Raw genomic sequence first — 144,179 nt, 5'->3', positions numbered from 1 at the left:
AACTATACATGGTTTTCAGTGTTGTTTTCACTCCGATTTCTAAACCATTTGTTGGAACGAGGCATCAAATATACCGTTGGATAGCTACGCAAAATGCGCAACTTTGCCATGTTGAACACTTTTCGAGATTCCTCGCGATTAAGAGCAGTTTCGAAAATGGTGGATGCCTCACGAGTGGCAGTGAACGTATTTTCACATTTTTTTCTAAACCACTCATTGGAATTAAGTAAATGATACATCATTGTAAAGATATCGTCGAGCCACAACTTTTCATGTAGATTACACTCTCTAATTTCTTACATTTTAAGAGCAGTTTCAAATTTAATCAAACGCGGAATTGTGTTTTTTAAAAACTTCGATTGTTTCGGTGCGATTTTCACTACATTTTTTCAACCATTTGTCGGAATTAGGCATATGATACGGCCTTGGAAAGCTATGGAAAATGTGCAACCTTCATATGATGATCATTTGTTGAGATTACTCGCGGTTTTAAATGAATTTGGAAAAAAGTGGACCTGCCTAAGAGTGACAGCGAGCGTATTTTTGTAAAAAAATCAAAATCCCTCCTCGAAATGATGGAAATGATACGACGTTGGAAAGATATCGATGAGACGCAACTTTTTCATGTAGATCACTCTTTGTAATTCCTTCAGATTTAAGTATAATTTTGATTTTACCGAAATGCAGACATTTTGTTTTTCACGACACCAAAATGAACGCGTGAACCGCATGAGATAGAAGAACGTACTGCTTCAGATCGAAAAACGCATTAAATCCAAAGGGCAAATAAACTTCATAGTTTCTTTTCTAAGACTTAAACTTTTCTTAGATGATAAAGTGGACCACACTTCACAACGGGCGTGAGTGAATCGCAATAGTATCATGAAATGAACCGCATTGCTTTTTTGTCGTTTCCATAATAATTTTATCCACTTACGAAATGAAAAACATCAGACGACCGACTGCACTACTTTAGAAGGAAAATCACACTTCATCCAACAAGCAAGCGAACATCAAGTTTTTTTGTCCTTTTTCCCGAGGGACCATGTGACCCTTATCATGTTTTGCGGGAACTAAAAACAATTACAGAACTACATGAGAGAGACAACTAAACCACGTCGATTGAAGGGAGTTCAGTAAACAAGAAGAGATCTTTTCAAACATGAACAAGTGAACCTCATTTTCTTTCACTTATAATGCATCTTCTCTTTTTCCTTTTAAACCCTTCTTTATTAAATATTTCTAGGCTGCATCGCGTGGCTATTGAAATGCATTTTTCTATTTTGCATTTTATCCAACAATCATGAAGCTAAAGAATTGCATTTTTTCATCACAAAAAATGAATTTCATTTTTCAAGCTAGTGGGCTGATAAATATAGTCAACTATATGTTTTCAATCAAAAATAGATTGCTCATGTTTTCTTTTTATAAGATGATCTAGAAATGTTCTTTATAGTGCAATGCATCATTTTTAAACTACACATACTCACACCAAATGAAAATACACATGCACAAATTACAACCAAACTACATGATTACGCACGCTGCACTGCATGAACAAACCACAAATTCCTCATGGGTGGACTGCACAACGACCACCGACGGCCCACGTCCCATGGACTGCACACACATGCATGACTTACTGTATAGACGCATCGGCGGACTGCACGGAGGGGGGGTCGCTGTCCAACCTGCAAGAGAAGAGAAACTGCAAAAAATGCAATGCACAACCTCTTTTGCCCTTGTTTTGGACTCTAATTTGCATGATTTGAATGGAACTAACCCGGACTGACGTGGTTTTCAACAGAATTGCCATGGTGTTGTTTTTGCGCAGAAATAAAAGTTCTCGGAATGACCTGGAAATTTACGAGGATTTTTTGTGGAATATATAAAAAATACTGGCGCAAGAATCACGTGGAGACACGGAGCCAGGAGCTCACAAGCCCAGGAGGCCCGCCCCCTCCCCCTCTGGCCGGGCCTGGCAAGCTTGTGAGCCCCTCGTGGCTCCGCAGCCTCCAATTCCAGCTCTATATATTCTCTCTTGCCTGGAAAATAATCAGAGAGAAGAGTTCATCTCGTTTCACGACATGGAGCCGCCGCCACCACCTGTTCTTCCTCTGGAGGGCAGATCTGGAGTCCGTTCTGGGCTCCGGAGAGGGGAAATCGACGACGTCGTCATCACCAACCATCCTTCATCGCCAATTCCATGATGCTCTTGATCGTTCGTGAGTAATCTCATCGTAGGCTTGCTGGACGGTGATGGGTTGGATGAGATCTATCATGTAATCGAGTTAGTTTTGATGGGGTTTGATCCCTAGTATCCACTATGTTCTCAGATTGATGTTGCTACTACTTTGCTATGCTTAATGCTTGTCACTAGGGCCCGAGTGCCATGATTTCAGATCTGAACCTATTATGTTTTCATCAATATATATGTGTTCTTGATCCTATCTTGCAAGTTGTAGTCACCTACTATGTGTTATGACCCGGCAACCCCGGAGTGACAATAGCCGGAAGCAGACCATAGTATGAGGAGTTCATGTATTCACTATGTGCTAATGCTTTGTTCCGGTTCTCTATTAAAAGGAGACCATAATATCCCTTAGTTTCCATTAGGACCCCGCTGCCACGGGAGGGATGGACAATAGATGTCATGCAAGTTCTTTTCCATAAGCATGTATGACTAAATATGGATACATGCCTACATTACATTGACGAACTGGAACTAGTTACATATCACCCTATGTTATAACTGTTACATGATGAATGTCATCCGACATAATTATCCACCACCGATCCAATGCCTACGAGTCTTTTCCTACTGGTCCTTGCTACGTTGCTTTACCGCTATTCTTGTCACTGCTGCTACTGTTACCGCTACTACTGTTACTATCACACTACTTTGCTACTGAAACTTTGCTGCACATACTAAGTCTTTCAGGTGTGGTTGAATTGACAACTCAACTCTTAATACTCGAGAATATTCTTTGGCTTCCCCTTGTGCCGAATCAACAAATTTGGGTTGAATACTCTACCCTCGAAAACTGTTGCGATCCCCTATACTTGTGGGTTATCAAGACTATTTTCTGGCACCGTTGCCGGGGAGGCATAGCTCTATTCTCTGAGTCACTTGGGATTTACGTCTGCTGATCACTATGAGGAATCCGAGAGATCCAAAAACTAAAGTCTTGCCCTCAACTACGAGGACCGGTAAGGAACTGCCATCTAGCTCTGCACTTGATTCACCTTCAGTTATGACTAAATTTGCGACATCACCACCTACTAGAAATTCTGATGTGTCGCCTGTGCTTGATGATGCTACTTCTGCTATCCATGATGCTTATGATGATGCTTTGCTTGATACTGCTTTGCCACTGGGTGCATTTCTTGATGCACAAATTGCTAGAGTTACTGCTGAATGTGATGATACTTCTGAAACTGATGAAATTATTGAAGTGGAACCTGCTGTTCCACCTGTTAAAACTAGCTCTCCTAGATATGAATTGCCTAATATACCTGAGGGTTATGTTATGGAGGGAGAGGTAGTTGAAGACTTTCTTGCTTGTAAGGATAGCTATGATCTTGAGAATTTATTGCGCAAGTGGAAAGAAAAATCTTTGAATGCTAGAATGAAATACGATCTTAAGTTTGCTACTTCACCCATCTTTGTTACCGATAAGGATTATGAATTCTCTGTTGATCCTGAGTCGATCACTTTGGTTGAATATGATCCTTTTCATGGTTATGAGTCTGAAAGGTTGTAGCGCATCTTACTAAGCTGAATGATATAGCCACCCTATTCATGAGTGAGGAAAAAATTCGCCATTACTATATCATTAAGTTGTTCCCTTTCTCAGTAAAGGGTGATGCTAAGACTTGGTTTACTTCTCTTGCTCCTGGTTGTGTGCGTGGTCCCCAGGATATGATATACTACTTCTCTGAGAAATATTTTCCTGCCCATAAGAAACAAGTTGCCTTGCAGGATATATATAACTTTGTGCAAGTTGAAGAAGAGAGTCTCCCACAAGCTTGGGGGAAGCTTATCCAGTTATTGAATGCTTTGCCTGATCACCCTCTTGAGAAAAATGAAATACTTGATATCTTTTATAATGGACTAACCGATGCTTCTAGGGACCACCTAGATAGTTGTGCTGGTTGTGTTTTCAGGGAACGAACTGTGGAACAAGCTGAAATTCTATTGAATAATATCTTGAGCAATGATAATGCTTGGACTATTCTTGAACCACCTCCGAAGCCAACTCCGAAGAAAATAGGTATTCTATTCCTTAGTCCTGAAGATATGCAAGAAGCCAAGAAATCTATGCAAGAGAAAGGTATTAAATCTAAAGATGTTAAGAATCTACCACCTATTGAAGAAATACATGGTCTTGATAACCCGACACGGGTAGTAGAGGTAAATTCTCTTCGCAGATTTAATGAGAGTGGTATTCCTTATGATAAACCTGCTAGCTTATGCTTAGATGAATTTGATAACTTCGTTGCCAAACAACAAAGTTTCAATGATTATGTTAGCAGACAATTGGAACAAAATGCTCGTATGATTAGTCATATAAGTGCTTGTGTGGATAGAAATGTCAATGTTCTTAAGCTTTTGAGTAAACATGCCTCTATGGTCACTACTCAAGTAGAACAAGTACTTAAGGCTCAAAATTACTTGCTCAATGAGTTGAATGACAATTATGTTAGAGTCGTCACTAGAGGTGGTAGAATGACTCAGGAACCTTTGTATCCCGAGGGCCATCCTAAGATAATTGAACAAGATTCTCAAGGAGTTAACACTGAGGCACCTAGTCATCCTGGTAATTGGAAGAAAAAGAAAGATGACAGGAATTTGCATGCTAGCAAACATGTTGCTATTACACCTGAGAATCCAAATGATGTCTTTGTTTCTGATGCCGAAACACAATCTGGTGATGAACATCAGCCTAGTGATAATATTGATAGTGGTGTTCATGATGATGCTCAACCTAGTAATGATAAGGATGTGGAGATCGAACCTGTTGTTGAGCTTGATAACCCACAACCTAAGAACAGGAGATATGATAAGAACGACTTTATTGCTAGGAAGCATAGTAAAGAAAGAGAACCATGGGTTCAGAAACCCATGCCCTTTCCTCCCAAACCATCCAAGAAAAAGGATGATGAGGATTTTGAGCGCTTTGTTGAAATTATTAGACCTGTCTTTCTGCAAATGCGTTTGACCGATATGCTCAAAATGTCTCCTTATGCTAAGTACAGGAAAGATATTGCGACTAATAAAAGGAAGATACCCGAGGTTGAGATTTCCACCATGCTTGACAACTACACTTTTAAGGGTGGGACTCCTAAGAAACTAGGTGATCCCGGAGTGCCCACTATACCTTGCTCCATTAAAGAAAATTATGTTAGAACTGCTTTATGCGATCTTGGAGCTGGTGTTAGTGTTATGCCTCTCTCTCTCTTTATCGTAGACTTGAATTGTATAAGTTGACACCTACTAAAATATCTTTGCAAATGGCCGACAAATCAACTGCTTTTCCTACCGGCATTTGCGAGGATGTGCCTGTTGTGGTTGCTAACGTTACTATCTTAACGGACTTTGTTATTCTGGATATTCCCGAGGATGATGCCATGGCGGTCATCCTTGGAAGACCCTTTTTAAACAATGCATGGGCTGTTATTGATTGCAACAAAGGAAATGTCACTTTCCATGTTAATGGTAATGAGCATACAGTGCACTTTCCGAAGAAACAATATCGAGTTCATTGCATAAATGCTGTTGAAAACTCTTCATCAATTCTTACTGGAAGCTTTGAATGCCCTATACCTACTGTCAAGATGAAGTATGATTTACTTGTTGGGGATATGCACATCCCCGTTGAGGTAACCTAGTGATTATTCGAAAATTCTCCGGTTTTATGTGATTCGAAAAAAGTTTGTCAAGGAGACTTGATCAACCTCATTGACGGATTTCTTTTGATGACCATGAGATGGATGAATCTAGGAGTTACAACCCTCTATTCCCAACTTTTACCTTTTGTTGCTTAGAAGAAAAATGATAAATTTAGCTTTATTTTCCTGTTTTCTGTTTTTTCCGTCCCTTAGAAAAGTGTCCCAAAAATAAAAGTTCTTCAAATGCCCTGAAATTCAAGTATGATTTTTTCTGGAATTTTTGAAAATTTCTGAGATAGGAAGCTAGTGAGGGGGATGCACGAGTGGGCCACAAGCCCAGGAGGCTCGGCCACCCCCCTGGCTGGGCCTGACAGGCTTGTGGGCCTCACGTGGCCCCCCTCCACTTATTCCAGCTCCCATCTCCTTCTTCTACCTCCAGAAAAAATCATTCCACAGCTCAAACCCGTGTTCTTGCTCCTCTTGCTGCATTTTCGATCTCCTTGTGCACAGCCCCATTCACCAAACTGTTTGGGGAGTTGTTCCTTGGTATGTGACTCCTCCATTGGTCCAATTAGTTTTTACTCTAGTGCTTTATTCGTTGCGTATTTTTGCTGTCTTGGTGACCCTGTTCTTGACCTTTGCATGTTCATTTTAGTTGGTCCCAAGTAGTTTTGATGCATGATATGGCCTCTAGGCACTTGTAGGAGTAGTTGCTATGAGTTTTGTTGAGCCTCGTTCACTTTTCTTTTGAGTCACTAAAAATTTCAGAAATTTTTCAGAGAAAGAAAATAGAAAAGATGAGGAGGTTCCTAAGAGGCTCTTCAAGCCGTGACCCGAAGGAAGATTAAAATGAGAAGAAGAAACCCAAGTATCCGGTCCCCCGAGTTGCAGAAGATCGAGCGTGCGAGTGTCCAAGCGATTTGTTCTTACGTGTCGCCGGTCTTTATGAGTATTTTTATTACTTGGTGGAGAACGCATGCCTTACCGCATTTGTTGAAGATAAGTGTCCACAATACCTCCTCCTCACTAATATTTTCGTGCAAAGCTTTAATTTCTATCCAAGGAAGAATTCTCCTATGGTTGAATTCAAGTTATATGATATCCCCGAGCGTATGTCACTTCAGGATTTTTGCAATGTTTGCAAATTACCTTATGTTGGGGATATTCATGAACCTCGTCCACGGGACTTGGAGGCTTTCATTGATACTATTGTTGTAGGAGAGGAGAGAGGAGTATCTTGCGCTAGAGTTGCTAGCGTACATTTTCCCGTGCTTCGGTATCTCTCATTATTTGTGGGAAAATGTTTGATTGGCCGTGGGAAAGCTGGGGCTCTTAGCTCCCCAGATCTTGCGGTTTTGCGTGAAGCTCTTTATAATGATAAAACTTATAGCTTGGGCGCTATAGTGGCTCAAAGGGTTGAACACGAACCGTACTAAAGGCGCTGTTTATGGAAGTATCTATGCTACCCGTCTTGCTAAACATTTTGAGATACCTATTAGACTGCACGAGGAAGAAGAGATACTTCTTCCTAAGAGATATTTAGATTATGATAGCATGGTTCGCCATAAATTTCTTGATAAAGATATAAATAAGAGGATGATTTATAACTTGGTATTTAGCCAGGGTACTCGTGAGACTATTACTTTGCCTGCTCCTTCTTTGTTCAATCTTCATCTAGGCAGGTACATTATTATGCCCTCGGACATCTAGTATATTGGGGCATAGCGCCACCACAGGAGCCCGTGCCCGAGCTACGAGTCGAGTACCAGACGCCAGTTTATTAGTGGGAGCCAGAGGAGCTCACCCAGCAGTGGCACCCTCAGTACACTCCAGAGTACCTCGGAGATGGTTACTTCCCTCCATGGGAGTAGACCAACTTAGGCCAAAAGCCTAAGCTTGGGGGAGTACGTGTTTCTCACTGACTTTATATTCTTGCTCACACTTTCATTTTGTTAGTCGGTGTTCACACCTTGCCACTGTATCATCCATGCTAGTTTATTTATTTTTCTCGCTTTCTTCTCGTGTGTTTGTTTAAATTGAGAAAAACAAAAAAATAGTTGTAAGTTTGCTTTCGAGCTTGCTTAGTGGTATTTTAAAAAGAAAACCCAAAAAGATTTCCCGTTCTTCTTTTGTTTGTTGGGAGCTTTCCCATGTAAATAGTTTTCTTTTTCTTTGGGTCAAGGTAGAAGACCATGGTTAAAATGTTTAGTGGCTCTCACATGCATATTTGTTTACCCGTTAAAGAGCCATATTACTTTGTCTTCTCCTCTCTGTTTGCTTGCAGATTCCAGCTTAGTCCAATGCATGAACACTCTCATTATGATTCACATCATTCGGTCGTGCAAGTGAAAGGCAATAATGATGCTATATGATGAAGTGACTGAGCCTGGAAAAGTTGGTATGAACTAGACCTATTTTGTTTTTGTAAATATGACTAGCTCATCGTTCCTAATTCAGCATTGTTATGAGAGAAACATGTTTACAATGACAACTTCGAGATCATAGTTTCTGATGCCATGCTTAATTAGCTAGGAGCCTATAATGGTTTGTCTTGGATGCCAACATGAATTTCAAGATGATTATGATGTAGTATGATAGGATGATATCCTCCTTTGAATGATTCAAGTGGCTTGACTTGGCACATGTTCACGCATGTAGTTGAAACAAAATCAACATAGCCTCTATGATATTCATGTTCGTGGTGATTTATGTCCTACTCATGCTTGCACTCAATGTTAGTTAATTTCAATGCATATTGATGACTGTTGTTGCTCTCTAGTTGGTCGCTTCCCAGTCTTTTGCTAGCCTTCACCTGTACTAAGCGGGAATACTGCTTGTGCATCCACTTCCATAAACCCAAAGTTGTTCCATATGCGTCCACCATACCTACCTATATGCAGTATCTACCTGCCGTTCCAAGTAAATTTGCATGTGTCACTCTCTAAATCGTCAAGTAATAATCTGTTTTGTATGCCCGAACCGCTCATGTGGTGACAAGGGGCGGTCAGTATCTTCCATGCTAGGCGTGTTATCCTTGATACGTGTCTATTCACTATCACTCACGAGAAAGGGGTCGGTAATCGGAATGCCCAGTTCCATGCTCAAATCGAAAATATAATTGCAAACAAAACTCCCCCTGGATTGTTGTTGGTATGGACGGCACCCGAGGATTCGGCTAGTCGTGGAGTGTGATTGATCGGTGGTGGGGGAGTCAAAACTTTACTTTTCTGTTTGGGAACCGCCTATAGTATGTGTAGCATGGAAGATGGTGAAAACTATTGGTCATCACGTTGACAATGAGAGCATACCACTCAAAATTATTTATCTTTGTTTTAAAAGCTTGAGCTCTGGCACCTCTGCAAATCAATGCTTCCCTCTTTGAAGGGCCTATCTATTTACGTTTCTGTTGAGTCATCATCTCCTTATCAAAAGGCACCAATTAGAGAGCACCTCTGTCATTTTTATGCTTTGCTATTAATTGATATTGAGTATGATTGTGACTAGATCTTCTTTGCCGTGAATTACAATCTTCAGTCAGCCCTTGGTCTTTGAAGGTGCTCTGCATTTATGTTTTGTGGTCTCAGAAAGGGCTAGCGAGATACCATCTGTTCATATTGCTTCATGATTGTTTTCATTGAAGTGTTGACGTTTGAAACTTATTATTATTGCTCGCTAGTTGATTATGCCATTGATATGAGTACATCGTGAGACCTAAATGTCATTGCTTATGTGGTTAGCTTATGATCCTGCTGAAAATCTGAATATGAGTTAGACATAATTACAACAGCAAGGTCAAATAGAGTTCGTAAAAGTTTTTCTTTTGTCTCTATCAGTTTGTCAACTGAATTTCTTGAGGACAAGCAAGGCTTTAAGCTTGGGGAGTTGATACATCTCCATCGTATCTACTTTTCCAAACTCCTTTTCCCTTGTTTTGGACTCTAATTTGCATGATTTGAATGGAACTAACCCGAACTAACGCTGTTTTCAACAGAATTACCATGGTGTTGTTTTTGCGTAGAAATAAAAGTTCTCGGAATAACCTGGAAATTTACGAGGATTTTTTGTGGAATATATAAAAATATTGGCGCAAGAATCACCTGGAGACACGAAGCCAGGAGCTCACAAGCCCAGGAGGCCCCCCCCTCTGGCCGGGCCTGGCAGGCTTGTGAGCCCCTCATGGCTCCGCAGCCTCCAATTCCAGCTCTATATATTCTCTCTTGCCCGAAAAAAAACAGAGAGAAGAGTTCATCGCGTTTCACGACACGGAGCCGCCGCCACCACCTGTTCTTCCTCTGGAGGGCAGATCTGGAGTCCGTTCTCGGCTCGTGAGATGGGAAATCGACGTTGTCGTCATCACCAACCATCCTTCATCGCCAATTCCATGATGCTCTTCATCATTCATGAGTAATCTCATCGTAGGCTTGCTGGACGGTGATGGGTTGGATGAGATCTATCATGTAATCGAGTTAGTTTTGATGGGGTTTGATCCCTAGTATCCACTATGTTCTCAGATTGATGTTGCTACTACTTTGCTATGCTTAATGCTTGTCACTAGGGCCCGAGTGCCATGATTTCAGATCTGAACCTATTATGTTTTCATCAATATATATGTGTTCTTGATCCTATCTTGCAAGTTGTAGTCACCTACTATGTGTTATGACCCGGCAACCCCGGAGTGACAATAGCGGGAACCACTCCCGGAGATGAGCATAGTATGAGGAGTTCATGTATTCACTATGTGCTAATGCTTTGTTCTGGTTCTCTATTAAAAGGAGACCTTAATATCCCTTAGTTTCCATTAGGACCCCGCTGCCGCGGGAGGGGTGGACAATAGATGTCATGCAAGTTCATTTCCATAAGCACGTATGACTAAATACAGAATACATGCCTACATTACATTGAGGAACTGGAGCTAGTTACGTATCACCCTATGTTATAACTGTTACATGATGAATGTCATCCGACATAATTATCCACCACCGATCCAATGCCTACGAGTCTTTTCCTACTGGTCCTTGCTATGTTACTTTACCGCTACTGCTGTGACTGCTGCTACTGTTACCGCTACTGCTGTCACTGCTGCTACTGTTACCGCTAATACCGTTACTATCACACTACTTTGCTACTGAAACTTTGCTGCAGATACTAAGTCTTTCAGGTGTGGTTGAATCGACAACTCAACTCATAATACTCGAGAATATTCTTTGGCTTCCCCTTGTGTCGAATCAACAAATTTGGGTTGAATACTCTACCCTTGAAAACTATTGCGATCCCCTATACTTGTGGGTTATCAACACACAAGAAGTGAAACGCATCAGATTCATCATTTTCACAAACAGGGCCTTGAAGTTTGCACAATACTTGCTAAGACAACATCAAATAAAGCAATTTGGCCCATCACAGGGCACCAAACTGTAATGCCACACGTTGTGAGATGCACACATGCATTGCTGGAACCAAGTGGCAAGCACTAGCGCAACGTGGGGGCTCGCATGGAGGCCAGTGAAGGAGGATAGGAGGCACGGCGATGCGCGAGAAGGTGGAAGTGGGCCACGCTGCAATTGGCGCCGGTGAAGGAAACCGTTTCGGGTGGCAGCCTCGCGGGTTCGTGCGAGGGAGAGAGAAGGAAGGTGTACATACATGCTTGTGGTAGAGGAGAGTCGAAGGAGGAGGCATCGCACGGGCGACGGGCGGTCCGAACGTGCTTGCAGGGGGCCATCGGGCGTAGGGTTGGATGGTCAGGGCCGTCGGAGTTGTTTGATTGGCGCTGATGTGACCTCACATCAGGTGGATCCAATGCATAGGAGTTGAGTACCCGGGGTCTCCACTGATCCGGTGGCTACCGGCGTGATGCTATCCGGATCCGATAGTCGTCGGCGTCCATGGCCACTGGATGCGCTGGCGGGAAGGAGGATGGCAAGGAGCGCCATGGCCTCTCGAGGGCCAAGGTGGAGTTTGTAGGGACGGCGGGTCAGCGGGTCACCGTTGATATATTGGCGTGAGCTCTAGATGGGGAGGGGAGGGGAGGGGAAGGTGTGGCAGCGAGATGGTCGAGCCGCCATGCGGTGGTGGGAGGCCGAGGCTGGTGCGGGCGGGAACTGTGATGGCGCATCACTCTATCGTTGGCAACACACGGGAATAAGACATCGGTGGTGGGCCGATGGAGGTGGGGGCGCCGGCGAGGTGGGGGTAGGCTATGGTAGCAAGGCACACAAGAAGTGGTAGTTTTGGCGATGGGGAATAGAGGAGAGGAGCTTGATACGTCTCCAACGTATCTATAATTTTTGATGGTTTCATGCTATTATCTTGTCAAACTTTGGATGTTTTGTATGCCTTTTATATATTTTTTTAGACTAACTTATTAACTCAGTGCCAAGTGCCATTTCCTGTTTTTTCCATGTTTTTGACCCCTTTCAGAGGAGGATTTTAAACGGAGTCCAAACGGAACGAAACTGCCAAAAAGATTTTTTCCGAAACAGAAAAAGATCGGGAAGCCTCAGAATTAGGGCAGGGGGCCACCAGGGACCCCACAAGCCCCCTAGCCGTGGCGAGGGGGGGCGCGCCTCCCAGGCTTGTGGGCTCCCTGGGCCTCCTCTGCCCTAGGTCTTTCGCCTATGAATTCCCTAAAGTCCTAGAAAAAATCAGGAGATCATCGAAAGTACTTTTTCGCTGCCGCAAGCTTCTGTCTCCGCAAGATCCCTTCTCGGGCACGTTCTGGTGCCCTGCCAGAGGCGGGATTCAGATACGGAGGGCTTCTTCATCAACACCTTGACCTCTCCGATGATGCGTGAGTAGTTCACCATAGACCTACGGGTCCATAGCTAGTAGCTAGATGGCTTCTTCTCTCTCTTGGATCTTCAATACAAAGTTCTCCATGATCTTCATGGAGATCTATCCAATGTAATCTTCTTTTGCAGTGTGTTTGTCGAGATCCGATGAATTGTGGATTTATGATCAGATTATCTATGAATCTTATTTGAGTTTCTTCTGATCTCTCTTATGCATGATTTCATATCCTTGTAATTCTCCTCGAGTTGTGGGTTTTGTTTGGCCAACTAGATCTATGATTATTGCAATGGGAGAAGTGCTTGGTTTTGGGTTCATACCGTGCGGTGAACTCACCCAGTGACAGAAGGGGTAGCGAGGCACGCATCGTGTTGTTGCCATCAAGGGTAAAAAGATGGGGTTTTCATCATTGGTTTGAGTTTATCCCTCTACATCATGTCATGTTGCTTAAAGCGTTACTCTATTCGTCATGAACTCAATACACTAGATGCATGTTGGATAGCGGTCGATGTGTGGAGTAATAGTAGTAGATGGAGAAAGTATCGGTCTACTTGGCTCGGACGTGATGCCTATATGTATGATCATTGCCTTAGATATCGTCATGACTTTGTGCGGTTCTATCAATTGCTCGACAGTAATTTGTTCACCCACCGTAATATTTGCTATTTTAAGAGAAGTCTCTAGTGAACACTATGGCCCCCGGGTCTACTCCACACCATATTTTCAGCCTTACACTTTTTCTTCGTTTCACTTTCCGCCTTTAGATCTCACTTTGCAATCAATCTTGAAGGGATTGACAACCCCTTTATAGCGTTGGGTGCAAGTTCTTTGTGTTTGTGCAGGTACTCTGGACTTGACGAGATTCTCCTACTGGATTGATACCTTGGTTCTCAAACTGAGCGAAATACTTACTGCTCCTGTGCTGCATCACCCTTTCCTCTTCAAGGGAAAACCAACACAAGCTCAAGAGACGACAGAAGGTTTTTGTCGATGTAGCAGAGCGTGCGGGTCACAAATAGGGGTGGGGTGTTTTCTTTTTGGAGGGTGAATGGTTCGGGTGAGTTCGTATGTCAGATATGGGGTGGTGTTTGAATAAGATAATCGATGTGAGAATAAGACTCTTAAGGATGGTGTCAAAATAGACCCACCATATATCTATATATATTAAAACTATTCATCACCCAGGATGTAGAATGAGTTATTCTTCACCCGAGGTAATCTTACGATTGTTTCATAAATAAATTTTGTTTTGTATACAAATAGTTACATGCATATTGATTGATTATATATAATTTGGCATAAGAAAACAAATATATGGTCATAAGACCAGAAAATTACATTTTATGTATATTTTGCACTATGTTTTTTATGTTTGTAACTTTACGTAGCATAAAATATTTTTTACGTCGATGTAATATTTTCTTACGTTCTCTTCTTTGGTATGAAGTAAGAAAAAAATTACGGGCCATAAAAATGCGGTGCATTAATGGGAAAATAGAGGGGATGAATAATAACTATTCATCACGTAGTGTGACGAATAGCGCGATCTTATATATATATATATATATATATATATATATATATATATATATATATATATATATATATATACATATATACATATATATATATACATACATACAAACATACATACATATATATATGTAGATAGATATATACTAGCACAAATACCCGTGCGTTGCACCAGGTAAAAAAAAGAAGCATAACCGATTCATGTATCATTATGCATCATTTTTTATATCCGGTTTTACTAAACTTCTATGGTAAAGTTAGACGTATAAATTTTCATTAGATGCAAGTAAACACAGCAAGCACATACACATGAAGAGCAAGCATGCCACATGCACATCAATCTCGGGGAGAAGAGAAGGGCCACCCTTGGAGAGGCTCACTCTTCACATTCATTGGTCAACTTCATTGTCGATTGGGAGAAATCCATGAGAACTTGGTCATCTGATTTCCTATTTCACCACATCCCACATAAAACACAACTTCCAAATTGTAGTATTGTGGAGATTTTTAAACTCAGTGGCGGTATAGAGATGGCACGACAAAAATATTATTGAAGAAGATGTTTATGCAGCTATGACAACATGATAGTAAGGTGATCACTTCATAATTAAAGTGCCCAACTAACACAAGTTTTTTCACAACCAAAAGCACCAACAATAACACATGTTCATCAAAAGGATTGGTACATCAAGAAAATGTCACAACTACAGATAGACAATGGGCGTCACTATCATTGGTCCAAACTCCAAACCACATCATAAAGTTGCACAATTACCACAAGAACAAAATTGCAATAACCATAGTATGACACCAATTCTTGAATCAAACCACACAATCGCTCAAGGTGCTCGATCCGAGAAGCCCGAGTGCGCCAACCGAGCTGATTCCGCATGCGTGGCCCAACTGGTGGATGACTACACGGGTCAATGCGAGCGAGCATTGATACGTCTCCAACGTATCTACTTTTCGAAACTCTTTTGCCCTTGTTTTGGACTCTAATTTGCATGATTTGAATGGAACTAACCCAGACTAACGTTGTTTTCAACAGAATTGCCTTGGTGTTATTTTTGTGCAGAAATAAAAGTTCTCGGGTTGACCTGAAAATTTACGGAGAATATTTTTGGAATTAATAAAAAATATTGGCGAAAGAATCAACCAGAGAGGGGTCACCACCTAGCCACAAGCCAGGGGCGCCCCCCTCTGCCTTATGGGGCCCCTGTGGCTCCGCTGACCTCGTTTCCACTTCTTTATATTCCTATTCGGGGAAAAAAAAGGTAATAGAGTTCATCGCGTTTTACGATACGAAGCCACCGCCACCTTGTGTTCTTCCTCGGGAGGGCAGGTCTGGAGTCTGATTTGGGCTCTGGAGAGGGGAAATCGACGTTGTCATCATCACCAACCATCTTTCATCACCAATCTCATGATGCTCTCTGTCGTTCGTGAGTAATTCTATCATAGGCTTGCTGGACGGTGATGGGCTGGATGAGATTTGCCATGTAATCGATTTAGTTTTGTTAGGGTTTGATCCCTAGTATCCACTATATTTTGAGATTGATGTTGCTACGATTTTGCTATACTTACGCTTGTCACTAGGGCCCGAGTACCATGATTTCAGATCTGAACCTATTATGTTTTCATGAATATATATGTGTTCTTGATCCTATCTTGCAAGTTGTAGACACCTATTATGAGTTATGATCCGCATCCCCCATGGTGACAATAACTGGGATTCTTTCCGGTGATTACCGTAGTTTGAGGAGTTCATGTATTTGTTGGAATTATGCCCTAGAAGCAATAATAAATATAGTTATTATTATAATTCCTGTATCAAGATAATAGTTTATTATCCATGCTATAATTGTATTGAATGAAGACTCATTTACATGTGTGGATACATAGACAAAACACCGTCCCTAGCATGCCTCTAGTTGGCTAGCCAGTTGATCAATGATAGTCAGTGTCTTCTGATTATGAACAAGGTGTTGTTGCTTGATAACTGGATCACGTCATTGGGAGAATCACGTGATGGACTAGACCCAAACTAATAGACGTAGCATGTTGATCGTGTCATTTTGTTGCTACTGTTTTCTGCGTGTCAAGTATTTATTCCTATGACCATGAGATCATATAACTCACTGACACCGGAGGAATGCTTTCTGTGTATCAAACGTCGCAACGTAACTGGGTGACTATAAAGATGATCTACAGGTATCTCCGAAGGTGTTAGTTGAGTTAGTATGGATCAAGACTGGGATTTGTCACTCCGTGTGACGGAGAGGTATCTCGGGGCCCACTCGGTAATACAACATCACACACAAGCCTTGCAAGCAATGTAACTTAGTGTAAGTTGCGGGATCTTGTATTACGGAACGAGTAAAGAGACTTGCCGGTAAACGAGATTGAAATAGGTATGCGGATACTGACGATCAAATCTCGGGCAAGTAACATACCGAAGGACAAAGGGAATGACATACGGGATTATACGAATCCTTGGCACTGAGGTTCAAACGATAAGATCTTCGTAGAATATGTAGGATCCAATATGGGCATCCAGGTCCCGCTATTGGATATTGACCGATGAGTCTTTCGGGTCATGTCTACATAGTTCTCGAACCCGCAGGGTCTGCACACTTAAGGTTCGACGTTGTTTTATGCGTATTTGAGTTATATGGTTGGTTACCGAATGTTGTTTGGAGTCCCGGATGAGATCTCGGACGTCACGAGGGTTTCCGGAATGGTCCGGAAACGAAGATTGATATATAGGATGACCTCATTTGATTACCGGAAGGTTTTCGGAGTTACCGGGAATGTACCGGGAATGACGAATGGGTTCCGGGAGTTCACCGGGGGGGCAACCCACCCCGGGGAAGCCCATAGGCTTTGGGGGAGACCCACCAGCCCTTAGTGGGCTGGTGGGACAGCCCACAAGTGCCCTATGCGCCAAGGAGAAGAAAATCAAGAGAGAAAGAAAAAAAAGGAGGAGGTGGGAAGGAAGGGGGACTCCCTCCCACCAAACCTAGTCCAACTCGGTTTGGGGGGGGGGGAGAGTCCTCCCCCTTGGACTCGGCCGACCCCCTTGGGGCTCCTTGAGCCCCAAGGCAAGGCCCCCTCGCTCCCACCTATATATACGGAGGTTTTAGGGCTGATTTGAGACGACTTTTCCACGGCAGCCCGACCACATACCTCCACGGTTTTTCCTCTAGATCGCGTTTCTGCGGAGCTCGGGCGGAGCCCTGCTGAGACAAGGTCATCACCAACCTCCGGAGCGCCGTCACGCTGCCGGAGAACTCTTCTACCTCTCCGTCTCTCTTGCTGGATCAAGAAGGCCGAGATCATCGTCGAGCTGTACGTGTGTTGAACGCGGAGGTGTCGTCCGTTCGGTACTAGATCGTGGGACTGATCGTGGGATTGTTCGCGGGGCGGATCGAGGGACGTGAGGACATTCCACTACATCAACCGCGTTCTCTAACGCTTCTGCTGTACGGTCTACAAGGGTACGTAGATCACTCATCCCCTCTCGTAGATGGACATCACCATGATAGGTCTTCGTGCGCGTAGGAAATTTTTTGTTTCCCATGCGACGTTCCCCAACAGTATTCACTAAGTGCTAATGCTTTGGTCCGGTTCTCTATTAAAAGGAGGCCTTAATATCCCTTAGTTTCTATTAGGACCCCGCTGCCACGGGGGTAGGACAAAAGATGCCATGCAACTTCTTTTCCATATATGGAATACATGCCTACATTACATTGATGAATTGGAGCTAGTTATGTATCACCCTATGTTATAAATATTGCATGATAAATACCATCCGACATAATTATCCATCACTGATCCATTGCCTACAAGATTTCCACATATTGATCTTTGCTAAGTTACTTTTCTTTTGCTACTGTTACAATCACTACAAAACTGCCACTATCACATTTGCCACCATTACCGTTACTTCCATACTACTTTGCTACTAAATACTTTGCTGCACATATTAAGTCTTTCACGTGTGGTTGAATTGGCAACTCAACTGCTAATACTCGAGAATATTCTTTGGCTCCCCTTGTGTCGAATCAATAAATTTGGGTTGAATACTCTACCCTCGAAAACTGTTGTGATCCCCTATACTTGTAAGTTATCAAGCATCTACTTCAAGACGAACTCGAGGCGACCATGGCTGATCTTGTGTGGCGTGGGGAAACGACATGTGATGGGGACAACTCCTCCACGTGGACCTCGCCGCCAGCGTCTAGATGGAGGTGGCCTCCCTGCTCCCGCCCGAGCATGGCGGCGGCGGCCAGATGGAGGCAGCCTCCCTCATCTCGTGCGAGCACCGCGTCCGACAGCGTCCAGATGGAGGCCGCCTCCCTCCTCCAGCGTTACCCAGATGGAGGCAGCCTGCCTCTTCGTGGCCCGAGCATGGCGCATGCGATGGTGAGATGGAGGCGGCCTCCCTTCTCCCTCCCGAACATGGTGCCGAAGGCACCTAGATGAAGACAGCCTCCCTCTTCCCGTCGGAGCACGGCGACAACGACGGCTAGAAGGAGCCGACCTCCCTCCTCTTGTCCGACCACAACGACGGTGACGGGCAGATGGAGCTGTCCTTCCTCCCCCCGCCCGAGAACATCACTTGCGCCTCACTTGCACGTGGATATGATAAACAAAGGATTGCAGGTTGAATTCTTACAAATGTAGGGGTTGTTGTGTAAAAACGAAACATTTTTCAGATCCACTTAAGAAGGGACCGCGGGTTAAATTCTCAGAAACCATAGGTACCTTTTTACGAGCCATAAAAATACGGTGCATTAATGGGAAAATAGAGGGGATGAATAGTAACTATTCGACACCCAGTGTCACGGATAGCGCGATCCTATATATACATACATACATACATACATACATACATGCATACACACATACACACACACACACACACACACACACACACATATATATATATAATCTTTCTAATAACTTAGATGTCAAAATTTAATGATTGATGAGATACAACTCTTATTAGGTGGATAGAAAAAGTAAAATCTATTTCATATGAATTTACAAACAAATAATAAAAATAAAAAGGAACAGATGCAATATATTTTTCATGTACTTCAGTAGCACTGTATGTAAATAGCTGGATTTTAAAATGTATCATAAGTAAAACCATGCAATTAGACTATACATCACTCCTCCATCCAAGTAAGGTAAAATCACTTCCTTGATGAGATTAATAGCTATATATAAGAAAGAGAAACATGCAGAAAAACGAGCACACATGACGCTATGATGGAAGTAATTAAGGGAATGTTTCAAAATAAAAATGTTGTATGTAGGAACTCGTGTCAAGTCCATAATATTAAATTCTATTTGTGCTAGAAAAATATAGTGCAATGCAAAATTCGATAGCTATGATTAAAAAACTATATGGACAACAGGGAGATGGAGGGAGAGAAGGAGGAGAGATAATATTTGGGAAATTATAGAATATAAAATTAATAATTTGGTAAATTCCATTCGAGTAAGATTTGCTAGATTTAAATTGGATGGAGAGAGTATAAGCCCACACAAAATACCACTCACATGATTAGAAAAAAATGTACATGAGAGAGAGGGAGGGAGTGAAAGAAGGGGGTAAGTTTATGATAATATATATAATTTTTTTGAAAAATTCTATTTAAGTAATGTGAGCATGCTTCGGAATATTTGGAAGGCACATCATTGTATCGATCGATAGCACCATGGAAATATAGCCAATGCAAAGATAGTTGGATGAAGAGATCAACTGACCTCAAGTAGGATAACTCTAAAAAATTAGTAACATGATAGACAACAAAGATGCCTACCTAGCAGTTCACTTGGCCAATTAATTGTCCGATACCCGGACAAAAAAATGATTACATGTTGATGGATACTGAGTGGGAACTAAAACTCCATCTCAAAGGACGTGGATGTCGCCTAGAGGGGGGTGAATAGGCGCTTTAGAATAATTACGGTTTAGGCTTGATGAAATACGGAATAAAACAAATGTTTAATTTGTCAAACACTAAACTTAAAACAACTAGGCTCACCTATGTGCATCAACAATTTATGCTAAGCAGGATAAGCAACTAAGTGATAGCAAGATATTGTGACATCCCGAGATTCATGCTATAGTAATCCTTCTAGCTAAGCTACAGTAACACGAGGATTAAACTAATCCATTTTGGTAATCCATGTGTGATCACCTTAGGATTCAAATCCTAATTCATTTTTCCTTTGCAATTCAAATTCATTTGAAATTTGCATTTAAAAATTTTGCAAACCTAAAAATAAAAATCATGCATGGGTTGCAAATATTCCAAAAGCAACTATAAAATTGTCACCCACATTATATAAATTATTTTGGTGCCTCAAAATAAATGAAACATGGGCCAAATTAATTATTAAATGTCCTTTTGAATTTTTGCTGTTTCGAAATAAATTCAAAATCCCCCCAAACAATTTGTGGCACTGTCTAAATTTGAAAGATTGATAATGGGCCAGGTCCCCTAGTTTTCAAAAGCCATTATGTTATAGAAATAAATAACACAAAAAACAAAAACGAAAACAAAACAGTAAAAGAAAAGGAAAAGCCCTACCCCCCCCCCCCCATTGGGCCGGCCCACTTCTCCCCTCTCCCCGGCCCATCTCACCATCAACCCCTCTCGCTATAAAAGGGGCCTACCCCCCTAACCCAACTCTTTTTCCTCCTCCCTCCCTCTTCCCCCACCCTCGGCAGCGCCGTGCCTGTCGTGGGAATGACCCTGACAATAGTACCTAGGGGTACGAATGAAGGGGCGAAGTCTAACTAGGCGCAAAGGGTGCACTCGAATTTATGAGTTCAAGCCCCACTCCTGAGGCTGGTGTTTTCTTATGGGGGTGCAAAGATTACAAGTGTTGAACCCTTGAACTGGAGCCCGGGAGTGGCTTATATATTAGCTGACACGACCAGTCAAGCTTCATTACAAGGCAATTAATGCTAATAAAGAGGGAAGTTACTAGAAATAGTACCTTTAACCCTTGGCGTTACTGGTAACGTGAGTCTTCATTGCACTTCATGTGGTGGATTAAGTCCTTAGCCGTTGTTGCATCTTCGGTGCAACCACCTTGTTGAGGTCCGAGTGACAGGATGCGTTTGACTGACACAAGGTGGTTCGAGTGACTCTGAGCAAGTCGAGTGGTAGTTGTTGAACCGAATGAGGTTGATGCTTCAACGTGGACTTTAAGGACAGTGATATCCCTAAGGGGTCCTAGGTGGGCCTAAGGAAGCAGGTCTGTTGGCCTACCCCTAATGTACAACCCCATCAGTAGCCCCAAATCGGTTGTGGTTTTGCAGACCGAGTGAATGACTTCCTTTGATATTTTCGGTGTCTTGGAGATTCATGGGCTGTAGCTCGAGGTTGGGTCAATCGGACTTTCGGCAAACCTCCACAGATTCAAGAGTGATGAATTCCGACTGTCCAGTCATACGGGTACGTCTGTAGTCGGTGGTTATGGATTACCTTTCAAGAAGATAGGTTCCATAAGTTGGGCGTATGAGAGTTCAAAACTCCGCGGGCTCACTCGAGGAGCGGGGACCGATCCCCACCTGTGTTGGGGAAATACGATCAGGTCGTCTTCATTGATTTCCCGAATGATCGGGGCCCCGCAGGGGGACGAGTGAAAATATCATTCGGCTGACCTCGTCACGCGCCATAGATACGGGATCCATTCGGGATATGAGGTGGGACAGATTTTTCGTGATTTTTGAATAGAAGGAGGACGCGCAGGGGCGATGGTTTCGGCGGAGACACGAGTAGTGGAATTAGTGGGGCGACGCCCCGATTTCCGCGCCTGTAATGTCACTGTCACGCTACAGTGCGTGTGATCCCCGGGATACTGTAGATCCTCCTTGGGCTGGCGATGCACTCGATGAAGATTCTTGTTGTTGGGTATTTAAGGCCTGGGACGGAGGAAAGAGAGAAGGAACCGCGTCCTGAGACTAGATTCTTCCCGTCCCCGCTTCCGCCACTTGCCACCAAAGATAGGAATCGCCGGTTGAAAGTGTGTTATATCGACTAGAGGGGGTGAATAGCCAAGCCAATTTTTACAATTTCATCACCGAGGAAAATCCTAGTGAGGAAAATCCTCAGTCATGAACTGAGTGCAGCGGAAATAGTACTTAGTCAGAAGTGCAAAAACCTCTATAGCAAAGTACTCAGCTTGAATTAAGAGAATCGGTTTACACATGTCACAAGTACAGGATAAGCAGGTGCAGAAAAACTCGGGTGAAGAATTTGAGGTGAGTAATTTAGAGAAAGTATTTAGTCAAATTCTTCAAACAGTACAGATGAATGTCTTCAACATGCAATTGAGGAAATGAAAGGAGTTGAGGAAACAGTACCAATAGCTCGATGAAGACAATTGTTGATGACCCAGTTCCAACTGTTGTGACAGGTGTACGTATGGTTTGGAGCGGCTTGGTATTGAAACCAAAGGATACACATTCCCTAACGTATTCTCCTTGAGCTAAGGACACACTGTCCTCGTCCAACACTCGTGGTAAGTCTTCAGGACATACTTCCAAAGCCTCACAAACTTGGTCACCCGGCGATCCACAATTGACTATTGGATGCTCTATACCATGACGCCTAGCCGTCTCAAGGATGCACAGTCCTCAAAGATAACAAACATCGGTTCCACACAGGAATAACTTCTTAAGTGATGCTCAATCACTTGGGTTTTGGGTGTTTGGGGTATTTCCTCACTTGATGAATTTCGCTCAAAGGCTTTGAGGAATTTGGCTTGCTTTAAATGACTAGTGTGAGTTTCTCTCAGAGCAGCCAACGAGTTAGTGGCTGTGGGGGTGGCTATTTATAGCCTGGGAGCATCCCGACATGATTTGACATAAATGACCTTAATGGTATGACCGTTGGATGGATAATATTTGGGACAGGTGGCGCATGGTGTGGCAACGGTCGGAACTGTCAACTGTGAAAGTCCTCATGTCTCTCATGTTCCTCACTTTGAGGATTTGGTAGGTGTAGGTTTGGGTTGAGAGTCATGAGGAAATTCGTTCCACAGTTTTACCTCGACTCCCTTTAATAGTACGGTGTTCCTATGACTCAAGGATAAAGAAAATGAAAGAGAAAGAGTAAATCTTCAAGCTTCAAAGTCTTTAGAGTATTTTCTTTGAGACACACCAAATTCCTCATCTTCAATATCTTCATGAGGAATATCAATTTCTTTGCAATCAAAGTTTTCAAGGAATGACCAAAGTCTTCACCAGAAGACATGCATTTTTAGGGGTCGATATTCTTTGAATAACTCAAACTCCATAGTGACTTATAGAGTGTGTGTACACTTACAAACATATCAGTCTCTTAACCTATAAGTCATCAAACCACCAAAATCACTAAGGGTCACTAGATGCACTTACAATCTCCCCCTTTTTGGTGGTTGATGACAAATAGGTTAAGTTTTCAACGGGGATAATAATATGAAATGTAAGTACAGAGTTTGAGGAATTTGAAGGCAAGATAGAGAGAAACTCCTCCCAAAGGTGTGCATATTTGAGGAATTTGCCTTGGACAGCAAATGCATATTGATGATATATATCATGGAGATCTCCCCCTGTATCTTGTAATTCATGTATGCATTTGATATATAGTATGAGGAATTTGAAATGCATGATGAAAAATGGTCTCTGACGAACTTTAGCATGCTTGCATTAATTAACTTGAGGAATAAGCATGCAAGGAAAAACGTTCAAAAGTGTCAGAACACCATTGGGCTTAAGCTACAACTCATTACATCAAACACTTCAGAAGAACCAAGAGTTTGTAACTTAATAAACTTTATAAGACCATAAATTTGACCCACTTGAAGACTAACACTTAGATTTCTCCCCCTTTGTCATCAAGTAACGAAAAGGGATGAAACTGAGGACTAACGCCCATGAAGAATTTCACTTCTGTGGTGGAGGAGAGGCACCCGCGTTCTTCGTGCGAGTCTTCCTGGTTGGACCGGTTGCGGTATCAGCGGGTTCTTCATCAGAATCAGCAGAGTGGAATGAGGAATAAGAATTGTCCACCAGGTCAGGAACTAGGATCTTATTAAATTTCTTCTTTGGTGGCCACGACCAATCAAAGTCTTGAGTGAATTCCTGCTATTTGAGTTCCTTGGGAGTCTTGAGATGTGAGTGTATGGCCCAGGTGCGATCAAATACCTCATGAAGATAATAGTGATTTTTCTTTAGTGCATTTTCATTATCATTGAGGGTTTTCAGAATAGAGCCAAACTGATGTTTCACGCACTTATGGTTTTGATCAACTTTCTGATGAAAAGTGAGGAAAAGCTCTATGTTAGTCATCACCCGTGGGGCAGTTGGACTTGGAGGTTTTGCTCTGCCATCAGATTCTTGTGTGGTAATGTAATCATATGAGGAGTAGGATGCAGCCTTGCGAAATTGACCATCCAGTGGCCGATTACCTTCATCAGTCACAGACTTGCCTTTGCCCTCAACTGGTTAAAAGATTTCTTGATGACTTTGTCAGGAGGCAGATAGCCGAGGTGATTTTGATAGTCAGCTTAATAGTTGATGACAGATCTGGTTCTCATGAATCTCATGATCCAAAGCGCATAAATTTCCACCTCGAATGGCGACAAGGCATTGTTGGCCAAAGTCCTCAAGAAGAAGTCGTGAAGGTTCATTTTTATTCCATGAATGACGTTGAACAGGATGTTCTTCATGATTCCAACAACATCTCCTTCCTTATCATGCCCTTTGATAGGTGCGAATAAATAGGCCAATATTATGTAGACATTTTTGGGCACATACTTCAATTCCTTCATCGGGAATCTAGTCCTTGGAGGTTGGACCGGAGCTAAAGGCTTCATGAGGTCCTCCATTAGCTGATTTGGCAATTCTCTTTCATCATGTAGGTTAATTGCCTCATCTAAAGGAATTGAGATTGGTAGAGCTCGAAGCAATTCTGTGGTTGGAGTTGTTAAGTGAGTGTGTTCAGTCATCCAGTCCAAGACCCAAGAGTTGATGTTTTTGGGGTCACCTGAGATATGCAGTGTGGCATAGAACTGAAGAATGATATTTGTATTCAAATCACTGATATCCGTGCATAATGGCAGTAGCCCTGCGTTGTGAAGAACACTCAGAACGGGGGTAAATCAAGGAATTTCCTCCATCCCACAATGAGGAATTGATACGTCTCCAACGTATCTATAATTTTTGATGGTTTCATGCTGTTATCTTGTCAAACTTTGGATGTTTTGTATGCCTTTTATATATTTTTTTAGACTAACTTATTAACTCAGTGCCAAGTGCCATTTCCTGTTTTTTCCATGTTTTTGACCCCTTTTTTTGGGACTAACCTATTAATTCAGTGCCAAGTGCCAGTTCTTGTTCTTTCCGTGTTTTTGACCCTTTTTCAGGCGGAGTCCAAACGGAATAATTCTTTCATGATGATTTTTTTATGGAAAATATAAAAAATACCGGAAGAAAAAGATACCGGAGAGGGGTCCCGAGGAAGCCACAAGCCTTGTCGGCACGGCCTCCCCCCAGGCCGCACCAACCAAGCTTGTGGGCTCCTCACGGGCCCACTTGACGCAACTCCACCGCCATCTGGTCCTATAAATCCAGAAACCTCCAGAAAGAAACCTAGATCGGGAGTTCTGCCACCGCAAGCCTGTGTAGCCACCAAAAACCAATCTGGAACCCGTTCTGGCACCTTGCTGGAGGGGGAATCCATCTCCGGTGGCCATCTTCATCATCCCGGCGATCTGTTGAGTTGGTTGCTTATTTTGATTAAACTATGGATAGTATCGGAGGGTACTAGCCATGGAAAAGTGAAAATACAGCAACCCAACACCAACATAAGTAGAATTTAAGTTTTCTACAGTACCTAAGGAAGTGGTGGTTTGCTTTCTTATACTAATGTTATCACGAGTTTCTGTTTTAGTTTCGTGTTGTGAAGTTTTCAAGTTTTGGGTGAAGTTCTTATGGACAAAGAGATAAAGAGTGGCAAGAGATCAAGCTTGGGGATGCCCAAGGCACCCCAAGTTGATTCAAGGATGTTGTAAAAGCCTAAGCTTGGGGATGCCCCGGGAAGGCATCCCCTCTTTCGTCTTCGATCCATCGGTAACGTTACTTGGGGCTATATTTTTATTCACCACATGTTATGTGTTTTGCTTGGAGCGTCTTGTATCGTAGGAGTCTTTTATTTTTTGTTGTGTCACAATCATCCTTTCTGCACACCTAGAGGTATAGACATGCACTCACCGTGATTTTGTCGAGCTTCACTTATATCCTTTGGTTAGACAATTCAGCTCACATGTGCTTCACTTATATCTTTTGAGCTAGTTGCTTTTGCTCTATGTGCTTCACTTATATCTTTTAGAGCACAGCGGTGCGTGGCTTGGTAGTTGATCTATGCTTTGATAGTAGTCTCAAAAGGGGTAGTTATCCAAAGGGATATGAAAACTTCCACCTTCATGTGCATGGAATAGTTAGAGAAGTTTGATTCATCTCAATTAGTTCTGAGTTGTGGTTGTGGTAATATTGAAGTTATATTAGTATGGTGTTGTGGATCTAGAAATACTTGTGTTGAAGTTAGTGATTCCCATAGCATGCACGTATGGTGAACCGCTATGTGATGAAGTCTGAGCATGATTAGTCTATTGATTGTCATCCTTTGTGTGGCGGTCGGGATCGCGCGACGGTTTATACCTACCAACCCTTCCCCTAGGAGTATGCGTTGAATGCTTTGTTTCGATTACTACTAAAACTTTTGCAACAAGTATATGAGTTCTTCATGACTAATGTTGAGTCCATGGTTTAGATGCACTTTCACCTTCCACCATCACTATCTTCTTTAGTGCCGTGCAACTTTCGCTAGTGCACAAAACCACCCATATAGCCTCCCTCAAAACAACCACCATACCTACCTACTATGGCTTTTTTCAAAGCTATTCCGAGATATATTGCCATACGACTACCACCATGACATGTGCCACCACTTCTACATTGCCATTGCATGATCATAAGATATCTAGCGTGATGTTCCCATAGATGTCTATGCCATGCTAGATCATTGTCACAGTACACTACCGAAGGCATTTCATATAGAGTCATCATTGTTCTAAGTTTTGAGTTGTAAGTGTGATGATCATCATTGATGGAGCATTGTCCCATTTGAGGAAATAAAAGAGGCCAAAGATGCCCACCAAAAAAAGAGAGGCCAAAGAGCCCACAAAAAATGAGAGAAAAAGAGAGAAGGGACAATGCTACCACCCTTCCACACTTGTGCTTATTAAGCACCATGGTCTTCATGATTGAGAGTCTCTCGTTTTGTCACCACCATATAGCTAGTGGGAAATTTTCATTATATAACTTGGCTTGTATATTCCAATGATAGGCTTCCTCAAAATTGCCTTAGGTCTTCGTGTGCAAGCAAGTTGGATGCACACCCACTAGTTTTCTTTAAGAGCTTTCACATACTCTTAGCTCTAGTGCATCATTTGTATGGCAATCCCTACTCATTCACGTTGATATCTATTGATGAGCATCTCCATAGCTCATTGATATGCCTAGTCAATGTGACCATCTTATCCTTGTTTGCCTTGCAACCTCCACCACACTCCACACGACTTATAGTGCTAAAACCATGGCTCACGCTCATGTATTGCGTGAGAGTCGAAAAAGTTTGAGAAAGTAAAGGTGTGAAAACAATTACTTGGACAATACCGAGGTTGTGCATGATTTAAATTTGTTGTGCAAGGATGATAGAGCATAGCCAGACTATATGATTTTGTAGGGATAACTTTCTTTTGGCCTTGTTATTTTGAAAGTTCATGATTACCTTGCTAGTTTGCTTGAAGTATTATTGTCTCCACATCAATAGCAAACTATTGTTTTGAATCTAACGGATCTGAACATTCATGTCACATAAGAGGAGTTACAAAGGACATCTATGCTAGGTAGCATGAAAGCATCAAAAATTCATTCTTTATCACTTCCCTACTCGAGGACGAGCACGAGTTAAGCTTGCGGATGCTTGATACGTCTCCAACGTATCTATAATTTTTGATGGTTTCATGTTGTTATCTTGTCAAACTTTGGATGTTTTATATGTCTTTTATATCTTTTTTTGGGACTAACCTATTAATTCAGTGCCAAGTGCCAGTTCATGTTCTTTCCGTGTTTTTGACCCTTTTTCAGGCGGAGTCCAAACGGAATAATTCTTTCGCGATGATTTTTTATGGAAAATATCAAAAGTACCGGAAGAAAAAGATACCGGAGAGGGGTCCCGAGGAAGCCACAAGCCCTGTCGGTGCGACCCCCCCCCCCCAGGCCGCACCAACCAAGCTTGTGGGCTCCTCAGGGGCCCACTTGACGCAACTCCACCGCCATCTAGTCCTATAAATCCAGAAACCTCCAGAAAGAAACCTAGATCGGGAGTTTCGCCGCTGCAAGCCTCTGTAGCCACCAAAAACCAATCTGGAACCCATTCCGGCACCCTGCTGGAGGGAGAATCCATCTCCGGTGGCCATCTTCATCATCCCGGCGATCTCCATGACGAGGAGGGAGTAGTTCTCCCTCGGGGCTGAGGGTATGCACCAGTAGCTATGTGTTTGATCTCTCTCTCTCTCTCTCGTGTTCTTGAGATGTCTTGATCTCGATGTACCGTGGGCTTTGCTACTATAGTTGGATCTTATGATGTTCTTCCCCCTCTCCCTTCTTGTAATGAATTGAGTTTCCCCTTTGAAGTTATCTTATCGGATTGAGTCTTTGAGAACACTTGATGTATGTCTTGCACGTGTCTATCTGCGGTGATCAACTTGCGGGTTTGTGACATTTGGAACCTATGCATGTGGGTTGGCACACGTTTGATTCATGTGAGTACTTGATGTATGTTTTGGTGATCAACTTGCGGGTTCGTGACATTGGGAACCTATGCACAGGGGTTGGCACACGTTTTGACTCTCTGGTAGAAACTTTGGGGCACTCTTTGAAGTTCTATGTGTTGGTTGAATAGATGATTCTGAGATTGTGTGATGCATATCGTATAGTCATACCCACGGATACTTAAGGTGACAATGGAGTATCTAGGTGACATTAGGGTCTTGGTTGATATGTATCTTAAGGTGTTATTCTAGTACGAACTCTATGATGGATCGAACGGAAAGAATAGCTTCGTGTTATTTTACTACGGACTCTTGAATAGATCGATCAGAAAGAATAACTTTGTGGTGGTTTCGTACCCGACAATAATCTCTTCGTTTGTTCTCCTCTATTAGTGACTTTGGAGTGACTCTTTGTTGCATGTTGAGGGCTAGTTATATGATCCAATTATGTTATCATTGTTGAGAGAACTTCCACTAGTGAAAGTATGAACCCTAGGCCTTGTTTCCACGCATTGCAATACCGTTCGTGCTCACTTTTGTTACTAGTTACCTTGCTGTTTTTGTAATTTCAGATTACAAAAACCTATATCTACCATCCATATTGCACTTGTTTCACCATCTCTTCGCCGAACTAGTGCACCTATACAACTTACATTGTATTGGGTGTGTTGAGGACACAAGAGACTATTTGTTATTTGGTTGTAGGGTTGCTTGAGAGAGACCATCTTCATCCTACGCCTCCCGCGGATTGATAAACCTTAGGTCACCCACTTGAGGGAAAATTGCTATTGTCCTACGAACCTCTGCGCTTGGAGGCCCAACAACGTCTACAAGGAGAAGGTTGCGTAGTAGACATCAGGAATGTGTGTGTGATGAAATATCTTCCTCTTCCCCACAAGCACAACAACATAGTAATTGAGTTGAGTTCTGGCCCAGAATTCCTGTGTGTGATATGAAGCTTATCATATGGATTTTATCCCGTGAAGAAATGATGTTCATCATAGAAGTCTTCTTTCAGAAACTTTGACCTCTTTGAGTAGGGCTGATGAGGCTTTGGTTGAAGATTTCAATGTTGAATTTCATCTTCTTGAGGATTTTTTGCCAGCATTATAGGAGTGTCAGGATTTTCAATAAGTGGTTCATCAGTTGTATCTTTATCCTGTGCTAAGGCATTTTCATCAGGGGCTTGTTCTTCAGTTTGAGGAATTTGTTGTGCCTCAAGAGTAGATGCAGTTTCTCATACAACAATTTCAGTTTCAGTTTCATCAGTTTATGCACCTGATTCTCAGTCTGGTGCTGATTTTACACGTGAGCTCTTTTCTTCAGATCCAATCAGAATTTCTGTGGCTGAAGGAGATGCAGTAGTTTGAGGAATTTGTGAAGTCACTGGCGAGTTTGCATGATCCTTTTCCCAGAAGTCATCATGAATTACAAGTGTGGTGCTCACAATGTCTTCATCGGCCTCCTTTTCTTCAGCATTCGTTTTTGGGTTTTGAGGACGAGGTGTTGAGCCTTGAGGAAATTGATCATCGTGAATTTCCTCATCTATTGGTGTGGATGTTGCAGAGCAATTTTCATCCTTTTCCTCATCCTGTTTTGGAACGATATGTTCTTCACCAAATGGTACAATCATGTATGATGGTGTAATGTTGAGAGGAGTTACATCAACAGGAGCCGATGATGAAGTAGGCAGAGTCTTCAGGCATTTTTCCTCTGAAGACTTTGGAGGTGTTAATGCCTTTATCTTCTTGGCTTCCTTCTCAGCACTTTTTTTTTCTTCACGTCTTAGGCGGACGGAAGTGTCACTTTCTTCACTTTTGAAGAAATTGGTGAAGGCGCATTTTTCATCACGCGTTGCATAAGAAGTTTCTAGCCCGACAGACTCTTCAGCAGGAACATTCTGAGTAGTTTCATCACCAGTTGGTTCTTCATATTCACCATCCAGTTGTACAGTGTAGCTGGACTCAGGAATTGTTGGTTGTTTTGGGGCTGCAGCCCTGTTGTTGTACTCATCAATGGCTTCAGTTGCGGCCTTGATAAACCTCACTTTGACACCCTTTTGGTATGTATGAAGACTTGTGTAATTGTCAGTGAGGGTTTTCAGCTCATCCTGAGTAGAGACAAGTTTCTCATGCGACAGGTTAAGAAGATTTTGTTTCACGTACTTCTCCTTTTTAATCTTTGCAGCCCGAGCTTGTTTGGCTTACTGATCCTTCCACTTTGCTTCATTGACGAATGAAGTAACCATGTGGCTGAGTCCAGGTGGAAGTTTCAAATCATCAGTTGGTGTGTTTGGATCCTCATACCAAAGATCGATGAAGTTCAACACCACTTTTGGATCCAGTGCGAGGGAAATGGTGTTGCAGTAGCTTGTGCAACCCTTTCTTTTTTGTTTCTGATGATGGCTTGAAGAGTTTCATCATCATAATCCTCACTTCCCTGTGATGCAGAAGGGATATTGACAACTTTGCTTGGGCTCGGCCTAATTCCTCTCCCAGCAGTCATCTTCATTTTCAGTATGCCCGGTGAAGATTTGTGAGATGCACCTGAGGCCGATGGTAATGAGGAATTTGGATTCCCTAATTGATGTTGCCTGGGATGTGACTGCAAAGGAGGTGAAGACTTTGCTGCAGTTGAGGACTTTGCAGTCGTTGTTGCTTCTTTCTAAGGGATTTTCTCTTTTGATAAAGTTGTTGAGGGCTTTGACTTGACACCTGATTTCTTCATCAATGCCTTCTTGAGAGGTTGTTCTGTAGCAGAAGCCTCAGCAACAGAGGAGGAGGCAACAGCAGCTGCAGCAGCAGAATCCTCATTAAACTTTGTTACAACAATGTTTGCCTTTTTCTGTAGTTTGGACAAATACTTGTCTTTTTCCTCGAGATAGTCTTCAATTGTGGCTACGCTGGAGGGATCTGCCGTTTGTTGGTCTCCCTCAGGCAATCTTTTACAAGGAGGTTTGAGGGCAAACTTCTTGGCATACTTTGGAGTGACATGTCTGTATTCCTTCCACTCCTTTGCCCATTTGTGTTCAATCCTTTGAATCCTGATTTTGCGTTTTGCGGTGGTTTCTTTCCCATGAATTTCTTCATCTCGCGTGACGTAATCAGCATATATTTCCTCTGGGATTTCAAAAGCAGTGTTTTGTTCTAGTTTCTTGCCACCCTTCTTTTTTCCATCTTCTGCCATTTTCTCTAGCTCAGGTTTTTGCAGAGGAATCTGAGAACAAAGGTAATCTTTCTTCAAGAAATGCTACAAATGAATTAAGTTGATGAGAACCTAGGGATTCATCAGCTGACATTTTGTACGTGTGAATAGAGTATAGGTGCGAAGAGTTTGGAGAGGTCATATGCATTCTCAGATTTGAGGAAATTGAAAAATGACTGAAGTTGAGGAATTTGACCAGTGTGTTGAAGAATTTGACTAAGCATTCTCATCTTGGGTTCCACAGCTGTGTAGATTCGAAAATTTACACGATTGAGGAATCCTGTGAAGAATTTTGTGTCTTAGTGAAATTCGTCAAGTGTTCTAGACATGGGTGTGCATAGCTGAAAGGAGTTTCTAAGGAATAACTGCTTTCACGGATCTAAATAAAATAAATGGATCAACAGGGGCAGTAAAATCAGATTTTAATTACCCTGGATGAAGAACACGATGAACTGGGGAAGTAAAAGCAGAAGCTCTTCGGTTCATATCTTCAGTGCCCTAACTTGGCGACTGAAGATAGCTACGGCGGCGGCAGAGGGAGATGATCTGTAGTCGGCGTGAGTCCGGTGACGGCAAGGTCGAGGCAGTGAAGTTGTTCCTCACCGGCGACGAGGATTGCTAGCGGCAGCGCTAGGTTTTGAGCTCGAGCGGAGAAGTTGAGAGTGAGAGATGAGTTTTTTGGAGGGGTGAAGGGGCTATTTATAGCTCAGGTGAAAACGGTCCGGAGCAAAATCTTCGGGCAAAACGGCCCCTGCCCAGTCGTCTCTGCATTACACGTGCTACCCACGTACGAACAGGTGGAGATAGTGGAGATCGTGGTTATCCTATCATGAGTAGTGGGTGCAGTTACAGTGGTAGCAAATTTTATTTTTGTATTTTGAGGATTTTGTTGCAAAGTCATCAGCTGACAAGGACTCGGTGGGGACTTTGAACAAGTGTCAAACAGAACGCATATGAAGAATTGAAAAAAGACTGGGTTGAGCTTAGCATAGAGGGGAGAGGGGTCCGATCACATTCACTTAGAATAAATACCAACTTGAAGACATAGAAATAAGTGAATGTTGTTGAGGAAATTGAAAGCTCATTATATAATATATATATATATATAGTCAATGAAGATCATCACAGAAAAATTTGAAGACTTTGAAAAAAATTGAAGAATTTCTGGAAGGGCTCGGGTTTGAAGAATTTCAACTTCGAAGAATTTCAAATTTTGGTGGTGGCGTGACCCACCGTATAAGAATGATGATTTCAGGCGTCGCATACAATTGTCATAGGGCCCTGAGAATCAAATTCTTCATTAATTTATTCACACTTAGAGTATTATTCTTCATTGATTGAAGAAAAACGTTACTTCGTGTGTTGCGCATCTAAGTCATCAATTTTGCATAAGTGTTAGGATGTGTGCATTTGTATAGAACATTCGAAGATTATAGGATATTTAGCTCACACCGTAACTTGCAAAACCTTTTCTCGTCCAAGGGCTTTGTGAAGATATATGTAAGGTGGCCATCAGTCTTCACATGGTCGATGATGATATTGCCCTTGAGTACGTGATCACGAAGAGAATGATGACGAATCTGGATGTGCTTGGTCTTCGAGTGTTGTACTGGGTTGTAGGCGATCTTGATTGCACTCTCATTGTCGCAATAGAGGGGTACATTCTTCATGTTTCTGTCGTACTCCCTGACGGTTTGCTTCATCCATAGCAGTTGAGCACAACAAGATCCACCGGCAATATATTTACCTTCAGCAGTGGAGAGTGATACGCAGTTCTGCTTCTTTAAGGACCAGTAGACTAAGGATTGTCCGAGGAAATGACATGTGCATGACGTTGACTTGCGATCCACACGGTCACCAGCATAATCAGAATCAGAATATCCAACGAGGTGAAGATTTGAGCCCTTGGGGTACCATAATCCTAGTGTTTGTGTGTGAGCTAGATATGCAAGAATATGTTTCACAACCTTGTGGTGTGATTCCTTCGGTTTTGCTTGGAAACGTGCACACATGCAAACACTAAGCATAAAATCTGGCCTAGATGCACATAGGTACAATAAAGAGCCAATCATAGAGCGATATACTTGTTGATTGAAATCTATACCATTTTTGTCAGTGTAGAGGTGGTCGTTGGTAGGCATAGGAATCTTGACGCCTTTGCATTCATGCATGCCGAATTTCCTCAGGACATCCTTGAGGTATTTCTCTTGAGATATGAAGATGCCATTGCATTGTTGACGAATTTGCACACCTAAGAAGAATTTCAACTCCCCCATCATGGACATTTGCTTTGTTTCACCCATCATGTAGGAAAATTCATCACTATAACGTTTGTCAGTACAATAAAAAAATAATGTCGTTGACATATATTTGGCACACAAATAGTTCATTTTCATAGGATTTTGTGAAAAGAGTAGGATCAAGTGAACCGGGTTTGAAGCCTTTCTTCATGAGGGATTCCTTCAATGTATCATACCACAACCAAGGGGCTTGCTTGAGGCCATAGGTGCCTTTTTGAGTCTGAAGACTTTGTTTGGATGCTTCGTGTCTTCAAAACCTGGGGGCTGAGCAACATATACTTCTTCCTCAAGCATACCATTGAGGAATGCACTTTTCACATCCATTTGATATAGAGTAATATTGTGACGGTTAGCATAAACAAGCAATATTCGAATAGCTTCAATTCTAGAAACACGTGCAAAAGTTTCATCAAAGTCAATTCCTTCAACCTGTGTGTAGCCTTGGGCTACAAGCCGTGCCTTGTTTTTCACAACCTGACCATCCTCATCTTGCTTGTTTCGGTAGATCCACTTGGTGTCGATGATATTGTGCTTGCGAGGATCTGGTCTTTTGACGAGTTCCCATACGTCATTTAGTTTGAACTGAAGAAGTTCATCTTGCATGGTTTGAATCCACTCAGGTTCCATGAAGGCTTCAACAACTTTTGAGGGTTCTGTGATAGACACAAAAGAGGAATGCCCACAAAATTTACCTAAATGTGAAGCTTTTGAGCGAGTGAGTGGACCTGGCGCATTGATGTCATCGATGATTTTGTCAATTTCCACTTCATTTGCAATCCTTGGATGTGGTGGTTGAAGACTTTGGTTGGGCTGAGGAATTTGGTGTGTAGCATTTTCCTCAGGTGCACGTGCTTGAATTTCATCATTGTTCGGGACAGTTTCTTCAACAAGGGGTTGTTCCTCAGTAGGAATGATATCTTCAGTAGCCTTGTGCTTAATAGCTTCCTCAGGAGTCAATTTATCTGGCACAGAAGGCAGTTGCTCTCTTTGCGAGCCATTAGTTTCGTCGAACCGCACATCTACTCTTTCAACAACCTTATTGTGATAGGTGTTGAAGACTCTATAGTGAGCCATGCTCTATTGTGAGGCATGTGTCAATTACTTGTAGTTTGTGGCATATGTTCCGAAGATGGCCCAATGGGTTGACCAATGATTTCCCTAATCTGTGAGAGCCCGGAAACTTCTACGGTTATTACTCTACTGGTGCTTGCTAGTTAAAATTTCGATGCTACAACTTCATAGAAATCAAGGAGTAAATGGCAAGTGATGTGTTGATTAAGCGGGAGTCAACCTTGAACTTTGTGTTCATGCCCATAGAAACGATGTTGATCTTATCATAGAAGATTCTTGTAACAATAATCATTTCCTCTGTATGATTTGATCTGGTATCCGAGATCTTGTCCTTTGCAGTCATGGTTCCGACCATGTTGTTCTACTTTGATTTCATTCTCAGACAAGTTAAAGTGCTTGTCTTCCATAGATCAATACACTAGTCTAACCTCTATTTTGATCTACCTCCGAGTATTATCCGTGGTATCTCGAGAATATCATGAAGCTAAATAACTTGTTATGATATCCTCATCAACTATGATATTTCAGGATTCCAGTTTCCTCGTGTTCTGAGTTGTTGGACACTCAAGGACACCGATAACTTAATAGAGTATGCATTGTGATTAAAAAACAATCTTCTTTGCTTATGAGTTTGTACTCGATCATGTCATTCCAAGCTGTTAGGCTACATCATCATCGTCATGATGGAGCTTGCCCATGCTATCTCTGCCCTTCATCCCCGGAACATGTTTCCAACTGTGCGTTAAGCTTACATCGAGATTTCAACATCATGTTGGTTGTCTTGAAAGGAAATTTTTATTTTGAGCTACCAGTCTAATGTATGGTTCCGACAACCTTTCGCTTCATAATTCATTTGCTTGATGTCATCGCTGAATGATTACATCTTCATGAAACTTCTCGACAAATGTGTCGTCATCATCATCAGCATTCTGAGCTCTTCCAAGATAACAATCAAATTTTTGATGAAAACTACCATCCTTGCCCCTCGATGATTTGTGTTATCATCAACAATCTTATTGCCTTCCCTCCAACATAAACGTGTTCCTGTTTTGAGTTGTCCATTGAGTTCCTTGCTATCTAGCTTATGTTATGTTCCATCTTGGAGTATTTGCATATTTTGTCAGGATGTCGTGAGAATTGCACACGTCTTCAGAATTCTTGATATAGTGATACTTCTCGCCATCACCATTCATTTCTTGGTCCCCGTGTTGATTCTAAAGCGGAATACCGACAAGTGACATGTGGTGTGTGATTCCAATACTTTTGGCAACCCTGTTGATTTTAAGTTAATGATTGATTGTGTCGTTCTTAGTGCATTGATTGTTGACTCACAATCTTAGAATTGGTCGTGCTACTCGGTCTGTATTTCCGAGTGCACCGTGTGATCAATGTTTAATTGTTGATGTTTCCTCGAGCACACGTCATTATATCATTTGTTCTGACAGATAATATCTCCTTGTTCTTTTAATTTCAGAAATTCATCCCTATCGAAATCTTGAGGGATTGTTGTTGAACCCATCGGACACACCCTCAACTTCTCCTTCTTTCATGATGAAGCTCTTGAAAGCATTTTTCTTTGTGCCTAGTTCTTGAAGAATATGTTTGATAGAATAAGTGTTCTCCCAAAGTACACATGCATTCTTGCCGCCATGAATATGAGAAAGTGTTGTTTCACTTCCTCTCGGATCATCCCAAATCATTCATGCATGTGCAAAGTGTTATATGTTTTGAAGAATTGCTATCTTCACATCATATAACTTTCCTTAGCACCCCAAGCCATTGACCGGTTTGATCAAGGAAAATAAGTTCCTTCATAAGAGCTAATAGAGACTTACACAAGGACCTTTATATCCTTGATGATGGTTCCCAAATCAGAACTCGGTTGCATTTCATGGTAAGAATCCCATGTGGGCACAAATTTCTTGACATTGTGTCCGTGTGTCTTACAATCCAACTCATGATTCAAGACTTGCTTCCGTAGTTCCTATCTCAAGAATCTTGCATCATTGTCTCGTTAATTTTTGTCGCCCCCTTTTCTTCTCATGCATCCTGAGCCTGAGGTATCCTGACACCAATCAAAGCTGAATCTTGGGCATATATGATGGTGAGAACATTTTCTAATAATTATAACTTTGGTCTTTATGTAACCCCATACGGTGATGTCTTGTCTAGCACACTTGGCCAGAGGACCTATTGTTATAGTATCTTGTTGGCCAAGATTTGCCATTCTTCCATGAGGAAATCGTATGACTTATTTTACAAGTTGTTCTTGATGGATCCTTTCTGTACACAAAGTCTGATCTTTATATGATGACCATGTCGATGCTACCTCGAAGCATGGATGCGGTACTTCAAATGTCAATAGGAGCATTGGAAGCGCAATGCTAAATTGTTCTTGATCAATCAACCAAACAGTGTTGTATGGGTAAACATCATGATTCTCCTTCCCCTTTTACCTAAATGATTATATACTTGCTATCCTTTCATGGACATCATGCTTTGCTTGTCCTTGGGAACGTTATACTCTTGATAATTCTGTTTAAACACATTTCCCCTTCCATTGGTCTGTTTAACCTTTCTTGAAATCTAAACTTATCTGAGCAGTAGTAATTCCCTGGTTTGGTAAGAACCTCGGTGTACAACTTTGTCAGTAAGACCTTGTTACTATTGTGGATAATATTCCGGTAGCAGCCGGTGAACAAGAACTTTGCCTATTGGTCTGCCTTGTTTCAACGAGTAGGAAAATTGTTTTATTTGTTGCCCGCCCTTGGTACCGACGTTGTTGCCAACATAATTGGCAGGCTACCCTCTAACATGTCTTTCTACCAATACCGTGCAAGATGTCATCGATGTGCCTACTCTTGGCCCGCATGATGGGCCTATAACCCATAGTTCCACGGGATTGAAACCTGACTCTAGTGTACATCTTTAACTCCAAAGTATCCTTTGCACTTGGCTTCGTGTGAAATTCCTGAGCCACCATCCAATGGGACGATCTATTCTTGTATCAGATGCAATATTAATTTTGATTGCTCTAAACCCCGTTTCATCTCTGTTTAGGAATCAAACAATTGCCTAACCATTTGAAACCTTTGTACCATCACATATTACCCTCAATGAATTCCGTGAGTTACAACTTGAGGAATAATTCATGTATTCTTCCGCGAGTTCACCGTTAGTTGCCCAACTTTGTGTAGCTATGTTCTTCGAGAATTTCCACTCTAATCACATTCATAGGACGATGAAGATCCAAAAGGAAGGATGACGACTTCATCAGGATGACCTAAAGCCGAGAAATGAAGGCAACAAAGAAAGGGATCAAATTCTTCGGGGAGAGCAAACAAGACCGAGAGGATTCGTTAGAATTACGTAACCAAACCTTCCCCCTTACTTCTACCTCTTAATTCTCGGGACGAGAATTTATTTTAGTGGTGGATAGTTGTGACTCCCTCTGATTCATGCTACAGTAATCCATGTAGCTAAGCTACAGTACCATTAGGATTAACCTAATCCATTTTGATAATCCATGTATGATCGCCTTAGGAATCAAATCATAATCCATTTTCCTTTGCAATTCAAATTCATTTGAAATGTAGATTTAATAGTTTTGCAAACCTGAAAATAAAAATCATGCATGTGTTGCAAATATTCCATAAGCAATTGCAAAATTGTAACCCGTATTTTATAAATTATTTTGGTGCCTCAAAATAAATAAAATAGGGGCCAAATTAATTATTAAATGCCCTTTTGAATTTTTTCAGTTTTCAAATCAATTCAAAAAAACCCAATCAATTTGTGGTAGTGTCTAAATCTGCAAGATTGATAATGGGCGAGGTCCCCTATTTTTCAAAAGCCATTATGTTATAGAAAAAATAAAACAGAAAAAGAAAAAGAAAAAGAAAAAAAGAAAAGGAAAAGTAAAAGTTGTGTCCCCCCTCCTCAATTGGGCGGGCCCACTTCTCCCCTCTTCGACGGCCCATCTAACCCCTCCTCCCGTGTCACTATAAATTGGGCCAACCCCCCTAATCCTACTCTTTTTCCTCCTCCCTCCCCTCTTCCCCCACCCCCGATGGCGCCCTATCCCCACCCCATTGACCCAACGACCGGCCACGCTCACTGGCGCCGCCCCTCCATCGCCACCCCTCAACCGGACCTCCTCAGCTCCTCCCCACGCGGCTTACTTGAGCCCCGTCGGCGCACACCGATAACGGAAGTGAGATCCCCCTTTCCCTCCTCACCTCCCCTCCCCTTTCGGTCGACGCTGCGCAGCCGCGCCCCTGCCCCTCCGACTAGCCCCCCATGGCCGCAGCCGACGCCTCACAACGCTCATGTACACTCCAGCACCGCGCCCCGTCGGCCTCGCCCGCGCTGCCCTCGCACCTCGCCCGATCGTTGTTGCTGCCGCACACCGCTACACCCGCACCCGTGCTCTCCGTTGCCTCATGTCATGGTGCATGCTTCGCCCTCGCCAGCGTCGCCTTGCTGTCCCCCTCCGGCCATGGCCATGGCCCGGATGGCCTCGCCCCCCCCCCCCCACCCCCACCCGTTATGGTCTGAATTGAGCTAACACCCCTCGCACATCTTAGTCACTGGGGTAATACCCCCACTTAGGCTAATTCCCCCCATTAGCCCATCGAGTGACGAATGGGGTCGAGCCCCTTAAAATGCAAATAATAATAATAATAATAATAATAAAATAGAAATTAAAACAAATAAATAAATAATAAGATCAGTTACTTAACTTAATTAGACTCTAATTAACCTATCTAATTAATTAGATTAAGTAAACCTAATATGTCTAATTAATTCTATTAATTAATTAAGAGGGCATGACATGTGGGACCCACTGGTCAGTTTGACCAGTCAAACTAGAATGTTAACTGTTGATGTGAGCATGATGACATGCTGCTGTCATAATTGTATTTTTGAATTAAAACAAATATGTTCAATCCCTGAACATTATTAAAACTTTGAAAAATAATATAAAATTATCCGTAACTCGGATGAAAATATGTTGTACATGAAAGTTTCTCAAAAAACGAGACGAGCCCGAATACAATGCCCGTTCGTGTGTCACATGCCCCTAGCATAACAAATATGGAACTTTTCCATCAATTTCATTTGTCCCGTAGTAGCCACACACATGGGAAATATCGTCACATATTTTCCTGCTCCGTCCATGACGTGTAGTAGTGCGTTAGCTCATGCCAACACTAGATATTACCATGCCATGCATCATGATGCACCTGCTTGCTATTATTTATTGTTTCTTCCCCCTCTTCTGTGCAGTAGACGCTGACACTGACACTATGCCAGGTACGACTACCCTCGTGATGACCACCTTTTTCAACACAGCAACAAGGCAAGCAACCCCCCCCCCCTTGATTATCCCTATATCGCCCATTCTTTCTCCCTCATGCTTGCATTAGATTTTGTTATTGTTGTAGATAGCTCCTATTCTAATGCATAGCCTGTTTTTGACAAACTTCTACTTTACCCTACTTCATATTAAATGGTTAGTATAGGTGGCTTAGTGATCCCCATTGACCCTTAGTCCAAGCTGCCCCTGCTTTATCATTGAAGACTCGATCAACTGATTGACGAGCCATGACCCATCACATCACTACACACACCCCTTGTTGTGCGACTCTAGAGAGCTACTATCGAGTACCGAGGGTGACACCTCGTTACGTACTCCTGATGTTAGCTATGTGGTGTAGTTAACTAGCGGTGGTTCACGAAGGGTGATTCCTCCTTCACCACATTCGATAACAACTCTGTCGTGCAACCCCTCAAGCGTGAACCATCGAGGGTGATTCCTCCATGGTCACCTTGATGATTAGATCGATTGGAATCCATCGAGGGTGTCTCAGATCCTTCTGATGTTACATCCACACGGTTAGTTGACCTTACTACTCGGAACATGATGAGAGGTGTGTTGCAGGTGGATACCCGCATGGATGTGACGAGGCGTAGTCAGGCATTCTTGGCCCTTGCCACACATCCTCGAGATGGGGCTATGGGACCACATATCGTGGATTGCTGATCATCGTTGCAAGTTACTTAAAATTCTAATGGGATTTGGGTATTTGATCTGAGTAGGTCATTGACCTCTTTCGTACTAACCTTCATGTGGGAGAAGTTATGGGTACTCATCATAGTTGTATTAGCCGAAGCTCTTCGGACGTCGGCATTTGAGTGACGTGAGCGTGAGTGGTCTGTGTAAGCACTGATATTGTATCAGAGGTGTCAGGACTGATCTCGGCTTCCCTCGCAATGTGCACGAGCGCAAAGGGCGATTGGCCCAAGACCCCTGCATGCTTAGGATGTAGATGGGCAGGTGACCTCTATGTTGAGCCTAGATAGGGATGCGACATGTTGATCTTTCGAGGTCGGGCATGACTGATACGTCTCCAACGTATCTAGAATTTTTGATTGTTCCATGCTATTATATTATCAACTTGGGATGTTTTATATGCATTTATATGCTATTTTATATCATTTTTGGGACTAACCTATTAACTCAGTGCCCAGTGCCAGTCTCTGTTTTTTCCGTGTTTTTGACCTTTTTCAGATAAGAATATTAAACGGAGTCCAAATGGAATAAAACCTTGGGGATGATTTTTTCCATAACAGAAGAGATCCAAAAGACTTGAGAACCAAGGGAGAGGGCCACGGAGGAGGCCACGAGCCCCCTAGGCGCGCGCCTAGAAGGCTCATGGGCCCCCCGTGCCTCCTTTTCCCTACCTCTTTCGCCTAAAAATTCCCTAAAATCCATAAACCAACAGAGAGAGCCACGAAAATGTTTGTCTGCCACCGCAAGCTTCTGTTTCCGCGAGATCCCATCTCGGGACCGTTCTGGTGCCCTGCCGGAGGGGGATTCGGACACGGAGGGCTTCTTCATCAACGCCATTGCCTCTCCGATGATGCATGAGTAGTTCACCACAGACCTTCGGTTCCATAGCTAGTAGCTAGACGGCTTCTTCTCTCTCTTGGATCTTCAATACAAAGTTCTCCATGATCTTCATGGAGATCTATCCGATGTAACTTTTTTTGCGGTGTGTTTGTCGAGATCCGATGAATTGTGTATTTATGATTAGACTATCTATGAATATTATTTGACTCTCCTCTGATTTCTTATATGCATGATTTCGTATCCTTGTAATTCTCTTCGAGTTATGGGTTTCATTTGGCCAACTTGATCTATAATTATTGCAATGGGAGAAGTGCTTGGTTTTGGGTTCATACCATGCGGTGTCCTCACCTAGTGACAGAAGGGGTAGCGAGGCACGCATCGTGTTGTTGCCATCAAGGGTAAAAAGATGGGGTTTATATCATATTGCATGAATTTATCCCTCTACCTCATGTCATCTTGCTTAAGGCGTTACAATGTTTGTTATGAACTTAATACACTAGATGCATGCTGGATAGCGGTCGATCTGTGGAGTAATAGTAGTAGATGTAGAAACTATCGGTCTACTTGTCACAGACATGATGCCTATATGTATGATCATTTCCTTAGATATCGTCATGACTTTGCGCGATTCTATCAATTGCTCGACAGTAATTCGTTCACCCACCGTAATACTTGCTATCATGAGAGAAGCCTCTAGTGAACACTATGGCCCCCGGGCCTATTTTACACATTATATATTCAGATCTACATACAAAAATACCAAAAATACCTTGCTGCACTTTTATTTATTTGTTTATATTTACCTATTATCACTATCAGATCTGACCTTGCAAGTAATCGTAAAGGGATTGACAACCCCTTTATCGCGTTGGGTGCAAGTTTGTTTGTCTTTGCGCAGGTGCCTTGGTGCCTCATCTTGATACTCCTACTGGATTGAGACCTTGGTTCTCAAACTGAGGGAAATACTTATCTCTACTTTGCTACATCACCCTTTCCTCTTCAAGGGAAAAAACCAACGCAAGCTCAAGAAGTAGCAGGAAGAATTTCTGGCGCCGTTGTCGGGGAGTATTTAAGTGAAGCATATCTACCAAGTACCTATCGTAAACTCATCTCTTGCATTTACATTATTTGCCATTTGCCTCTTGTTTTCCTCTCCCCCACTTCTAAAACAAAATTTACAAAAATATTTGCCTTTCTTTATTTTGCTTTTTTCGTTCGCCCCTTTCTTTTGCTTGCTTTCGGTTTGCTTGTGTGTGCTACCTTATTTATCCTCATGGCCCAACCAAATGATTAAGATGCTTACTATAAAAAGTTGGAAGAGATTGAAACTAGTGTTAAAAGATTCATGCCTACACAATTTGATCATAATAGTTACTTTCGTGGAGAACTAAGGGAGCAAAATTCTTTTATGGCTTATATGAATAAATAGGTTGATGATATGGCCAAATAATTCCTTGCGTTAAATTCTCAATTTGCTCGTCTTGAAAAATTGGTAGGCCAGATTTCTGATAAACAAGCTACCTTAGTCAATAAAATGGCTGCTAAACCTGAAATATGTGATGAGAATCACGAAGATCTTAAAGTGCTTGGTGTGACTCCTATTGAATCCTTGTTTTCTAATGTCAATCTTAATGATGATGGTATGAGTGGTTTGAGCACTAAAGACGACAAATACTTGATTCTATTGCATTACGCCTAGCTAAGGGCGTTAAACGATAGCGCTTGTTGGGAGGCAACCCAATGAATAAATTTATTTTTTCTTTTTTACTTTCTGTTTTGTTGAGTCAACACCATCATGATTCTGTTATGATTGTGTGTTTTATGTTTTAATTAGTGTTTGTGCCAAGTAGAACATTTATGATTAGTTTTGGTGATAGTTGTTTAATCATGATGAAAAAAAGACAGAAGCTTTATGCTCACGAAATTATTTTTAATTCCTATCCAGAAAGAGATTTTGAGTTGATTCTTTCTGTTGCTGATTGATATGCAAATTGCCTTAATTTTCATAGTTTTTCCAGAATTTTTGGAATAGCAGAGGTATACGAAATATACAGATTGCTACAGACTGTTCTGTTTTTGACAGATTCTGTTTTTTGTTGTGTTGATTGCATATTTTGATGAAACTGTGGTTAGTATCGGGGGCTACGAGCCATGGAGAAGTGATAATACAGTAATATAACATCAATTTCAATGGAAATTAAGTTTACTACAGTACCTAAAAAGTTGGTGGTTTGTTTTCTTATGCTAATGATATCACGAGTTTCTGTTTAAGTTTTGTGTTGTGAAGTTTTCAAGTTTTGGATGATGTTCTTATGGACAATGGAATAAAGAGTGGAAAGAGCCTAAGCTTGGGGTTTCCCAAGTCATCCCAAGCCAAATTCAAGGACACCAAAAAGCCTAAGCTTGGGGATGCCCCGGGAAGGCATCCCCTCTTTCGTCTTCAATCCATCAGTAACGTTACTTGGAGCTATATTTTTATTTACCACATGATATGTGTTTTGCTTGGAGCGTCGTGTATTATAGGAGTCTTTGATTTTTGTTTTATCACAATCATACTTGCTGCACACCTTTTGAGAAGGACATGCACTCATCGTGAATTTGTTAGAATACTCACTGAGTTTCACTTATATCTTTTGAGTTAGCCAATTTAGCTCGCATGTGCTTCACTTATATCTTTTGAGCTAGATAATTTTGCTCTAGTGCTTCACTTAAATCTTTGTAGAGCATGGCGGTGTCATATTTTGTAGAAATAATAACTCTCGATCTTCACTTATATCATTTTGAGAGCGCTCTCTCTAAGTAACTTGGTAATTGGCATGTGTTATGAAATTAGTCCTAAATATGATAGGCATCCGAAGAGGATATAATAAAAACTTCCATATTCAAGTGCATTGATTAGCAAGAGAAGTTTGATTCCTCACAATTAGTTTTGAGATATGGATATGGTAATATTAGAGTTATGTTAGTAGGGTGTTGTGAATCTAGAAATACTTGTGTTGAGGTTAGTGATTCTTGTAGCATGCACGTATGGTGAGCCGCTATGTTATGAAGTCGGAGCATAATTGATTTATTGATTGTCATCCTTTGTGTGGCAGTCGGGATCGCGTGATGGTTAACTCCTACCAACCCTTCCTCTAGGAGTAAGCGTTTAGCACTTTGTTTCGATTACTAATAAAACTTTCACAATAAGTATATGAGTTCTTCATGATTAATGTGAGTCCATGGTATAGATGCACTCTCACCCTTCCACCATTGCTAGCCTCTCTAGTGCCGCGCAACTTTCGCCGGTGCACAAAACCACCATATACCTTCCTCAAAACAGCCACCATACCTACCTATTATGGCATTTTCATACCCATTCCGAGATATATTGCCATGCAACTTCCACCGTTCTGTCTCATGACATGTGCCATCACATTCATATTTCCATTGCATGATCGTAAGATAGCCAACAATACGTTTCAATGTCATACGCTAAGCTAGATCGTTGCACATCCCGGTACACTGCCGGAGGCATTTCATATAGAGTCATTATTGTTCTAAGTATCGAGTTGTAAGTAAATAAAAGTGTGATGATCATCATTATTAGAGCATTGTCCCATGTGAGGAAATAAAAAAAGAGGCCAAAGATGCCCACCAAAAAAAAGGGAAAAATGAAATGAAAAAAAAGAGGCCAAAGAGCCCATTAAAAAATGAGAGAAAAAGAGAGAAGGGACAATGCTACTATATTTTTCCACACTTGTGCTTCAAAACAACACCATGTTCTTCGTGATAGAGAGTCTCTTGTTTTTTCACTTTCATATACTAGTGGGAATTTTCATTATATAACTTGGCTTGTATATTCCAATGATGGGCTTCCTCAAAATTGCCCTAGGTCTTCGTGAGCAAGCAAGTTGGGTGCACACCCACTAGTTTTTTATTTTTGAGCTTTCATACACTTATAGCTCTAGTGCATCCGTTGCATGGCAATCCCTACTCATTCACATTGATATCTATTGATGGGCATCTCCATAGCCCATTGATACGTCGAGTCGATGTGACCATGTCCTCCTTTTTGCCTCACAACCTCCACCACACTCTATTCCACCTATAGTGCTATATCCATGGCTCACGCTCATGTATTGCGTGAGAGTTGAAAAAGTTTGAGAAAGTAAGAGTGTGAAAACAATTACTTGGCCAATACCGGGGTTGTGCATGATTTAAGTTCGTTGTGTGGGGATGATGGAGCATGGCCAGACTATATGATTTTGTAGGAATAACTTTCTTTGGCCTTGTTATTTCAAAAGTTCATGATTACTTTGCTAGTATGCTTGAAGTATTATTGTTTTCATGTCAATATTAAACTATTGTTTTGGATCTTATGGATCTGAACATTCATGCCACAATAAAGAAGTTACAAAGAACAAATATGTTAGGTAAAATTCCACATCAAAATTCGGTCTTTATCACTTCCCTACTCGAGGACGAGCACGAGTTAAGCTTGGGGATGTTTGATATGTCTCCAACGTATCTATAATTTTTTATTATTCCATGATATTATATTATCAACTTGGGATGTTTTATATGCATTTATATGCTATTTTATATCATTTCTGGGACTAACCTATTAACTCAGTGCCCAGTGCCAGTTCTTTCCGTGTTTTTGACCTTTTTCAGATAAGAATATTAAACGGAGTCCAAACGGAATAAAACCTTCGGGATGATTTTTTTTTCATAACAGAAGGGATCCAGAAGACTTGAGAACCAAGGCAGAGGGCCACGGAGGAGGCCACGAGCCCCCTAGGCGCGCCCCGGGGGGGCGCCTAGCAGGATTGTGGGCCCCCCGTGCCTCGTTTGCCCTACCTCTTTCGCCTATAAATTCCCTAAAATCCCTAAACCAACAGAGAGAGCCACAAAAATACTATTCCACCGCCGCAAGCTTCTGTTTCCGCGAGATCCCATCTGGGGACCGTTCTGGTGCCCTCCCGGAGGCGGATTAGGATACGGAGGGCTTCTTCATCAACACCATTGCCTCTCCGATGATGCGTGAGTAGTTCACCACAGACCTTCGGGTCCATAGCTAGTAGCTAGATGGCTTCTTCTCTCTCTTGGATCTTCAATACAAAGTTCTCCATGATCTTCATGGAGATCTATCTTATGTAACTTTCTTTTGCGGTGTGTTTGTCGAGATCCGATGAATTCTGGATTTATGATCATATTATCTATGAATATTATTTGAGTCTCCTCTGATTTCTTATATGCATGATTTCGTATCCTTGTAATTCTCTTCGAGTTATGGGTTACGTTTGGCCAACTTGATCTATAATTCTTGCAATGGGAGAAATGCTTGGTTTTGGGTACATACCGTGCAGTGTCCTCACCTAGTGACAAAAGGGGTAGCGAGGCACGCATCATGTTCTTGCCATCAAGGGTAAAAAGATGGGGTTTATATCATATTGCATGAATTTATCCCTCTACATCATGTCATCTTGCTTAAGGCGTTACTCTGTTTGTTATGAACTTAATACACTAGATGCATGCTGGATAGTGGTGGATGTGTGGAGTAATAGTAGTAGATGCATAAAGTATTGGTCTACTTGTCTCGGACGTGATGCCTATATGTATGATCATTGACTTAGATATCATCATGACTTTGCGCGATTCTATCAATTGCTCGACAGTAATTCGTTCACCCACCGTAATACTTGCTATCATGAGAGAAGCCTCTAGTGAACACTATGGCCCCCGGGTCTATTTTACACATTATATATTCAGATCTACCTACAAAAATACCAAAAATACCTTGCTGCACTTTTATTTATTTATTTATTTATATTTACCTATTATCACTATCAGATCTCACCTTGCAAGTAATCGTAAAGGGATTGACAACCCCTTTATCGTGTTGGGTGCAAGTTTGTTTGTATTTGCGCACGTGCCTTGGTGCCTCATCTTGATACACCTACTGGATTGATACCTTGGTTCTCAAACTGAGGGAAATACTTATCTCTACTTTGCTGCATCACCCTTTCCTCTTCAAGGGAAAAACCAATCCAAGCTCAACAAGTAGCAATGACCCAGGAAAGTGTGTCCGACCAGAGTTGATCGAGCGTGTTGGGAAATGTGTTGCACCCTTGCAGGGATGAATTGATCTATTCAAATAGCCATGTCCACGGTAACAAGACGACTTGGAATTGTATCCCAATCTAATACAACTAGAACCATGACTTAATTTGGAATGTTTGGCTCCGAGATTGCTTTATTGGAGGGAGTCGAGGAAGAATCTCTCGACGCGACTTAATAAAAAATGTTGCAACAATATGAATATATATGTGTTACTCATCTACACTCTTCTAATGCTGCAAGACACTGGAGATGCTAGTACTCGATAGGACTAGACCTTCTCTCTATTATCGCATTGTTGTAGTCAGCCCAGATACTAACGCATACTTAGCATAGATCTGATGTCAGTCTTGCAAGAAATTTGGATGAGTACTCACCATTGCTTTGCTACCCCTTTTCCTCTTGATATGATTGCCACGACCAGATGACGGAGCCGACGAGATGGATGACCCCGCTGACGACGACTACTACCCCAACGGTGCCTACTACTACATGGAGACCGCTGATGACCAGGAGTAGTTCAGGAGGTTCACAGGTAGGAGGCCTCGCCTCTTTCGTTTGATGTATATTTTGTGCTAGCCTTCTCTAAGGCAAAACTTTTTTCTATGTCTCTACTCAGATATTTTTACTTTTGTTGACTTCGTATGTTTCGAGCTTGTGTATTCGAACCCTCGAGGCCCGTGACTTATAATATGAAACTTGTATGACTTTAATTTATGTTCAGAGTGGTGTTGTGATATTGATTAGTGAGTCCTTGAGCTTGGTTGTATGGATTTGCATGCATGATTAGCGTACAATCAAATCGAGGGCGTCACAGATATATAACAAGAAACAATATGGCTATCACAAAGTAAAGCGCATAAGTAAAGGGCTCGAGTAAGAGGTAACTGAGGTACGCGGAGATGAAGATGTATCCCGGAGTTCACACCCTTGCGGATGATAATCTTCGTTTGGAGCGGTGTGGGGGCACAATGCTCCCCAAGAGGCCACTAGGGCCACCGTAATCTCCTCACGCCCTCGCACAATGCAAGATGTCATGATTCCACTAAGGGACAATTGAGGGTGGTCATCGAACCCATACAAACAAGGTTGGCGCAATCTCCACAACTTAATTAGAGGCTCCCAACAACACCATGAAGCTTCACCACAATGGATTGTGGCTCCGAGATGACCTCAAATGCTCGGGGAAATCTCCACAACCTAATTGAAGACCCCGACACTTCTAGGACGCCAAAGCACCCAAGAAGAACAAACTCTAGGGTACCAAGCACCCAAGAGCTTCTCAAACTTCACTTCCACGTATCACCGTGGAGAACTCGGATCGATGCAACTAATGCAATGGCAAGAACACACTAAGTGGTAAAGACCCTCACACTCAAATCCTTCCACATAGCTATGGAAGAATATGAGAGGAAGAACAAGGAGCTCACAAAGAACTCCAAGATCTAAATCCAAGGGGTTCCCCTCACATGGAGGAGAAAGTGATTGGTAGAAATGTGGACCTGGATCTCCTCTCTATTTTCCCTCAAGAACTAGAAAGAATTATCAGAGGGATTGAGAGTTAGCAAGCTCGGAGAAGGTCAACAATGGGGGAAGAACACGAGCTCAAGAGTTGGAAAACCATTGGGAAAGAAGATCCCCTTAAATAGGTCTTCCCAAATCCAACCGTTATGTGCACATGTCGTGCACAAGCGGTACTATCACTTGGCTGAGCGATACTTCCACTGGAGCGGTACTACCGCTCTGCTGCCAGCGGTACTTCCGCTCAAAATGATCAAAGGCACCCAGGGCACCAGAGAGAAAAACAAAGCGAAAGATAGGCCGGAAGGGGAGGGTGGTAGTACCGCAAGAGCGGTAGTACTGCTCCGCCCCGAGCGGTACTTCCGTTCAAAATGGGAAAGGCACCAAAGATACCAGAGAGAAAAACTAAGCGGAAGAGGGGCCAGAAGGGGAGAGAGACAATACCGCCAAAGCGGTACTACCCCTCTACCACCAGCGGTACTTCCGCTTGAGAGAGAAAACATGTCATGGCACTAAATGTGCCAAAACTTTTGCATTGAGCAAACTCAAGCTTGTTGGATAGCACACGGCAAGTACTATCCAAACGACGACCATAAGTAGTTATGAAAATGCCAATGATATATAGATGTGAAATATCTATGAATGGAGAACCGTCAAAAACTCCAATATTGAAACCATCATAGAAGATGCATATGGATCCCATTTTCGATGAACTCGGGCTTGTCATCAGAACTTTCATCCTTGTATTTCTTCTTCCTTGATTCTTTCACCCAACGAGGACAATCAACAGTGTAGTGACCAGATTTCTTGCATTTGTGGCAGGTTCTCTTCTTGTAGTCCTCATATGAAGATTCTAATTTCCTCATATCTCTTCTTGAAGATTTTCCGAACTGGCTATGCTTTCTGAACTTCTGGAATTTCCTCACGAGCATTGCAAGTTCCTGTCCAAGTTCTTCAGGGTCATCACTGCTGCAATATGAATGTTCTTCTTCACATGAGGAAATATCCTTAGCCTTAAGCGCACAAGGTCTTGAGTAGCTTGGTCCATACAGATCTCTCTTTTCTTCTTGTTGGAATTAGTTAGTATTGAGTCTCTCAAGTATATCAACGGGATCAAGCATCTTGTAGTCTCTTCGTTCTTGAATCATCAGGACCGGTGTGTCAAAAGATGGATCAGGAGATCGTAGCAGTTTCTTCACAACTTTATTGTCAGTGATGTCTCTAGCTCCCAGTGCTTGCAGTTCATTTGAGATGTCAGTGAGGCGATCAAAGGTATCTTGGCAGCTTTCATTGTCAAGCCTCTTGAAGCGATCGAAGAGATTGCGAAGAATATCGACACGAGAGTTACTCTATGTTGAGGCTCCCTCATTGACTTTGGACAGCCTATCCCAGATAAGCTTAGTTGTGCCCAAAAACCTAACTCTGCCATACTGACATTTGCTCATATGGCCACACATGATACTCTTCGCTTGCGAGTCAAGTTGCTTGAACTTCTTCACATTAGCGACAGAGATAGTAGCAGTGATGGAGGGAATATCATTTTCCATAATATACCAGAGATCATTGTCAATAGCTTAAAGATGCATTTGCATCTTGGTGTTCCAGTAGGGAAAGTCCTTTCCTTCAAAGGTAGGACATCCTGCAGTAACCTTAATCATACCTGCGGTGGATATAACTAAAACTCTAAGCCGTTAAACCAAAATCACACAGAACAAGGGAGTACCTCACTCTGATACCAATTGAAAGTGTGTTATATCGACTAGAGGGGGTGAATAGGAGATTTTTATAATTTCATCACTGAGTAAATTCCTAGTGAAGAAAGTCCTAGGTCATGAACTGAGTGCAGCGGAAATAGTACAGGATCAGGTGTGCAAAAACGTCTACAACAAAGTACTCGATGAGATATCAGAGATTCAGTTTGCACAGTTGGCAAGTACAGAGTAAGCAGGTGATGATTAACTCGAGTGAAGAATTTGTGGTTGAGGAAATTCATAGAAAGTCTTCAGACAAATTCTTCAACCAGTACAGATGAATGTCTTCAACATACAAGTGAGGAAATGAGAAGGTTGAAGAGATAGAACCCGTAGCTTGATGACGACAGTTGTTGATGACCCAGTTCCAACTGCTGTGACAGTTGTATGTCTGGTTCGTAGCGGCTTGGTATTGAAACCAAAGGACACACAGTCCCTACCGTATTCTCCTTGAGCTAAGGACACACAGTCCTCGCCGAACACTCATGGTAAGTCTTCAGGGCAGACTTCCAAACCCTCACAAACTCGGTCACCCGGCGATCCACAATTGACTGTTGGATGCTCTAGACCATGACGCCTAACCGTCTGGAGGATACACAGTCCTCAAAGGTAACAAGCGTCGGCTCCACACAGGAACAACTTCTTAAGTGATGCTCAATCACTAGGGTTTTTGGTTTGGGTTTGGTGTTTGGGGTATTTCCTCACTCGATGATTTTATCTCACAGTCCTCAAAGTGTTAGTTTTTCTCGGAGCAGCCAACTAGCAAGTGGTTGTGGGGGCGGCTATTTATAGCCTGGGAGCATCCCGACATGATCTGACATAAATGCCCTTTAATAGTATGATCGTTGGGTGGATACGATCAGTGAGGTGGCGCATGGCGTGGCAACGGTCGGAACTTTCAACTGTGAAAGTCTTCATGTCTCTCATATTCCTCACTTTGAGGCTTTGGTAGATTTAGGCTTGGGTTGAGCATCATGAGGAAAATCATTCCGTAGTTTTACCTCGACCCCTTTAATAGTACGGTATTCCTATGACTCAAGGGTAAAGAAAATGAAACAAAAAGAGTAAATCTTCAAGCTTCAAGGTCTTCAGAGTGTTTTCTTCAGGACACACCGAATTCCTCATTTTCAATATCTTCATGAGGAATATCAATTTCTTCGCAATTTCTTCACGATCAAAGTCTTCAAGGAATGACCAAAGTCTTCACCCGAAGACATACATTTTTAGGGGTCGATATTAATCGAATAACTAAAACTCCTCATGGACTTATAGAGCATGTGTACACTCACAAACATATCAGTCTCTTAACCTATAAGTCTTCAAACCACCAAAATCACTAAGGGGCACTAGATGCACTTACAGATCTTGACTTCCTCAAGATGGACCATATTTCTTGATTGCGTTGGCTCGATGAAGACTAGTTGATTGATCCCCCATGCTCACTATGGGTGAGCCAGTCTTCAGCACATCTTCACATGTACATTGCCACCACAATGGACGGCAAGCTTCAAGCATGATCTCTTCGTGATGCTCCACTTGAACTTTCACACCGCAATCTTGATGATGATCACCACTTGATGTCATCCTCCATGGGTCATACTCCCTCTGTCCCAAAATTCTTGTCTTAGATTTGTCTAAATATGAATGTATCTGGTCTCGTTTTAGTATATAGATACATCCATTTTTAGACAAACTTAAGACAAGAATTTTGGGACGGAGGGAGTATATATTAGTTCTTCCTCTTGACGCAAGCCCATGGAAATGTACCTCACCCCACATAGAACTCTCACGCAGATCATGGGTTAGTACACAAAGTGTAATAGACAATGCTTACCATTCCATGAGATCACTTGATGCCTCTCGGTACATCTTGTACGCTTTGTGTGTTGATCAACTTGATACACTCTTTGAATTAGTCTTGGTCAACCTTGTGTCTTTATGATCAATCTTTGAATAAAACCTTGAATACCACCTTGGTCATCATATAAACTCCTTGAAACCAACAGATGGACTTCAAGAAGTGCCTATGGACAGATCCTTTGAATATAACTCAAGACAGCCATTAGTTCATAGGGATTCTCGTCAATTACCAAAACCACATATGAAAAAATATGCTCTAATACCATGTGATAACCTCTCGCACCCTTGCGTGTATTGAATAAGTTTAGGAGCATGCCCCAATAGTTATTGATTCAAGAGATACAGATAGCCTTTCTAACTCCATAAAATTAGTGGAACATCCCTATGCTCTTACTCTTCTATTCCTGATCTTTGCCATCAACGCATTAAAATTAGTAGAAAGATTGTCTACCAAAACAAAATTATGTTACCATAAAGCATGTATGTCAGGTTATATCCGGAACAATAGTTGATTATATAGCATTGAAAATATGATACATATGTATGCACCAACTAGCTGCGCAAATACGTTGGTAACACTGATAGTTTGTGAATTATATGATGAGACGTGTTTTTACAATTTTGTTACTTTATTTATTATAGTAACATTTTCGAAATACACAAGACCGTTATAATTCTATGTAAAAAATAGAAATATATGTGAACATTTTTTATTATACATGAATATATGAACACTTTTTTGCGGGGATAATAAGAGTTTTATTCTGTAATTTAGGACAGTAAAACTCTCAGCGTTTTGCTTTTTTAGCCGTCCATTTTGACGATCGGGTCGTTTCTAGCCGTCGGATGTGATGTATACCGCCACCTCCAGCACACTTTTTCATCGTCGGCCCGACTGTCCTAATGGACCGCTGCTCCGGTGGCCGAAACCGTGTTATCTCGTTAAATGGGCCTATTTTCTCATCCCATCGAGGGTCAAAAATTCATATTTTCCATACGTTATCTACAAAATATATGCAACTACACAAATGAAACATACATAATTAAACAAATAAATTTATATTACCTGTTTCAACACCATCATTCACGCTAACTTTATTCGAACAACAAACCTACAATACACAATAAATTTCAACAAATTTAACATACAACTATTACTCATTATTCAAAAAAAAAAATTAAAGACAACAAAGTTTAACAAATATAATCGTACCTACAACCAACACAACTGAAAAAGAATTAAGTCTAGCTCACAAACTAAGAACTGCATACACCAACATCGAAATAAACACAAAGGATGATGTGTATATATAGAGCAAGTAAGCTACTAACGTCCCTCTACTTATAACTACTGTTCATAAATACAAAGGTCAACAAAGTTACAAATGCTAATGCAAAACCTACAGCCATTCCTATCCTAGATCAATACCAAATTAATGCCTCACTAAAAACGTCCAACATACACATCAATACACAAAAAATGCTGACGCAAAAGTATTAATAGCTAAACAGACCCATATCAGCCCAATTACAATATTACACACAAATTACAAAATTACTATTATGTGGCCCATAACACCCCAAATTTTCCAAAAAGTAAAACAAAAAAATTGCATCAAAATAAAGATCGCAAACCACAAGAAAATAATTAATGTAATACAAATATATCTTAAACGATTACGATCCTACATAAATATACAAAATTAAACCCTCACTAAAAACGTTCAACATACACATTAATACACAAAAACTGTTGCTGCAAAAGTATTAATACCTATGCAGGCCCCTATCAGCCTAATTTAAATATTACACACAAATAAGAGATTTACTATTATGTGGCCCATAACACCACAAATTTTTCAAAAAAACAAATAAAATGCAACAAAATAAACATCACAAACCACAATAAAATAATTACTGTTATACAAATATATCAATAATAATTTCATCCTAAATTCATAATAAACGGGCGCAGCAACGCGCGTCTTTCATGATCTAGTTAAAGAGTTACAATCAGGAGGAAAGAAAACTCAATAGATGATGGTCCTTGGTGCAACGAAACTGTTGTGGTACTCTTCGTACGACTATAATTTGCCACATGATATATGAACACCTTTTTTAATTTACATGATCACATCTTTTGTTATACAATTATTTCTTATAAATGTGAAAACGTTATTTTTAGTTACATGGACATTTTGGAATAGAGCGTTCCAATACACATAACGTTGTGCAGCCGAGTTTGGCATCATCCTACTGATCGGACTGTGCATGCATGGGATAAAGTTGAAGCAAGCCGCGGAATCAAGCATCGTCAAATGTTCAGCTACTGAGTATTGGATGCTTAGTAGTCCCGTCTAGAAAAAAATGCTTAAACACTATATATAAATACTTGATTTTTTCAAAAAATACATGTATACCCTTGTAAAATACATGGACATTCAAAAAGTACATGAATAATTCTTTAAACAAGTGCATAAAATTTGGAATTAGATGTAAACTAAAAAATGTGAACTATTATGTTTTAATACGTGAATGTTTTTTAAAATTAAACGAACATACGTGCACCCTTAAGAAATTATATGAAGTTTCCTCAAATATAAGAATGCTATTTTCAATTACATGAAGATTTTCAAAATATGTGAATCTTAGGAGAAGATATTTTTTTTAAAGATTACCATGAGAGAAGAGAAGATTTTAAAAAAACATGTGAACCAGTAAGTACAAATGGTCCAATCTACAACAACCGACCAAAAAAGCCAATGGCAGCGGCGAGGATATGTCTCGCCTTCAGCAACAGGGCTAGGAACCCTCACTGAGACCGAGATGGACCTGCCCAGGAACGGGGGAGGCCACAGCCGCCTTTTTCTTCTTTTTTTTCATTTTCGGTTTCGCATTTTCTTTCTTATATACTTTAATAGAATATTCTAAATATATATTACGAAAAAGCACTATATGAAATTTTTCAAAATTATTTTAACCAATGATTTGAATAATGTTGATGGTTATAAAGAAAACATTTATCACGCATACAACAAAAATATATATCAAAATAGCAATCAATCATTTGATTTTTTTAAGAATTATTTGAAGCTTTTCGTTCAAGCATTTGAAATTTGCTAAATGTGTATATAAAAATTCTTGACCATGTATTAAAAATGATATTTTTTTCATCATGTATATAAAAACGCTAATATGACGTTTGAACAAATGATGATCTAGTATTTTAAAAATGTAAAATTTTTATATTAAAAATGTTTAAAATGTATTAAAAAATCGAATTATTCTTATCAAGTATATAATAAGTTAATCAACCATTTGTAAGAATGTTGGATGAGTATTTGAAATATATTGGTTAATCAATTAAAAGAATGTTAAAAAAGTGAAAAATGTTGACTATCAATTAAAAATGAAAATTTATTTCCCCATGTATATAAAAATGTGAAATTATCGTTTGAAAGAATGCTGATCAAGTATTTAGAAATGTTACATGTGTATAGAAAAACTGTTCAGTATCTATTAAAAATGATAAACTATTTTTATCATGCATATAAATAAAAAATGAAAAAATAATGAAATAAGTCAAAGAAATATTCTATGACAATCTGTTCAGTACCTTCATTGAGTATTTCTATGGTGATATCTTCGCTGCACCGAGGTACCTCCCTCGCTCACTGGATACATGATGAACGATATGGTTAAATCATTCGAAAAAATGTTGATCGACTATTTGAAAAAATTTAAATGTATATATGAATAATTGTTAGAAATTATTAAAAATTATGAATTATTTTTATCAAGTACATAAATAAATTTCTCAATAAATTGAAAAAATGTTGTCGAGTATTTTAAATATAATGATTAAGCATTTAAAAAAAGATAAATATCTATAAAAAATGTTGACTTTGTACTACAAATGAAAATTTTATCTTAGCATGTGAATCAGCCATTTGAAATAATGTTGATCAAATATTTTAAAATTGAAAATATGTCTAGAAAAATGTTCACTACGTATTGAAAAATGACAAACTATTTTTATCATTTATATTAATTTAGTTAAGTAACCAAAATGGAAATATAATGGAATAAGTCAAATAAAAAATAAATATTTCAATATCAGAGTAGAAAAAAGAAATAAAACCGCAGAAAACAGAAAAGGTAAGAAATAACAAACAAGACCGGCTCCGATTGCCTCTAGTAGGAGTGGTTAGCTGTGCTAGCGATCTCGCTGGAAACAACGGATCGATCACATGTTCTCCCCATTTTCAATTATTTCCTTCAATGTAGACGCGTATTGGCCAGCCCAAATATTATAGATGCTTCAGCGAGGATTTCCACGGTCTTGCCTCATGCGAGATATAGTCGCTGCACCGAGGCGGCGCATACCCCCGTCGCCCACTCAATTTTGTGTGGGTCGCTCCATAAAGAGTTTAATAATGCTGATCGAGTATTTGAAAAATGCAAATGTCTGTATAAAAATTATTATAAATGTATGAAAAAAATTGAATTTATTTTATCAAGTACATAAATATGATAATCAACCATTTCAGAGAATCTTGGACGAGTATTTGACATATATTGAATAAGCATTTGAAAAGGGTTAAATGTCTATAAAATGATATTGACTATGTTTTTAGAAATGAAAATTTTATTTTATCATTTATATAAAAATGTGAATCAATCATTTGAAAAAATTCTGATCAAGTATTTGAAAAATAATAAATGTTTATAGAAAAACTGTTGACTATGTATTAAAAAATGATAAACTATTTTTCTCATGTATATGAATATATAAATTAAGCATTTAAAAAAGAAAATAATGAACTAAATCAAAGAAAAAAAAGAAGTGAAACCGAAGAAAACGAAATAGTTAGAAAAAGCTGGGAAGGCCGGCAACGATTGCCTCTAGTAAGTTGCGATCCTACTACTAACCACTAAGGCTATGTTTGATTGCAAAGTATAAAAAACACAAAGTATTGAAAAACTACAGTATTTTTGCCAATAGGTACAAAATACCATAATTTTAATATATCCCAGAACAAGATAGGTTGTTATTTCACATGCTGAGTGCTTCTTTTTTTTAGACAGAGAAAATATTGTGGTTTTGCAAAAAAAATTGGAAAACGTTTGAGCCGGCGAGTCGGCCGAACCGTTCGGCTGGTCACACGCGACGCGCGCTGGTCTGGCCCAGTCATGCAGCATTTTTTGTCCAGATTTTCTGTAACCGGCGTTTAAATTTGCTACAAGCTTTTCCCATTTGCTACAATTTATTCATTAAAAAAGTTATATCCACGTTTGCTTGCAACCGACTTCATCGAATATTTTCGTTACAACTGATGTTTGATTTTTACTACAACCGGTGTTAGTTTTTGCTACAACCGATATTACTTTTTGCTGCAACCGTTCACTAAAAAAGTTGCATACACGTTCGTCAGAGTTGTAACCCGAGTTCACCGAATTGTTTTGCTACAACCCACATTTTTTGATTTGCTACCACGCATCATCAACATCGTTTTTTTTTTGCTATGTTCACATTGATATTTTCTGCTATAACCATATTTTTGCTACATTCTCGGCCAAAATTTGCTACATCGTTGTTTATTTTTGTTTTAGTCAATGATTTTTGCTGCATGGACAGATCGGACGGTCAAACCAGATTTGATCGAGCGGATCGGGCGGTTCAAGTGCGGTCGGATGAAAGTTTGGATCGATGCGACAGCGTAGAGCAGTGCCTAAAAATGTAGCAATAATAATACAGTTTTTAGTTATAGCCAAACAGCCCACTGTAATTAAAACTGTAGCAATTAGAAAAACTGTAGTATTCTCGAAATACATAGAAAATACTGAGCTATCAAACAGGGCCTAACTGGAAGTGGGTGGAGCGGTTAGCTGTGCCGGTGATCTCCCTGGAAACGAGGGATTGATCACATGTTCTCCCCCTTTTCAATTATTTCCTTCAATGTACACGGGGATGGGCCAGCTTAAATATTATCGATTCTTCAGCGAGGATTTCTAGGGCCTCGCTGCATACAAGATATAGTCATGTTGCGTCGAGGCGGCGAATATCCCCCTCACTCACTCGATTTTGTGTGGGCCGGTCCATTAAGAGGTTACCACTTTAGTTTAGTTTATTCGCTAGTTTGGGAAGCTTCCAGCCGGTTACGGAAAGCTTCTCGAAACTCCTGATGAGCTTTTAGTTTACCTTATTGCTCGGTTTTTCACTCCTTTCAGCTTTTATTTCTTTTCTTATTGTTTGTTTTCGTTTTCCTTTATTTATTTTGGCTTTGTTATTCTTCTAGTTTCTGTATTTTTTATTCCCTTTCTTCTTGTTCCTTTTTTATTTATTTTTGCAAAATACATGCACTTTTTTAATCCAAATCTGGAAGAAGAACCAAAAAAACAATTTTGTGAGTTCTGACGGAAATCTTGTTACATTTTTTCTCAAAATTACCGAAATATTTCGATTTCTTGAGCAGTTTTAGAACCTGCTTACTTTAAAAAAAATCTGGTGAACTTTTTCTGAATTCATGAAGTTCTTTTAAATTCGTCATCCTCTCATAAATGATCACTGGACTTTTGTTCCAGTTTCGTGAAATGTTTTCCAAAATTGACAAACTTGTTTCAGTTTTATGATTTTTTTATCAAAACATGATGGCTAGTTTGAATCAGTAAAGTTTTTTTTTCAAATATGTAAGATTTTTCAAAAAAATCACGAAATGAAATATATTTTTACAGCTTCAGTTTTAGAAAATTTCAAATAGCCAATGGTTGACCGGTAAACCATCGAGTGATCGAATGAAGGAATGGCTCATGTCACCGAGGAAGTGCGACTGCTTTTCGTATTTAGAGCTGCAGGCACTGGTTTCTATCTTACGGTCAGTCGTGTGACGAGCTAACCACTTCACCGTCCGTTGTTAGCTGCACAGTTGCTGCTTCTTCCACTCTTTTCCTTACGTCTTTTCCTTTTTCCTATTTTATCACTTATTGTTTTTAAAAAAAATTCAACTTTTTTATTCAAAATAGTTTTGTTCTTTTTGTGATTTGATCCCTCGACGGTTTTGTTCTTCTTTAAAAAAAATAGATGAACTTTTTTCAAATGTAATAATTTAATTTTTTAAATTCATTGAACTTTTTCTTGGGTTCTGTTTTTTTTCAAATTCGATGATTTTTTTTTCAAATTTTATGAACTTTTTCCCGATTTAATGATTTTTTTTCCCGAATTATGTGAACTTTTAATAATTTCAACGTGAAAAAATTAATCAAATTTGAAATTTTTTGAGTAAATTCGAAAAAGTTCACATTTTGTCTAGCGCTGAAGGCATCAAAACGGAGATCCCGCTAGGAACGTGAGTGAGGCAGTATTCTCTTTTATTTTAGGATCCCGTGGCAGTATTGTCCCGACCCAGGTTCCCGCACAAGCTTGTTTGTTCCTATGTTTTTCCATTTGTTTGATTCTTTTACTTCTTTCTTATCTTCATATTTTTGAAACGAATTTCAAATACATATAATCAAAAATTAAATTTTAGTTTTCGTAATTGAAGCTGTGTATTGGAAAATTAGTAACATGGTATAAAAAATTATTAGCACAGTTTTAAAAAATGTTGATGCTAATAAATTTCAAAACGAATGTTCATGAACTTGAAACCAACTTTCATGTTTCAGAAAAATGTATGCAGTTCTTTTAAATGTATAGACAATGTAAAAAAGAATGTCTGCATAATGTAAAAATATGTATTTAGTACCATTAAAATATGAATGCGACACTTTAGAGATATATTCCCGCTTTCTCAACAAATTGTGATATTAAACAAAATTGTGTAGTTTAAATATTTATTTGCATTAAAAATATGTATGTGATATTTTAAAGAGATATTCACATATTTACTAAAATAACCGACAATTTTTCAAAAATTTCTATATAATATAAAACAATGCTTGTGTAGTTAAAAACATTTATTAGCATTAAATAAATTTACAAACTGTATTTGGAAAATTTACTATGTACTAAAATGTATACAATGTAAAAATAATTCTCAGATAGTTTGATAAGTTTTATTTTACCACTTAATTAAGGTTCAATGTCTACTTGGAAAATGTTACTGTGTATCCAAAAAATTGTTCTAAGCATGTGTTTCCAAACAATGTACATCAACTATTTGAAAAATGTCCAATTTTTATCAAAAAAGTTTTTCACATGGGAACTAAAAAAGTACATTGTACTGGGAAAAATTATTAATGTATTAAAAAGGAAAACCCATAATAACCAACAAAAAGCAAAATGAAATGAAAAAACGAAGAAATAAAGAAAACAAAACCAATGTATAACAACAAAAGAAAAATACGAAGAAAATCAATGAAAGACAAAGAAAATCGAAGTATAACAAAAAATAAAACCAAATAAATCAGTGGAAAAAGAATGAGAACCAAAGTATAATTTAGAAAAGAAAAAGCAAATAAAAGTAAATGAAAATGCGAAGTGGGGAAAAATAAAACGGAGCTGCGCCAACTTCAGTGCACATGAGCGGCAGCGAGCTGACCTACGTTAATGAGCCGGGCTGATAGACGGTTGCATGTACTCCCTCCGTTCCTAAATACAAGTCTTTTTAGACATTTCATTAGAAAACTACATACGGATGTGTATAGACATATTTTAGTGTGTAGGTTCACTCATTTTACTTTGTATGTAGTCCTATGTTAAAATGTCTAAAAAGACTTATATTTAGGAACGGAGGGAGTAGGTGATTCCTATAACAAGTCGGTTCTTTAGCTTTCAAAAATGGCATTCCCTATTTGTGCATATAGCAGAACAAATACGCACTCCTGAACATTTTTTTCGTTAAATTTGTGATTTTATTAAAATTCAAGTACATTTCCAAATTCATGAACTTTCTTGATTTTGATTTATAAATTTGAGAAGATCTTTCCAAAATTATGGACATGTTTTATAATATCATGAAGAATTTTTTAGTTCATGAAAATTATTTTTTAAATCCGTCAATATATTTTTATTCCACTATTGTTTCAAATTCGACAACATGGTGATATTTGTTTTTCTTACCCTAACATGAGAGCTGGGCAGAATAGAGGAATAACTAGTGAGTCGAGCCGAGAGAGCAAATTGGCCTTATTGAGCTGGTCCAATGTGCATTATAAGAGAATTTACACGATTTAAGTGTTAAATAGGTGCACCCGTGGCCGTATAACTTGGCAAGTGACACGATAGAGGCGCCAAAATAGAAAGGAGCCGTCAAACGGCCCATCTGAAGCCATCATTACTGACAACGAGGATCCCTTGACTTACCCCACACTACCATTGGGGTCAATGATAAAGTGCAGTACAAGAACTACATCCCATTATTTACGGGTAGATCATGAGCTAATATAAGGGGAGTGTTACGCGTGGCCCACTCATCTTTTGGAAAGATCAGCGGGTCGCGAATCATCCTATCTATGATGCTCACCGTGTGTCGTATCATGTCTTCCTCTTCTATATTTCCCTCACTACAACAAGACTCTTGTTGCAATTCCACAAAATCGTGCTACACAAGTGTCTCCACCAATCTCCGGCTCGCCACCATTAACATCGCCTTCGCAACAAGAGCCTTGTTGCAATTGCAGTAGGACCCTTGTTGCAAAAGCATCTCAACATCTCTACTCATGGTTGTGCATGTCATCATTGCAACATGGCCCTTGTTGCAATTGCAATAGGATGGTTCATAACCCGTCGACATCCTTTGTAGCACCCCTGTTGCAGCCGCTGGTGGCCTCGTGCAATATCACGTGGCACCTCTTGTCGAGCATCATTGGCATCACGCCGACACTTTCAGCAATATCGTTGCCCCATGGCATCGACATGTATGTGCCGCCTCCGAACAACCAATCGCGATCTCCGCACCACTGGAGTGGTACCCGCACACAACTTGGTCTCCCCTCGCTCGTCGCACCGACCACCAGCCATGACCATGGGGCCCCTTATTCTCATGTTCCCCTGAAGGGGGAGGACTAGCGCTTGGGAAAGGTTGTTGTTAGGGGACATTGAGCAAAGGCCCTCACCGAGAAAGGTCGGATTGTGTTGGCGAAAATGTGCTGGAGGAAATGTGGTCGCACTTCATTGTGGAAGGGATAAAGAAGAACAAAGGTTTAGCATTGCTAGAACGCACAAAGGCACGTGTCGAGCATCAAGGGCGGCTGATTTCTATCCAGAAATCTGTCGGATGAGCTAAACGTTATCTATAACGGAGGTTGTTACAAATACGGACAAGTGGATGAGTCCCAACCATAGGAACAATCACATTTGGACATCCAACAAACATGAAGAAAACAGGCGGACATGGATCTGCACGAGCAGTGCACGTTAGCTGTCGACCCAAAGAAAAAGTAGAGGGGGCTAGTGACCCTTGGTGATCTGGTTTTCATTGCACATAGTCATATTAACTTTTCCCCAAGGAGTGGCCTTGGGTATCGAAGCCAAGGGAGGATGTGATCTATGAAAAATATTGGAACAAGTTATTGTTCTCACAAATGTATGAGTTTCTCGAACATTTTTTAACATCCTTTTAGGAGTGAACAATGATATGGAAATAGGCATGTGTGTAAGGACATATAGTCACAACCTTTTACTTGTGCGCGAGATCTTGTCTTGATCCACAACATGGTTCTGGTAGACACAGGTTACGATGTGCTCACAACGCAATGAATTGAGGATGTGTCCAAAGTAAGTCACGATCGGTCACAAAGCTGCCTCGAGAGTTAGTTGTCCAAACATTGCCCCTTATTGTCGCATGGGGTTACCTAGACTATTAAAATTTCTCGAAACAAGAGCATTGGGCGTTTCATGACTATACCTCATATATCCCCAAGGAATTACTTTCTGTTATCATACTAATCCCTTATGTTAGTGGTTTGTAGAATAGCGGTCCACATATCTTCATTTCTTACCTACACCTTGGTCCATCTACGGGATCCCAGATACTTGCGGGGCCTTAGAAGGAGATGAAGACAAAATACAACTCGTTGCCTTACGGAATTGCCACACATACAAATAACATCAGTTAAGAAAAGTCATCAAAAGGCCCCGTGCACAAATACATAGGGTTACAAGGACTTGCCTTGGTCCACTGCCTTACGGAATTAATCACACATTGCGATGGGGTGGCAAGAAGAAATCTTTGAAGACGGCATAAAGATGAGTGACGGATTGATGAATAACCTTTCAAAGTTTGCCAATTGTGATGCAGCCATTACAACTATGGCTAACTCATGCAGGTTATGGAAATGGCAACGAGATGGGAAATGGCGATGGCTAGGGTTCTCTCTGGGTGTTGCTGGTGGCTCCCCTTCGTGAATTAGGTCTAGACCCATTTATAGATAGTGTTGAGGTGGACGTCACACTGCTTGTGGCACCTGGTACGAGCGAGATACACCATATTTTTCTCCGTTGCCCTTGTAGCGACCCCGTGTTTTCTTCTGCATGATGATTTTCTTCCTTGTTTTAGTCCATTTCCTATGTAAACACATCAAATAAAGGATTTCAAATTTTCTTAAGTTTATCGGTCATTAGTGGTATTATCGAAGTGATTCGCTCAAAAAATGCATCGGGATCCAAGTTCGACATCTTCACGAACAACATTGTGGAGTCCTTCGAAGCGGTCTTGATCTCAATCTTCTTCTCTTGGAGCGTGAGCTTTTTGTCTTGCATCATCATGAAGATGCCGAGCCTCTCCACCTTATTCCCCTCCTTCACCTCATTGCATGCGACACATGCCTCCTCCTTCTTTGTCATGGTGACCTCAAATTTCTATATCATTTTGCTCATTGCCCCTTCTCACTTCTCCTTCTTCTCCTACGACTTGTTCTCCGGCTCCTAGTCAACTTCTCGATGGGAGCAAGTCCATATTGTGTTGGAACAGTTGGATCACCACCCTCTTATTTAGTCAGCATGGCAGTCTTGGTGGCAATGCTAATAGCGTCAAGCCACTTGCATTACCCATTGAGCTTAAACCAAGAATGCATATAGATGAAGTGTTTCTTATCCATCTTTGCTATGACGTGCATACACGTACATGCTAGCAAAGGAAGACAACATGTGGTCAACAAGTTGCAACAAGCCAAAAAATAAAAAAATGATCAATACATAGAGAAGCAAGGTACAAAATTTACGAGCTTCCAGATTGCCACGCCTCTTGCCCATGGGTTTTCACTTGATTGTAGAAGCCGTAAAACTTGTTGATTTGCTCTTGAATGGTGTACCATCGATTGGTGGGTGACTTCGCATTGCGTTGATGGATCATTTCCTTGTGATAGGGGTTTTAGTGCTTTTCCTCGTGAAACCAAACATGCACACTCACCAAAACGCCGACCCCCTTGACCTATGCCTTGAAACATGTCGACACTTCATGTCAATTATGCCTCACACAAAAAATCATCATCCTTTGAGGAGAAATCTAGTTCCTTATGAGTGATGGTTTTGCACTCATTTCACCATTATTTAAACCGGATAATCTTGGGGCAAAGATTGTCCTATCATACCATTCGGACTTGATGCGCTTTGCCGAAACTAAGGAGACCGGACTAGGCGAAGAGTAAGGTCTTTGACACGACAACCAGATTGAGAACCGAAGAAGAACAGTCGGACTCCAAACTTTTGGGACCGATTGAATGTAAAAAAACTTATTGAACATCCGATGTTTTTTGGTTGTGATTGCATATGTTTACAACCAGTAAACATATGCTTAAATTTTTTAAACAATACACCGGCAGAAGCTCACATACACGCTAATACGCTCACCTCTACGAAACATACATAGAGATTGATGAAGTCATCACCTCGTAGTCAAGGAACGTCTCCTCCTACTCACCGAACATCATCAAAAAGTCTGAAATCAATCCAGAAAAATGTGAGCAACAATGCCAAGTATAGAACTTGAATCTTGGCGGGTTGGTTCTACCAAAAGGAACCTAAACATCTAAGCTATACTCAGTCACAACGTATGATTATATATTTTTGAACACAATACAAAAGAAGATACTCACCTGTGATATAATGAGTCGACACATCATCTTGAGATCAACAAAGTCGTTATAGACGCCTTCATAGTAACAAAAACATCTTCTTTACTCAACGCACATAACTAGAAGACCTGAAATAAATCTGGAAACATACGACCACCAATGTCAAGTTTAGACTTAAACCCTGATAGAGTGGTTCCACCATAAAAATCCTAACCATCTGACGTAATCTCAGTTCATTATGCTTGAATTGATATTGATCTATATATGCATGTATGTAAAATGAAAGAGGCCACGACAGGAGGGCGGCTATGAGAATTTGAAGCCATTGATGTGGCTGAGGAAATCAGGGACGAAGGACCCCGACCCTCTTTAGGGTTTCCCCCGGCTCCGACCTGCCACCGCCGGCCTTCCCCCCGCCGCCATTGTCGGCCTCCATTCGCGCCCTCCAGATCCCCACCCGAGCCCTCCCTCAACCTACTCCCATTCCCGCCCTAGCGCCGCCTCCCCGGGAGACGGTTGGGGCGACGTGCTACATCCTCCTTGTCGGTCCCCTCCTTCCTCTCTTCCCCCCGCCATCACCGGCGGGCACCCCCGGCCCTGGACCGGGTGGGGTCGGTGGCGGCGGGACCTCCTGTCCTTGCGCGCACATCTCCTCTTCTCGAGGCAGGGCGCGACGGCGATGTTCCTTGGCTTGGCGGCGCTCCGGATTCCTAACGCAGGTGTCCGGCGGTGCGCGAGGTGGTGTGTGCCCCCTTGGAGACGGTACGGCATGGTGGCGTGGGGTGGCCGGCAGCACACCACCGACCTAGATCTAGGCCCTACGAGCCTCATCTAGGTCCTAGCGGGTCGGGCCCCGGCATGGCTTCCTTTTCTTATGTGTGGTGCGGAGGAGGATCAGCTAGGATGAGGGGTGGCGACGCCGATGGCATGCCTGTTGTAGCGCGATGGTGGGAGATTTACGTGCGTCTGAGGACCCAGCAAAGCCCGGTATGCTCCTGCTATTGTGTACGGTCGGCTACCGTCGTTGACGGTGGAGGTTGAGCCCTCCCAGGTGCCGACAGTGCTATTGTCCCTAGTCCCGACTCCTATTTGTCATTGTGCACATCTCAACTCACGGTGCCGTGGTGGGACTGCATGGAGGCTTCAAGACGGTGTTGGCGCATGGTGTGGTCGGTTTGGTCGCACGCTTCAGAGCGTCCGAGGTGAAGGTTGGGATCGGGGAAACCCGTGTCGGCCTGGCCGACAGGGATGCAGTGCCGCATGTGGGCATCTCCGGACCTTCCTGCAGGACATCGGGGGCTACCCTTCCTCTCGCCTCGTCGTGTACCGGGGAAAACCCTTGGCGGTAGCGTCGCCATCGTCGCGATCCTTCTTGGAGGTGTTGATTGGTACCGACACTTCGAAGTCTTGGAGCTTGGTGGGAGATCTTCGATGGGCGCAGTAGTCACGAGGCTTCTTTGTTTTTGTCGATCCGCCGTTGTCAGCATTTATTTCTTTTGTTTTCTCTTTTTTGTTTTTTATATGTGAATGTGCTGCTTGGGTCCCAACATTTCCTTTGACATAGCAAAACTTTATTTCCTAGGTAATGGCAAGATCGTTTACAATAAGATGAGAAATAAAGTCGGGGTTAACATCTTCCCAAATCTGAGAAAATATACTAGCGAGAGATCATTTTGCTATATAATGAGCTACACAATTTGCTTCGTGAGGGCACTTACTTACTTCGTACTTTGCATAGTCCAGACCCATCTCCTTACTTTCCAGAAGGATGGCCCATTCGTGCCCAAGGTAGGATTCAGAATTGAGAGCCTCAAGTGCATTAGAGTTATCGGACTTAATGTGCAGGATGTTACAACAAATCGTGGCTGCTAAATAGAAGCCATTCCGAATAGCAATCACCTCTGATGCATCCACTCACACCACATGCGGTATGAACCAGGCTTCAGCAGCTATAAACTCGCCATGTTCATCTTGTGCCACTGCTCGTGTACCTAAAGCCTTATTTTCTGCACTAAAGGATGCATCAACGTTAATCTTAACCACTCCTCTTCTTGGCTTGTGCCACATATGATCACGACTTCACCTCGGCTGGTTAGGTGTTATTGAACGAATAAAATTTGTCGCTAGAAGTCGTATTGATATAGTTGTTTGCTTCGGCTGCCTCACAATCTCGCCTTGACAATTTGTCGTCGCTGCCACAAGATGTACTAGCTTCCCACCGTTGTTAACTCAGTCACAAACAATATGTTTTTTCTATCATGTTGCTCTACAAGAGCAGCCATTGTGAATGAGCCCGATCGGTCCCAACATTTATTGTTGGTTGTATCGCCTAGTTGCCTTGTAATACAAAACGGAAGAAAATCCTTTTTCGTAGGAGGGCGGCTATCTGGTTACTCCGCTTGGATGAACTCCACCCCTTTTCTTGTCCACGAAAACATTCCTATGTGTCTATCGGCATTTGTTAGTTGCTACTTTATTGTATCGTCTTCGGTTTGCCCAAAGCGCGAGTAAATGTAAACTTGTTACTCTGAAAAGCAAAAATTAGTAGATTCCAAAAGGAAATGGTAAGCCCATTACATGGGTCATAAATTAGCACACCATCATCATGGATGGATGGTGACGATATCTTCTCATTAAAAAATAGAAAAAAGAATGATGAACTCACGATGGGTTAAGGGCATCTTCAACGGCAACATGCATTTTTTTTCCGCATCCGTTCACAGACACGAGATCAATGTGCAAACATTAATGCAGGAGGACGACATCGAGCTATTGCCACATACGTCCGTCCAATAATTTGAACCAACCTTACAGAAATTCGATCAAAAGGACAAATTGCATTCAAGTTCGAAGATAATTTACATAAAAAGGTCGATATTTCTACCGTTTAATTAAAAAAAGAAAAAAAAAACTAAACCATATACAGGACGACCACCTCGTACGCGTGGCCTCCCAGCCCTGCCACACCTCGTCTTCGTCTGTGTCGTTGCCGTCGCGATCCCTTTAGCAATGGAACAACGTCAGAGTGCCGCGGCAGCCTTGTCCGACGGCTGGAAGGTGCTCGCAGAGGAGTCGCTCTGTCTCCTGGTGCATCATGTGGAGTGTCGTCGCGGACACTGACGATGTGGCCTTTGGAACCCTAGCGACGGCCTTTCCGCGACCGGCGTTAGCGGAGAAGTCACCAAGTGACCACTCCTCGCCGATCTTTAGCGAGCTCGCTGTCAAGGCGAGGACAACTCCTAGCAGCCGTCTCCATGGTGCTCACAAAGCGGTCAAGCGTCTACACCGCAGCGAGGTCCGGGTCACTGCGGACCTATTCCAGCGCCACATCCGTCTTGGGGAACGTGGAGTGGCGACCAGCATCGCAGCGGTCGTGCCTCGCGTGCTGTCACGCCACGTGCTCGGCATCAGACAGCACGACCCGAGAGACGGAGCCACCACCGAAGCCTCCGCCTCCCACATAGTGGAGGATACGGCCACGCGCCTTGGTGCTCGCGGGAGGCACCTCCTGTGGGCGGTGGCGTCGAGGTGGCAACGATGGCTCGTCGATCTGTGTGTAGCGGCTATGCGGTGGCAATGACGTCTCAGGCTTCATGTGGTGGAGGCGTTGGAGGGATGGTGGCTCGTCCTTCATGCGCGTTGGTGATGGTGGCGCCGGTCCCATCTGATGGAGCAAACATTCCATCATGACCTCCATCTGACGGACAAATTCTTCGTCTGTCACAGCCGCCTCCGACAGCAGACAGGTCGTTGTTGCGGCCCTCCTGCTCGTCATTGGAAGAGATGACTATCTCCTCCTTGCCGGAGGAACCCGGTGCCGTGGATGCCGATGGCCCCGATGATCGAGGACGATGGTACCACGATCCGCCAAACAACGAGCTCCCACAAGGGTGCCTGTCGACGCATATAACTGAGATTTCGGCATTGCCGCTAGCTTGGCTTGAAGAGGATATGGAGAAGGAAAGACGCGTGGAAGGGGAGAAAGGAGGAAGGTTCGGTGCTCTGGATGACGTCGGAGCACGGCTTTAATGCGGCACATCTGTTGGAGTTAGTTCATCACGACGTGACGTCCACATTGAAGCGATGAGGCCCGAGAGGCCGCGTTGGTTTGTGGCGCCTCCCCGTCCGGTTAAATCATGGTTTCAATGACGACTGTTGCATGCTCTGGGTCAGCATGAATGCGACGCGGCAAGAGGTGCGACGCGTCGGATGGAAAGCACGGGAAGGTTGGGTGAGGTTTTTTGGTGGGTCAGGTTGGTCAGAATCGGACAAAGGAGCGGTCCGGACTCTCGTAAACCTCCCTCGCGTTTGTCTCCGGTTTACGAAAGAAATTGCGTCTGAACCGCTTTACGGACCGATACAGGATTGTGTTGGATGGCTTCCGTGGTGCGAACCGTTGTAGGAGGTTTGCGAGTCCGTCTTAAAGATGACCTAAGGCCAACTCCAACACACGACCCGGCTAGTCCCGGCTCCTATTTGTCGTTGTGCACACCTCAACTCGCGGTGCCGTGGTGAGACTGCATGGAGGCTTCAAGACTGTGTTGGCACAAAGTGGTGGTTGGTTTGGTGGGAAGCTTCGGAGCGTCTGAGGTGAAGGTTGGGATCGGGAAAAAAAAACCGTCGACCTGGCCGACATCGATGCGGTGGCGCGTGTGGGTACCGCCTAACCTTACTGGAGGACGCCGGGGGCAATCCTTCCTGGGACGTTAGGAGTGAATAGTTGTCGCCGCCTCCACCAAAAAAAGGAAAGAGATTATGTTCTTTATACTTCCCATCGATGTTGTCTCCGGTTGTTTTGTCTTCAGTGGCCTTAGGGCCACGGGGCACGGTGGATCCTGGCCCTCCCGAAGGGATTGCTCCGACTTGTTTCACTACTTATAGTCATCATTAGGTGGTCTATATATGTGGATGTATTTTCTTTTATTTTTTATGTTTGTTGTACTATTTTGATTTAAAATGAATAGATCCAAAGTATTTAAAAAAAACAGCATCCAATCCATCACGGATGAGATGAGCTGTTGATTTCTTTGTCATCAAAGAGAAGAAAAGAAAAAAAGATGAGCTCACGCTGGACCAATTCAGTAATTTCAGTGAACACACCGAGAGATCAAAGGTGACCTCACCGAACGCTCGTCACATCGACGGCACTCCCTCCTCCTCCGAGTCCAGCCGTCCCCCCTGAGCTCCGGCGCCGCCGCGGGCACACCAAACACCCAGCCTCTATTGTCAGGCGTGACGTTCGCATATGATATGCCCCCGTTGACATCCCACATCCCTCCATCTCCCCTGCACCCGAGAGGCGAGGCCATGCAAGCTCTGACCGGAGAAAATTCTGACTTTCCGCAAAGTCAGCGGCTCCCTCGCAATAGAAAACAGTACTAAGCTCAGCCAAGCAAAGTCAGAGCCTACTTTATTCTCAGAAAGTAAAAGGTCAGCGTTCATACTTCAATAGCTTTTGAATTCCAACCCTGTCGCCAGTCAAAAGCGTGCGTTCGTTCGTTCGTTCTGGGGTCAGGTCCCGCGCGGTCAAGGTGCTCCACACCGGCACACTACCACTTGGGCGTTCTGAAGCCACGAACGGCCGCCTGCTTGTTTTGCCGAGGGTTGAAACAGCCCAACTCTTTCGCCTCTGCCCCTTGTTTTGTTGGCAGCCGATGTGGACGCTGTGAGGTCATCGCTGATGGTAATACGTAACAGCGACGCATTCATCTTCGGTCCCGTCGCGTCAGCCGTAGACTGTTGACGAAGTATACGTCTGAGTGCATCGCCAGATTCAGAGGAGGAGAGGTTGTTCTGTTGTCCGGAGGCAACTTGCGCGAAACACTAGTAATATTTTCAGTGCAAGTGTGTTATTGTTTGTCACCCCCACTTGCGCGAAACGTTTAATCGTACTACGAGTACTGTGAATGGGACTGGTCAGATGCTTCATGCTTCATGCTTCTGAACGGATTCATTCACCACGTCAGTCGCCATCCTACAGAGCGGGCTACCGGGGAGTGTTGCAACTTGCAAGATAGTTGTACAATTCCTATAACAAAGGGAGGTAATAACAAGGTTGCAGAATTGGGATGCTACACGAAAGTTCCCCTTCTATTACCGAGCTCATTTGAACTCTGGATGAATAGTAAAGCCTGAAAAAGGAAAAATACTCCGCAGCCAATTCTACGCACTATGCTATAATCTGTATTACCGAAACACTGCAAATTTTAGCATCAAAGCATATCTGATGCACTATAGGAAAAATTTAAGACAAATGGTCCAAAGAGGTCTCTAATCCATATACTTGTGGCTGCTTTAGTACAACTTCAACAAGTAATATGAATTGAAGCGAGTAACAAAAAATATTGCAAGGAAATGTTTACAAATTCAGGTTTGCTATTTCTCAATGATGTTATACCCGTTGGATTACGGACAGAGATTTGTTCTAGTTTTTAGTTGATCTTTTTTACATAGAAATAATGTGGCTGGGTAACTAAGAGGAGATTGATAGTTTTGATGTCTCCGTGAAAGAAAAAAAGATGTGAGTGACAGACATATGACTAGGGTTCCGTCCTATCCACGAGAAACTTTCATGTGACTAGGGTTCTGTCATATCCATATTCACCTAACGTGAAGAAAAGCGCAACGGCAAACGTTTCCGTCCTATCCACGAGAAACTCCCATGCGACTAGGGCTCTCCCACCTTAGGGCTATTAAGGCGCGTTGGATCATGGCCCTTGCTAGAGGGAGGGCTCCTACTCTATTTTTAATTTTTTTGGTTTGTTTAGGGTTTGTGTTTTGCTCTAGAAGGCGGAGATGACAACGGTTGCCTAAAGATAGAACAAGGTACTCCTCACCTAGCCTCGTTCGAGTGGTGCATTTAGTGTCATCAGAAGGCGTGCGGAGTTGTGCCTTCGACAGATGTCTCGGGATTCGATTGGTGTTTATCTTGCGTGCATCCGCTTAGATTTAGTCTTTGTTTGTCTAACATTATGTATCTACAGGTTCGATCCTTACGATCTACACTTCTCTTCATCTGGAGCTGCAACTGAACTGTGCGAAGAGGCACTAATTGGATTCAAAGCTCCCCCTCATCTGGAGTCCTGGCATAGCGGCGAGTGGTCGAAACGGTGACCGTCAAGCATCCACGACGTGTGAGTTTTCTTGGCATTGTCCTTCTTGCACATTATGGCGGACGATGATGGAGGAGTGGTGTGTGTCTGACGACTTTGGGAGAGCGAAGGAGTGGGCAGAAAGGGTTTCGAGGCATCCAGTCGGTGCTTTTACGAGTCGAAGCATGCTTCACGGGAGTCACACCAACGTGAATGCATGGAGAGTTCTAGAGCCAACCAGCGAGGGTTTTGAGGCTATGTCCTGGGTATCAGTGTCCGACATGGCGGACATCCGAACTCACCTAGTGATCCCATGATATGGGCCTGGTATGTGGGATTTTGAACATATGGACAGGTCTGACCCAATTTCAAGATACATATTTGATGGCTAAAAGTGTCTTGGCGGCCCCATCGATTCATTTATAGGCGTTTTGATGAACCGCGTCAGAGATGTGATGACAAATATTCTCCGTGAGTCAACATGACTAAACATCAAAACATTCGGAGCTAGCAAACCGAAACAATACCACGAACATAATCAGTGATCATCCCCTGCTCTTGTTAAAGAACCTTGTAGCAAACTAGTCAAATAGACGCCACAACTTGAAGCATATGGCACCCTTCTCTCTCCCCCCCTAAATATGAAAGGCAATAAGCAGTTTGATAGGACATAATGCTAGAATTATGTAGGTAAACATCACTAAACCTACCAGGGCTGACACAAACTTAAGAAGCGCATAAATATGAGAGTGTGTGCATTGATCTTTTTTTCTGCGTGCCGATTGTGACAAGGGGATCCACTTTCTCCCATGTTGTTCATCCTTGTTATGAGGTGTTGCACCATATGTTCAACTTTGTGGTATGGTAGGAGCTACTTATTACACCACTAGGAAGGAGGGGGCTTACTCATAGGCTATCCATATTTGTCGGCGATGTCATGTTATTTCATAACCCTAACTTGATGGGCATCTGGATTTGCTTGGCCATTCCGAAGGAGTTTGGACAGGTTTCAGGGTTGCGTATAAACCCGACAAAATGGGTTGCCCTTGTGATTAGATCTTCTCCGAATGAGGAGGATCTCATGTGTGTGGGGCTTGGTACTCTATTGATTTGTTTACTTGCCGATACGTGAATCCATCCCTGACCATACAGAACCCATCCATGACCCAATTTCAGGAACTCGCAGATGGAATTGCCAACATACTACCGACATGAAGAGCTGCTAAGATGAATAAGTCTGGACGCCTAGTTCTTGTGTAGTCAGTTCTCTCGCAATATTGATCGACACCATCATGGCTCTGGACGTTTCCCCAAAAGTTTTGGCAAGAATTACTAAAATCTATAAGGGTTTACCATGGGCTCGCCGTCTAGAAACTAATGATGGAAACAATGCAATGGTATGGAAGGTGGTACGCTCACCCAAATGGGCGCGACGATTCAGACTACCTGATCTGCGATGAATGAACACTGCTTTGAGGGCTCGATGATTTCACTGAAGAGAATGAATGGGTCCAAACCATGGATATAATTTGATATCCACTTGACACCGAAACCCAACCATTATATCAAGCAGTAGTGTTTGTGGATATACAAGATGTGGCATTCACATTTTTCTAGGAGGATATGTGGCTGCACGACATGAGGATCCACAAGATTGCACTGAGCATTAGTGATCGTATTCGCCCTCTTACCGACAACAAAAGGATTGTGGCAGAAGCACTAGAAGGGATTTGGCCTACGGATGTAAGGCCAAATTTGGATGCCAGGGACATTAGAGAGTACCTTGTCATGTGGGAGCATATATCTGGAGTGGAACTCCATGCAGGCGCAATGCTCACAATGCTCACAATGAGAAGTGTAACGACTAGAAATCTTGCATGATGGACATGTACTTGATTCAGTAAGATATGATATATGGAGATAATATGTAGTAAATGAGATCTAAAATGCGTATAAAATAGAGCCATCAACCTTCCCAAACTTAAATCATGCTCATTCTCGAGTTAGAAGGACTCATAAATTATAAAATAGAGCCACGCAAACCACGAGGTTGTAAAAAGAGGGTGTGGGAGAGGCAACGAATAAGGGCTCACATGTTGCTAGCCACGCAAATCTCGAGCATGTGTTAACCAACAATGAACTTAGGTCGGGTCGGTTGATGCAACCTAAGTTCATTGTTGGTTAACGCATGCTCGAGATTTTGCGTGGCTAGCAACACGTGAGCCCTTATTCGTTGCCTCTCCCACACCCTCTTTTTACAACCTCGTGGTTCCTATCTCACTACCGACCAGATTTTGTTTCTGAATAGGACTCAGTCAACCACAATGTATCCTGATTCGAGATAGTTTTGGATCTTATCTGCGGCGTCAATCTGACCACTGCGACTATCTTGAGCTCCAAGTCACGTTGCATCAACCGACCCGACCTTACTATGTTCCACCATGCACATGGAATATTGATTCGATCTACGCCTTTGTGGAATCAGAATATACGACCCTCACCATGTGCATTCAAAGCTTAAAATCACACGCAGTGTGCACCACAGACACAATCCTTACGATTTCGAGACTCCAAACCCTTGTTGTCTCGCACCTTGTCTCCAATAGGTTTGTGCCGGCCCTCCGATTGAATAGACCACTCCGACTGCCCGTACCCGATTGCGTCACCTCAGTCCCCTCGACCCGCGTGCCAAGTCAGCCTAACTGACAGTGCTTTGTGACTAGAACTATCTCAGTTTTGACCACCGCGTGCCAAGTTCCCCTTCTATTACCGAGCTCATTTGAACTCTGGATGAATAGTAAAGCCTGAAAAAGGAAAAATACTCCGCAGCCAATTCTACGCACTATGCTATAATCTGTATTACCGAAACACTGCAAATTTTAGCATCAAAGCATATCTGATGCACTATAGGAAAAATTTAAGATAAATGGCCCAAAGAGGTCTCTAATCCATATACTTGTGGCTGCTTTAGTACAACTTCAACAAGTAATATGAATTGAAGCGAGTAACAAAAAATATTGCAAGGAAATGTTTACAAATTCAGGTTTGCTATTTCTCAATGATGTTATACCCGTTGGATTATGGACAGAGATTTGTTCTAGTTTTTAGTTGATCTTTCTTACATAGAAATAATGTGGCTGGGTAACTAAGAGGAGATTGATAGTTTTGATGTCTCCGTGAAAGAAAAAAAGATGTGAGTGACAGACATATGACTAGGGTTCCGTCCTATCCACGAGAAACTTTCATGTGACTAGGGTTCCGTCCTATCCATATTCACCTAATGTGAAGAAAAGCGCAACGGCAAACATTTCCGTCCTATCCACGAGAAACTCCCATGCGACTAGGGCTCTCCCACCTTAGGGCTATTAAGGCGCGTTGGATCATGGCCCTTGCTAGAGGGAGGGCTCCTACTCTATTTTTAATTTTTTTGGTTTGTTTAGGGTTTTTGTTTTGCTCTGGAAGGCGGAGATGACAACGGTTGCCTAAAGATAGAACAAGGTACTCCTCACCTAGCCTCGTTCGAGTGGTGCATTTAGTGTCATCAGAAGGCGTGCGGAGTTGTGCCTTCGACAGATGTCTCGGGATTCGATTGGTGTTTATCTTGTGTGCATCCGCTTAGATTTAGTCTTTGTTTGTCTAACATTATGTATCTACAGGTTCGATCCTTACGATCTACACTTCTCTTCATCTGGAGCTGCAACTGAACTGTGCGAAGAGGCACTAATTGGAGTTCTGAATAGGACTCAGTCAACCACAATGTATCCTGATTCGAGATAGTTTTGGATCTTATCTGCGGCGTCAATCTGACCACTGCGACTATCTTGAGCTCCAAGTCACGTTGCATCAACCGACCCGACCTTACTATGTTCCACCATGCACATGGAATATTGATTCGATCTACGCCTTTGTGGAATCAGAATATACGACCCTCACCATGTGCATTCAAAGCTTAAAATCACACGCAGTGTGCACCACAGACACAATCCTTACGATTTCGAGACTCCAAACCCTTGTTGTCTCGCACCTTGTCTCCAATAGGTTTGTGCCGGCCCTCCGATTGAATAGACCACTCCGACCGCCCGTACCCGATTGCGTCACCTCAGTCCCCTCGACCTGCGTGCCAAGTCAGCCTAACAGAGAGTGCTTGCTGACTAGAACTATCTCAGTTTTGACCACCTCATGTGATCGTCGTCCAGCAGCCGCCTAACCGCATCGCGTCGCCCACGATCAATACCGCTCTTCATTGATGATTGCTTGCCGACATGCCGCTCTTCATTGATGATTGTGCGTCGCCACCGACAACTCGTACAGTTACCACGGGGCCACCCCCGCACCCCTCGTGTCGTCACGCACAACCAAGTTGGCGACTTCAGTCTTAGCTACGAACCCCGGTCAAACAGAAGCCCCTTCCTTGAGAAAAACATCACCGTTCACCCCCCCCCCATCTAGATCATATGCACCATGGTCCTATCCTCGCAACCATAACTCATCGTATCACTTGTTAGAAAAATACGTAAATAGATCATTACAGAAAAACGAGACTGGACATGACATGTTTTGTTAACGAGGTTCACCATCATGGCTAGTCCCTCGGGCATGATTTCGTGCGCACCTTCCTATGTATGTCCGGTCAGGGCACCCTGCCACATGCGTCTGAATGGTCCCTCATGATATTTGTCTTAGCCTATATATAACTTATGTTTAATCTGTTTTGGCACGCGAAGACCTTATATAATAGTGTTGGGTTACACGTGTTCCACTCAAAATATTTAACCCTTCGCATGCTCCAAGTCTATTTGTAGCCGTAGCCGAATTCACATATTCAACACAATTTTGAGGGCATCAGGTTTGCAAAACGACAGATGAGTGTCTTTACCCTCTTTTCATTGAATATATAATACACATGGATGTGCGTATTTTTGAAAGAAAATGTGAGATTGTATAAATTGGACATTTGAGTTCGATCTTCAATGTAAACAAACATATATCAAAGTATTTATCGCGAGGCATCCCAAATCCTCCTCAAACGTCCGAGCGAACAACCCAGTTAGTGACCGGTAAAAAAGCAGGCTCAGATGGGCGCCTCAAACGGGTCTGAAACAACTGGACTAACCGACACACCTTCATATCCAACCCAAATGTAGGGTGGATATGAGGAGGCTCGAACGCGTTCAACACGCCGGATCTGACATGCCTACTACTCCACGAATTGCACCAAATTCACCAAACCTTTCGCCCTCCTACCGCCTTCCTCTACCATTTCCCGGGACCCGAGCCCTCGCTGTCCGCCACATTTGCTCTCCATCCTCGCTGTCGTCGTCCTAAATGTCGTCCAGCCCGTCCCTGACCATCGTTACTCAGGCTACGTCCGCGTCATTCATCGGCATCCCGTCCTCGCGACGTCGTACAAGCCGAAGAAGTTCGTCCGGAGGGATTGGCGACGGAGGTAGTGGGAGAGGGAAGCATTGGCGACGGAGGTAGTGGGAGAGGGAAGCATTGGCGACGGAGGTAGTGGGAGAGGGAAGCATTGGCGTTGCACGGAGCGGATAATGTTAGCGGACGTGGGTCTTTTGAAGGAGCATGTAAAGAAGTGGTTTGTGGGGATGAAGAAGGAGATCAACGAGCACATGGAATACAAGGCGGCGAGGACGGTTATGACAGTAGCGGAGCATGTGACAAGGATGCAGATAGAGTAGGAGGCAAGGTTGGTCGTGGAGTAGGTGACATGGATGATGTCCAGCGAGTGATCCGGCAAGTGAGCGAGTGATCCTTCACGTTCGGACTTTGATTTTATTTTAACATGTTTGGATTGTTGAATTATGATTTATTTTGCTTTATCCTATTTATATCGAACAACTAAACTAAAATTATTGATATGAAATGAGCGACGTGCATGAATTATACTGATTGGGGATCTGTACTTGACGTATTTGAATGTGCGGCACCCAGACGAAGGGTAGTCCTGCTTTGTTCGTGGACGGATTGGGATGAGCCGGATTTGTCACGTCTGACTGTAGAAGCTCCGACATGGAACAAAGCCAATTAGTCTGCATCTTGCTTTTTTCTACGCCAGTCTGCAACTTGCGAGCAGATAGTATTCGAATACTAGGTTTGGTAATAACAATTCGGGAATCCGCAGAAAACAGACTGCATTCTATCCATCGCGAGTCACTTTCTAATTGAAAATTACCAAGTCGATCGGACCGAAAGTTTACTTGATCCTTCAGGGTACCCAAAAGTTTAGTGAAAGAAATTAGTGCTTGTACCTCTCACTTGTAGCTGGCTGCCGCTAGACCAGCAGCAGGTAGCATCATCAGCAGTAAGAGAAAGAAGAAAAACAAATTGTTTACTAGTACTACTCCACATGCTAAGCAAGAATCTTTTCGTCTTGACAGACCACTGAGAAGCAGCTGGACCCAGACCTGAATGAATGCCTGATACTACCACACCTGGAGTATTTTAATCGGCCAGTGCACGAACCAGTCCAGTCCGTCCTCAACATCACCAGCAGTCACCAACTAGATAACCACGACAACCCGTGCCAAAAGCGTGTGCAGCTGCGCACCGATAGAGAGGCCGGGCGGATAAGGCTAGACCGCCGGCCCGCGTCACTGCCGCGGTGCCGTCGCCGTCACCGCGCCCCCTTTCCCAGCCCTCAAGCGGCAGCCACGAAAATAAAAATATCGCTGGCCTCGCAGGCAACGGGGAGAGAGAGTAGCCGGGACGGTCACGGCCAGCGAGGGTCTGAACGGACGCGCACCGCACGACGGATTAGCCAACTTTTGGGTTTAAAAACGGGATGGCGAGTATAGTACCACTGGCTGAGAGAGTGAGCGCGACGCATCTCCCACAAGTTGGGCGGGCAGGGGGCTTGAAAAAAGTGGAGTTTTGTCACGCAGCGCCAGTGGGGGTGCGCGACGCATTCGCCGCACGCGCTTCAGGTGCAGCTTCCCTGCTGCCTACCACTTTTCCGGCCGATGGGATGGATACCGGGGTGGGATCGGGATGGTGGGCGGTCTCGGTTTTGCAGAGCCTCCCGGCCAGCGACGACGTCATACCGGTACATGCAGTGAATGAATGGGTGGATGGGAGTCCACGGAGGACTGGAGGCTGCTGATATTTTGGGAACACTTGTTGTTCCTTTCAAAAGAAAAACACGAGTATATTTTTTCTTTATTTTACAACTTGCTGTTGCCGTAACTGACTCAGGGTACGAGCGTGGTACCTTTTTCTATTTAAGGTAGAGGTGGCTGAGTACCTTTATAAAACAGTGATTTGACTATTTTCTTGCCGGTTACTTTATCATCAAACGGTTAAGGTGCGGATGTATATAACCAAAAAAGGCTTCTGCCCCGCATTATAAATAAAGTCACAACCATTAGAGATAACATGAGGATACATACGCACATCAATCTTGCGGCGATATCAAATATGACGAAAAACACAAACAGTTAAAAAGCAGTTTTAATGGGGCGACTCATTTTGTCTCTCGCCGTCCATTTGGCTCCGCGCGAACAAAAGTGATGGTCCAACGCGCACACCCATTGCTAAAACGCGTCTCGTTTGCGTCAACGTCGATTAATTTCCGGCTCAAATTTGGAAATGAAATGGGTCGGCGCCGACGTGAAGTGGAGCCGCGCGCTCTCTCGATGTTCGCATGTGACCGACCTGACCCACTTGTCACACAACCACTTAGCCACCTCTACCTGTTTATTTAATTCACTGCCCTACCCCACCCACCTTTCTCCTATTATTATATTGTTACACTGCTGCTGTCCACTTGTTTCTCGTTGGGTGCATGTGCTGACCCATTTAAAAAAGCGAAGACGGACAGGCCGTCGGACGACCCAAACGGACGAAAAACGGACAAATCGCCGCCCGTTTGGATCGGCCCGTTGGAGTTGCTCTAACAACAACGGGCTAGAAAGAATGACTAAACCAAGTCACACAAAGCACGAGTGGCGGGGCTATGTGCAGTAACGAGAGGGCTGCTAACCACCCCCCCCCAAGCTGTTTCATGTTTACTCGAGGAAGAAAAATGGAACCTTAAATTAAAAAGATTGTTCTTATTTGCCTCCCTAAAGGTGCATATTTTCTCTCCCCCCCCCCTCCTTCAATTCTCAGCTAGCTTCGCCACTTCTAAGCGCTAAACTAAGGAGGCTAGCTAGTTCCACGAATAAGCTCAAGCCTTCCCGAAACGCCTCTACATACCTCTTCAAGCAGACCAACACTCATACTTCAATCAACGAGCCACGCGAAATAAGCTACCTTCAGTTTGATGTAGGAAGGCCCAAATGGATGACGCCTCCAAGGAGAAGAACGACAGCCGCAAACGTCGTCGTGTTGGACTCACAAGGTCAAGCATGACATTTTTCGGGGCCTCACCAACCAACCCGGGAGAGCATCACAGTCGACCGACAAACCCACCCAACGCACCTTGACCAAAGAGAATCACCGGCAGCCTACCCGCATGACACCGACCAAGCAACCCCTTCGTCCTAGGATAACCTCTCATACCAAGTAGATTGCCGTCTAGAAAAGGCCAAGGAGACATCGAGAGCCATAGCGAGCGACTAGAAACACCAAGGGGAACCTTGGTACCGAAAGATCAGATGAACACCCGTGATGTAGACGTCGAGGAAGGGAGGAGCCAACATCGGAGAGGAAGTCGGACGACAGGGAGCTTGAGCGCCGGCGGCGGATCTGGAGCCCGACACACGCGCGGGGGGCACGTCGCGGGAGCGGGCGAGTTTTTTTTTTCCAACGACCGGTCCTTTATAGTCCCGTCTTGTATGTTTGGTATACTGACACTATTGGAAATTCTTACAAGTAAATTTATACATATAGTACACGGATCAACCTACTTCATTTGAAGTTACAATATTGGTAGTCATGTTGCAAACCTTTCTTCTCAATACAAATGATCAAACTAGCACATCCTTCCCTCCTATCCCTTGACAGCTAGGATACCCCTTCCCCTCTAGGCTTCGTTGTGGTGGCCATGGATTCTTCTTTCCTTTACCCACCGCTTCGGCGATTGGTGGAGGAGATAAGAATCTCGATGTGCTCGCTCAGTTTAGGTTTTTTTAGTCTTTGCAAGTGTCGTGCTCGGGTGGATGACATTCTTTCTCCTTGGAGTTTGTTTTTGCGATCCAATATCCTCTAGTTCGTCCGAATGGACGTACAAAACGATGCGCCAACATCGATTCTTGATGTCTCTTTGAGGTGATAAGGTTAGGGCTTCTTGCCGTGCGATGAGATTTGGTGGCTGGTGCTTCAGATTTACTCATGGGTTCAATGACGACGACTAACGCTTCAGGATAGGGCTGCAAGAAAAGCTCGAAGCTCATGAGTCGCTCGAGATCGACACATGCTCTTTATCAACCCAAAAACAAATAAGCTTAATATGAGCATTTTATGTATCCTATGGAGAAACGAGCTGATGTTGAGCCAACACTAGATTGCTCAATTTTAGTTTGATGTCATGTAATTACATTAAATAATATTCATATAAATAAAAGAGAAGCATGATAGTTTATCATCACATATTTGTGTATGGTTTTTTCCATTTCACCTACCAGCAACACATGGAAACTAAATTAAGCGCAGAGAAACTTTGGTATCAATCTGATACATGGTCACATGTGCCTTAAATATTTATTTATTTTAGCTAAAGTTTGAAAGCGGACGCCCCTCCCTTTGTTCTATTGCTAGTTCATCAAAAATCTCATATATTAAGTACTAGTCTTCACTTGAGAGAGAACAAACCGAATTTAATAGTGGTTCCTTATGTTGTGTTCTTGCCTATTTTGTCCAGAAAATTATCTTAGATTGCTTTTAAAAATCATCTTTTTAACGTAAAATTAGCTGTGGATCGACTCGATACCGTTACGTGCTGAAAAGGAAGCCACATTCTATAGCTCAATCTTGAACTTTGTTCAATTTGGGGTCGCTCAAATTTTAGTATAAGTTGAAGCGGACCTAGTCTAACCCACTTGAACTCGACTGGTTTGTAGCCGTATTTCAGGCTGCTGGTCTTTAGGAGCACGTGCACAAAGATTTTCCGTTTGTCATCGATAATATCAAGCCCTCTCAGGTAGGGAGAGATGACAACGCCACCTAAATGCCTCATTTGGACGATGGTGGTGATCGTTTAGTGCCAATGAACCTTGATATAATTTTCATTAATGAATATAAAATCTTTGCGCGACCATTTTCCACCCTCATTTATAAGAATGTGAAATCAATGCATTGAATGTGAATCCAACGTATTCATGTAATTTTTGGATTACTGATGAAGAATATGTGGCCCAATATCAGGTGGATCCTATGTGTTCCGAAGGTCACAGACATGACAACTTTACTATGGTGTTGGTCTTTTGTAGGCTAGTATTAGAACATTTTTAGTAGAATCCGTATAATGTCCCGACACATAGAACAATTGTCAAAATACAGGTCAGCGTGAAAAAACCGCCCAACCAGACCCCGTATCGGACTTTGACCTGTAATTTTTTTGTGGGCGCGGCAAAAGTTTATCCTCAACCTTTAGATTCATGGATGGAAGGCCGATCGAGTTTGCCCCTTATCCGCAGCGAGATTTGACATGAGAGAAATTTTCGCACGGCCGTTCCCGCTTTGCCGCCATTGCCCCGCCTCCATCCGTTTCTGTTCATCTTCCCAGGTCATTCTTCGTCGTCATGGAAGCCTCACAGCCGTCCCACATCACCGTGGTTGTGGCGCACGTGTAATTCTCTCCGACAGATCTCGTCTTCGGCCATGTCGCCCTCGTCGTCGCTCAAGAAACCACCCTACCTGTCCGCAAGCGACAGGGTAGCGTCATCGTGCCAGACGGAAATCTTCGTCATGTTCATGGTAACCGTCTGGATGCCCGCAATGCCCCCTTGATTTGCATTCGTTTTACGAAAGAACGGTTCGTGGATAGATGGTACCGCGTTGGATAATAAAATGAGCTTGAACAATCCAATCAAGATGGAGCGGACGGTTTGAGGGTCTAGTTAGAGAAACACACACGCACAAAAAAAAACTAGCCCTTTCTCACAGAAAAAGAAAAAAAATACTGCAGGCGAAGTGAAAAAAGAGTCTAAGGTGGAGTACAAAACAGACAGGGATTCCAGGTTTGCATCTGCTCATCCACGTCAGAGATGACAATTGAAGCCGGTCACCAAAACCCCCACCCCACGTGCTTCACCTAGGAGCAAGAACTCCACTTCCACTCTTGGTCTGCAACTGCAACGAACCAACACGAATTCCGATTTTTGGTCTGCAGCCCCAATCGCGAGGAAACAATCAGCTTCGACGTTAAGAATCAGACGTCAAACAACACTGACCATCTAGACCCCATCAAAAGAAGAATCGTACCACACAAGCACCTGATACCCTCGGCAAAACCAAAACCCGAATTCGCAAACTGCGGCTCTAGAAAACCATTAACAATGACGAGGCAAAGTAAAACGGCCGCCGGACGGGGCGCAAGGCAAAAGGGCGAAAGACAAAGAGAGCAGGAGCTAGGCGGAAAACGATAAGGGCAAAGCGAAAGCATGAATGTACTAATATATAATAAAGATAATAAAGAAAAGAAATCTTGGGGTCACTCTCGAAGTCTCTCACTTCTCCCCCCCACTTGCGCGCGCCTTCGTACGGTGCATCCCCCCTTCGCCGTATCCAGCCTGTGTCCTCTCCTCTCAGCCGCTGGCTCGCTCGCCGCGCTTTGCCCCCTGCCTTCAGCCGCGAGCCACCGCCACCGCCACCGCCGCCACCACCACCTATAAGTACGCGCTCCCCAAACCACCCTGCTCAAATTTCTCATCGCACAGCAAAACCACCACTTCACACTCGACTCGAGCAACCATAACAAGGACCTCAAGCCGGCCAAAGAAGAAAGAAGAGAGCCATCCAGAGCAGAGCAAGACTACTCTCTCTTGTTGGACTTTGATCGGAGCAAAGAAGATGTGTCAGATCAAGAAGGAGATGAGCGGCGAGTCGGGCTCTCCCTGCAGCGGGGAGAACTACTACTACTCGCCCTCGACGTCGCCGGAGCATCAGCAGGCGAAGCAGCAGGCGGCGTGGACGTCGGCGCCGGCGAAGCGGCCGGCGGGGCGGACCAAGTTCAGGGAGACGCGCCACCCGGTGTACCGCGGCGTGCGGCGCAGGGGCAATGCCGGGCGGTGGGTGTGCGAGGTGCGCGTGCCCGGCAGGCGCGGGAGCAGGCTCTGGCTCGGTACCTTCGACACCGCCGAGGCCGCCGCGCGCGCGAACGACGCCGCCATGCTCGCGCTCGCCGCCGGGGGCGCGGGCTGCCTCAACTTCGCCGACTCCGCCGAGCTACTCGCCGTGCCGGCTGCCTCCTCGTACCGCAGCCTCGACGAGGTCCGCCACGCCGTCGTGGAGGCCGTCGAGGACTTGCTGCGGCGCGAGGCGCACGCGGAGGACGACGCGCTCTCGGTCTCTTGCACCTCCTCGTCCGCGCCCTCCTCCCTCACCGACGACGAGTCGTCCTCTTCCCCGGCGGCCGAGGGCTCGCCGTTCGAGCTGGACGTCCTGAGCGACATGGGATGGGACCTTTACTACGCGAGCCTGGCGCAGGGGATGCTCATGGCGCCGCCTGCTTCCTTGGCCGCGGCGCTCGCCGATTACGGCGAGGCTCACCTCGCCGACGTGCCACTCTGGAGCTACCAGAGCTAGCGAGCTAGTTCGCGCCACTTCCAGTTTTTACCTTCCCTTTCTGCCGTCGTCTTGGCTTCCGATTGATGCCAAAATTTTGGTGCTGCTGTACGGTCATTACTTACAGTTCCTGGTAATGTGATGGTGTAAATTGGGGAAACAGAGCATGGCTTTTGACTGTTGACTTTCCATAATCAGTGATGCGCAACGTATAGAACGACGACCTGGGGTTATGATGATCGAGGGAATCTTTGCGCATATACATGAAAGAAAGAAAAAAATACTGTTTCTGATTTTCGTCCAGAAATGCGTTATTAGGCAATCAGCGGCGCACGTGAGAATCCTTTTGCACCCACCGAAATTCAGTGGGCCCTTGGATGGGTATCTTACGGTGTACTGGATCGAAATCCATCATTGGTGCGGCGAATGGGGATTGTTGTGTACCCAGTACAAATGACATTGTTCGACGGGAATTGGCAGTTATTTTAATGCAACGCAAACTGTTATAGTCCCTAGTACCGTGGCTCGCTTTGTACTAAGCAAATACCGGCGGAAGTTGGAAATCTTGATTTACATCTACGAACCCTGAGGGCAACTTCAACCCATGACCCCCAATGAACCCAAATAAATGTTATAAATAGTATAAAACCATGAATAAAAACATTAAACGTTCACATGTTCATTCTAGCCAAATTTAACACAATTCTCAATTAAACATAAGGTTGTCGTCGTCTTCAAGAGCACCGTCCTACTCGTCGACATCGTTGGTGAGGTCGAAGTATGGAGACGGCTGTTAAAGGTGGGTTGGCGGTCCCTACAAGACCGAAGGCACTAGCGACGTCTGAACCACCTTCTCCCGTGGCTCTTGCTCCTGCTCGGGAGACCGCGACGGCCTTGCTGACCATGGTCCGACACCCAGCGCATCGGCCAACTCGATCACCCCCACCGTTGGCCCACCAGCCGCGGGTTCCACGCGACCTCCTCCTTCACCACGGGGGCCTGCTCCAGCTTTGGGATGGCCACGTCGCCGACTGCAGAGGGGACCAACATCGCCTCTAAGCCCACCCATTGGCGCTCGTCGTGCGTGTTCATGGAGTCCTCCATGACACGCCTTATGAGCTCGACCTCCTCCTCCTTGGTCATCGAAGGTGGTGGTGGCGGGGACGGGGACGGAGATGGCGTCGGCATGAGGTCACACACACGCCTACGCTCGCGCATTTGGGACGGGCTAGCACCACGACGTCGACATGGGCTAGGTGGATGACCGACAAAAAAAGACTGTCGTCGTCAGTCGTGCTCGTCGCGGAGCCACGTATCCCACAACAACGAGTTCATGGCGTACCTTGGGTCGTGGAGCAGAACCGGTGGCAGACGCGCGCGGCGTTGGTCGATCTCCTCACGGTGGGCGCAGCCGCTCACCAGCACCGGAGGGATTGGCACCCGATCCGCGAACACATGCTAGTGGTTGGGAGGTGGGCATCTCCCCACGGAGTGGTGTCGACGTCTCCTAGTACCTACGATAGATGTTTGCGAAGACATAGGGTCGAACACGCTGTGGGGCTACAGGCGACGCGATGACAAATGCCAACGAACACGGTGGTGGGGGACTCCTAGAGCGGTTGGAGCGGCGGCTACTCGAGGAGGAGCCGACATCATGGTCGTGCTTCCCCTTGCTGGTCCAACACCAGGTCATGATGATGACGGCGAGGCTAGGATTTTGCTAGTTCCTGTAGGGGCTGGAGGAGGCAGGAGGGGTTTTGAAAGTAAAAGTTGTATATTTAACGGTCCACAGCTTTCATATTAAGAAGGACGACGAACCATCAGTTGTGTCGCTGACAGACCCGCTGCATATGTCCGCGTTTAATTTGAACGATGAAGGTATTTGAAAGGCCGTCACACGTGTTTGAGACGGACGAGGAGCAAATGCGTACCCGTCCATTCGTAGCCCGTGTGAACGCAAATCGGGTGTAAATTTGCATCGGAAATGTGACGGGCCGGATGTGAAATGAACTTTTTTTTTACGATTACGGTCAGGTGTTAGGCTGGTCCGTTTGCCTGGTTTATTATCCCAAAAGGAGATGGGTCTAGTGTAGGCTGTGTAGTGTTGGAGTTGACGTCAAGAAGAGACTCGAGTTGTTCTGTTTTGGGCACCTCCGTTTCGGAGTGTTATAAAATACGAAAAGTAAACCAAGTCAAAGTCAGAGCGCCTCCAAGTAGTTGGCCGTGGAGCCTGAGCGCGGCGCTGACTTGTTGGTGATCGACAGATGTGACCATTTCCCATCCGGTGATCGATACGTAGTACTGTAGTTCACATTCGGTCAACCTCTACGGTAAGATGCACGGTAAAACCTCCGTCGCTTTGACATCTTGACATCAACCATTTCCACACGCAGTTCTGTGATGTGTAGAAATTCCATTGCGGCACGAATAGAATACTGCTCCTGCAAGTTTCCACCCCCTTCGCAGACCGCAGTTTAGCTGTACACAGCGATGAAACAACGCTGCAACAGAGAGGGAGAGAGAGTCCGGAGCCGGAAGCCTCCCGGCGCACGGAAGCTGCGTGGCCACACACACAGTCACACACACACACACCCAAGAGGCAAAAACAAACAGCGGCCGGGATTAAACAAACCGGCGATCCAACCGTCCGATCTTATCATATTCCAGCCCCTAGATATTTGCGGCTGTCCGTGCGTGGCCGCGTCCCTCTCGCGTGCGGGCGTCACCGTGGAACCGGGCCGTGTGGGCGCGCGTGACCGTCCTTATCCCCCGGCCGATGAATCGGTATGATAATAATGGGCCAGTGACCGGTACTGTATATTCTTGTGGGATCCGACCGTATCCGGTGTAGCGGCCGCTGGCGGGCAAGAAAACGGCTGGCACGCCGCGGTCACTGTTTTTTCGTAACCGGAGCAAGGATGAGGGTGGGTTGCCGTCGCGGCACCCGGTTTAGGATCTGGAGCATGAGATATTGAGACGAGCGTGTGTTAGTTTATTCCCGGTGTGTGTGTGTATGCGTCCAGTTTGCTTGGAGCTGTTTGTACTTTTTTTTTTGATAAAAGACATTTTATCCCCTTTATTATATAGCATCAAGGGATACACACTTAGGACCTGTTCGGATCCACTCCACTCCACAACTCCGCTTCGGGAGCGGGAGGAGCGCGCCGAACGCTGCAACTCCACGGAGTCAAAAGAGTGGAGCGGAGCCGATCCAAGTCTTAGTGGTCGTGCACATACCAATTTGCAGCATCTATCGGGGAAGCGTTTTGTTGTTTCGCATTAGGTCCTGCTCGGTGTAGTTGTAGCAGATTTGATTACCTGGATTGTGTAAAAATCACGGTCCGTATGGATATCAACTCACCTTTGTGTTTGGTTTGTTGAAAACGGTCAATTTAAAAAAGCGAGGGAACGGACATTGATAAAACTAGCCGCACACTCAATAGAAACCGTGTTGGCTCCTGAAGCGGTGACGTAGCTCTCATCACCGCTCCTACCGCTTCACTCCTCTCTTCTCCAACCGTTTCACTTCACCCTTCTCCCACCGCACACTCCCCTCCTTGTCTCTCACAAGTGATGACGACAAAGATCTGCATATCGAGCACCGGCTGGGAGCCCCCCTCCCCTCGTCCGCGTCTACGTTGGCATGTCCTCCATCCTGTGTGTAGCATCTATTTTAACACACATCGCTCGATTTTTTGTGGATTGCACCTATTCGATTGAGGGTTAGGCTTTGATTTGGGAATGATTGAATCATTGTGATTTGGGACCAATTAAACCAATTGGAAGGTTTGAACATACGGGGTAGGGATGTCAAGGATTGAACAAATCCATGATTCGACGGTTTTCACACAAGTCGTAGCAATTTCAAGAGTTTGAACACACATGTGGTATCCTAGAGTTTGTAGTCGACCACCTCGAGACGCACTGTAGATCACCCACGCTGAGAAATCCTTGTCGGGTGCTCGTATAGCTCGTCAATGTCCTTCATAGTTATGTAGCTCATAAGTGTCGTGCATGTTTCATTCGATCACTAGTTCATATGTATATCTGCAATGCAAATTGAGAAGCTCATCATGGGAAGCAATGACAAGGCTTGCAAGGAGGCCAACTCTTTCGGGAAGGTCAAGGAGGTTGCATCTGCTCGAAAGGTCAAGGAGGTCCAGGAAAGAATTAGAAAGTGTTGAGGCTGGACATCGACACCCCTCGAAGAGGGTTAATAAGTATGACCATTATGAGGTGAACGCGTGCCCGACGCACTTCTCCAAGACCATATTTGGACCCAAATTGGACGTTCTGCTGCCGACCCTGCCTTCAGCAAGCACATGTCCTAGTCGCATAGCTTTTCAGGCCGACGATGAACAACAACTGCACCTGAAAGGTCACCACCAAGATGATCGGTGGAAGGATCGCCCTTTGATAAGGCTTGGGCCACCTTATGCGTAGCCCACGAGATCTGTATAGGGTGTCTTCTAACCTTCAAGCCGGTGAGTCCTGCAAACTTTCAGGTCTGAGTCTTCAACGACGAGGGCATTGAGGTTGTGTCAAGGTGTGGGCCGCACTCGAGAGCATTCAACATGGATGTTGAATGTGTTGATGAGGGTGTTGCTACTGCTGATTGTGGTGTTGCTGCTGGTGAGGGTGGTGGTGTGGATGGTGTTGATGGTGTTTAGTATGGGATCGCCTTTATCTATGTTAGGTTAATCAAGTTTGAAGACTATGTGCTTAAGATGGTATTATTCCCATGTTAGCCTCTCTGAACTGCTCCGGTTATGGTTATGAACTTATGGTTTATGCTATGGTTAGGTGTGATGTTGTTGTGTGTGTGTGCGTGTACTGGTAACCTTATCACTCCTAAAAGAGGTTAACACATCACTTGTGTTGTATGTAACCAAACAACATCTCTCCATATGGGTAGAACATGCAGACAACCAAACATAAGTATCGATGTTGCTCTCAGCCAGGCTGGAGCATGCGAGAAAACAAATACATATATGCAAAACTTGATTTTCGACCTGTACTCACTCAACTAGACTAAGGTGGGCTACAGATGCAGGTAATCAGACCCATCCTTAGTACACAAGACTAGTGCATGTCCAGTGCTCGAACGTCTTCTATCTAAGGCCTATGTTTTTAGGAAAGCCTATGCATTTTTGGTGGACATGGATATGACTATATAATGTATATGCTACATATCGCTTCTCTAAAAAATTGGCTTGAGAAAAACAAATAGAGATGCCCTGTGTCATGAAGGTTATGTTCTTCTTCATCTATCGCAACCCATCAGCACTATCTTTAAGTTGAGTAGAAGGCATTAATTTACTAGATTTCGGTAAATTGGGGTGGGGGTGTTCTTTTTTAGCACATCACTCCATAACACGAGCAACAAAATTGAATTACCCAACTTGCTAAAGAGAACTAGGTCCCCGCCCGCCTTGCTCTCTTGATGGAGCGGCTCGGGAAGAAAGCCATAGGCACCGCTGAAGCCCCCTTCCCTCCCATCTCCCCTTTCAATCACTATAGGATGCCCACAACTAAATCCCGCTCCATGGACGCTGACAAAAGGGCTTGTTTGCAACATTGGTGGTCTGTTTTCAAGAACGGAGGGCACACATTCGGTTGTGTTTAGTATGACATTTCTTTACGCTTTTATTAACTCAAATTATATAACTAAGCGGATAGAAGGAATGATCAGCATCGCCCGATCTCTACACAACTAAGATGCATACATTCAATCACCAATACGTCTTACGAAAGATAATAAACCAACATATCGGCAACAGTGCAGTCATATAGGACCGATACTATGCCTATTTTAAAGAAGGTGGTGAACCAATCCGGAGATTATGTTGTACCTTTTGGTGGGGGAAAACCTCCTTGGCTATCCGCTCCAACTGCATACACACTGCCTTGAAGAGCGGTTGGTACTCCGCTTGGTGTAGCATACATACGAAGCGAATGTGTACAACGTAAAATAACCTGCAAAGGAACATAGTTTTTGACATTAAATATTAAATCATTTTTACATTTCAAATGCAACCTTAATAAGGCATTCACTCCCAACCTTGTTAGAGTTCTAAAAACTATTTGGAATATAGTCTAATCAATGACCGGAAATATTGGTAACACTTGTGGACGGATATAAACTAGACACTATTTGGATGATTCGGCATGTACAATGCCCAAACTTGCAAAGGAAAAAGAGGCATTTGATTGACTCATTATGAACACTACTTACTTCCTTGCCATTGCGACGGGCGTGGTTGTCTTTGTTAGATCAACTCCCCTTCGAAGATACCATATGAAGATTAACATTTAGTGAAATCTTGGACTTCCATTCTTTTGGTTATCCACTGGCACCTTTGAACGCGTGAGCAAATTGTCATGCCTAAGATGCGATCCTATCCTCAATTTGGCACGAGGGCCTCGTCAGGGATAGAAGCGCATATCGTCGTGTCGCAAGAATGGATATCGTTACAAGTACATGTACTGAAAAGAAGATATATATATATATATATATATATATATATATATATATATATATATATATATATATATATATAGAATTGGCTTACACTCGCCACAAGCTACATCAGAGTTACAGCAGTACAAAAAATAATCATCATGAAGAAGAGCAGGGCCCGTCTACGGACGAAAACAAACAAGAAAAGAAGAACGACGTCCATCCTTGCTATCCCAGGCTGCCGACCTCGAACCCATCCTAGATCGATGAAGGAGAAGAAGAAGAAGCAACTCCAAATGAACAATCAACGCGCTCGCGTCAAGTAACCTTTACCTGTACCTGCAACTGGTGTTGTAGTAATCTGTGAGCCACAGGGGACTCAGCAATCTCATTTCCAAAGGTATCAAGACTAGCAAAGCTTAATGGGTGAGGTATGGTTAAGTGGTGAGGTTGCAGCAACGGCTAAGCATGTAGTTGGTGGCTAAACTTACGAGTACAAGAATAAAGAGGGGGATGATCTACGCATAGCGGACGTGATCAAGTGATGATCAAAAGAATGATCCTGAACACCTACCTACGTCAGACGTAACCCCACCGTGTCCTCGATCGGAGAAGGAACTCACGAAAGAGACAGTCACGGTTAGGCACACAGTTGGCATGTTTTATTTAAGTTAACTTCAAGTTATCTAGAACCACTGTTAAACAAAGTTTCCACGTTGCCACATAACCGCGGGCACGACTTACCGAAATATTTAACCCTGCAGGGGTGCTCCAACTAGTCCATCACAAATTACCACAAGCCGCATAGAAATCCTCGATCACGAAACTCGCGATCTCGTCGGACTCCTTCGTGGAAAACCTCAACTCTAAGATTACCCAAAGCATCACCGGAATCCCGATGCACAAGATATCTCGTCAAAGGTAAAACTAATCCAGCAATGCCGCCCGACGTGTCGACGATCCCAATAGGAGCCGTGTATCTCGTTCTCAGGACACGGCGTATAAGCACAGCGTACGGTGGCCTGATAGAAATCTCCCAAGTTGCCATGGGTTGGCCCCGCAAATGGCTCTAATTTTGGACCAGCACCATCAGTACCGGCCCCCCTGTATTATGTAGAATTATTCCTCGGGTAGCGCTAACTCCCTATGCATTTCAGTATTATTAGAATTATTATATTGGGCAAATAGTACCAATATTGGGCCTTGCCAGACCAGCTTTAATCTAAAACGAATTATCAAGGGGTCCCCATAACAACCCCGATCGTGTTAGGAGCGCTCAATTATGAAACATAACACCGGTAGCCGAAACTAAGGGGGCAAAGGTGGAACAAAACACCAGGCTAGAAAGGCTGAGCCTTCCACCTTTTTCCAAGTATATAGGTGCATTAATTAAATAGCATTAAATATGGTGATATAACAAGGAACCCATGTTAACACATGGAAGCAACTACACCTGCAACTAGCAACGCTAATACATGGTTAAGCAAGCGGTAACATAGCCAATCAGTGGTTTGCTAGGTTGAACATGTTGAAGGTTTTCATGGCATTGTTGAGAGGCTGATATTGAACATGTGGTAGGCCACGACACATAACGATAGAAACGGTAAAACTAGCATGGCAATGATAGTAATGGTATCTGGGGAAATGGTCTTCTTGCCTGAGATCCCGCTTGGAAGAAGAATTACTCCGTGAACCACACGAACCGACGTAGCCGAACGGGTCCTCACAATCCGTCACGCTTGCGGAACTCTATCGAGACGAAGCAAACCGGAAACAAGAATCAACACACGATATTCACCACACGATGCACAACACATATGATGCATGAGCAGCTGAACACATGCAAGACACGGCATGGCAATTCACAACACTCAAACACTACACATTAAGTGAAGTTCAATATGCAACGAGTTGCATATTGACGAAAGTCCACGTTTATTTATTTAGTTCTATCCCGATTAGGTACACGGCAATATTAAATGTGGTTAACCATGGCAAGAGGTGAAGCGTAATTAATCTACCTATCTATGCGTTTTAAATGAGGTCGGAAATGACATATGGCATCTCCGAAACGACCTCACAAGTTAATTTACAACTCTGTCCAGATCTGAACTAACGCGTTTAAATAGTTGTTAAACAGCAAAACATATAGGTTCACGTGATTCTACGCGTCGTTACAAATAATTTACACATAGAGAACATCTCCAACGGAGCTACGGTTCAAAAGATACAAGCACCGCAAGATATGATGACATGAATGCAATATGTGTTTAAATATGGTATGAATGAAATCAGTACAATCTGGCAAAATCAGCCACATAGCATTTCTACACCCCACAACTACGAGCTACACAAACCCAATATGCTCAAGCAAGGCATGAGACAATAGAGGGCAAGAAGCACTACAACAAACAACTAACAACAACTAGCATGGAAGCATGGAACACTAGGAAAAGAAGTCCCAAAATGGCTTCTCACACACAGTTTCAGACTTAGTGAAAATAACACTTCATGCAAGTGCAGTTTTCGATCTGAAGCCATATTGACAGCAGCAAAACCATAAGCTACAGGACTCCAAATGGCATGAAAATTCACATCATGCTAGAGAATCCCAAAGACTACAACAAACTCCATTGGACGAACCTCAAAAGAGCTACAAATCACAAGATAGAAGCAAGACAAGACCACAACAAAATATAACAGATCTCAGACTTAGAAATATTTCAGCATCTCTAAAACATCACTATTTCTAGCAACTTGAGAGCAAGCAAACCACACCTAAACATGCATTTCTATTGCAACCAAAATTACCTGGGGCTAGACTAAACACCAAAGGGCAACTCTCTAGTTGACAACTCCTTCAAATGAAGCACGGAATAAATCCTACGAAATAGACAAGAGGGCAACATGGCAAAATATCGCGCGAACTAACTTGCTCAAAAGCTAAAACTAATTGCACAGAAAAATCCTACCCCGAAAACATATAAAACATATGGGGTTGCAACACGAAAATATTACCACACGTAAATGCGAGATAATGTCCTAAACACGGGAAATAAACTAGCGGCAAATCCCTACACGCAAAAATACCAACGCTACTCTAAAATACATGGAAAAGGTGTTCCTAAAACATGGACATTTAATCTATGGCATTCGAGCAACCCGGACACGCACGAGAAATAACTACGGAACGGATCCTATTGGAACAACACATAAATCTATGCATTCGACATGTCAAACAACGTCAAACAAATATGCAAGTTATAAATTCGGATTCTACACGAAATTCTACACCAAAACCATATACAATACGCCTCAATCCAACTAACGGTTAAAAAGATACAAACGTTCTAAAATCGTCTATTTTTCTGGAATTTAGATTATTCTGAAAAAATCCCTAAAAGGAAAAATTATCTACGGGCCTAACTACTAGGCGCAGTAAAGCTAAAATACGACTGGGCGAGGAATAGGAGAGCAGGGGGGAGGATCTCACCTCGGCTCCTGGGTCGGCCTGGCCGGGAGGGAGATGGAGCAGAGTTGGGCCGGCGGAGGTTGCGAGGCGGTGGGAGGCCGAGCGCCTGGCCTGGGAGGCCTGGGCCTCGGGAGGCGGCGGCGCACTGGAGCTGGGACGTCCTGGGCCTAGCCGAGCGGGGGCGAGCGAGCTGGCCTCTCCCCAGATCCGATCGGGACGAGGGGAGGCACGAGCTCGCGCCTGCGGCGGGAGCAGGCTGTTGCGGGTGCTGCGCGGTGACGGGGAAGGCGCGGGGCGGCGGAGCTGGCGGCGGGGCTGGCGCGGGGTTGTGGCCGGACGGGGCCGGATCGGGGCGGGCTGCGGCGGCGGTCGCCGGCGGGAAGCGGATCGGACGGCGCGCAGCTCCTGGGAAGAGGAGCTCGGGGCTGGGAGCTGAGGGAGGAACGCGCGAGGCGGCGACAGCGGTTCGGGCTCGGCGGGCCTCGGATGGGCTCGTGCGGGCTGACCGCTAGGGGGAGGAGGTGCTGCGGGGAGAGAGAGAGAGTGTGGTTGTGTGTGGGGGGCACGGAAATCGAGGCAGCTAGGGTTTGCTGTCTAAATAATAGGAGGATGCCCTATTTATAGAGAAAAGGGGGCTAGGTTAACCGGAATCTCGTTCCGGATCCAACCGTGCGGTCGGATTCGAACGATTCCACACGCGGGAACAGGTACGTGGCTGTGAAGAGTGGTTTACCGGAGATGAGAGGGAAAACGGGCGGCGCTGCAACGATATTTAAAACGCCGAAAGACGTCCGACGATAGACCGAATATGGTGCCGCTACGGTCAACCGTTCGGGTACCAGACGGACTCCGATTGTGAAGAAACTTGTCAGGCGGCCTACCTATATTAAAATAAGACCGCACGTCAAATCTCAACCCAATCAGAGAAAGTTTTCAACACACTTTTAAAAACAAGATTCGAACGATGCCGTGGGCGCGTGCGTGGGTGGTCGGGCTCAGAACGGACAACGACGAGAACCGGCAACTAACAACGGATGCAACTTTTGAAAACTGGCGGCAACGGAGATGCCGATGTAATGCAGACGATGCGACAAAAGAAAAATAGACACACGACGAAAACAGAATAGAAGGGGAATCTTCTGGAACGTCGGCATCAGGCTGTCACAACTCTCCTACACTACAAGAGGATCTCGCCCCGAGATCCAAGAATGAAAGGGGGAGAGGATGAGAAAGCAAGAGGAAAAACTTAATCGCTTCTTTGACAAACGAGTGAAAAGAATGATCCTTGAAGGTTGCAAAGCGATGAGGAGTGATATGAGAAACAAGCAAGAATTCATGGAAAATTTCGGCAGCACTTCGGTAGGAAAATGGGACAAAAAATTCGATAAGATGGGAGAAATAGACAAAATTCATAACAAACAACTAAATAGAACAAGGGAACACCATGAACTTGATAGAACAACATGATAGACCCAAAAGAGCAACACCACAATGCCTCCGGAAGAAGAGAATATGAACTAGCTCATACGGAAGAAGAGAATGAAGAGAGAATGACAACTACTAACTCCAATGAACTTGGCAAGCATCCTTGCAAGAAGAATTGGATGGAGTTGTTGGAAAAACAACAACGAAAAGAACAAGATAGTAGTGGGCTTATGGAAACCTTTTCAAACTAATGAAGTGACAACCAGCCACTAACACAAACAAGGATTGATTGGGAGAAACAAGATATGAACAATTTCTTACACCACGAGGATACATTGAGAACTTGGATTAATGACAAGCACCATGATAGCAACAATCCATAGGAGAAGCTTTAGGTGAAATCCAAATCAAGATAGATCAATGAAGAAATCATGGGTTGAAAATATCTCATGATCATAGAATTGGTGGGTTTAATTATCTCATTCTTGAAAGGAAATATCTCCGAGGCTCCTACACTAACCAGAATGCTATAATACCACCTCAAAGGATAAAGGGAGAACAATTGCACATATAAATGCAAGAGAAAGGATACTTGAGGTTCTCCAACAAGAATCTTGAAGAACACTTGAGAACGAATTGAAACCTTGATGAACCACCATGAAGGACCAACGTATACAAATGAATGATGCAAAGATATGAAGGTAGAAGAATAAGATTATGACCTTACCAAGATTTAGATGAAGCCTCACAGAGACATACTGATAGACTTGGAACTTCGGAAAAGAAAGATAAGCACTTGAGAAAATAATTGATATCATGAGCCACTCCGGAAGAAGAATTGAAACCAACTATGGAGAAGAATAAGAATTATGTTATGCCTATCCTTCATCAAGTTAAATTGATGACAAGCAACGGATTTAGCGTACCACTTAATCTTCTGAAAAGATTGAGGAGAGATATGAGCACAAACTAGAAGAATTGTTGCAAGAAACACCGGTGAGAATTGAAATGAACGAGGCAACCATGAATGAATGGAGATACATGAGAATGAAGAGATCATGAGCCACCTGAGAGAAAACTAGAACAAGGCACCAGAATAATTGAGAGACGAATGAAGAGACAACAATTGAGAAGAATTGAGGGTAAAAACTGAAAGCTGAGAACGAAGATTCTTCTGAAATGATGGCCTTCGGAGGAACGAGAATGAAAACAACCCGGAAAAGCACCAGATAGCGAGAAATGGATTCTCATGATTGGAACAAATGAGAGGATAACACGAAGCTGAGATGACAATCTTCACAAGAATGGAGCAAGACTGAGAGAAACACTCCTTCGAATTTGCAAGCCGAGAATGATGACGAGAAAGAACACCATGGATAATGAAACACCCCGGAATAAGGACAAGGAAAAGTTGATCCAATGACGAAAATAAATTTGCGACGATCTTGAAGAAGAAATATTACTGATGAAATACATACTTATGTCATAGTTGAAAGAATTAAAGATCTCTGAAAAGATTACAAGATCTATATAAGATCCTGGGGAAAACCTGTGGGTTATGGGCCCACTGAAAAGAAACCACCGTTGAAAAGATTGCTAAGAAAGAAAGATACTGCACCTGCAGAAATGAAAACTTGATGAGGTTGAGCACCTCGAAATAATTGAAAGATTGAAAACCAGAACTTCTGAGACAACTTCAACGCTCCGGATAGAAAAGAGAGGAATGAATAACAAGAAGACTGATAAGAATTTCCAACATGGAAAAAATTACAAGGATGAATAGGATATAATGAACACGGATAATTAAATTGAATTCACCGGGAAAGATGACAAGATTGAATAAAGATGAACACGAAGCTCCTGAGAATCTTCACCACGAATCACCGACTACAAAAGGAAGAAGAGATAACGGAAGCATCACTGAATAAGAATGCACTTGGATGAAATCCAATCACTTAAGAAAAAGGGCGGGAGGGCAGGGAAAAACAAAGACAACTTGGGACAGATGAGATGAACTCTGGAATAAAATGAGAGAATGATCTTGCAAAAATTGGAGAGGATTGAGTTCACTTGAAGAGAAACACACCGGTTGGAAAGAATTAACATGACGACTCCGGTTGACAAGAATTGACAAGACCACCGATTGAGCAAAAGAATTAGCACTCTCATATGAATATGAGAACACTGCTTAGAAAAGATCTGAAATCACCACTTGACATCGAAGCAACACGAATTACCATATTCCAACAAAACAACGGATGCGGCTTGCAGTTATCCAGAACAAACTCATGAGAAAGATTTTGTCCGATATTTTCGTGGACAAGATCGCACGGGCTCGAACCTTACAGTAGCCATCAAGTGCAAGGCAGTGCACCCGACATACGAAACGTCCTCGAGTCGTAGCAAGCTACAAGGACTCTTTAAGACACAACGAGAACCGCTGTAAGTCGACCGTTAACAAACGAATACACTTGATGTCGAACCCCAACCTAACATCATGCATTTGTTGGAAGATTGTCCTATAAGTAACTACTTGAATTCCCACCTAAGAATTCCCGAAATATCTGGTCATGCAATCTAGTACACAGATACAAGGAGTAATAATCACACAACTCCTATACTAACCCGTCACCTGTATCACATCCGTCAACACACAACCAGAATCTCTGACCTTCATCTATTATAGACCCTCGTGATCACAACGATAAAAAGTATGACAGTACTCCCGAACAATCTGCACCAGTACTCGGGACATCGGGGTTATCTCGCCACTACTAGGATTGAAGCAATTACGAACATCCTTCGTTCTGAGATACTAAGAAATCTGAATGATAACGATGTGCTTGAGAATCCCCTGGAGCTCAATGTGACGCCCTTGGTGTAATCGTACGCTAAACATATACGCAAATGCATACGATCAAACCCAAGGACTCACGAGAAGATATCACAACACAACTCTAGATGCAAATAAAATAACATCAACTTCATATTACGAGCCAGGGGCCTCGAGGGCTAGAATACAGAAGCTCGATAAACACACGAGTCAGCGGAAGCAACAATATCTGAGTACAAACATAAAACATGGAGTGCCTTAGAGAAGGCTAGCACAAAAGATACATCGATCGAACGAGGCGAGGCCTCCTGCCTGGGAACCTCCTAACTACTCCTGATCATCAGCGGCCTCCACGTAGTAGTAGGCACCGTCGGGGTAGCAGTCGTCGTCGGCGGGGACCTCCAACTCCTGGGCTTCATCTTCTGGTCGCAGCAAACGGATCAAGGGGACAAGGGGGAGCAAAGCTGCGGTGAGTACTCATCCAAAGTACTCGCAAGTCTTACATCAGAACTATTCTAACTATGCATCAGTATCAAAGAAGGGGGTTATATGTGGACTGACTACAGCAATGCGAGAATAGAGAGAGAAGGCCTAGTCCTATCGAAGACTAGCATCTTCAAGGTCTTGCAGCAATAGACGAGAGTAGAACAGGGGTAAAACATTAATAGTCATATTGTTGCAGCAATATTAAAATGAAGTCACGCCTAAAGATCCTCCCTCGACTCCCTGCGAGGAAGCAATCCTCGGGCAGACTAATTCCAGTTAAGTAACAATTGTAGTTGTATAAGATTGGGGCACAACTCCAAGTCGTCCTGTAACCGTGAACACAACTATCCGAATAGTTAATTTTCATCCCTGCAGGGGTGCACCACATGTACCGTCACGCTCGATAACACTCTGGCCGGACATACTTTTCTGGGTCCTGCCCGGCCTCGGAATATCGACACGTCGCAGCCCCACCTAAGACTAATCAGAGAGGTCAGCCCGCCGGTCTAAATCCTAAGCGCAAAGGGTTCATGGGCCCAGTTCCCCTCCGCGCTCCTTCACGATGCGAGGGCGGCCGACGTCAGTCCTAGAATCCCTTAATCACAAGCGCAATGCATCTCGGGACCACTCGGGCGCGCGCCACTACGATTGCTGACATCTGAAAAGCTTCGGCTGATACCACGACGCCGAGTACCCATAATTCTTCCCGCGTAGCCGGTTAGTGCGAAAAGGTCTCCGACCAACCTAGATCAAATACCCAAATCCATTAACATTTTAATTAGGCCAGCAACACAGTCTCACGGGAATCCACCCGTCTTACAACTAATCACCAAAGATCCCAGTAACATGGTCGAGTAACAGTGTGGCTGTAACATCAGGGGGAATCCGAGGTATCACCCTCGTTGGATTCCGACCGATGTACCCGTCAAGGTGGGCTTAGAGGAATCACCCTCGAGGGTCCCACACTTGAGGGGTTGCACGACAGAGGCGTCATCGGGAATGGTGAAAGAGGAATCACCCTCGATAACCACGACCGACTAGCTATACTACAGAGATATCATCAGGAGTACTTAGCGAGGTGTCACCCTCGGTACCCGATAGTATCTGTGTAGCTCGTACAACAAAGGGGGTGAACGTGCTGTGTCGGGTCTGGCTCGTCGATCAGAGATCGAGATTTGAAAACAAGCGGGGCAACTGGACTACGGGGTCAGAGGGGATGACTGCTCCACCTATACTAAGCATATTAAAGGTACATGGCTGAAAGTAGCAGTTCATCAAAAATAGGCTATGCATCAGATATAGGAGCTAACTACAACAGTAGCAAAATACTAATGCAAGCAGTAGGAAGAAAGACATAGGCGATATAGGAATGATCAAGGGGGGTTTGCTTGCCTTGCTGCTCTGCGGCAAAGGACTGATCGACAGGGTCGTAGATGTACCCGGCAGTAGCGTCAGTCTCGGGGCCTACCGGTAAGAAGAGGGGGAAGAAACAATAAATAATAGCAACGGTGCAACACAAAGCATGACATGGCAAGATGCAGGCTAGACATGAGCTAACGCAGCAACATCCGTCATAGACGGGTCGGAAGAATATCTGACGATATTTTCTCGGGTCTCGGGCTACTACCGGTTATACTGGAAACGATGGAAATATTCCATGTTTGCTATGCTAGGGACGCGTGACAGACGAATGGACCGTGTATCCGGGTTCGTCTCGTTCTGCTGATCAACTTTCATGTTGAAAATATTTTGATCTGACTTACGGATTATTTTACATTACTTTTTAAAGTTTTATTCAATAATTAGGAATTAAAAACAGATTCAAATAATTTTATAAAAAGCTATTATGACATCAGCATGATGTCATGCTGACATCAAAATTTGACTGGTCAACTGACTAGCGGGTCCCGAACGTCATAGGCACAAGTTTTAATATAGATTAAATATTGATTAATTAGATTAATTTAATGGGGGACCCACGTGACATACTCTAATTATTCTAATTATCCAATTAACTAATTAACTACTATATCTATTTAAGTAATTAACTAAATAATTAATATACTAATTATTGATTTATTTATTTTATTTATTAATAAAAACATATATAGTTTTTCTTTTTCTTTAAGAGGGTTTTTGTGGGGCCTCCCTGTCAGTGGGAGAGTGGGGGGTTGGCCCCACCGGTAAGTGGCATTATCCATACCACAATTTACACACACATATTCATAATTCATTTTCTTATATACATGCATACATACATAATAATACATACATATCTAGTACGTATAAACATACACATTTCTACATACATCCATACATAATACATACATATTCTCATTTTCTCTTTCTTTCTCTCACATCTCTCTGTGACAACTCTCTCTGTTGTCTCTCTCACCTTCATCTCTCAACAGAGAGGAAGGGGGCAATCTCCACTACACCTACGAGACCTCAACGACGCCGGAACGAGAAACTAACTTCCGGAACGGAACCGGGGCGGAAAACGGAAGGAGAGGGTGGGAGGAGCCCGTAAAAGGGCTCACCGGCGTTGCCGGGGAACGGGGCGACGAGGCTCGGGATCGGCCGTTGTGGAGGATGACGAGGAGGCCGATGGTGCGGTGCCGGCGAGGAGGAGCCCGAGGTGGCGGTGACCGTCGGTGGCGCGGGGGTCGCGGTGGACCGAAGGAGGACCGGCGGGGAGGGGCCCGGTGACTGGGCCGCCGTGGCCGGTGGCGGCCCCGGCCGAGGCGCCGGTGGGGAGGGGCGGCCACCAGGGAGGTGATGTCCGCCGGAGATGGGAGTGGAGGAGGGTCGGCGACTGTGAGGAACTCCGGCGGCGTGGGGAGGGCCTGGTGACGGAGGGCCGACCGAGGGGGCCGGGGCGAGGTCGACCTCGGAAGGAGGGAGACGGCTTGGGGGTTTCCAGACGCAGGGAGGCGAGCGGGCGCGTGGAGGGATCCGGTGTGAGGGGTGGCCGGCGCTGGGAGGGCAGCCGACGGCGGGGCAGCACGATGGTGGTACGGGACGTGCGGTCGCTGGGGGGTGAAGGTCTCGGTAGATCGAGAGGAGAGGGTTCCTCGCGAGGGGAGGGGTCTCGCGACGGGAAGGAGATGGGGGCGAGGGGGGCCGATCCCCTTGTGGGTTCGGTGAGTGGGGGAGATGAGGGGGGCCGATCCCCTTGTGGGTTCGATGAGCGGGGGGGGGGGGGAGACGAGGGGGGGACGAGGGGAAAAGTGTCGGTGGGGGGATTAGGTGGGTCGCAGGGGCGAGAGGCTAGGCGGGTGTGGCTCTCGCGGGGTGGGAGCCGGCGGCGGCTGCTGGGAACGAGGGGAGAGGGCGCTAGGGTTTGGGTGGGAGTGGCCGTCTGGGCCACCTTGGCCCAGTCGGGCCAGGGGGTGGGGGGTCTTTTCCTTTTTTTTATTTTTTTATTAGTTCTAATCCTTTTTATTGTTCTATTTTTATTTACTTTCTTTTATAATTTATAATTATACTTTTAATCCTTTCTTTTATTTATTTCTTTTACAGTTACTATATTTCTATTTACTTATTTTGTTTAAAGCTCCTGTTGTAAATATATTGGGATTATCAATTATTCCAAAAGTTCCTGATTCATTTTTATACTTTGCTAGGTAACCTTTATAACTCCCGACGTTATTATTTCAACAACATAGAATCTTTTCATGTTTGACTTAATCTCGAAGCTTCGAATTTTGATTCGGTTTCAATCAACATAAGAACATTGAAGTAATCCATGGTGACGTGGCGTCATTAGCGTGGGATCGTTGTCGCTTAATTACAATCATCACTGTAGCAAAAGTCGAGGATGTCACAATTCTCCCCTACTAACAAGAATTCTTGTCCCGAGAATTAAGAGGTAGAAGGAAAGAGCTGGGGTATTCATCACGAAGATGATCCTCGCGTTCCCAAGTGGCCTCATCTTCAGAATGATTTGACCACTACACTTTAAGGAACTTGGTGACCTTGCGACGAGTCTTACGTTCAACTTGGTCGAGAATGCGGACCGGATGCTCTTTATAAGAGAGGTCTTGTTGCAGTTGTAGCATATCCTGATCCACTTTTCGAATAGGATTCTTGAAGCAGCGGCGGAGCTGAGACAGATGGAAGACATCGTGAACCTAGGAAGGATTTGACGGCAGATCCAATTGACAAGCCACTCTTCGACGCCTTTCGAGAACAGTGAAAGGACCAATATAGCGAGGAGCTAACTTGTCCTTGATCCCGAAATGGTGTGCACCTCTCATTGGTGTGACACGAAGATAAGCCTTTTCGCCAGGTTGATAGACCATATCTTGATGATGACAGTCATACTGACTCTTCTGATGAGATTGAGCAGCCTTCAGATTCGCATGTATAATGCGGACTTGATCTTTAGTATGTTGGATAATACCCAGACCGAAGAGCGATTGGTCCATTGAACGGTGGCTGTGGAACTCCACACGAAGTCAAGTGTAAAGGGTACTTTGGAGTCAAAGATGTACAGGAGAGCCAGGTTTCAATCCTGTGGAACTTTGGGTTATGGATCCACCACGTGGACCGAGAGTAGATAGAGGGGTGGCATATTATACGGTCTTGGTAGCAAGACATGTCAGAGGGTAGTCTGTCAGTTATGTTGGCAACAACGTCGGTACCAAGGGCGGGGGACGAATAGAACCATTTTCCTGCTCGTTGAAACGAGGCGGACCAATAGGCAAAGTTCTCGTCCACCGGGGGCTACCGGAATGTTATCCACAATACTAACGGGGTCTTACCGACAGAGTTGTATACCGAGATTTTTACCTAAGCAGGGAATTAACACTGCTTGGATAAGTTATGCCACAAGAAAGGTCAAACAGACCAATGAGAATGAGAATGCGTGCACACACACAAGAATTTAAAGTATACCATTCCTGAGGGGAACATAGAGTATGGTATACATGATAGGTCATCAAGTACATAACCATCTTGATAAAAGGACAAGAAAAATCACGATGTTTACCCATACCATATGGTTTGGATAATTGATCAAAAACAATTTGGCATTGCGCTTCCAATGTTCCTGATGATGTTAGGAGTACCACATCCGTGCTTCGAGGTAGCATCAACATGGTTATCAGGTAAATGTTGAACTAATGGGTACACAAAGAGGATTCATGAGGAACAACTTATGAAATAAGTCATATAATTTTCGCATGGTTGAATGGCTAACCTTACGTACAGAAGAATTTATAACAATAGGTCATGCGGCCCGGTGTGCCAGTCAAGACATCACCGTACCGGGTTATATGAGACCAAAGTTATAATTATTGGAAAAATGTTCCAACCATCATATCTGCCCGAGATTCAGATCTGATTGGTGTCAGGGGTACCTCGGACTCAATATGCCTGAGAAGAAAGATGAAGACGCAAGATCCTCATGATATGAGCTACACAAGCAAACCTTGAACCATGAGTTCGATTCTAATACATATGAACACAATGTCAAGACATTCGTGCCCACGTGGAATTCTTACGTCAAAATGCAACTGAGTTCTGATTTGTGAACCATCATCGAGGATAACAAGGCTCCATGTGTAAGTCTGGATTAGCTCTTATGAAGGAATTCCTTTTTCCCTGGTCAAATCAGTCAGTGGCTTGACGTGCTAAAAGAAATTATAAGAAGTGAAGATAACAAATCTTCAAAACATATAACACTTCGCACATGCGTGAATGATTTGGTATTTCCCGAGAAGCAGCGAAACAAAACTTTCACATATTCACGGTGGAAAGAGTGCACGTGAACTTTGGGAAAACATTTCTGTTATCAAGCACGATCTTCATGAGTTAGGCACAAGGATAATGCTTTCAAGAGCTTCATCACGAACCATGGAGAACTTGAGGGTGTGGCCGATGGGCTCAGCAACAATCCCTCCAAATTTTGACAGGGATGAATTTCCAAAATTACAATATGAAGGAGATAGTTTTTGTCCAAACAAATGGTATAATGCCATATGCTCGAGGGAACAACAACAATTAAACATTGGTCGAAGGGTGCACTCGAAAATACTGACGTAGTAGTGCAACCAATGTCCAAAATGATGAGCCAACACCCCACTCATTAAGAATGAAACAATCAATTGTTAACCTCAAGGCAATGGGGTTGCCAGAAGTATTGGAATCACACATCAGAGTTCACTTGTTGGTATTCCTGTTTGAAACAATACGGGACCAAGAAATGAATGGTGGTGGCGAGAAGTATTACTATATCAAGAATTCTTAAGATGTGTGCAATTCTCACGACATCCTTGACATAAAGATGGTAATACTCCAAGGTAGAAGATAACGTAAGCTGAATAGCAAGGGACTTAAGGGACAACACAAAACATGAACACGTTTGTGTTGGAGGGAAGGTAAACAATGATGCCGATGATAATACAATCATCGAGGGGCAACGATGGTATTTGTCAACATGCATTCGATTGATACCCTGCAAGAGCTCAGAATGCTGATGATGATCACAACACATTTGTCGAGAAATTTCATGAAGATGTAATCATTTAGCGACGGCATCAAGCAAGGGAATGATGAAGCAAGAGGTTGTCGGAAACACAGATAAGACCGCTCGCTTAGAATTGAGATTGCCTTTCAATACAACCAACATGATGTGGAAAGCTCGATGCAAGCTTAACGCATAGTTGGAATTGTGTTCCAGGGATGAAGGGTATAGATAGCATGGTCGAGCTCCAACATGACGATGATGATGTAGCTTAACAACTTGGAATGACAGGATCGAGTACAACTCGTAAACAAGGAAGATTACTAAAAATTGTTGAATCGCAATGCGTACTCGATTCAGTTATCGATGTACTCGCGTGTCCAACAACTCAAACACGAGGCAACTGGAATTAAGGAAAATATCATAGTTGATGAGGAGCTCAAGAAGTTCCATAGCTCCGCGATATCCTCGAGCTATAAGGAATAATACTCGGAGGTAGATCAACTTTAAGGTTTGGACCGGTGTGTTGATCTCAAGAAGACAAGTACTTTAACTCGTCTAAGAATGAAATCAACGTAGGACAACATGGTCAGAACCATGACTGTAAAGGACAAGACCACAGATCCCAGATTTAAACTACAGAATGAATTGATTATTGATACGAGAAGTTTCTATGATAGGATCAACGTCGTTTCCATGGGCATGAACACAAAGTTCAAGGTCTACTCCCACTTCATCAATGCATCACCTGCCATTTATTCCTCGCCTTTGATAAGGTTGTAGCTTTGAAAGAACATTCGGCAAAACACCAGAAGAGCAAGACTCGTGAAAACTCTTCGGATCATATTGATTTAGTAAGGCATAGGTTCATCCCATAGGGGCATCTTAGGAACATATACCATACACTCCAAGAGTAATTAACACATGCTTGAAGGGCATGGCTGACAAAAGCGTAGGGTACAACTCATCATACGGAGAAGACACAATTTACCAATGGCATTATGTATCAGTGGAACACTATCACAAGAATTTTTGAATATAAAGGATGTCGTCGGATAATAACCCAGAATGAGTCTGGCAATCCACAAATGATCTGATGTGAGTATCGGTACTCAATCATAGGGGGTAAAACGCAAGTCATCTGATTATAGAACATCTGAAAAATATCGATACTTAACTACCAAAGGAATTAAGATTTCCAGATTGGTGTATCATAAACAGATGCTCTAGTCAAATACCAGTAATTTGAATGGACTTAGATGGACAGCCAACCAAAGTTGATTTGTCGAGAACCCGCTCCGTTTGGAAGGACGTCTGAGGCGAAAGATAATTCATGAGTATCAGCAGATGATTGTGTGCATTCACCCAAAGGTAGAATCAATAAGATCACAGGAAAATACACAAGGAATTTTAATGAATGCGGCTAGTCATATGGATTTAACCATAATGCAAGCAGGTGAGAAAAGCCATGAACATTAGGCTACGGAGGATTTCGGAAGACCGAATAATAAGTCGAAGAACTTTCAAAACCCATGACAACTGATGATGGACGAATCCCCGGTAAGATAATTCGTTGCATCTCGTAAAACAAGAGGAATTGAAGAAAAAAGTATGAACGACATTTGTATGTAGTCATCCTTAGTGGTTGACGAAGGAAGGGAAAATTGCAGAAGCAATGAGCACAACAGCTCATGAGAACATCGAAGAGTAACTGCAGTTCTTCTGAGCGATAAAGCCATCGTCTGGAATACGGGGCTCTCCGGGATGAAATATTTACGAGAACCTAATGTTAGAGTTAGTAAAATCTTTAACCCGAAAGAGAAGAGAGAATAGAGCCCAGAGTATAGGAAAGGAGTAAAAGATACTAATACCACCCAATTGAGATGTGGGCCCGTAAGCCACAACATCAGTGTTAGTAAAGTTTTTCAAACACTAGACTCAACTTCGGCCAAGGAGTTGGAAAGGGGGCTACCTACAGGCAGTCGGCTCTGATACCAACTTGTGACACCCTCAGTGTAATCGTATGCTAAACATACACGCAAATGCGTACGATCAAACCCAAGGACTCATGGGAAGATATCACAACACAACTCTAGACGCAAATAAAATAACATCAGCTTCATATTACAAGCCAGGGGCCTCGAGGGCTAGAATACAGAAGCTCGATAAACACACGAGTCAGCGGAAGCAACAATATCTGAGTACAGACATAAAACATGGAGTGCCTTAGAGAAGGCTAGCACAAAAGATACATCGATCGAACGACGCGAGGCCTCCTGCCTGGGAACCTCCTAACTACTCCTGATCATCAGCGGCCTCCACGTAGTAGTAGGCACCGTCGGGGTAGCAGTCTTCGTCGGCGGGGACCTCCAACTCCTGGGCTTCATCATCTGGTCGCAGCAAACGGATCAAGGGGACAAGGGGGAAGCAAAGCAGCGGTGAGTACTCATCCAAAGTACTTGCAAGTCTTACATCAGAACTATTCTAATTATGCATCAGTATCAAAGAAGGGGGGTTATATGTGGACTGATTACAACAATGCGAGAATAGAGAGAGAAGGCCTAGTCCTATCGAAGACCAGCATCTTCAGGGTCTTGCAGCAATAGACGAGAGTAGAACAGGGGTAAAACATTAATAGTCATATTGTTGCAGCAATATTAAAGTGAGGTCACGCCTAAAGATCCTCCCTCAACTCCCTACGAGGAAGCAATCCCGAGGCAAACTAATTCCAGTTAAGTAACAATTGTAGCTGTATAAGATCGGGGCACAACTCCAAGTCGTCCTGTAACCGTGGACACGGCTATCCGAATAGTTAATTTTCATCCCTGCAGGGGTGCACCACATGTCCCGTCACGCTTGATAACACTCTGGCCGGACATACTTTTCTGGGTCCTGCCCGGCCTCGGAATATCGACACGTCGCAGCCCCACATAAGACTAATCAGAGAGGTCAGCCCGCCGGTCTAAATCCTAAACGCAAAGGGTTCATGGGCCCAGTTCCCCTCCGCGCTCCTGCATGATGCGAGGGCGTCCGGCGTCAGTCCTAGCATCCCTTAATCACAAGCGCAATGCATCTCGGGACCACTCAGGCGCGCGCCACTATGATTGCTGACATCTGAAAAGCTTCGGCCGATATCGCGACGCCGAGTACCCATAATTCTTCCCGCGTAGCCGGTTAGTGCGAAAAGGTCTCCGACCAACCCAGATCAAATACCCAAATCCATTAAAATTTTAATTAAGCCAGCAACACAGTCTCACGGGAATCCACCCGTCTTACAACTAATCACCAAAGATCCCAGTAACATGGTCGAGTAACTGTGTGGCTGTAACATCGGGGGGAATCCGAGGTATCACCCTCGTTGGATTCTGAACGATCTACCCGTCAAGGTGGGCTTAGAGGAATCACCCTTGAGGGTCCCTCACTTGAGGGGTTGCACGACACAGGCGTCATCGGGAATGGTGAAAGAGGAATCACCCTCGATAACCACGACCGACTAGCTATACTACAGAGATATCATCAGGAGTACTTAGCGAGGTGTCACCCTCGGTACCCGATAGTATCTCTGTAGCGTCGTACAACGAAGGGGGTGAATGTGCTGTGTCGGGTCTGGCTCGTCGATCAGAGATCGAGATTTGAAAACAAGCGGGGCTACTGGACTACGGGGTCAGAGGGGATGACTGCTCCACCTATACTAAGCATATTAAAGGTACATGACTGAAAGTAGCAGTTCATCAAAAATAGGCTATGCATCAGATATAGGAGCTAACTACAACAGTAGCAAAATACTAATGCAAGCAGTAGGAAGAAAGACATAGGCGATATAGGAATGATCAAGGGGGGTTTGCTTGCCTTGCTGCTCTGCGGCAAAGGACTGATCGGCACGGTCGTGGATGTACCCGGCAGCAGCGTCAGTCTCGGGGTCTACCGGTAAGAAGAGGGGGAAGAAACAATAAATAATAGCAACGGTGGAACACAAAGCATGACATGGCAAGATGCACGCTAGACATGAGCTAACGCAGCAACATCCGTCATAGACGGGTCGGAAGAATATCTGACGATATTTTCCCGGGTCTCGGGCTACTACCGGCTATACTGGAAACGATGGAAATGTTCCATGTTTGCTATGCTAGGGACGCGTGACACATGGACCGTGTATCCGGGTTCGTCTCGTTCTGCCGATCAACTTTCATGTTGAAAATAATTTGATCTCACTTACAGATTATTTTATATTACTTTTAAAAGTTTTATTCAATAATTAGGAATTAAAAACAGATTTAAATAATTTAATAAAAAGCTATTATGACATCAGCATGATGTCATGCTGACATCAACATTTGACTGGTCAACTCACTAGCGGGTCCCGAACGTCATAGGCACAAGTTTCAATATAGATTAAATATTGATTAATCCGATTAATTTAATGGGGACCCACGTGACATACTCTAATTATTCTAATTATCCAACTAACTAATTAACTGATATACCTATTTAAGTAATTAACTAAATAATTAATATACTAATTATTCATTTATTTATTTTATTAATAAAAACATATATATATATATATTTTTTAACAGGGTTTGTGTGGGGCCTCCCTGTCAGTGGGAGAGTGGGGGGGGGGGGGTTGGCCCCACCGGTAAGTGGCATTATCCATACCACAATTTACGCACACATATTCATAATGCATTTTCTTATATACATGCATACATACATAATAATACATACATATCTAGTACGGATAAACATACACATTTCTACATACATCCATACATAATACATACATATTCTCATTTTCTCTTTCTTTCTCTCACATCTCTCTGTGACAACTCTCTGTGTTGTCTATCTCACCTTCATCTCTCAACATAGAGGAAGGGGGAAATCTCCACTACACCTACGAGACCTCAACGGCGCCGGAACGAGAAACTAACTTCCGGAACGGAACCGGGGCAGAAAACGGAAGGAGAGGGTGGGAGGAGCCCGTAAAAGGGCTCACCGGCGTTGCCGGGGAACGGGGCGACGAGGCTCGGGGTCGGCCGTTGTGGAGGATGACGAGGAGGCGGATGGTGCGGTGCCGGTGAGGAGGAGCCCGAGGTGGCGGTGACCGTCGGTGGCGCGGGGGTCGCGGTGGACCGAAGGAGGACCGGCGGGGAGGGGCCCGATGAAGGGCCGCCGTGGCCGGTGGGGGCCCCGGCCGAGGCGCCGGTGGGGAGGGGTGGCCACCGGGGAGGTGAGGTCCGCCGGAGATGGGGCTCCCGGAGATGGGAGTGGAGGAGGGTCGGCGACGGTGAGGAACTCCGGCGGCGTGGGAGGGCCTGGTGACGGAGGGCCGGCCGAGGGGGCCAGGGCGAGGTCGACCTGGGAAGGAGGGAGACGGCTTGGGGGTTTCCAGACACAGGGAGGCGAGCCGGCGCGTGGAGGGATCTAGTGTGAGGGTTGGCCAGCGTTGGGAGGGCAGCCGACGGTGGGGCAGCACGATGGTGGTAGGAGACGTGCGGTCGCTGGGGGGTGAAGGTCTCGGTTGATCGAGAGGAGAGGGTTCCTCGCGAGGGGAGGGGTCTCGCGACGGGAAGGAGATGGGGGCGAGGGGAGCCGATCCCCTTGTGGGTTCGGTGAGTGGGGGAGACGAGGGGGGCCGATCCCCTCGTGGGTGCGGTGAGTGGGGGGAGACGAGGGGGGGACGAGGGGAAAAGTGTCGGTGGGGGGGATTAGGTGGGTCGCAGGGGCGAGAGGCTAGGCGGGTGTGGCTCTCGTGGGGTGGGAGCCGGCGGCGGCTGCTGGGAACGAGGGGAGAGGGCGCTAGGGTTTGGGTGGGAATGGCCGGCTGGGCCACCTTGGCCTAGTCGGGCCAGGGGGGTGGGGGGTCTTTTCCTTTTTTTTTTAATATTTTTTTATTAATTCTAATCCTTTTCATTATTCTATTTTTATTTACTTTCTTTTATAATTTATACTTTTAATCCTTTCTTTCATTTATTTCTTATACATTTACTATATTTGTCTTTACTTATTTTGTTTAAAGCTCCTTTTGTAAATATATTGGGATTATCAATTATTCCAGAAGTTCCTGATTCATTTTTATACTTCGCTAGGTAACCTTTATAACTCCCCAACGTTATTATTTCAACAACATAGAATCTTTTCACGTTTGACTTAATCTCGAAGCTTTTAATTTTGATTCGGTTTCAACCAACATGAGAACATTGATGTAATCCATGGTGACGTGGCATCATTAGCGCGGGATCGTTGTCGCTTAATTACAATGAACACTGTAGCAAAAGTCGAGGATGCCACACTCAACTCCCCGGAAGAAATTAAGTCAGACAGGAGGTACCAAGACACAACTCCGTCACATCGGCATCATATAGATTGCAAAAATATCCGCGTGATCCTAAAAAAATTTGAGTGAGAAGAGGAGTAGAATTAAATTATTACGTCAAGATTCCTCACGAGAGCATAGAAGAGGAGAAAAAAGAATCCTACTCTCCGATATATAACTAGACTCATAGTAGTTTTTCACTAGACTCGACTCAGCCAAGTTCGATCAATCAAGGGGGCTCCTAAGTCGGTACTGCTCTGATACCAACTTGTCACGCCCAAGATGCGACCCTATCCTCAATTTGGCACGAGGGCCTCGTCAGGGATAGAAGCGCATCTCGTCGTGTCTCAAGAATGGATATCGTTACAAGTACATGTACTGAAAAGAAGATATATATATATATATATATATATATATATATATATATATATATATATATAGAATTGGCTTACACTCGCCACAAGCTACATCAGAGTCATAGCAGTACAAAACATAATCATCATAAAGAAGAGCAGGGTCCGTCTACGGACGAAAACAAACGAGAAAAGAAGAACGACGTCCATCCTTGCTATCCCAGGCTGCCGGCCTGGAACCCATCCTAGATCGATGAAGGAGAAGAAGAAGAAGCAACTCCAAATGAACAATCAACGCGCTCGCGTCAAGTAACCTTTACCTGTACCTGCAACTGGTGTTGTAGTAATCTGTGAGCCACAGGGGACTCAGCAATCTCATTTCCAAAGGTATCAAGACTAGCAAAGCTTAAAGGGTGAGGTATGGTTACGTGGTGAGGTTGCAGCAGCGGCTAAGCATGTAGTTGGTGGCTAAACTTATGAGTACAAGAATAAAGAGGGGGATGACCTATGCATAGCGGACGTGATCTACTGATGATCGAAAGAATGATCCTAAACACCAACCTACGTCAGACGTAACCCCACCGTGTCCTCGATCGGAGAAGGAACTCACGAAAGAGACAGTCACGGTTACGCACACAGTTGGCATGTTTTATTTGAGTTAACTTCAAGTTATCTAGAACCAGTGTTAAACAAAGTTTCCATGTTGCCACATAACCGCGGGCACGACTTTTCGAAAGATTTAACCCTACAGGGGTGATCCAACAAGTCCATCACAAATTACCACAAGCCGCATAGAAATCCTCGATCTCGTCCGACTCCTTACTGGAAAACCTCAACTCTGAGATTACCCAAAGCATCACCGGAATCCCGATGCACAAGATATATCATCAAAGGTAAAACTAATCCAGCAAGGCCGCCCGACGTGTCGACGATCCCGATAGGAGCCGCGTATCTCGTTCTCAGGACACGACGGATAAGCACAACGTACGATGGCCTGATAGAAATCTCCCCAGTTGCCCTAGGTTGGCCCCGCAAACGGCTCTAATTTTGGACCAGCACCATCAGCACTACCCCCCTGTATTATGTAGAATTCACTATCGGGTACCGCTAACTCCCTATGCATTTCAGTATTATCAGAATTATTATGTTGGGCAAATAGTACCAATGTTGGGCCTTGCCAGACCAGCTTTAATCTAAAACAAATTATCAAGGGGGTCCCCATAACAACCCCGATCATGTTAGGAGCGCTCAATTATGGAACATAATACCGATAGCCAAAACTAAGGGGGCAAAGGTGGAACAAAACACCAGGCTAGAAAGGCTGAGCCTTCCACCTTTTACCAAGTATATAGGTCCATTAATTAAATAGCATCAAATATGGTGATATAACGAGGAACCCATGTTAACACATGGAAGCAACTACACCTGCAACTAGCAGCGCTAATACATGGTTAAGCAGGCGGTAACATAGCCAATCAATGGTTTGCTAGGTTGAACAGGTTGAAGGTTTGCATGGCATTGTGGAGAGGCTGATATTTAACATGTGGTAGGCAACGAGACATAACGATAGAAACGGTAAAACTAGCATGGCAATGATAGTAATGGTATCTGGGAAATGGTCATCTTGCCTGAGATCCCGCTTGGAAGAAGAATGACTCCGGGAAGCAGACGAACCGACGTAGCCAAACGGGTCCTCACAATCCGACACACTTGCGGAACTCTATCGATACGAAGCAAACCGGAAACAAGAATCAACACACGATATTCACCACACGATGCACAACACATATGATGCATGAGCAGCTGAACACATGCAAGACACGGCATGACAATTCAGAACACTCAAACACTACACATTAAGTGAAGTTCAATATGCAACGAGTTGCATATTGACGAAACTCCACGTTTATTTATTTAGTTCTATCCCGATTAGGTACACGGCAATATTCAATGTGTTTAACCATGGCAAGAGGTTAAGCGTAATTAATTTACCTATCTAGGCATTTTAAATAAGGTCTGAAATGACATATATCATCTCCGAAACGACCTCACAACTTAATTTACAATTCTGTCCAGATCTGAACTAACATGTTTAAATAGTTTTTAAACAGTAAAACAAATAGGTTCACGCGATTCTACGTGTCGTTACAAGCAATTTACACATAGAGAACATCTCCAACGGAACTACGGTTCAAAAGATACAAGCACCACAAGATATGATGGCATGAATGCAATATGTGTGCAACGACAGTCACGAGCACTTCAAAACACACAACCATCAAGAGAAAATGAAACTACACGAGATTCTAAGCAAGTTTCATATAGGACACGACCAAAACGGAGCTACGGATCAAAAACTACGAGCTAAACAAGAAATCACTACAATCTGCCAAAATCAGCCACATAACATTTTCTACACCCCACAACTACGAGCTACACAAACCCAATATGCTCAAGCAAGGCATGAGACGATAGAGGGCAAGAATCATTACAACAAACAACTAACAACAGCTAGCATGGAAGCATGGAACACTAGGAAAAGAAGTCACAAAATGGCTTCTCACTTAGTGAAAATAACACTTCATGCAAGTGTAGTTTTTGGTCTGAAGCCATATTGAGAGCAGCAAAACCATAAGCTACAGGACTCCAAATGGCTTGAAAACTCACATCATGCTAGAGAATCCCAAAGTCTACAACTAACTCCATTGGACCAACCTCAAAAGAGCTACAGATCACAAGATAGAAGCAAGACAAGACAACAACAAAATATAACAGATCTCAGACTTAGAAATATTTCAGCATCTCTAAAACATCACTATTTCTAGCAACTTGAGAGCAAGCAAACCACACCTAAACATGCATTTCTATTGCAACCAAAATTACCAGGGGCTAGACTAAACACCAAACGGCAACTCTCTAGTTGACAACTCTTTTAAACGAAGGACGGAATAAATCCTACGAAATAGAGAAGAGGGCAACATGGCAAAATATCGCGCGAACTAACTTTCTCAAAAACTAAAACTAGTTGCAGAGAAAAATCCTATGGATTTTCCTACCCCGAAAACATATAAAACATGTGGGGTTGCAACACAAAAATATTGCCACACGTAAATATGAGATAATGTCCTAAACACGGGAAATAAACTAGCGGCAAATCCCTACACGCAAAAATACCAACGGCTACTCTAAAATACATGGAAAAGGTGTTCCTAAAACATGGACATTTAATCTACAACATTCGAGCAACCCGGACACGCACGAGAAATAACTACGGAACGGATCCTATTGGAACAACACATAAATCTATGCATTCGACTCGTCAAACAATGTCAAACAAATATGCAAGTTATAAATTCGGATTCTACACAAAATTCTACACCAAAACCATATACAATACGCCTCAATCAAACTAACGGTTAAAAAGATATGGACGTTCTAAAATCGTCTATTTTTCTGGAATTTAGATTATTCCGAAAAAATCCCTAAAAGGAAAAATTATCTACGGGCCTAACTACTAGGCACAACAAAGCTAAAATACGACTGGGCGAGGAATAGGAGGGCACGGGGGAGGATCTCACCTCGGCTCCTGGGCCGGCCTGGCCAGGAGGGAGCTGGAGCAGAGTTGGGCCGACGGAGGCTGCGAGGCGGTGGGAGGCCGAGCGCTGGCCTGGGAGGCCTGGGCCTCGGGAGGCGGCGGCGCATTGGAGCTGGTCTGGCCTGGGCCCACCCGAGCGTGGGCGAGCGAGTTGGCCTCTCCCGAGATCCGATCGGGACGAGGGGAGGCAGGAGCTCGCGCGTGCGGCGGGAGCAGGGTGCTGCGGGCGTTGCGCGGCGACGGGGAAGGCGCGGGGCGACGGGGCTGGCGCGGGGTTGTGGCCGGACGGGGCCGGATCGGGGCGGGCTGCGGCGGTGGTCGCCGGCGGGAAGCGGATCGGGCGGCGCGCAGCTCCTGGTAGGAGGAGCTCGGGCTGGGAGCTAAGGGAGGAACGGGCGAGGCGGCGGCACCAGTTCGGGCCCGGCGGGCCTCGAATGGGCTCGTGCGGGCCGGCCGCTAGGGGGAGGAGGTGCTGCGGGGAGAGAGAGAGTGGTTGGCGGTGCGTGGGGGAACAGAAATCGAGGCAGCTAGGGTTTGATGTCTAAATAATAGGAGGAGGGCCTATTTATAGAGAAAAAGGGGCTATGTTAACTAGAATCTCGTTCCGGCTCCAACCGTGTGGTCGGATTCGAACGATTCCACACGCGGGAAAGGGTACGTGGCTGTGAAGAGTGGTTTATCGAAGACGAGAGGGAAAACGGGCGGCGCGGCAACGATATCTAAAACACCGAAAGACGTCCGACGATAGACGGAATACGGTGCCGCTACGGTCGACCGTTCGGGTACCAGACGGACTCCGATTGCGACGAAACTTGACAGGCGGCCTACCTATATTAAAATAAGACCGCACGTCAAATCTCAACCCAATGAGAGAAAGTTTTCAACACACTTTTAAAATCAAGATTCGAACAATGCCGCGGGCGCGTGCGTGTGTGGTCGGGCTCAGAACGGACAACGACGAGAACCGGCAACTAACAACGGATGCAACTTTTGAAAACTGGCGGCAACGGAGATGCCGATGTAATGCAGATGATGCGCATGACGCGATGATGATGCGACATAAGAAAAATAGACACACGATGAAAACGAATAGAAGGGAAATCTTCTGGAACGTTGGCATTGGGCTGTCACACAAATGGTACATAAATTCGACTATGAAGGAACAAGATGTAGTGAGATTCGAGTGAAACACATCCCATCTTCGTTTTGGGTTAATCGAATCCAATCTGGTTAAAAGATCTTGACATGGCATAAGACGACGAATGAAATATGGTCCGAAAGAAATATCTGGTGGTGATGAACTCAGCGCATGCGCAAGAGAACCATTCTTATCGTGAATAATGCGGTACAAAGCTGGATACTCTTCACATAGGCTTGTATTTCTTTGCTTGTCATACTCCCAAAATTGAATTTCTGACACGTCTTCTATCACAAAGGATCCAAGGCAAAAAATGTTTCTTTGATGCCATTAGACCAGCCCAAAAGTGTGGGTCATGAGGTTTCTAGTAGGCCGAGGACACATGCTTTTTGCGTAGATACATGTTACGCATCAGGATTTTCCCAACTTCATCCTCAATAAGTAGTTGGAACAACTATTTTAAGGCATCATTTTTGACATACAAGTCATGAATACTAAAGCCACCTTGGTCCATTTGGTCACACTGTACTTTTTTGTTTCATTGTCTCCTTCCCAAAAGCATCTCGATATGAAATAATCCAGCCTTTGCAAGCCCCCTTTTGGGAGTTGAAAAAAATAAAACTTACAATGAGCCATATTTGTGAGGAAGAAAGTAATCAAGACACGTCCTCCACCACATAGCAACTTGCCTTTCCAACTTCTTAACTATTTCTCTAACCTCTCCTTTACATGTTTCCAGTCCAAATTAGTGAGATTGACAGTGAATCAGAATTCCCAATTATTTAAATGGGAATTGGCCTTGTGTACAACCAAACAAGTCTTTGTAATCGTCTGTGTACGCCTCCTCACCGACTTCTCTAAAGCATAACAATTAGCTTTAATAGAAGTTAACCTTAATACCCAACATTTGATCAAATGTTGAAAGCAAGAGTTTCGGGTTTAAAGCCTTATCCATGTCATGTTCCATAAAAAATAATTGTATCATCGACATATTACACAATAGAGAGTCCAACATCTTCAAGGTGTGGTGCTACTCCTACAAGCTGATTGTCCTACTTGACGTGATCACTCCACATAGCCTACATTGTCACTAGTAATGTTTAATAACATTGGAGACATGGGGTCACTCCAACGTAGTCCCTGTTTCGTCTCAAAATAGTGGCCTACGTCATCATTGACTTTGATAGCCACACTATCTCCACTAACAAAATTGTGGATCCATTGCATGGTTATGCTCTCACACATGTAGGTTATGGTGCTATGAGGAGGCAAGTAGAGGTTGCATCACTCACAAGTTTGGTTATGTCCATCAAACCGGCAAGCAGAGGTTACACCTTGGTAGGCTGGATCTAGGTAGTGCTACACGAATGAAGTAGCTGCATGCTCGGATTGGTGGTGCTTGATCCAACGATTGTTGGCTAATGTGTAGCTATGTTTTCTTCTCGGCTTTCGCAAGGCACACCATCGTTGGTGGGCCTTCAGATGCAATTGGTGTCATGTCTTGTTCGGGCACCTGTCAGGTGGATCTAGGTTGTCCTGATCCAATGGGTGGTCGGTGATACATCTCCGTCGTATCTACTTTTCCTAACGGTTTCCTCTTGTTTCAGACTTTAATTTGTATGATTTGAATGAAACTAACCCGGACTGACGCTGTTTTCATCAGAACTACCATGGTGTTGTTTTTGTGCAGAAATAAAAGTTCTCAGAATGGAACAAAACTTTTGGAGGTTTTTTTGGAATATATGAAAAATACTCAAATCAAGACCCACCAGAGGGGAGGAAACATGCGCCCACTAGACATCAGGGCGCGCCACGCCCTCCTGGTTTGACCTGGTGTCTAGTGGGGCCCACGTAGCTCCGCTGACCCTAATTCGAGCAATATAAAATCCTATTTTTGGAGAAAAAATCATAGAGGAAGTTTCATCGCGTTTCACGATATGGAGCTGCCGCCACCTCCTCTTCTTCATCGAGAGGCCTAACCCGGAGTTTGTTTCAAGCTCCGGGGAGGGGAATCTTCGGTCTTTGTCATCACCGACCCCCTCCATCGCCAATTCCATCATGCTCCACCGAGAGTGAGTAATCCCTTTGTAGGCTTGCTGGTCGGTGAAGAGTTGTATGAGATTCATCATGTAATCGATTTAGTTTTGTTAGGGCTTGGTCCCTAGTATCAACCATGCTTGGAGAGAGATGTTGCTACGACTTTCTTATGCTTAATGCTTGTCACTAGGGACCGAGTGCCATGATTTCAGATCTGAACCGTTTATGTTTTCACCATTATATCTCTGTTCTCGATCCAATCTTGCAAGTTATATGCACCTATTACGTGTTAGGATCTGCATACCCCAAAGTGACAATAATTGGGATTCTTTCTGATGATTACCGTAGTATGAGGAGTTAATGTATTCACTATGAGTTAATGCTTTGTTCCAGTTCTTTATTAAAAGGATGCCTTAATATCCCTTAGTTTCCTTATGGATCCTGCTGCCACCGGAGGGTAGAACAAAAGGTGTCATGCAAGTTTTTTTCCTTAAGCATGTATGACTATTTACGGAATAGATGCCTACATTAGATCGGTGAACGGGAGCTAGTTCTGTGTCGCCCTATGTTGTGAGTGTTATATGATGAATATTATCTAGCGATATCACCGATCCAGTGCCTGTGAGTTTTCCACATATTTTGCTTGCTAAGTTACTACAGTTGCTACTGCTGTTACAACTGCTACAAAACTACTATCATTGTTATCGTTACTCTTGCTACTGTTACCACCACTATCAAAACTATCATATTACCATGCTACTAATCATTGTGCTGGAGATACTAAATCTCCAAGTGTGGTTGAATTGACAACTCAGCTGCTAATACGTGCAAAGATTCTTTGGCTCCCTTTGTTTCAAATCTATAAATTTGGATTGAATACTGTACCCTCAAAAATTATTGCGATCCCATATACTTGTGGGTTATGAGTCAGCCTCCTCCGTGGTATCACTGTCTTGCCCCCTGAAGTGTCCACGGTTTGGGCTATTTTTCTTGGAGTGCCAGCCTCTTTTTGTGGTCATATATTGACATGGGTACATGTGGTGGAGCTAGCATCAATGGTTGCTTAGTGGTGGTGCTCTCAACTTAGCCATGTAGCTTTGTGTGGTAGACTATCCCCACACCTCCCGCCATTGTGCTAGGTTGGTTTAGTGGGTACACATTGTTTGCAATGAAAATATAGCATTTAAGCATGTGCATGGTTTGTGGAGTTCATTGTGATCTACTATTGCGGTGCTAATCAAGGCATTACGACAATACTATGTTTTTGACAAGTTGGTGTCGGTCACTTAGAGACTTCGTCCTTGGTGGTGCTTTTCCAGTATAAGATCCTGAATTTCGTATGAAAACTTTAGGCCCGCGGTTTACGCTTCCTTCTTGTAGGCATTAGCTGGAGTTTTTCCGGACTTCCTCTCCCAGGTATTCTAGTGATTGTCCAAGGTGTGCCACACAGGGGCGCATGTGTTACTGCTACGACAACAAAAGTCCTTCCTTGGCGCTAGGAATTCTTCTTGTTACTTCTTTGGTTTGTGTCATTTTTCCCTTGATGAGGAAAGGGTGATGCAGCACAGGAGCAGTAAGTACTTCCCTCAGTTTGAGAACCAAGGTATCGATCCAGAAGGAGGGTCTCGTCAAGTCCAAAGTACCTGCACAAACACAAACAACCTTGCACCCAACGCTTCAAAGGGGTTGTCAATCCCTTCAAGATTGTTTGCAAAGTGAGATCTGAAGGTGGAAAGTGCAACGAAGTAAAAAGTGTAAGGCTGAAAATATGGTGTGGAGTAGACCCTGGGGGCCATAGTGTTCACTAGGGGCTTCTCTCAAAATAGCAAGTATTATGGTGGGTGAACAAATTAATGTCGAGCAATTGATAGAACAGCACAAAGTCATGACGATATCTAAGGCAATGATCATACATATAGGCATCATGTCCGAGACAAGTAGACCGATACTTTCTGCATCTAATACTATTAGTCCACACATGAACCTCTATCCAGCACGCATCTAGTGTATTGAGTTCATGACGAACATAGTAACGCTTTAAGCAAGATGACATGATGTAGATGGATAATCTCAAACCAATGATGAAAATCCCATCTTTTTACCCTTGATGGCAACAACACAATGCGTGCCTCGCTACCCCTTCTGTCATTGGGTGAGGTCACCACATGGTATGAACCCAAAACAATCACTTCTCCCATTGCAAGAATCATAGATCTAGTTGGCCAAACAAAACCCACAACCCGAAGAGAATTACAAGGATATGAAATCATGCATAAGCGAGATCAAAAGAAACTCAAATAAGATTCATAGATAATCTGATCATAAATCCACAATTCGTTGGATCTCGACAAACACACCGCAAAAGAAGATTACATCAGATAGATCTCCATGAAGATCATGGAGAACATTGTATTGAAGAACCAAGAGAGAGAAGAAGCCATCTAGCTACTAGCTATGGACCCGTAGGTCTATGGTGAACTACTCACGCATCATCGGAGAGGTCATGGTGTTGATGAAGAAGCACTCTATATTCGAATCTCCCCTCCGGCAGGGCACCAGAACGTGCCCCAGATGGGATCTTGCGGAGACAGAAGCTTGCGGCGGCGGAAAAGTACTTTCGATGATCTCTTGATTTTTTTGGGTTTTTTAGGGAATTTATAGGCGCAACCCCTAGGTAAGGGGACGCTCAGGGGGCCCACAAGCCTGGATGGCGCGGCCTCCCCCTGGCCGCGTGTGTTGGAGAACGTCGCATGGGAAACAAAAAATTTCCTACGCGCACGAAGACCTATCATGGTGATGTCCATCTACGAGAGGGGATGTGTGATCTACGTACCCTTGTAGACCGTACAGCAGAAGCATTAGTGAACGTGGTTGATGTAGTGGAACGTCCTCACGTCCCTCGATCCACCCCACGAACCGTCCCGCGATCAGTCCCACGATCTAGTGCCGAACGGACGGCACCTCCGCGTTCAGCACACGTACAGCTCGACGATGATCTCCGCCTTCTTGATCCAGCAAGAGAGACGAAGAGGTAGAAGAGTTCTCCGGCAGCGTGACAGCGCTCCGGAGGTTGGTGGTGATCTTATCTCAGCAGGGCTCCGCCCGAGCTCCACAGAAACGCGATCTAGAGGAAAAACCGTGGAGGTATGTGGTTGGGCTGCCGTGGAAAAGTCGTCGTAAATCAGCCCTAAAACCTCCGTATATATAGGGGGAAGAGGGGGAGCCTTTCCTTGGGGTCCAAGGACCCCTAAGGGTTTCGGCCGAGCCAAGGGGGGCAGCCCTCCCCTTCCAAACCGAGTCCAACTAGGTTTGGAAGGAGGAGTCCTTCCCCTTTTTCCCACCTCCTTTTTTTTTCTTTTCTCTTTGATTTTCTTCCTATGGCGCATAGGGCCTTCTTGGGCTGTCCCACCAGCCCACTAAGGGCTGGTGTATCACCCCCAAGGCCTATGGGCTTCCCCGGGGTGGGTTGCCTCCCCAGTGAACTCCCAGAACCCATTCGTCATTCCCGGTACATTCCCGGTAACTCCGAAAACCTTCCGGTAATCAAATGAGGTCATCCTATATATCAATCTTCGTTTCCGGACCATTCCGAAAATCCTCGTGACGTCCGTGATCTCATCCGGGACTCCCAACAACATTCGGTAAACAACCATATAACTCAAATACGCATAAAACAACGTCAAACCTTAAGTGTGCAGACCCTGCGGGTTCGAGAACTATGTAGACATGAACCGAGAGACTCCTCGGTCAATATCCAATAGCGGGACCTGGATGCCCATATTGGATCCTACATATTCTACGAAGATCTTATCGTTTGAACCTCAGTGCCAAGGATTCATATAATCCCGTATGTCATTCCCTTTGTCCTTCGGTATGTTACTTGCCCGAGATTCGATCGTCAGTATCCGCATACCTATTTCAATCTCGTTTACCGGCAAGTCTGTTTACTTGTTCTGTAATACAAGATCCCACAACTTACACTAAGTCACATTGCTTGCAAGGCTTGTGTGTGATGTTGTATTAGCGAGTGGGCCCCGAGATACCTCTCCGTCACACGGAGTGACAAATCCCAGTCTCGATCCATACTAACTCAACGAACACCTTCGGAGATACCTGTAGAGCATCTTTATAGTCACCCAGTTACGTTGCGACGTTTGATACACACAAAGTATTCCTCCGGTGTCACTGAGTTCTATGATCTCATGGTCATAGGAACAAATACTTGACACGCAGAAAACAGTAGCAACAAAATGACACGATCAACATGCTACGTCTATTAGTTTGGGTCTAGTCCATCACGTGATTCTCCTAATGACGTGATCCAGTTATCAAGCAACAACACCTTGTTTATAATCAGAAGACACTGACTATCTTTGATCAACTGGCTAGCCAACTAGAGTATTGCTAGGGACAGTGTTTTGTCAATGTATCCACACATGTATATAAGTCTTCATTCAATACAATTATAGCATGGATAATAAACGATTATCTTGATACAGGAATTACAATAATAACTATATTATTATTGCCTCTAGGGCATAATTCCAACAGCGGGGTGGGGGCTTGTGGGGCCCCTGAGGCTCCCCTGCCTTGGCTCTCAAGGTTCCTGATCTTGTTCCGTTCTAGAAAAAATATTTTCGGGGATTTTCTTCCGTTTGGACTCCATTTCAAAATCTCCTCTGAAAGGGGTAAAAAACATGGAAAAAACAGGAACTGACACTTGGCACTGAGTTAATAAGTTAGTCCCAAAAAATATATAAAAGGCATACAAAACATCCAAAGTTTGACAAGATAATAGCATGAAACCATAAAAAATTATAGATACGTTGGAGACGTATTAGTTACCAGCTCGACATTATTTGCGATGAAAATATAGCATTTCAACAAATCCATGATGTGTGGAGTTCATTGTGATATGCTATTGCGGTGTTAATCAAGCCATTGCGGCAATACTTCTTGCTTGGCAAGTTGGTGTCAAAAACTTAGAGACTTCATCATTGGCGGTGCTTTTCGAGTATCACATCTTGAATTCTGGGTGAAAATTTCAGGCATGCGGTTTATGCTCCCTTGTTGAAAGGGCGTTGTGTGGAGTTTGTCTCGACATCCTCTCTCGGATAAAAACTCATTATCTGACCTACGTGGTTCGCTCCAAGTCTCACGACAACATTGTTCATGGAAAGTTTCATTTGAAAATGCGTTGTTGTGAAGAAAGCTTCAACTTTTGGTTTTTGAAGAGCTCTCACCCCATCCCCCCATTATACTACGTTGAAACAAGTCATGAAATACAATAGTGCCTTATTGTGTTAGGGACATCCCATAGGTTGATTGTTGCCAACGACGATGGAAGCTATTGATGTTTTATTACAATTAGTCGCCTCTCTTGTTGACCGATAATGATTTTTTTCTTCAGTTTTATTTAAAGGTTGTGTGCATCCTAGCCATGAAAGTATGAGGTGTGTAAGGATTGTGCTTGCCTTCCCTTGCAACATTACACTTCAATGAAATGCCTTCTATTGTGATAATTTAAAACGGTGCCCAAGCTTATGTACACCCAATGGAAAGTGAAATTTAAAAGTAAAAAAATTCTGCAATTTCTAGGCATCCAAGGTGCTCATGTGTGGAAAATTGCATGGGTTCCTAAGGAGCTCGTGGCAGAAAAATTCCGAATAATGTTATTTTCAAAGTTTGTTGAACACTTATTTTTGTTTCATTTGACATGAAATTTTGCATGCACCTTGCCCACATTAGCATCTTGGATGCCTAAATATTAAGTTTTTTTTACTCTTTTCCTACTTGGGAGACACATGACCCATTCAATAGTAACTACTGTAAGTCCCTTCCAGCTTTCACTTCGTCCAAGCAACTCCAACGCGTGGACCCGAACGGGGCAACATTTTTGTCCTCTTTTTACCCGTTTGAGTCGGCCGCTCGTTCCGTGTTTGCCCTGTTTAAAATTTAAATCGGCAGTGCGTTCAACGCCCGAGATCCATATTTGCCGGCATGGCCGGTTGGCCATCCTTTTTTAACAAACATACACATGTTTTGCATTATTTGACAAGCAGACATATAAAAAAATAACAAAGTTTCACAACCAAATAAAGCATAATTTTCAAATAAATAAGTGTAGTTTTACAAATTGAATAAAATTTAAATTGTCTCAAATTCATATGAAAAAAGACACATCTATTGGTTGGCAACATGAGCCCGCATACGCTCCACCAAATCATTTTGCAGACGCATGTGAGTTTTCCAATCACGCATTTCATAATGAAATTGAACGAACTGTTCAAACGTTGCCGCTCATCCATGCTTAGGCACAATATTCTCATCGTTAAACTAAAACCCTTGATCGTCGATACGTTTCGGATGCTCATCTTCTATGATCATATTGTGCATAATCACATAGGATGTCATCACCTCCCACATCTTCTTGGTGCGTCAAGTCCTAGGAGGGTACCGAACGATGCCCCATTGATATTACAGAACACCAAATGCACGCTCGACGTCCTTCCTAGCACTCTCTTTCTCTCGCGCGAGATTGTCTTCACAATAGTGGTCCACTGAGGATAGATACCGTCACCCAGGTAGTATCATTTGTCGTAGTTCTGGTCGTTGATGGTAGCATTCATAGTGTTGGGGAACGTCGCATGGGAAACAAAAAATTTCCTACGCGCACGAAGACCTATCATGGTGATGTCCATCTACGAGAGGGGATGAGTGATCTACGTACCCTTGTAGACCGTACAGCAGAAGCGTTAGAGAACACGGTTGATGTAGTGGAACGTTCTCACGTCCCTCGATCCGCCCCGCGAACAATCCCGCGATCAGTCCCACGATCTAGTACCGAACGGACGGCACCTCCGCGTTCAGCACACGTACAACTCGACGATGATCTCGGCCTTCTTGATCCAGCAAGAGAGACGGAGAGGTATAAGAGTTCTCCGGCAGCGTGACGGCGCTCCGGAGGTTGGTGATGACCTTGTCTCAGCAGGACTCCGCCCGAGCTCCGCAGAAACGCGATCTAGAGGAAAAACCGTGGAGGTATGTGGTCGGGCTGCCGTGGAAAAGTCGTCTCAAATCAGCCCTAAAACCTCCGTATATATAGGTGGGAGGGAGGGGGCCTTTCCTTGGGGTCCAAGGACCCTCAAGGGGGTCGGCCGAGCCAAGGGGGAGGACTCTCCCCCCCCAAACCGAGTTGGACTAGGTTTGGTGGGAGGGAGTCCCCCTTCCTTCCCACCTCCTCCTTTTTTTTTTCTTTCTCTCTTGATTTTCTTCTCCTTGGCGCATAGGGCACTTGTGGGCTGTCCCACCAGCCCACTAAGGGCTGGTGTGTCTCCCCAAAGGCCTATGGGCTTCCCCGGGGTGGGTTGCCCCCCCGGTGAACTCCCGGAACCCATTCGTCATCCCCGGTACATTCCCGGTAACTCCGAAAACCTTCCGGTAATCAAATGAGGTCATCCTATATATCAATCTTCGTTTCCGGACCATTCCGGAAACCCTCGTGACGTCCGTGATCTCATCCGGGACTCCGAACAACATTCGGTAACCAACCATATAAGTCAAATACGCATAAAACAACGTCGAACCTTAAGTGTGCAGACCCTGCGGGTTCGAGAACTATGCAGACATGACCCGAGAGACTCCTCGGTCAATATCCAATAGCGGGACCTGGATGCCCATATTGGATCCTACATATTCTACGAAGATCTTATCTTTGAACCTCAGTGCCAAGGATTCGTATAATCCCGTATGTCATTTCCTTTGTCCTTCGTTATGTTACTTGCCCGAGATTCGATCGTCAGTATCCGCATACCTATTTCAATCTTGTTTACCGGCAAGTCTCTTTAGTCGTTCCGTAATACAAGATCCCGCAACTTACACTAAGTTACATTGCTTGCAAGGCTTGTGTGTGATGTTGTATTACCGAGTGGGCCCCGAGATACCTCTCCGTCACACGGAGTGACAAATCCCAGTCTTGATCCATACTAACTCAACTAACACCTTCGGAGATACCTGTAGAGCATCTTTATAGTCACCCAGTTACGTTGCGACGTTTGATACACACAAAGCATTCCTCCGGTGTCAGTGAGTTATATGATCTCATGGTCATAGGAATAAATACTTGACACGCAGAAAACAGTAGCAACAAAATGACACGATCAACATGCTACGTCTATTAGTTTGGGTCTAGTCCATCACGTGATTCTCCCAATGACGTGATCCAGTTATCAAGCAACAACGCCTTGTTCATAATCAGAAGACACTGACTATCATTGACCAACTGGCTAGCCAACTAGAGGCATGCTAGGGACGGTGTTTTGTCTATGTATCCACACATGTAAATGAGTCTTCATCCAATACAATTATAGCATGGATAATAAACTATTATCTTGATACAGGAATTATAATAATAACTATATTTATTATTGCCTCTAGGGCATAATTCCAACAGTCTCCCACTTGCACTAGAGTCAATAATCCAGCCCTCACATCACCATGTGAATTACATTGTAATAAATCTAACACCCATACAGTTCTGGTGTCGATCATGTTTTGGCCGTGGAAGAGGTTTAGTCAGCGGGTCTGCTACATTCAGATCCGTGTGCACTTTGCATATATTTACGTCCTCTTCCTCGACGTAGTCGCGGATGAGGTTGAAGCGTCGTTTGATGTGTCTGGTCTTCTTGTGAAACCGTGGTTCCTTTGCTAAGGCAATGGCACCAGTGTTGTCACAGAACAAGGTTATTGGATTCAGTGCGCTTGGCACCACTCCAAGATCCGTCATGAACCGCTTCATCCAGACACCCTCCTTAGCCGCCTCCGAGGCAGCCATGTACTCCGCTTCACATGTAGAATCTGCTACGATGCTTTGCTTGGAACTGCACCAGTTTACTGCACCCCCATTAAGAATAAATACGTATCCGGTTTGCGACTTAGAGTCGTCCGGATCTGTGTCAAAGCTTGCATCGACGTAACCTTTTACGGCGAGCTCTTCGTCACCTTCATACACGAGAAACATCTCCTTAGTCCTTTTCAGGTACTTCAGGATATTCTTGACCGCTATCCAGTGATCCACTCCTGGATTACTCTGGAACCTACCTGCATACTTATGGCCAGGCTAACATCCGGTCTAGTGCACAGCATCGCATACATGATAGAACCTATGGCTGAAGCATAGGGGACGGAGCGCATATGCTCTCTATCTTCATCAGTTGCTGGGCACTGAGTCTTACTCAATCTCGTACCTTGTAAAACTGGCAAGAACCCTTTCTTGGACTGTTCCATTTTGAACCTCTTCAAAACTTTATCAAGGTATGTGCTTTGTGAAAGTCTTATCAGGCGTTTTGATCTATCTCTATAGATCTTAATGCCTAGAATGTAAGCAGCTTCTCCTAGGTCCTTCATAGAGAAACTTTTATTCAAATAACATTTTATGCTCTCCAAAAACTCTACGTTGTTTCCAATCAGTAATATGTCATCCACATATAATATTTGAAACGCCACAGAGCTCCCACTCACTTTCTTGTAAATACAAGATTCTCCAACCACTTGTATAAACCCAAATGCCTTGATCACCTCATCAAAGCGTTTGTTCCAACTCCGAGATGCTTGCACCAGTCCATAAATGGATCGCTGGAGCTTGCACACCTTGTTAGCATTCTTAGGATCGACAAAACCTTCGGGTTGCATCATATACAACTCTTCCTTAAGGAAACCGTTAAGGAACGCCGTTTTGACATCCATCTGCCAGATTTCATAATCGAAAAATGCAGCTATTGCTAACATGATTCTGACGGACTTAAGCATCGCTACGGGTGAGAAAGTCTCATCGTAGTCAATTCCTAGAACTTGTGAAAAACCCTTTGCCACAAGTCGAGCTTTATAAACGGTCACATTACCGTCAGCGTCCGTCTTCTTCTTAAAGATCCATTTGTTCTGAATAGCCTTGCGGCCCTCAGGTAGTATCTCCAAAGTCCACACTTTGTTCTCATACATGGATCCTATCTCGGATTTCATGGCTTCTAGCCATTTGTTGGAATCTGGGCCCACCATTGCTTCTTCATAACTTGCAGGTTCATTGTTGTCTAACAACATGATTGATAAGACGGGATTACCGTACCACTCTGGAGCAGCACGTGATCTCGTCGACCTGCGTGGTTCAACAGAAACTTGAACTGGAGTTTCATGATCATCATCATTAACTTCCTTCTCAACCGGCGTCGCAATGACAGAGGTTTCCCCTTGCCCTGCGCCACCATCCAGAGGGATGAGAGGTTCGACAACCTCGTCAAGTTCTATCTTCCTCCCACTCAATTCTCTCGAGAGAAACTCCTTCTCGAGAAAAGTTCCGTTCTTAGCAACAAACACTTTGCCCTCGGATTTGATATAGAAGGTGTACCCAACTGTCTCTTTTGGGTAACCTATGAAGACGCACTTTTCCGCTTTGGGTTCCAGCTTTTCAGGCTGAAGCTTTTTTACATAAGCATCACATCCCCAAACTTTAAGAAACGACAACTTTGGCCTCTTGCCATACCACAGTTCGTATGGTGTCGTCTCAACGGATTTTGATGGTGCCCTATTTAAAGTGAATGCAGCTGTTTCTAATGCATAACCCCAAAATGATAACGGCAAATCAGTAAGAGACATCATAGATCGCACCATCTCTAACAAAGTACGATTACGACGTTCGGACACACCATTACGCTGTGGTGTTCCAGGCGGTGTCAACTGTGAAACAATTCCACATTGTCTTAAGTGAGCACCAAACTCGAAACTCAGATATTCACCCCCACGATCAGACCGTAGGAACTTGATCTTCTTGTGACGATGATTTTCCACTTCACTCTGAAATTGTTTGAACTTTTCAAATGTTTCAGACTTGTGCTTCATCAAGTAGACATAACCATATCTACTTAAATCGTGAGTGAAGGTGAGAAAATAACGATATCCGCCGCGTGCCTCCACGCTCATTGGACCACACACATCGGTATGTATGATTTCCAATAAGTCACTTGCACGCTCCATTGTTCCGGAGAACGGAGTCTTAGTCATCTTGCCCATGAGGCATGGTTCGCACGTTGTTGGGGATATTGCCTATTAAAGTGACCCGCCGAATATGGGCCGGGTTACTCTTAAGGCGATTCATCCTTTAAGGCTAGTTGGGCCTCAGCCTGGGCGGTTCGAAGTCGCAGGATGGTTATGATCTATGGAAGGACTCTGGGTTTTGCAAGATGGCGACTTAGAGACCGCGGTGGTCACGATTTGTAAAAAGGAAGGGACTCTTGTAAACCCTAAGGCTTCGACCTATATATAAAGGCGAGTCTGGAGGGGGAGAGGCAGGTTAGAAATCATCGAGTGCTAGGTTTAGGCGAGTTACGCCTTCCTTGTAATCGAATCCACATCAATACACACAAAGCAGGACGTAGGCTATTACCTCTTCTCGAGGGGCCGAACCTGGGTAAATCGCCGTGTCTCTCCCGCTTAACCCCTTTGAGTCGCCACCAAGGTGCGATGGCTCCAGTACTAAGTCCTTTCACGAGGACATCTGCCGTGACAAAACCACGACAGTTGGCGCCCACCGTGGGGCCTGCGCACGGTGGAGTTGAGTTCTCAAAGGGAGCCCTACCAGGGTCTGGGAGTTATGCGGCGGCGCTCATGACTTGGAGCCGACGCGGCATCGCCTACATCGACAACCGGCGATGGGGACCTGAGGCAAATTCTCTCGAATCAGGCTACAGGGTCCCCTTTGGCAAGATCAACGTCTTCATCGGCATGATCGGATCATCTGTTCCTGAGCCGGACACCTCCTCCGACATCGTCGAGCCGGCCAGGTACGTGCATCCAGTCGTAACACGGAATCTGACCCACCCGGTCTTTGTGGGGTTCATGCAGGGGTCAGAGGAGCCAGAGCACGCGGCGGCTCACGAGGTTACCCCCATCAACTCTGACGACGAATCATCCATGGGCGATTCAGATTCCATCCAGTCCCTCCACGGAGACGGTCTCGGTGGCTTGTCATTGGCCATGGATCCGGAAATCCTCGATCGAACCCGCCGCCAGATCGCCATCTACATGGCCGGGGCGACTCAACCCGCACAGAGCCCAGCCGGAGGCGATGGGCCGGCGGGACATCCAGAAGTGCGTCAGCAGTCCTGGTGGACTTAGCGGCGGAAATCACAAGACTAATGTCAACCCCCCTCACGCCAGAGAACCAAGCAGAGATAAACGCAGAGTTAGCAAAGCTGAGGGAGGCGGTGGCAAAGGCCCATCAGGATGCCGCGACGGAGTCCGCCAGGATGGAAACTCGACAGGCCCAGATTACGGCCGAAAGGATGCGGTTGAACACCGACAATTGGCGGCTTGAAAGACAGCAGCGCGCATCCGACGCCGTCCATCAGCGGAGGCACCAGGGACGCCTGCCCCATGATCTCAATCCGACTCGCCTGTTCGACACCCCCCAAACACCCGGGATGGGAGCCGCTCCAGCAGGAGGGATGGGCCGTCCTCCTAACCCGCCGATTCAGCCGACTGAGGGTCAATTTCCTCGTTTCCGTACCCCCCGAGGCCACTTCTCTAACCCGGTGGATAACGTGCTTGCCGCAACTCGCCATCTGGAGTCTCTCCCGATCCACGGCAACACACCAGCTGAGATCGAAGCAAGGAACGCCATCGAGATGTTGAAAACGGCGGTGGTCCAAAACGCGCAATTCTCACACAGCCCCGAGCGATTGCACTCCACCCCCGAGGCGAGCTATACCAGGGGTTGGCCGGAGGATCAGCCGGCCGTAAACAGCGCCCCGCGACACCTCCCGCAGGACAACCCGCCCGAGCGGGACCCGCCGGGCAGAGGTCCACCCAACACTCAAGAGGCTCAGACTCCTCCCGCGGGGACCGGAGGGCGAGTTGGGGTGCCGTGCTTGTCCCTGGCCCTTCGAAATGAAAGAATGCCCAAGGATTTCAAAGGACCAAGAAAGGTGCCTAATTACACACCAGATCTCGAACCAACATCTTGGATCGAGGGCTATGAGATCGCCATGGACATGCTCGACGTAAACGAGGCGGTTTGCGCCAGATATTTCACCATGATGCTCGAGGGATCGGCACGCACTTGGTTGAAAAATTTACCCCCCAATTCTATCCAGTCCTGGGCCGAGCTAAAGGAGCGTTTCATCAAAAACTTCCGGGGAACCTGTAAACGACCGATGACAATCGTCGACTTGCAACACTGCGTGCAACGCCCGGATGAGTCGGCGCATCATTGGTCGCGGCGAGTCGCGGAAATTATCCATTCATCGGATGGCATCACGGCAGCGCAAGCTGTGCTTATCCTCGAGCACAACTGCCACTACGAACCGCTGGTCCAGAAGCTGGGGCGACTCAAACGGAAAGTTCAGGATATGGGCGAGCTGATGGATACCCTCACTAGGTACGCCGAAGCCGATGATACCAAGGATCCCGACGAGGATGGTAAGGGTAACTCACCCAAGAAGGGCGATTCAACGAATAAGCATACCCGCCTCCAAGGCCGCAACCGTCACAACCAGGGGACCAACGGCAAGCGTAGGCCGCATGAGGAGCCCTCGGATCTGGTTGCCAACACCAACGCCAATGACGGCAAAAAGAAGAATCGAGGCTTCAGTGGGAAAAGACCGCGTAACTACGAAGAGCTGCTCAAAGGCCCTTGCCCGCACCACGCCACGGCCGACGGCCCGGCGGGCCACTCCTGGGAGAACTGCTTCGTGATGCGGGAATTTCGGGCCGAGGCAATCAAGAAGAGCCAGAGCAAAGACCCGAACCGTCGCCAAGACCAACTCGCCGCACCCAACCAAAGGCACAACCCCTTCGGCGGCTTTCCCGAACAAGAGGCTCAGGGGGGGCCGCAGCCAGGCGGCGGCCAGTACCCGGTGCACCACCACCGGCGGTACAACCCGCCAGGAGTCTTCCAGCAGCCGCCCCCGCAGGGGGCTCCGCAGGACCAGGATGACCATGGGGGCTTCCGCAACAATCCTAAACAGCTAAGTAATGGGCAATATCATGTTTTCGCCACTAATGCCTGCAGAAGTGATAAAAAGGTAAATCACCGGGCGTACAGCGTAATTGAGCCGGCAGTTCCCAGATATCTCCACTGGTCCGAACAGACCATAACGTGGAGCAGAGAGGATCACCCGCCGAGAATAGATAACCCGGGCGACCTGGCCTTGGTCGTGGCTCCCTAAGTGGCGGGTTACACTCTATCGAAAGTACTAATGGATGGCGGCAGTAGCATTAATATCCTATACTTCGACACCTTCCGGAGGATGAATCTATTAGAGAAAGACTTGATGCCTTCAACCACGGTTTTCCACGGCGTCGTCCCGGGCAAATCCGCTTATCCGATTGGCCGGGTCAGGCTCTCAGTAGCGTTTGGAACTGCACAGAACTACAGGTCGGAGTCTCTGGTCTTCGAGGTGGTCAAATTAAAAAGCCTGTACCATGCGCTGTTCGGGCGACCGGCTTATGCTCGCTTCATGGCCCGCCCGTGCTACGTCTACCTCAAGCTCAAAATGCCTGGTCCTAAAGGGCCCATCACGGTCGACGGAGATAGAAGAATTGCAAAGGAGTGTGAGGAAGGAGACGCGGCCTACGCGGAAGTCGCCTGCACGGCGGAAGAGCTCAAAAACCACCGGGCCAATGTTGACCCGGCAGACATGTCACCACTCAAGAAACCGACTACAGATTCCGAGCCGCCCCTCAAGTTCAAACCAACGGATGACACGAAGACAGTCGACTTCGTCCCTGGCGATTCATCCAAGCAGTTTACCATTGGAACAGGTCTGGACCCCAAATAGGAAAGCGCGCTCATCGAATTCATCCGTGAGAATCGGGACATCTTCGCATGGAAACCCTCTGACATGCCGGGTGTAGCGAGAGAATTCGCTGAGCACCATCTTAATATTGACCCAAAATGCAAACCTGTCCAACAATACCTCCGCAGGTTTAACGAGGAGCGACGGAAGGCGATTGGAGAGGAAGTCGCCCGCCTTTTAGCCGCCGGGTTCATCGTGGAAGTCTTTCACCCCAAATGGCTAGCTAACCCGGTGTTAGTACTCAAGAAGAATGGCACTTTCCGTATGTGTATTGACTATACGGACCTCAACAGAGCTTGCCCCAAGGATCCTTTCGCTCTTCCCCGCATCGACCAAATCATTGACTCGGTGGCGGGATGCGAACGATTGTGCTTTTTGGACGCTTATTCAGGTTATCATCAGATCAAAATGGTTGTGGAAGATCAAGAAAAGACTGCTTTCATAACCCCCTTCGGGGCCTTTTGCTATGTGTCCATGCCGTTTGGGCTCAAGAGCGCAGGGGCGACTTACCAACGCTGCATCCCGAATTGTCTTCATAGCCAAATTGGCCGCAACGTCCATGCTTATGTTGACGACATTGTGATCAAGACCCGCCGGGAGGAGACACTTCTGGAAGACCTTAAGGAAACCGTTGATAATTTACGGGTATATCAGATGAAGCTAAATCCTACCAAGTGCGTTTTCGGCGTACCTGCGGGAAAACTACTGGGTTTCTTGGTATCGGAGCGCGGCATCGAGGCTAACCCGGACAAAATTGAAGCGGTCACCTCCCTCGGCAAGCCGACGAATGTTAACCAAGTTCAGCGGTTGGCGGGTCGCATTGCGGCTCTCAGTCGTTTTGTAAGCCGCCTCGGAGAAAAGGCGATTCCGCTCTATCAATTGTTGAGGAAGTCTGACCGATTCGTGTGGACAGAGGAAGCTGACGAGGCACTTCAGGCCTTGAAACATCAATTGGTTAACCCGCCGGTCCTGGCGGCCCCGACTGAAAAGGAGCCTATGCTCCTGTATATCGCCGCGAATTCCAAAGCGGTCAGCGTGGCTGTGGTCGTTGAAAGAAAGGAGGAAGGAAAGGAATACCCGGTACAACGCCCGGTGTACTTTATCAGTGAGGTGTTAACTCTTTCCAAACAGCGATACCCACATTGGCAGAAACTGGTCTATGGGGTGTTCATGGCGAGTCGGAAGCTTAAACATTATTTCCAAGAACACCCAATCACCATGGTCAGTTCCGCGCCCCTCGGCGACGTCATCCAAAACCGCGAGGCAACAGGGCGAATCGCCAAATGGGCAATAGAACTTGGGTCACATCACATTCAGTATACCCCCCGCACGGCCATCAAGTCCCAGGAACTAGTTGATTTCGTCAATGATTGGACGGAGCTTCAGGCTCCGGAAGATCGGCCTGACCTTACCTATTGGACTATTTATTTTGATGGATCCAGACAGTTGGAGGGCTCGGGGGCTGGTGTGGTGTTGATATCCCCTCAAGGAGATAAGTTCTGCTACGTCCTCCGGCTCATGTTCCCTTGTACAAATAATGCGGCAGAGTATGAAGCTCTGCTTCACGGTTTGCGACTAGCAAAAGAGATGAACCTAACCCGAGTCAGATGTTTTGGGGACTCAGATCTGGTGGCGCAACAGGTTTCGGGCACCTGGGACTCTCGAGATCCTATGATGGCGGCTTACAGGCGAGCCTTATCTGACGTGGCGGGCTATTTTCATGGGTACCAGGTTGATCATGTCGATCGGCGACTCAACGAAGCAGCTGATGCCCTCTCGCGACTCGGCTCACAGAGAAAACCGGTCCCCCCTAATGTCTTCTTGGATGTCCTGCATAAACCGTCTGTAACTGTACCCACGGAGGAGGAATTGGCGATACCAGATCCCGAGTCTCAGCTTGTGGCAGCTCTCCATATCGCTCCGGATTGGGCTCTTCCTTATCTAGCTTATCTTTCTCGTGGCGAGTTACCCACTGACGAAGTTTTGGCTCGCCAGATTGTTCGGCGTAGCAAGTCCATGGTCATCATTAATGGCGAGCTATATAAACGAAGTGCTTCAGGGGTCTTTCAGCGGTGCGTTTCCTCCGAGGAAGGATGCACAATCCTTAATGACATCCATTCTGGAGACTGCGGACATCACGCCGGGTCACGTTCTTTGGTATCAAAAGCCTTTCGACACGGTTTCTTCTGGTTGACGGCTCACGCAGATGCAGAAGATATAGTACGGCGGTGCGAGGGGTGCCAACGATACGGGAGACAGGCTCATGAGCCGGCTCAAGAATTGAGAATGATCCCCATTACTTGGCCTTTCGCGGTCTGGGGGCTGGACATGGTCGGTCCCTTTAAGATGTCCTCCAACAAGAAAACTCACTTATTGGTGGCGGTTGATAAATTCACTAAATGGATTGAGGCGGAGCCTGTTGGGACTTGCGACGCGGAGACTGCGGTAAAATTTCTGAAGAAGCTGATTTTCCGTTTTGGATATCCGCACAGTATCATCACGGTCAATGGTACTAACTTGTCCCAAGGAGCGATGCTGGATTTCGGTCGCCGTGAACATATCCGACTTGATATCTCTGCAGTTGCTCACCCGCAGTCAAACGGACAGGCCGAGCGGGCGAATCAGGAAGTTTTGCGAGGGATCAAACCTCGGCTCATAATTCCCTTGGAAAGAACTCCAGGATGTTGGGTGGAGGAGTTACCTTCGGTATTATGGAGCATCCGAACCACCCCGAATCGGTCCACGGGGCTCACCCCTTTCTTCTTGGTTTATGGTGCAGAGGCCGTCCTCCCTACTGACATAAGGCATGATTCTCTTAGAGTCGCCGCATATGTGGAGCAAGACAACGAGCTGGCGCGTCAGGACTCTTTGGATGCCTTGGAAGAGGCACGTGACTTAGCAGCGGCTCGTTCGGCGATCTATCAGCAAGATCTGCGGCGTTATCATAGTCGCCGGGTGAAGAGTCGGACCTTCCAGGAAGGCGATTTGGTGCTTCGACTGATACAAGATCGGGCAGGCATGCACAAGCTTTCGCCCCCTTGGGAGGGACCTTTCGTTGTCAGCAAGAACCTCCGCAATGGTTCTTACTACTTGATGGATCTTCGGTCTGATCGACCGACTACGGGGGCTGAGTCAACTCGCCCTTGGAATATTGCCCATTTGCGGCCTTATTACACTTGAGTTCTTAAAACTCCATGCTTTGTAAGTTTTTCAGTTTTTCATTATGGAATAATATAATGTTTCCCTGACTCGGGGGCTTCTTCTTTAAGAAAAAGAAAGAGCAATTTCATGACGTCCTGTTGCGACCTTATGAGCCGACAGAACATGCATTAAGGGTGGGTGCACGAGCTTTCTGACTCGCCTCCCCCTGTCGCGACCGTATGAGCCGACGAAACCTGCATTAAGGGTGGGCGCACGAGCTTTCTGACTCGCCTCCCCCTGTCGCGACCGTATGAGCCGACGAAACCTGCATTAAGGGTGGGTGCACGAGCTTTCTGACTCGCCTCCCCCTGTCGCGACCGTATGAGCCGACGAAACCTGCATTAAGGGTGGGTGCACGAGCTTTCTGACTCGACTCCCCCTGTCGCGACCGTATGAGCCGACGAAACCTGCATTAAGGGTGGGTGCACAAGCTTTCTGACTCGCCTCCCCCTGTCACGACCGTATGAGCCGACGAAACCTGCATTAAGGGTGGGTGCACGAGCTTTCTGACTCGCCTCCCCCTGTCGCGACCGTATGAGCCGACGAAACCTGCATTAAGGGTGGGTGCACGAGCTTTCCGACTCGCCTCCCCCTGTCGCGACCGTATGAGCCGACGAAACCTGCATTAAGGGTGGGTGCACGAGCTTTCTGACTCGTCTCCCCCTGTCGCGACCATATGAGCCGACGAAACCTGCATTAAGGGTGGGTGCACGAGTTTCCTGACTCGCCCCCTCCTGTCGCGACCGTATGAGCCGACGAAACTTGCATTAAGGGTGGGTGCACAAGTTTCCTGACTCGCCCCCTCCTGTCGCGACCGTATGAGGCGACAAAATTACTCGTGTTATGATTTGACCTTGGAAATTTTTATCCTCACTGCTTACTCATTGAAACTGTTTGTGGTTCTTTTATTTTCACAGATAATGTGCTCAAGGTTTTCATCCTTGGCGGATTGAGCATTTCAGGCGATTCTGATAAGGATTAACAAAATATTTTAAACCGCCTCAAAGGCGGTATAAGGGTTTTTTGCAGAAGATGTCATCAAAAGATAGTACTGACTATTACATGGCTCTTGGGCCAAATTCAAGGAAAACCTATTCCGCTAAGTTCTGGCGTGAGCTCTGACCAGCTTTGATTTGTAAATCGCCCAAGACCCAATTGCATCTGGACAAAGAGGCAAAATCGTCTTCATCGGTCAAGATTGATGCCAGGTCTGTTTCCCAATCAAAGGGATTCTTGGGTCGCCGAGGGATAAGGTTGGTCACCACGAAGGTTGGCGGGCTGATTTTCTTATTCTTGTCATCGTAAGCCGCCTGATATTTTGTCAAGTCAAGGCTGGCGGCGAGTTGAGTCGCGGCCAGTCGAGAATCCTTGACAACCTTCTGGTAGTCTTCTTCCACGAACTCCGAGCCGTCATCTTTAAGCTGAGGGAAGCCGGCAGCTACTTCTTCCAGATTAATTTCTGGAGCATACGCCACGCAGCGACTCAGAGCCGTCAGGACACCCTTCCGGGCGGCTGATCGGGTTAACTCGCCGATCTGGGGAGGCAGTGTGGATAGATATCCAAGCACCTTCTTGATAGAAGTTATGGGCTCCTTTGCACCGATCACAGCTTTGACGGTCAGCACACTGCCTGTGTACAGTTGTTCCGTCAGTGTATAGATCGCCTTCAGCATCAACACGCTGTCGTCTTGCAGATTGGCGACTCTCGAGCCTGTGATTAAATGACCGGTAAGTTAAACATTAAGGAATTTGCCCAAGGAAGAGGATAAGATTGGAGAGTTAGGTAAAGCTTACCAAAGATGGCTTGTGTCATGTTGGAAATATGGCGCTTTAAGCCGGATAGCTCCTGCTGCACAGTTGCCAGCTTTGCTTCTGCTTTTTCGGCTCTCGTCAAAACCGCGATGTGGTCAGCCTGAGTTCTTTCTAACTCGGCTTTGAGCTTTTCCAGTTCAACCAGAGCCAGCTTATATTTGTCTTCCGACTGAGCTCGGGCATCTTGTTGGTCAGCCAAGTTTTTCCTTAAGTCGCCCAGGGCCAGTTCGGTCTGGGCAAGGCTTTCCTGTTCAAAATTTAAAAACAAAGACAAGTCCCAGAATTATTGCAAGGCAATACCCCTGACACTTGGGGGCTAATGTATAATTTCTCAAGGGAAATTATATAGAAATCAAGACCCGGCTCATCATTTTACTGATGACCCGGCCCTTGGGGGTTACTGGTCGCGAAGCTTTTAAAAGACCCGGCTCATCATTTTACTGATGACCCGGCCCTTGGGGGTTGCTGGGGATGATATAGAGTATAAAATTTTACCTCATGTTTGTTATTTAACATCTTCAGCAGATTCTTTTCCATCTCGTAACTCGCTTCCAGGCGACTTGCGAAGCCAGAACAGAGTTCTTTAAACTCCAGACCTGCATAGTCAGAAAGTTTCGCCTTGGAAGGCCCAGACTCGAGAATTGATGGAGAAGGGGATGCTGTATGTTTGGAGAGAATTGTCTCTGCCGGCTTGGAGAAACCAAAACCAGTAATGACCACAACATCTGGGTCATCAGCTGTCGCCATTACGACCGGTGATCTAGGGACATCCGTTGATCCTTTGGGCGACTCAGGAGGGTTTGCTTGAATTGTCTGCTCGTTTTGACTCGGATCCTCTTGAGTCGGAGTAGCTTTCCTTGGAGGTTCAGGAGTGGCGTCAGGGTTTGATCCACTGGTCTTCCTCTTTTTGGCTTGCGCCCTAATGAAAGAGATAGGCGTGTTAATTTTTTTTTAAAAAGAGTGTTATTCTCAAGGATCAGGACAAGGAACTTACCCCGGGACTCGGATCATTGGTGGAAGGGTCGACATCACTGAGTCGCCAGAAGTGGGGGGAGAATCCTGCAGAATTTGTACATCGATAATACTGGCGGGTTAGGACTGTGATCCAAAGCAGCACGAACAATGGTTGCTCAAATAAGAAAAGGAGGTACCTCGCTTGGTTTTCTTTTGTTCCTTGTTGGCAAGCCAGGTGTCAGGTCGCCAGAATGACTTCGCGTTTTCCGTTTCGAGGCGTGCTGCGTTTTCTTCAGTAAGAAATTTGGGTCCAAATGGGCATTTGGATGTGAGAGAGGTACTTTCCCACATATTCGCCGGGCCGGCTTAGGTGGAGAAGGAGATGAATCGGAGGAGACGGAAATTACCTCGACAGAGTCTTCCTGGCTCTCGTTATCTTCATTCTATTATAAGAGGAGCGAGAGATAAATAAAAGTTAAAAGATGATAAGTGGCGAGTGAAAGTGAGGACAGATTGGTACCTCTGAGAGTGCGTCGCCAGCTTGAGATTCGTCGACTTCAGATGGCTCGGCCGCAGCCGATTTGCCTTTGCCTTTGTTTTTCTTGGAAGGCGGCTTAGCACTCCTCATGGCTTGTTTCTTAGGTCTCCTAGACCAGAACTTGTCGCCTTTCTGGAAGGGGATATGGCATGAAGTCATGATGACAGTAAAACAGATGAAATAAAAGTTGAGGGCGAGTTAGCTTTGGTTACCTTGGGTGCCGGGTTAATCTTGCAGAAGGGCTTAAGGCCGATTTGGCCGCATTTCGCTGCAGGTTCGCCGGTCAGCTTCCTGATGATGGTGACTATGTCTTTTTCCGTTAATGTTGTGTGGAAGTAGCATTGGGGGTGATCCAAAGTACCGTCAAATTCGCACATCAGGCCGTCTCGGCGGCTCAGAGGAAGGATCCGCCATTCGACCCAGCAACGAATCAAGTCAACCCCGGTGAGACCGTTGTTCGTCAAGGATCTCAGTTCGGACAGAATTGGGACGAATTCTGACTCTTCTTCCTCGGTGAGCTTGTCAGGGAGCTTGAAGTTGACTGGGAGGCGGCTTGGCCTGTAACCCTGAAGTTTGTTTTCGCTGGCAGGGGATGTTTCCTTGCAGTAGAACCAAGATTCACCCCATCCTTTGGGATGGCTAGGCATAGTGAGTGCAGGGAACGGGCTGTCTCTGCGACGCTGGACGTTGACCCCGCCGAGTTCCAAACTGGGGCCATTGTGGAATTCCGTCTGGCGATTCAAGTGGAAAAAGTACCAAAACAGAGGGACGGAAGGCTCGATCCGCAAATAAGCTTCGCAAAGGACTTGGAATTGACTTAGGTTGCTTATGGAATTGGGTCCCAAATCCTGGAGTCGGACGTTCATAAAATTCAGGGCGTCTCTAAGGAATTTAGATCCGGGCGGTTTAAAACCCCGTTCTAAGTGTTCCACAAAAACTACTATCTCCCCTTCCTTGGGGTTGGGTAGGTCTTCTCCTAACACGGTGCGCCATCCAATGACGTCTTGAGGATCCAAGCAGCCCGCTTTCATGTAATTCGCCAAAACAGCGTCGTCAACTTTGGTGGGGAACCAATCACTCTTGAAAACGGCACCCATGCTACAAATAGGCAAGAAAATGGTATTACATGTCTCGAATATTTACTATGTGAGTCGGGACTAGCTTCTGCTTAACCCGCCGGATTGGGAGGCCGGGTTGGGATGATGTGGCGACCTATCGGAGCAGGGCTATTCTCAGAAGCGACGCTACTGTGGGTGGTAAAATTTATTCTTTCCGAAACACTAAGGGAAGGACGAGGTTTCCAAACAGCTTTTTGCAAACAGTGAAAGAGGAATGGATCTATTCAACAGATATAAAAGCTTACGGACGTGGCTAAAACATGAACGGTGTGTGATCAGGATGGTGCCTCATGTTTAAAAAGACTAGTCTGTTGCGAAAATTCGCAAGGGCACAGATGGATAGCATTGTTCGAAACACTAGGTGCCCTAATGGCGCTCGGACTAATCAGTTCGACAGTTAAGATGGTGACGAGCATAGAGCTTCGGAGCTATGGCAATGGCGGCGGCAAGAACAAGAACTAAATCTACCCTTAAAGAAGGAAACAGTGGCCTAACCTGAAGATCTT

At 44.5% G+C, this 144,179-nt stretch overlaps 1 protein-coding gene across 1 annotated transcript; it reads left to right on the top strand.

The window, feature by feature from the left end:
• The first annotated feature begins 85,689 nt into the window (after positions 1–85,689).
• LOC123396721 (dehydration-responsive element-binding protein 1A-like) lies at positions 85,690–86,862 on the top strand. Its single transcript, XM_045091573.1, has one exon. The coding sequence runs from the start codon at positions 85,910–85,912 to the stop codon at positions 86,642–86,644; it is 735 nt and encodes a 244-aa protein (XP_044947508.1). The 5' UTR covers positions 85,690–85,909; the 3' UTR covers positions 86,645–86,862.
• Positions 86,863–144,179: the final 57,317 nt, after the last annotated feature.

Source organism: Hordeum vulgare, chromosome 5H (assembly GCF_904849725.1).
Source record: "Hordeum vulgare subsp. vulgare chromosome 5H, MorexV3_pseudomolecules_assembly, whole genome shotgun sequence".
Lineage (NCBI taxonomy): Eukaryota > Viridiplantae > Streptophyta > Magnoliopsida > Poales > Poaceae > Hordeum > Hordeum vulgare.
The sequence above is the reverse complement of the archived record's forward strand: the minus strand, read 5'-3'. Positions and strand labels throughout refer to the sequence as shown.

Coding starts and splice junctions, on each gene's coding strand:
- LOC123396721 (XM_045091573.1), top strand. CDS start 85,910: ATGTGTCAGATCAAGAAGGAGATGAGCGGCGAGTCGGGCTCTCCCTGC.